Source organism: Lycorma delicatula, chromosome 8 (assembly GCF_047948215.1).
Source record: "Lycorma delicatula isolate Av1 chromosome 8, ASM4794821v1, whole genome shotgun sequence".
Lineage (NCBI taxonomy): Eukaryota > Metazoa > Arthropoda > Insecta > Hemiptera > Fulgoridae > Lycorma > Lycorma delicatula.
Window position 1 is genome coordinate 86,106,566 of NC_134462.1, and position 142,669 is coordinate 86,249,234.

General features: G+C 27.6%; 2 protein-coding genes across 6 annotated transcripts; both read left to right on the plus strand.

Moving 5' to 3' along the window:
- Window positions 1-1,342: 1,342 nt before the first annotated feature.
- LOC142328833 (uncharacterized) lies at window positions 1,343-46,536 on the plus strand. Of its 4 annotated transcripts, none has more exons than XM_075372915.1 (8): window positions 1,343-1,401; window positions 23,973-24,239; window positions 33,100-33,251; window positions 34,124-34,408; window positions 37,040-37,177; window positions 39,132-39,308; window positions 42,322-42,534; window positions 46,117-46,536. In XM_075372915.1, exons 1-8 carry the CDS (start codon window positions 1,347-1,349, stop codon window positions 46,279-46,281), a joined length of 1,452 nt encoding a protein of 483 aa, XP_075229030.1. In that variant the 5' UTR covers window positions 1,343-1,346; the 3' UTR covers window positions 46,282-46,536. The 4 variants fall into 4 exon arrangements, with proteins under 4 accessions (XP_075229030.1, XP_075229031.1, XP_075229032.1 ...); XM_075372916.1 differs by having other exon boundaries at window positions 23,976-24,239; XM_075372917.1 differs by having other exon boundaries at window positions 37,055-37,177; window positions 46,117-46,535.
- Window positions 46,537-79,221: 32,685 nt separating this feature from the next.
- On the plus strand, window positions 79,222-127,459 carry Syx6 (Syntaxin 6). Of its 2 annotated transcripts, XM_075373023.1 has the most exons (8): window positions 79,222-79,466; window positions 111,474-111,646; window positions 114,248-114,342; window positions 115,777-115,836; window positions 119,544-119,782; window positions 123,095-123,189; window positions 126,659-126,744; window positions 127,197-127,459. In XM_075373023.1, exons 1-7 carry the CDS (start codon window positions 79,432-79,434, stop codon window positions 126,733-126,735), a joined length of 774 nt encoding a protein of 257 aa, XP_075229138.1. In that variant the 5' UTR covers window positions 79,222-79,431; the 3' UTR covers window positions 126,736-126,744; window positions 127,197-127,459. The 2 variants fall into 2 exon arrangements, with proteins under 2 accessions (XP_075229138.1, XP_075229137.1); XM_075373022.1 differs by having other exon boundaries at window positions 126,659-127,459.
- The last annotated feature ends 15,210 nt before the right edge of the window (window positions 127,460-142,669 follow it).

Consider the following 142,669-nt stretch of genomic DNA (forward strand, 5'->3'; position numbering starts at 1 on the left):
TACATAAGAGTTTTAACTAATAAAACAAGCTGTAGTATATTTTCTTTTAAATTTTATTATTTCAAGTGTACTTGATCGAGATTTTGTACGCTACCTAGTACTATCAAGCACTGCTATCTAGCGGCGCGATTCATAAACGGGTTAGGAGAAAAAAATCATGGTTAGACAGCAAAAACTTCACATTTTAAAATTAAAAAACGTGAAATTACGAAGATTATCACATATTTATCGAAAAAACCTATATTCATTTAAAAAATCTATTTCTGCGATGATATGTAGCTTTATTTCATCAAAATTAATTTTTCTTTTTTTTAATATTTTAAACAATTTAAAAAATTTTGAAACGTCGATTTTCGAGTTGGTCAGAGTAAATAAGCCTTCGGTATTTATGCCGTTGGTTAAACTCTCGCCGGCGTCATTCTACCGAACGACTTGATAATAAATAATTAAAATACGAAGATTATTTAAATAAAATAATTTAGAATGATTTTCTTAATATCAACAACATAAAGGTTATGCTTTGAAATGTAATCTGGTGGGGAACGTGACTTAACTTTTCTGTGACAATGTTAGTTAATTGTACGCTCTTGAGTCCAAAAACGAGTGTAATGTATTTAGGATGTATGTATGTATGTTCCACCATAGGAGCTCAACGGTTAAACCGATTTAGATATATGACTCTGAACCCACCGGGTTGGTCTTGTGGTGAACACGTCTTCCCAAATCAGCTGATTTTGAAGTCAAGAGTTCCAATGTTCAAGTCCTAGTAAAGGCAGTTACTTTTTATACAGATTTGAATACTAGATCACGTGGATACCGGTGTTCTTTGGTGGTTGGGTTTCAATTAACCACACATCTCAGGAATGGTCAAACTGAGACTGAACAAGACTATACTTCATTTACACTCATACATATCATCCTCTGAAGTAATACCTGAACGGTAATTCCCAGAGGCTAAACAGGAAAAATATATATGACCCTGCATTGGAATACTTATGTTAGTGTCAAAGGCTCTATTTATATGTGTTTAAGTAATTTAAAAGATTTAAAAACAAAATCATACTATATACAAAACTATCACCTGCACACTCTTTAATTATCCTATATTAAAGAGCATTGTTTGTCGGCAATTTTTTTTTTGGCAATCATGTATTTAATTTCTTATATTTGTCTCTTGTTAATAACTACATTTAACACATTTGAAATACTGTTAGATTGTTACTAAAAGATGTCTGATTTTTAGAAGTTTTCCGTTAATTATACTTAAAATAAGAATTTTATCATTATTATAACAACACATATTAATATATTTATGATTTATTTATTTTTTTATCTTACAGGCCAAGATGTTAGAATCATCGCATGCTTCTTGGCTCGGTGCCTCCACATCCTCTTTGGCCGGTAAGTTCAATAAATTGGCTAATAATAAATTAATTATTAACGTCTTTTTTTTTACATATATATTTATATCGCATGTTATATGTTGTACTATTCATTTCATTTTCTTTTTACATACAAATTTTTGTATATTTTTATGATTATTTATATATATATTTTTTTTGAATTAATTTCTCCCATATTAAAACATTCAAAAAATAAATAAAATAAGGTTTTTAAAAAACGAAATAAAAGTGTGCACGTAGTTTAAATAAAAGCATTCAATGTTAGTGTTCAATATTCTTCCCCATTTATTATTTAGATTAATTGTGTTTGAATTTTTTACCCTTTGGTATTACTAATAATATATGAGTTTTGATGTTAGGTATACTTTTAAGATATATATATATATTTTTTTTCTAAAAGTTAATTTTTAATGACGTGAGGGAGATTTGAATTTATTAAACTTTATGTTACTTTTCCTATTCTCTATTCTCCTTGAAATTTTTATTCAATTTTCACAAAAAAATTTCATTCCCTTTTTGTAATGCAATAAAAAAAATATCCTTTATTTATTTAATACATAAAAATATAAATTTGATATTGTAAAATAAGCTTTCTTAATTCAATTCAGAATATTTTGTAATGCTAGTAACTTACTACTACAAAAGTGACTTTGAATTTTAGGGTGGGGTAACTGACCTACTTTCCCTAACATACATCTAATTACAGTATTACAAATTCAAGGTTAAACTTACGGCTTATTTATTTTGCATACTTTTCACTGAAAAGGGGGTTGTAAATTTAAATATCGTTAGAATTTTATTTACAATTTTGGGATGAATTCAGATTAATATGCTTTCAATTAATTGATGTATGAAAATGAAAATGACGGATTTAATACAAATTTCAATTTCATGTATTTTTTTTTTTCAACAATAATAATAATTGTCAGAATGATGCAGAAAATTATTTCTTGCTTTTACACACGGGAGATTGACAATTTAAGATCACTCTGAATAAATCTATATAGTGTTTATACTTTGACGTTATTGGTACTTCAATCATCCATCTTTACGTTTTTAAGTTCTAATTATCAACATATCCTAACCTGGGATATAGAGATATAACAATTTAAAAGTGTATTTTATTATTACTATTACTACAAGTAGTATTATTATTGCAGCTAGTTGTCTTTAGATCTCACTTAAAGAAAATTCCATAGTGATGTGAAGACTTCCATATTATAACCAAATAAACATTGGAAAATCGTAACATATTTTTAAAAAAATTCTTTAAAAAAGTTTTTGCTTATGAGAAATGGAATTTCTAAAGTAGCTATTTTGAGTATTTTATAAGATAAGGATGATGTGTTTGTCGTATGTGAAAAAAATGTGAAGTTATTTTATTCCTTGCAAATTTCACTTCTATTACACATAATTTTAATATTCTTTCGTATCTTTCTTTAAATTTGTTCTAATTTTTCAATTTGGTTACAGTTACGTTTGTAGACTTTAATTATTATTGTAATATTCTTTCAGATTTATTTTATCTTTTAATTTTTCCAAATGGGCAAACATTAGCTCTTTTTTTTTTATTTAAAGTATTATATCATATTGAATTCTTTCTATTCAATCATTTTATCAATCTATTTGTTTATGTTTTACATGAAAGAATGTTGAACTCTTATTGATAAACGTAACTAGTAATGTTGAATTAAATAATTTTTTTAATTTGTATTTTACAAAATAATCATTAATTTTATTGTTTCTCTCTCTCTCTCTCTCTCTCTCTCTCTCTCTCTCTCTCTCTCTCTCTCTCTCTCTCTCTCTCTCTCTCTCTCTCTCTCTCTCTCTCTCTCTCTCTCTCTCTCTCTCTTTCTTTCTTTCTTTCTTTCTTTCTTTCTTTCTTTCTTTCTCTCTCTCTCTGTGTGTGTGTGTGTGTGTGTGTGTATGTCCAGATTTATAGTTATTTTACTATTCAATTTTTTTTCTCTGTAGTTAATTTTTTTATGAAATGAATTATTTCTAATGGATTTGAATAATAATAATAATTTCCATATATTGTAATACGTATCAGTTAATTAAAAAAAAAAACTATTAATTAGTTAAAGGGTTTTTTTAACAAATATTACTATTTTAAAAGATCAATAACTTTTTTTTATTTTACACTGAAATTTTATTTATTTATTTATTTTATTATTATTTTTTACATTATTCTTGTGGGGTGGCCTTTGGTCTGAATAAATTGTTTTGTATTTTATAAGCACTCGGTTCCGAGAGAAGTTTAAGGAGAACCTAATAATAAAACTAATAATAAATTATATGAGGTGAGCCACGGTTGGTACAGGAGTGGTAAGTGGGAGGGGATGTTAGTGGAGGAGGAGTTAGAAGAGCAGGTAGTGGTAGGCCAGAGGGAGTGAGGAGGCACATTCCTCGGGGCGCCACCCTACCCAGCCTCCTAAATTAATTAAATTTTCAACTTATATAAAATAAATTGTAAACTGCTATATAATATCTTTTCTGGAGCTTATTAATTCGAGAGATTTAATTACCTCTGCGAAATTTTTAATGTTTTAATTAATTTCTTGTGGCGTTTTAATTAAACAAAAATGTTTATTTTTAGTTATGTAGCCAAGTCCTACGTCCCTCTCAAAATTTCTATCCTTTTCTATGAACTCTAACTCTACCCTGTTATTCTATCTCACTCTTTCTCTTCCTTTCAGCTGTCCGCTTCTTCTTACTTTTTATTATTTCTTTTACTATCATTCACTTTCTCCTCTTGTGTGGGCCTCCTAAAAACATATTGCGTTAGCTTATTATTATATCAGTAATATTAATCATATGACTGTTTGGACATCGTTTGGTGTACATCATTATTTACATCTGATATAGGCTTTCATATTAGTTCATCTGTTGACTGTAGATTACAGTTTACTTATAAAAACACCTTTTGTACTAATTTGATAATACCAAACCCACCCAGAACCCACCAATCCTTTGCACCAAATTCGAGCATCTCGTGGCTTGGCTGTCGATTTGTGAGTGAAACTTGTCCAGTGTGTTTGGTACTACCGATTGCTGTTAATCCCAGTGTGGTGAAGATAGATTAAAAGTTCTCAGTGAAGTTAATCAATTGAGATTTAGACTCATAAGATCAGTGAGATTCTCATTACTCAGTGCAGGGATGAAGGTTGCATTATCCAAATGATTTGAGGCTTGCATTATCAAATGTCTAGCTTATGGGCTGTATAAGCCAAACCCTTGGCTAAATAAGGTCCCTGTAGTCATTTTTTTGTTGGTGAAACAATTAGTTGGCTGGAGGCAAATGATGTAGGCACAGTCTTGTTCAAAATATATTATTTGTATCGGACCAAGTCTGCCTCCAACAGAATCTACTGGCCTTAGCAAAATGACGGTTGATACGTGTTAGCTTCACGCAGATGTGCTGGACTTAAATTGGCAGTTGGGTTATGGGTGTGAATAAGTATCATTCATCCCTGTTCTGTGGCGTACGGCAAGATTTGAATAGCAGGAAAATAGCCTGTTACTCACCTAAATATAACTGATACTGCATTTGTCAGTTTTGGTAATTCTGGAAGTTGCAGATGACACTCAATCATGGTAGGCAGGTGATTGAGGTGATATAATACAGAGCTAAGCAAGGGCTTATGACTTGATAAACCCCCTTAAAGGTTCATATATAGGCTCACTTGTTATTAATTTGCCATATTGTTGATTCTACGGCAAAAACTTCAAATATTATCTTTTTTTTTTGGTTAGCAATTGCATTGTTAATTGTTAGCAAAAATAAAATTGCTTATGAAAATCTAATATGTTATTTACATTTATACAGGACCTTTTTCTTTTGTTAATATTTGGCAATTTATTGAAGCTTGTAGTCAACGTGCTGGTTCCATCAGACAATCTGATCTTTATGGAATTATGAGCAGTGTAGTTATTGCTAGCTTGAGTGAGCCGTACAGGACTCTTTTGAGTTTGATATTTTGAGTTGATATTTTTGTCGTTTTCATGTCCTGTAGATTCACTTTTTTCTTGTTATCATTTCTTTTCCTTATTCTCAATCACTTGATCCTTTGTGACATTGTTCTGTGGATTTTTATATTGTTCTCTAAAATTGTAATGCAGAGGTATTTTTTAATATAGATTATTATCTTTAATTAGATGATCAGTTGAACCTTCAATGAATTATTGTATAAATGCCCATACATTTTAACCAATTGCTCATTTTTTGAGTGCATTACACTTAAGTAAATTAAGTTAGTAATACTGTATTTAAAGCCATTCCCTAAGTAATTTTGATTTATAATTCAGTTAAAAGTTAGTTTTTTTAATTATTAATTTTTAAGTGTGTTAGTAATTTTTTTATACATTTTTCAAATATCGTGATTTCATTTATTTTATAAGCAATATAAACCAATACATGATAGCACTGTTATGTCCCGTCTACAATAAACTGAATTTTAAATTTAATTTAGTGGGATACGGAGACCTCTAAGTATTCCTCGAGGGTATTCAATGCAGTAAACCTATACACTGTTTTTTTTTCCATGAAATTACTGCCTAGTCAGTTCATGTTATTAACTGAATAGTAACAAAACTGGGCTGTACAGATTCGATTCCCAAATGGGATTATTTATTTTATTTATATATATATTTTTTCGTTTAAATTAAATTAAAACATGGCTCATTCGTTGCTGAAGAGACTTTTTTTAGATTATTATTTCTAGATCAGCTTTGTTTATTTAATATACTTATCATGATTACATTTATATTTTTATTTAATTTTTGTAGCGAAGTACTTTTTCTCTTTCATTTATTATACTGTCATTTTTATAGAGTATTATAATATTTATTATTAATTATTTTCAAATTTACAATTATATCGTTGAATAAATTGTACATGTTATTCAAAGGAATAGGGTTTTTTGCTGTTAATAAAAATTTTTTTTCTAAATTAGTTTTTGTTGAAGTACAAGTATTTAACACATACAGTTATAAAACAATCTATTTTAGCATAATGAAAAGTCTGTCATTAATTACCTAAATAAATATAGTATTTACTTTTAAAACAAATAGCAATTGACAGTTGTAGTACAATAATTTGTCTCAATTTTTTTCTGATTAATCGTGACAGTAACCATTGGTTATATGATTATTTAGAAAAAATAAGTGTTAGAACTGAGACTGTGGAAACCAATTATTTATTCCCCAAATGAAAAATGAGATATATTTAAAATGATAAAATATAAAAACTAATACTATTAATAAAAATAATCATAAAATTATTAGTAAATTTTTGAGTTTTCTTTTTTTATTAAGTATGCCAAAAAAATTATTACAAATTTGTTTTTGCTGTGCTTTGATGATAGGTTTTAATTTTTTGTATAAATCAATTTCTAATTTAAAAAAATGGCTAGTACCCTATTACTTGCAAAATAAATTGGTTTTATAAATGAGTATGAGAATTTCCCTTAAATTCCCTACCCCTTCACCAGAATTGAGAATTTGTCATTGTAACAAATTTTTAAAGATGTAGTAAAACTGTGAACAGAGAAATTGTGCATCGTATTTGCCTTTTATTTTATTAGTGTAATGAACTGAAGATAACTATATAGCAGTAGAAATAATGAGTAACAAGAATATTACTTGACTGTAATAATATTTCAGTTGTTTTTTTTTTAACCAAGCAAAAACTAAAATCTGACAAATCTATAATTTCTTTCTTTATCTCAAGTTAATAGTATATGTAATTAACAGTTTGATTTGTTTCTTTTTTATAATTTTCCTACTAAGTTAAGCATGAAACATTTGTGTTTTTATGTGTTTTGTGCACGTTTATGTTTATTTATTTTATTCTGTATTATCTGGGAGCTTTTTAATTTTTATTTTTTCAGTTTTGTGTTGTTTGTTTTTATTTGTGTGCATTTTAAATGTGTAGATTTGTTGTTTTTATATCATGCAGATGGTTGTACTTCTCTTCTGAAAATGAAAGCTCCTACTTGGACGCAAGCTCAATTGAAAGAAGCGATTCAAGCAGTTGTAACACAGAAAATGCGTTTTACACAAGCTTCTGCACGTTTTGGTATACCTAAAGGTACCTTGTATGATAATATTTTAGGTAAAACAAGAAGGATGATGGTGTTAGAAGAAGCTGGTTTAACATTTGAAGAGGAATCGGCTGTACTTGAATTCTGCTGTGAAATTTCTTTATCACCTTATAATCGTCGTACAAGAAAATCACTTCAGGATATAATTGAATTCGTTGAAAAACTTAAAAAAAGACGGGATCCTGAATTTTCTTTTAATGGACTTTCAGGATTCCGTTGGTGGTGGGCTTTTTGTAAAAAACATAGCATCGTATCACTTTATTTTGATGCTAATAATTGTAATAACAATAATAATAGTAATAATAAAAATAATAACCCCTCTCCACCGTCACCTCCTTGTAATAACAACAACAACAATAATAATAATAATAATAATAATAGCAGATACCAATCTCAAGTTAAGGAGGATGCTATTGTCTATTATAATAGCAATATTAATGCTCTACAAGTCGATAATGAGTAGTTAAAATAAAAATAAAAGGAATAAACCAGATGCACTAACAGTTTAATAATAATTTTTTAAATATTTAATTGTTATACTATTTTTATTAACATTAAATGCAAGTCATATATTTTATTATTCCTATTAATAATTAATTAATACTTGATTTATTGTTTTATTGTTAGAATAAATGAATAATTCAATGACAGTTGATTTATTTGTATTATATGATGACTAATATCTTTCAGTTATTCTTACTTATTTATTTTTTTATATTTATATAGGGGATATTCATAAAGTAAAATTTGTGATGCTTTTTGATCTATCACTCTTCCCATTTAACAAAGCATAACCAACTGAGCTGTGTTCCCCTTTCTAACTTATAAAACTTAATAACGTTTAACTATTTCTATGTTTCCTAAAGAGAAGAATTTCAATGTTTTAAATTTTTCTTTTTTTTAAATATATATATTTTTTCCAAACATTTTATCAGCCACTGTATTGAATAATATAATTTAATTAATTATAGTAATGATATTACCAGATAGTCAATTATAGTAAGAACACTTACCTATTGTAGTGTTTTCAAAGATATCACTTCATTATCAGCAATTTAAAATCACAAATTATTCATTTACTATTCCAGCTTAACATGCTTTTAATTTTAAATTAAAACCTTTGTGTATCATGGTATGGCATTGAGTGACAATTCTTATTAAAATATTTGATTATGATAGCAGTTGTACCAATTTATTTAATTAGTTATGGTATTCTGTTTGTTTAATCATTAATGTTCACTTTTTAATTTACTGATAATATTTTTCAAGTATATCAATTAATTAATGGTTTTTACTTTTAAGATTGTATATTTAAAATTTTGCAGTACTGTTTCTATATTGTGAAATTATGTATTTCAAAATAATTCCAGAAAAAACTTATTTTTCAAATTTTATTTTTACTTTTTTTAAAAAACTGACCATAATTACTTGTTGCTGTTAATTCACTGCATTATTATGTAACATTAATTCAATAATAGATCAGTTTTATTGTATTGCGGTTTTATTAGCAAAATAATCAAACAAATACAGGTACAGTTTTGTTATTTACTAATGTTACATAATTTTTAAAAAAAATTGTTTTTCGTATGTCTTTAAAAAAATTGTTTTTCGCATCAGGTCTCTCAAGTTTGATTCCCTGTTAGAGTTCAGAAAATTAATAACAAATCACCGCCAATGTAATTGCTAATGATCTGTAGTCAGTACAACTTAAAAATATAAAAACAATAAGTACATATATTCATTTGTAACAACAAATAAATATTATTTTATAATTTAATCTATATGTCACAAATTTTATCACATCAAAAAAAAATTTAGTGAAAAAGGAAAGATCTTTTTACTACTGTACATCTCAATTTCAGTGTTGATAATTTTATTTGTTTGACTGAAAATATTTTTTTAAATATATGTTACTTCTTATTTCATTAAATTAAATAATAGTCTTAACTATTTGCATGTTGGAATAAATTTAATAAAAAAATTTGAAATGACTTTGAGGTATAGGTGTTATGATATCAATTAAAATCTGGTTTTCACTTTTAAAAATGTATATAATCATTGCTCAATATGTTCTTGTTTTACACTTCAAATTAAGTAAGTTCTGTGCATTTGGTTTATGTTATTTTTTTGGCAGCTTTTTGAGGTATATGTATATTTTGTAATATCTTTTACAAGATACTAATGATTTGTAATATATCTTTTACAGTAATACATCTTAAAGACAATAACTGTTTTTTTTTTGGTTTTTTTTTTACTGTTTTTGATATGAGACTGAGTACTGTAATCTTTATTGATAAATTAAACGTTAATGTTATGATAATTTTTATAAATATTTTTATTTTTAAAATTTCATTTGACGTTGAAGTTTTTATCAGTATTTTTTATTTTTTGCTTGAATAATTTAGATTTAAGATTATTAATTAATAATTAAATAATTGTTTTAAATATATTAGAAAAATCTCTTTGTATGAAGTAGTTTAAATATTTTTAAATATTAATTTTTATGATTCAGAATAAAGCCTACAGTCTTGGCTCTATTTATGATAATTATATTTGACTACTAAAGTTGTTTCTTTTGGTGTAGTTGGTGGTTATTATGCGTTAAGAAAATAATAATAATAATAATAATAATAATAATGTACTATTAATATCCTATTGATGCTTATAAGTTGATATTAAAAAGTGCAATAAGATATAAAATGCAATTTTCCTGCCTTAACAAAAAAAAAAAATGGGGTAAATAAGTATAAAACAGTTTAAAATTTTATTGTTCCAAATAAAATAATATATACTTCTAATAATATTATTTTTCTTTTTATATTCACATTATGTGTGAATATTCAATTTTTTTTATATATACAAATGAATGAATTAATGATATACAAATTATATATATATATCTTAGATGAATTGAAAAATCAGACTTACTGCAATGTACCTGAGCAATTGGAAAATTAATTATAATATTTGTGTTATTGCTTATAATTATAAATATAATCTAACCAAATTTAACTTATTCTCACTTTGCTAACTAGCAAGCAAAGCAATTGTAGGTTAAGTTTGGTTAGATTATATTTCTAATTTCCAATTATCCGGGCATATTGCAATAAGCCTGATTTTTCAATTCACCTGCGACATATATATACACATATCCACCATTACGATGTGTATTCTTTTTATGCTTAATTACATTTATTATAAAATTACGATATTTTAATCATTTTTATACTTGAATATTTCAGTTTAATATTAATAAAAATAACAATTGCAAAGAGATTTTAATTTAATATTGTTTATTAATGTTAGTCTCTATTTATTATTTAATTTCTGCTGTAAAGCATATTAAATTATTCGTTATTGTTAATATTATTACTTTTATTAAATAATCCCAAAATGTATTAATTATAACCAGGTGATGTTAAATGATAAATATTATATTAATGTAAAATGAATAATAATATTAAATTATTATTTAGTTAATTCTCTTAATTTTTTCTTATTAAGTTAGGTTAGATTGCAGTTTAATTAAATTAAATTTTGGATATGGAAATTGATTTTTGTGATGACCAATGTTTTTAGAAAAATTAAAAACATTTTTCTCTTCTGTTTTGTTTAATATTTAAAATTTAAAATAAATATGTTTTTTATTATGACATTCCATTTTAAGGTGTAATGTATATACTTGGTTAATTTCAGTTGTGTTATTTATATTTATTATTACTAGAAAATATTGTCAGTCGATTATTTCATTAGGAATTAAATAATAACCTTTTTTTTTATACTGTGCCTTTATATTTTAGTTAATAATATAATTAGTTAATAGTTTTAAAAAATAATTGTAATAACTTTTTTGTGATTTTGTTTTTCTTTTAATTCATTATTTTTGACTATGTTAAGCATTTATAATTTCTTATTAAATGATATATAACTTTTATTTACATTACCATACTTTTAAAATGTAATGTAATTATTACTATAATTTTTTGTTCTGTTTGCTATTATTTAACAATAATTGTAATAGCTCTGGAGTTGATATTCTTTAATCAGCTTATATGTGTATAATATATATAACTTATGTAGCTGAGCTAGATATCTTACTCCGATATTACATTTTTACTTTTATTCCTATATTATAATAATTCATTCTAGTTAATTGCCAATAATTAATTATGGAAAATTTATTTTATTTAATTTCTTCTCTTTTTCTTTTACAATTAGGATTACTGGTATTTTATTATATTTAGATTTGAAAATTGAAAGTGCAGTGAAAAACTCTTTAAAAAACCACTTGGATTTCCATTGAAAATGTTCTTTTAGTGATTTTTATTAAGTATATTGTTAAATGAAATATTTACTTATTTTATTTGGTTTATTAAATGACATTGGAACAAAGACATGGTAGTAGTAGTGAGTGACAAGCTAACTAAAGTAATAAATAAAATCAACAGTTAAAAATAAAATAATTTACATTATTTTAATTACCTTCTTGTAATTAGACTGATGTATCTAATAAACTACATGCATTTATTTAAAAAATAAATAATGAGGTACTTTTAAATTACAGTTGTGGCAATGTATTTAAATTCTTGTTTTGATGAAGTTATTAGAATTTTCATAAATATACCAGCTTGTGCTTTGAGTACTCTATTATTGGAAGCCTTTCACTTACATTGGACTGATGAAGATCAACATTGGACATCTTATACTGGACGGATGATCTAGGACAAAACCATGTAATTGCATAAATTATTTGAATAACACATCATATATATCTCACACTAGCCTCAATTTCTTTTTTTACTGATAGTAATAAAATGTTTCATAATCTTTATTAAGAAAATCCTTTTTACATACCGGTATATTAATTGTAATTTAAATCAGTTCTCGGACATTTTATTTCCAAGCCCTTCTTCTCAGTGTAACATCGTTGTTAAGTCCCTTTTTTCAATATTATAAGCACCAGTTGTCTTTCTTTTGTTGAGAGTATTTTTTTAATGTAATTTTATTGAAGAAAAAATAATTTTTGTGTTCAGCTGTTGTAATCGTTCCAATTTTTTTTTATATCAACATGATTTTTTTCTAACAATCAATTGGTTTTAAATCAGTTGTTACTTTACAGCCAAACACAACTTTGAAACTAGTTGGGATTCTTTTTTTGAGTTGGGAGAAACTTCCCAAAAAAAAAAAAATTATAACTATTTTTCTTATAATTGTTTAAAAATTTTATTCTTCCCGATATGTAATGCATATAATTTTTTCAATTCATGGTATATTATTAATTTTAATGACATATAATTTTATTGTAGAAATAAATTTTTAAAAAATCATTTTTGTTTCTTATAATTTCTAAGTAATCAATATTTCTTTTTTTTATTTGAAATCTGAGTCCATCAATAAAAAATTTCTTAATTTATAATTAAATGTTAGTAATATTATTCAGTGTTATGGAGCAAATACAGTACTTTCAATATATACCATTATAGACCACGGTTTTTCTCTACCAAGAGCTTGTTGAAGAGTTTTCTTAACAGGAAAGTCATTAGTGTTTCTTGAAGAAGACATATCTGTAAAAAGCCTTAGAGGTACTGAAATTTAGATTAATTTATTTACTTTGACTATGAAATAACATAGTCTTTTAGTGACCAGGTGGTTTTGCAAAGAGGTTTCACTGTGTTTATTTATTTTGTATTAATTAATTTGATTAACTACTAAAAATATAATCTATAATACATCTCTCTTACTTCGATTTTATGATATTAATATTGTTATTATTTTTAGAATAGTAAAACATTTAGTAGCTTTAAGTTTATTTTTAAGACTTATTGATTTAGTATGTGGTTTTTTATTGACTGAATAAATTGTAAATGTTATTTTTTAATAAATAATATACTTGCCATTAAAAACAAAAATATTTTAAAATGCGACACAGTTAATTTGATTTTTATTTAACTTATATTACAATAAATTTGTGTAGGCGGTTTATTTTATTTAATCATTATTATTCATGAGAATTTTATAATATATCAGTATGGAGGGAATCCAGTTCAGTGTTACCAACCTTGGTAATGATTATGTTGGTTATTTTTTCTCATTATTAATAATAAATATTAATACTGTATTCATGAATAGATAAAAAGTCTCTTCATAGAGAATACTTATTTTATGTATTTTTAATATAATGTATTATCATTTTGAATTTTTAAACAAAAATCATCTGTTTTGTTTGCCATTTTTGTGCCATAGTTTGTTTTTAGAATTTTATGTTTAGATGACAATGACTTTTATATCAGCTACTTTTTACATTTTTTATTAAAAATTTCTTAAAGTTCTTATTTTTTATTCCTCAGTTTGTAAAGAAATTTGCTTGTTATTAAAATAAATATTGTCTCCCTCAAATTATGAAATTAAAATCATATAGCACTTATTTTGTTTATTTATAAAGGAAATTTAAGGAAATACTGCATTTGTTTTATATATAATATTTTCTTCTGTACCATTAGCTTATAAATAAGGCAGCTACATCATTTTTCTTATTCAAAAGATTACTTATATTCATAATGTGTTGTACAAGTAACATTTTTAATTATATGAAATGAGAATTATAAATTATATTTATAGCATGTAGATATTATTTTTATTTATTTCTATGATATTATAATTATAAAATCATATTGGTAAACATATTTTCATATGTACCTATTTGCTTTTATGAATTTTTTTTGTTTTCATTTTGATTTGATGATATCTTTTTTATTTTCTATTTATTAGATAATTTAATGATATAGATTTTAAATTTTTCTAGTATAAAGCGTTAGACCCAAAGGTCCAGGTTTTTATTTCTAATGAAAAGTTGGCATTTTTCAAAAAAACCTGTTTCAGTTTGATGACTTTTTTCATATTCTAATAAGTATTAGTTTCAATTTATGTGTTGTTAATGTGTTATTATTATTTTTTTTTCTAAGAGTTTATCCAAAATTTGTCTGTGAACCGTGTTACTAGCCGAAGAAGCTGTAGTTAAATATAATATGAGATACATAATAGTAGTATTAAAATTATATTGAGATCAGATTATGAATAATTGTGTAATTGTACCATACTAGAAAATAATAAACTTAAAATCTCTAATAAGAATTCATAGTAATCCTTGCTGTTGGCAAGATTATAATAACAAAAACATGAGTGTGTATCAGTCAATTCACTAAAAATTAAATGCAATAATATGTAAATATTTATGTATTTTTTTTCAGTACATTGATTATAATTGAGATTTTGTTCATTATTGATTAGTTAATTTTTTATTTCATTTAGTTAAACATTCATTTTTTTCTATTTTTCTCTGAGAAAAAAGTGGTACGGTGAGAATACAAGTATATACATGTGTAGGTTTTATATATGATTTTTTATTAAGTTAGTGATATAATCAAATTACCATAATTTTCTTTATTTGATTTTAAAACTAAACCGATGAAGTTTTAAAATGCATCCTACAGGCTTACTGTATGGCAACAGTGCTCCTGTTTTATTCTAATTCTAATAATTCTATTATTTCATTCTAGACTCATAAATACTTTTATACTTGAATCAACATTATTTGATTATGTATTCTTCTTCTGTGGAAAGAAACTAGCCATTTGCCCCATTATTGTTCGTTTAGTACACCTCATTAAGATCGGATAAGCTTTATGTAACAGCAAATTATAACTATACATATGAAAATTATGAATGTATCAGGTGATTCTGTATGTATAAATAGTCTTTTATTAGCTAATATTAAACATATATGACAAGTAATATTATAATATTCACAATGTGTAATATTGTTAATTGTATAGCACATTCTTTATGAAATCATTCAATAGCTGATTTCAATTTCAGTAATCTTTCTATTTTATTTATAAGAAGAAACATTATTTTTATTGCATCATAACCTTGATGTAATTTATTTATTTTTCTAATTATCTTTAATAACTTATAATAATACTCATTGTATCTTATTAATATATTTTAATATACATATAAATTTTAATTTGATAGCATTTTGTAATTTTTACTTTATTATTTTATTTTAATTATTTGTTTTATTAGAATTTTTATATTTTATTCTAATAAAACAATTTAATATTATTATTTTTATATTAATTAGCTGTATTTTTTTATGAAAATGGATGTAAAAATACAATGAATAATTGTTAAAATATTTTTTTTAAATATTGATCATATCTTACTTATTATTAAGAACACTGGATATACATAACCTTCCTTTGATTATAATTTCTTTATCAGTTATTCATATTAAAAAAAAAAAAACAGCTTACATAAGCATCAAAGATTTTATTTAACCGTGGTATGATTTAGTATTTATAAATTTTTGTTTCTTTTGTGTTATTAGTAATAAAATCATTTTAAATTCTGAAATTAAGTGACATAATATGAGGTTATTTTATCAACTTACTACTCTTTTCTTATCCAGATTGTTATTAATTTAAAATGCTTTTTAAATCTTTTGACGTGCTAACAATTATTTTTGCTGTCATGTTTTGGCTACGCATGGTTTTCCTTTAGTTCTCTAAATGAACTTATTTTTCAGTGATGTGTATAATTCATGTACAGTTTATGTTAAGATTCAAAATTCAGCCCTTGGCAAAGGATTACAGATTTACATTCTGAAAAATTGTTTATTTTTTAATAATTTTAATGAAAAATATTTTTAAATATCCAATACTAATCTTCCTTTCATAAATTTATTTTCTAATTTTAAGCGACATTGATAGCTCTGTCATTAATCGGTCTTTTAAATATGTTTATATTTCACAATCACCAGGTACTACACAGATATTTTTTTATGACCGTAACAGGGAATAAATAAATTAATTATATCAAAATTCTTAATTAAAAAATTAATTATTATTTTTAATTAAAATTATGTATTCGTATATATTTATAATTATATTAATTAATTTATATAATATATATATTTTTTAAATTGTCTAAGGATTAGTAAAATATATAAACCTTGTCTTTTGTTTATTAAAATGTCAGTATGTTATTAATTTAAATACGAGTTGACAGAATAATTTTAATTATTGGGTTATTGTGTCAATAATTAACATTGTCTTTTTACATTATTAACATTTAAAAAAAAATTATAAGTGGGTTTTTGTACTGTTTAAATTTGTAGTCTGTGGAGATTATTTTGCATTTACAGGTGTGTATACTGAAATGATTGTATAATTTACATCCATTTTTTTCTTTTTTATTATATGTGATCTAAGTAGTGTATAATAAATTATAAACCTTAAAAAATTAATTTTGTAGATACAATAGAAATTCATATAACCTAATCAATATTGTCCATTTATTTTTATTGTTAAAAATTCATTTGAATTTTGTTAATATCAATTAGATCTTTTGTTTTTTCTCTTTGATTATACAAACATTTTCTTTTACTTGAAATAGTTTTTATATTATCTTTAAAGTTCATTTAAGCAAAAATAAATTTAAAAAAATAGCAATTGGTCAATTAGTTTAACGTAATTGTTAATGCGCTACTTGTAGATAAACAATTTTTAGGCGTAATTCCTAATACAAATATCAGCATTATTTTTTAAAAGTAATTTCATTAGTGCAGCTTTGAACAACTTCGTCCATTACAGAAAATTATTTTTTTGGTTTTCCTTAGATTTCTTCTCTGCTTTTTTTTTAGTCAGTCTTAAGTATTTATGATTAAAGGCAGGGTTGGAATATATGTATCTAAATATTATCTTATTTGTATGTGTGTGTGTATGTATTCATACAGACAGATATTTTTGTCCATATACTTGTATATATTTTGATCTGTGTTATTAAGTCAGGTTGAAAGATAATATCAATGTAAAGTCTGTCTTTAAGCTACTATAAATATTTCAATAGAAGCTATAATTATTTGCAGGAATGATGTTATTACTGTTACTATTAATTTTTTGTTGACATTATATAATACTTAGGTCACATATCTTAAGAATATTAATTTGTTTAATATTTTAACTAGTTTTAGTATTTGTTAATCCGTTATTATTTTTTATTGTTAAGTTGTCATGTTGGTTTTTTTAATGTTGAAAATGATCAATCCACATTACATATACTGTTGATTTTATGTTATTAGATTATTTTTTTTCTTTCAAAATTGTTGCGGTTGATGTAAAACAGACACATAGGCCTAAGAGCCCTTCTTACGCAGAACAGCTGTTCCTGGTCACCATATTTTTCCCTTCAATTTGGTGGCTGTTAAAGAGCATAATTTGATGTTGGAATGTTGTGTTAAGTGTTGTGAAAAACTGTCAGTTGATAACCAAATTTAATTATTTGATTTATTTTATAATGGTTAGTCTGAAAGTCTTCAAGATAGTGTGTTATCTAATTGTACGGAACTAGCCACAAAACAACAAGGAAACAGAAAAACTGTTAATCCAAAAAAGCCTAGAAAACACATTTGGATTTACAATGTATCTTTAATTAGTAAAAAAAAACTGTGTGCCTAAAGTTGATAAACTTATTTCAAATTTCTATAAAACACCTTTGTGTGATCCAGCAAAAAGTTTTGCTTAATGAATCTTTTGAAGAAAAAAGAGGTAAACATGTTTAGATCCAGAGATGTTTCAGATGATGTTATTGAGTTAATGAAAGCTCACCTTGAAAGTGTTCCTCTTGACAAAACTCATTACTGCAAGGTAAAAAGCAATCTTTTGTACTTTGACAGTACACTCCTAATATAAAAGTACTACACAATTTGTTAAAATTATTTTACAAAGTAAAAACTAAAAAATTGCTAAAAATGGAATAGAAAACATATTATGAGTATTTCAAAACAAAGTTTTCCTTTACTGTACATAAACGTATTTGTGTAACTTTTGTGAAAAGTGCAAGAATAGACTTAAAAGCCAACCTAATGACCCATGTAAGGCTCTGTTTGAGGTTCATAAAAGGAAAGTAAAGAAAAGGAAAGAAGTGCATGACTACAACATAAAAAATTCCAGGAAGACTGATCATACCTAGTTAAAGTTTGACTATTCACAAAATGTCCTTCTTCCTAAGTTAAATGTTAATTCTCAATTTTACAAAAGAATGTTTGGGCGGCTTTATTGTTTTTAACATTCACTTATTTAATGATGAGTTTGGTTACTCCTACACTTTTACAGAATGTGAAGAAAAATCTAAATTCTGTTGTCTCTTTTCTATATGACTTTAAAAAACAAGTAAGTTTCTTGAACTTCAAACAACAGTTTTCTTATCCGATGCAACAGGAGAGTAGAACAGAAACTCCACAGTCACAAGATTCTCATTGTGGTTTGCTGAAGTGTTCAGCTTAAATATTTTACAAATATTTCCTGTTTGAGGCCACAGCTTTTCTCAATGTGATAAAAACTTTGGTTTGATTAATAAATTCATCAAAAAAGCTGAAGTAATAGGAAATCCAAAACCGTATTTAACTGCTGTGGTAACATGTAGAAAAAAACCTGGACTCTTTGATGTAGTAATGGACAGTGATCTTCAACAATCATTTTATAGGATATTTCATATCTTTCATTCATTTTTAGATACATATTTTTTTAGAAAATCCTTATCAAGAGCAAAGTTCCTTTCAAGGTAGTGAAGTATGTAATAAATAAGTGCCTATCTAATAGTGCTTTTATGAGTTCACATACTTATACTAAAAACTATGATCTATACAGAATATGGAAACAGGGAGTCTAGGGATCTGAAAATGTTAATACTGTTAAATCTCCTTATCCCAAAATAGACCAAAAGAAGATAAATGATGTTAATAGTCTTTACTGCTTCTTATCTGATGAGAATATTGATTTCCTAAATGAAATGATAACTACATAAGTGATGCTTATTTCTCTTTTAATATTTATTATTCATAAATAAAAGTTTATTTTCAGTGTATTATGAACACGTAGATAATAGATAAACCTAAGAAAAACTAACATACATTATTTTATTCATACAAAAGAAAGCAAGTTGAAAGAGAGTAATATTAAAAATATTTATATTTATTAAGAAATATAATATTAAAAATTATGAGGTAGTTTATTCAAGTTAATTTAATTACATTTACAAAACATAAATTATTATTATTCTTTATAAAAAGGGCTCATAACATTTGGTGTATTTTTCATTGAATTTGACTTAATATTCTTTCTTGCGACTTTATAACTGAAATAAAGCTTCTGATTGAATCGTTTTTGATACTAATTCAGTGTTCAGCCATATTTTTTGATATCTTACATGATTTCTACTGTAGTAAAAACTTCAAACCTATTTTTCTCAAAACACACTTTTGGCATATGAGCCCTTTTTACGTAGACCACCTCAATTGTTAGTACTTACATCCATTATTATTTTGCCTTTAGCAAGACCGTTGCAGTTTAATTCTTAGGATCCTTCTATATTTACTGCCAGATATCATATTTATTCCTTGTTTATAATCTTATCTTTATGTCTATTACTTATTTGTTATTTGATGAAGTAAGTTAAATGTATTTAAATGTGTTATCATCACAGTTTCAAATAAAAACAATAAAAAAATAATAATGTTATAAAACTAATTATGTTCAGTAAAGCTGTATAAATTTTAATTTATTGTAAAAATTGTTTTATATCTCTTAACGATTAATGTTTTAAACAACCTTTTTTTTTACTTAAATAATATTATTCATTAGTTGCATATTTTTGTTAAGTTTTTTTTTTAATGTGGATTGATTTTTAGTTGTAATATTATTATTATATTTTGTAAATTTTTAACCATGACATTTTTGTAAACTCTGTTCTGCTTAAAACTCATTCCAAAGTATGTTTTAAGTGTGTTATGTTATTTTTTTATATTAAGTTGTAATTCATTTACTAATAAAATAGTTTTTCAATTTTTTTTTAAAGTTATATTTGTATTTTTCTTTCCTGAATACTTATTTTTGCAATCTTTAATTTTGAATTCTGTTTTTTTTTTTTAAGTTGTAACAAAAGTAAAGCAGTATTTTTTTCTCTTATCATTTTTTGAGCAGTAACTATTTTCAGATAGTATAATTTGATATTATTGGTGCAGAAATATTTTTTATACAAAACTTTCTTACGGGTTTTTTTTTTATTATGATTCTCTTTGTGAAGAAGTATGACTCTTGAGAAATAAACTTGATGATTTATTGTAATTAAGTGATTTTAATAATGCACATTAAATTTGTGATACATCATCATCAAAATATAAATAATAAAAAAAGAATAATAACTTTTAATTCTTAAGCTCTATAAATCATTATAAATTAGAAATATTTTGTTTTGAATAAATGTAAATTTAAAATTCCGCAATGTTTTCTTTTTTTATTATATAAGGTATTTTTATTATTCAGCAGTAAAACAGTTAAAAGATTCTGTCTAAAATATGTTACAATAAAATTAAATAGCCAAAGTATATATTTCAGATTTCTTTTGAATTTATCTGTAATAAATTTAAAATGGCAGTGAGTGGTAAGTTTATAAGTAACAGTATGTACTCTACTGTTTTTTTAAATTTATTTATAAAATGTTTCTATTGTGTATCTAGCTTTCTTTTTAATAGCTTTTATTTTTGTTTGTGTGCACATTAATTCTTTTTTGTTTTCTTTTAGTAGATACTGAACTTTTGTTTTACAAAGATTGCCCCGTATTTGCCTTATGTGCATGGTATGATAAAATTTAAATAATAAATAGATTTATCTACTGTATACATATATTTATTTGTAATTTCTGTAGTTTATTTTTTAAATTTTCATATTGTTAATTATATTTTTCTAGTTGTAAGATAATAGAAAGAAATATATTTCTCTTATGTAAATAATTTACAGTAGAAATTATATTTAATAGTAAATGAAGAAATTTATTTTAAATTAACTTGATTATCCTATTTTCAACCACAATTGGTTACTTTTTCTACGTAATAGAACATTCTTAGCTCCATAAAATAATTGAGTTACACAATTTTATCAAAGAATAACTACTATACAAGTATTGAAGTCTCTGTAATACATTATATGTATTGGTATTTTATATTTAAAATGAATGCATGATAGACATCTAGCAAAACTTTTTTTTCTTATAGGTCAGCTGCAGTATTTTTTTTATTTCAAGTCATAGAAAGTATTTTCCAAGCCATGATTTCAACATCTGGTTGTTTTTTAGTTGGTGTATCATGAGTTTTCTATGTTTTGTACTCTTACATAATACGATATCTCAAATTATAAAGTTTAAACAGCAAGTAGTAAAAAATTAGCCCTCTCCTTTGATTTCCAGAGAATTGTTTATAGATCTATTATTTCTTATCATAAGAGGAATGAATTGTAAAAGAGTGTTATGTTTAATATGTTACAATACTGTTTCCCAGACAAAATGTTTTCATTCCAGGATAAAAAATTCTATATTTTCAAAACAGAAAGTAATGGTTTCGATTGGAATTAGATTTTTTAAGTTGCATTTGTATATAAGTTCTAAAAACGTTTTAGAAATGAACACTGTTATAAAACTGTAAACACAGTCTAGAAAATCTGGGAAAATCAGTGGTGAATTTATAGATTTTTGAAAGTATTTCAAAATGAATGTTGAACATGTAGTGGGATTGTTGGCATATTAGTGTTTGAAAAAACTTTATGAATATCTTGCTTGTTATTCTCATAAAATTGCAATTAAAAAAAACTCATTGATGAGGAGATATGAATGATTCTCTCTGCTCAATACATATTAAATAGTAGAGCTCTTTTAATAGCTACTGAAAAATGATTTTTTTTGTTTTTGGAATTGTTACCACAAATATTACATAGGTAATGAAATTTCTTTTCTGCTAAAATTATTTACAATTTAACTGGCAATTGTTGTGGATATTCCGGTTGTATGACTTTTTTTATACTCAGTGTGTAGATTACACACAGAGTGATAAAAGACATTGGATATAATAACATAGCTATTCTTATATAATAATTATATTATATAGAAAGTTATCTATATACATATGTAGTTAGCTTATTGCATTACAAAGTTGTACTATTAAAATAGTTTATATCTGCAGCTGTACTAATTGAGTTATACTATTCAATTTATTCCAAACCTTTACAAATTTTATGATGTTATTTTATGCAAATACTGTTTTTATTCTGTGCTTCATTGTATGCATATAAATGGTTTACACTTGCATAAAATAGTTGGAACTGGGTGTGATTAATAATATATATTTCTTTTGATTACTTGAGAAACAAGTTAGTTAAGTGACTTGTTTAACTAATATTATACTGAATCAAAAACACTTAAGTTGCTGGATTTTACTTTTTAAATGAGATCATTATTCCCATTTGTAAGTAGGCCCATTATAACTTTAGTATATGTTTAGGGCAGTTCATGTGAATTGCCCTAAACATATACTATTAGTTTACATCATTATTAGAAACAATTAAACAAATATTTAATTCTTTGAATGCCATATCTAATGAATACAAATGTGACAGCTAAACTACCTGTGACTTAAACAGTGTGTGCTAAACTGCAGATCCAGTTGCATTGAATCTCTGTAACCATCTCCACAGATCTAATATATTCAAATCTAAATCTCCATAAATGTATTATATTTTCTATTAAATAAGATAATTACATATTTTGTTCGCTAATTTGGCCATTCTTTTTTATTCTGCTAAAGTAACCAGGCTGATAGTTTCATATCTGGCCTGTCTATGTTTTATATGTGATCAATATGGAATAAAAAAAAAACAAAAAAAGAGTTTATGAGTGAGCAGTATTATAGACAATAAACGTAACTGCAATTAAATTTCATGCCCAAATTGCTCCAGAAAAGTTTTTTTAGACTTATTTCCCTCAGTAAAAATTTTACCAATTTAATTGGTAAGTTAAATGTAGAAAATAGCTTGAATCTCCAAATTTGTTATTAGAATATATAATTTTTCTTTTTTTATAAAAAAAAGTCACATAGATATTTTGGTGAAAAGACTTTATTTTCTGAATTAAACACTAAAATAATTAGACAACAATCTGTTAAGTTTATAAAAAAGTAAATTTTTAGCTTATTAGTACCAACTATTTTGACTTAACACTGTTAACATAACCCTCATTTTGGGTCAGATGATCAAAGGATTAATTAAGGAAAACATCACAAAAGATATTGTTGAAGATTGAAAAATAAAATTTGTCTTTAATGGATAAATAATAAAAATGCACCATTATGTATAGCAAAACTCTTAATTTATGTAGATATTTTTTCAGTACAATGCATCAAAATATATTTTTTTAAATATTGTGTTTTATGTTTCTATGTGTTTTGTATCTATTTATTTATTATATATATATACCTGTAATAATAGATTAAGACAAGTTTATTTTTAATTTTTTATAATTTTGTTAAAAAAAAATTTTTAACACTGATACTAATAGAAACTTCGGTTTTTTATTCTTCTAGCAGACAGTTATCAGTACCAGTTACAGTCAATGTGGCAAAAATGTTGGAACACCAATCAGAGTCTTGTACATAACTTGCGATTTCGTGAACGAGGTCCACTTAAATCATGGAGACCAGAAACAATGGCTGAGGCGATATTGTCAGTCTTAAAAGAAGGCCTATCATTATCACAAGCAGCTCGCAAGTATGACATACCTTACCCAACATTTGTACTTTACGCTAATAGAGTACATAATATGTTGGGGCCTTCTGCTGATGGTGGAACTGGTATGTATTATATTTTTCTGTCTTATGATTTAAAATTTGTTATTTATATTAGTTAATATTTTCACTGTCATTTAATTTTGTTTAAATTGTGCATTTTTACCTGCTGGTAATTAATTAATCATTTTATCTTTAAATTTCTTTTAAAATTTTCATGTATGGTGAAATTGATGAGAAGAAACAATTGTTTTTATGCCTTTGTTACAAGTATCTCAATAGCTGGGGTGAAATATTAATCAGTGCTAGCAATCTAAGATGTACCATGTTTTATATACATTTTTTTATTACGATAATTATATCGAATATATTTTAAATTGCTATGTATTTATTTTTAAAGCAAAAGTTGAAGTTTACAGTTAGTATTTTTAATTCTTTGAACAGCCACAACTTTTGTCTTTTTTTTAGTTCAAATATCTGTATATTTTTATGTAGTTTAATTGAATCAGGATCCTTAGGCAGCAGCTGCATTCCTTGTTCATGTAGCGAATGTACCTGTATCCTGTTTCATTTATGGATCATACAACCAGAATATGCTGTTAAGAAGAACCAGCTAGAGCAGAAGTCAGCAACCTTTTTGTCAGTAAGGGCACAAAATAAATTCAAAGTTATTGGGGGTGCCACACGATAGTGTTGTTATACAATAAGCAGCTACATTTGCCTTTAAAGTCAATAAATGAAAATTGTTCTTCCCAATCAACATTAAAACAATAAATTCGTATTCTTTTACAATTATTCATGATGGGTTATTTATAAAATTCATTTAAACAGTACCATATGTATTTGATAGTAAAAAGAGCAACTATCTTGCCTGATACGGTTACTAATAATACATAAATAATAAAATATAGTTAATAATAATAGCAATCAAAATACGTAGGACTCAGAATACGGTAACATACTACCAAATTTATCAGAAGCGAGAATATTCCTACATGCTAAGTAGCAAATGTGTCAGTGTAAGACCTTGATTGCTATTTGCTGACACTGAGCTTGCATAATTATATTGTCTTATATACTCATGGTGCTGATAACAGTTATTGGGCTTAGTAGGTGTGTAGTATGTGAGGGCATTAAAAATCATTGAGGGTGCCGTGGCACCTGTGGGTGCTACGTTGCCGACCCCTGAGCCAGAGAATAGTTTCTGGGTATCTGTCTTAGGATGCCTTTGGAATTAAACTAATTTTCCTCATTTAACAGCTTAGACTGTCAGTCTTTCATACAGGAAGGCAAATTCTAATTTTCATACCATACCCTGCATAGGATTTTAATATTAACAATAATATCCATAGAATTGATCTGCAAAATAAGAAAGTAGCCAAAAACCACTTACAAAAAAGAATTATTTAAACCTAAAACAAGCTTGTCATTTTGTCTATTAAACCCTAATCAGTATATTTATATATTAGTAATATTTGTGTAGAAATTTTATTTACAAACTACTATATTTATTCCTGTAATTCATGAACCTTTTTGACTAAAATTTTTTATCTAAAAAGTAGATGCATGATTTGTGCAAGGAAACAATTTTACATAGGAATATAATGAAACCAAAATGTGATAATCGGTGAGAAAATACTATTTATTTGACTGAATATTTTGTTTTTGAAAAATATTGTTTAAAAATTCACATGCGTGAATTATATCAGTTAATACAGTATTCTAAGTTGGTCTATTATTGTCCCTTTTATGACATTAAAATTCTCAAAATATTTTCATGTGAGTGTTGGAAAAACTATTAGAGAATCTAATCTAAAATAAAAAAATAACAATAATTATTCTCACATCTGGAGAGAGCATCTTAGTCAGTCAGTCTATAAGAATCAGTACATTGATTCTTAGCTTTTCTTTTATTAATCTTATCAAAATACAGGTTTTTCACATTAAGTTTTTTATAATATTTTTTTCATATAGATTGTGTTTTATGTAGGTTTATGAATGCACATATAACAAGTGACATTACCTAAAAGTTATAGGCAACGTGTCTTGAGTCCCATGTTAGTCCCAAAATGTCATAAACATTCTTAAAAATAACAGGGATTCTATGTTTGTTATATATTCTGAATAAAAATAAACTTATAACTTTTTATAGAAAATAAAATGAAATGATTTTTTAAATATTCAATTACTTTATTAATTTTTTTTTTTTAATTTTGACTTTTTAAATTAAAATACTAAACTTGGGTTTCAAATTATTTGATACATGTAAATTATGCAGACTCTTTACAGTTTGAATGCTAAACTTTTAATCAGCTAGATAAAAACTGTTTGTGTGAAAATCCACTGGAGAAAGTTAATTTTTAACAACTATAAATACTTCATTACTGTTCATTTTTAGGGTATCATTAGTAGTTCATTTTGAGATTATGTTGTAAAGTAAAATGATATTTACTGTTTAACTGCAGTAGAGGTTCAGTTGAATTCTTTCTTCTAAGAAAAGCCACTCCTGTAACTATGATAAATAGATTCATAGGTACACGTACATGCAGGTACACATAATTTTAATTCAAAGCAATTATAATTGAATCTATTATTTACATATAGTATATGATTAGTTACATTATGAATAATTTTAGTGGTAATCTATTCTTTTATGAATTATTTTTAGACTTCATATGTTTTTTATCTCAACATTTTCCATTCTTTATTTATTTATTTACCTGTTTTAAAAACAGATACTGTGTTGGTGAGTAAAATATTTTTGTGATTGCAGTAATTTTGTATACATCTTATACAGTATTGTTGAATTCCCCATTACAACAGTCATCTATTTTTTGTGACATGAAATGCTGTAAGATATTTTAAAACAAAAGCTGTAAGATTAAATTTTTAGAATAGTTAGTTACTTTCTCATCAATATTCACTATTAAATAAATAATTGTTTTACTACAAATAAAAGAATTTTCAGTATCAAATGACAGATTGGTAATATAAAATTTGTAGGTTAATTTTCTTTTTATCTTGTAATGATAAGAATTTTCAGATAATTTAAAAATATATATATATATATATATATATATATATATATATATATAGTATCTGAAATTTGAAATATAATTATTTTTAAGTATAATTTTTTAATATTAATTTAAATATTATATTTTTTTTTTTAAATAAGATGACAGTGAATTTATTAAACATTATGTTTTAAGCTGTACATTTATATTGGTCATGGTCAATGTGTGGTTTTTATATATTTATTTTTGTGGTGGTAATCACTTACCACAAAAGTTGCAAATCTGCTGAATGTTAAATGGTATTAATAATATTATTATTCTTTAACTGAACATAAAAATCCAAGCAATTATAATTTCAAAAATAAATGTGTATTTTGGATTATAAAGAAAATCACTTCAATATTATTTTCTTTGTTCACTAAGGCAGAGATGTTATTTTTCATTTTTCTTAATATTATCAAAATATCTTTAATATTGAAGATATTTTTTACAGCTATCATTGTAATTAAAATCAGATACTTTACATTTTTTATTAGAGTAGTTATAAGAACATGATTTTAAAATGTTCATTTAAACATGTTATAAAGGAATTTTTACAACCAAATTATGCATACAAAATTTATCCATTGGTTTTAATGAAACAGTTACAATCAACTCCCAATTATCTGCGATAATAACCAGGAAGAGGATCGCAGATGATCCAAAAATAATGTTTAATAAAGTAATATATGTTAAAATGATGTAATACTATATTGCAGTACAGTATATCAAAGTATAATGGTAAATAATAAATAAAATACAGTGCACTACACTACACTACACTATACGTGTCTGGTAAAAATAATATCCAAAAGTTTATTCAGAATATGTATTACAACATATTACAAATTTTCATTATCATTAATACTATACATAAATAGATTGCATGTGCAGTTGTGTATTACTATGTAATGCATTAACAAATACTTATTAAAACTACACTAGCTAACGAGAAAAAGTATACATAGATATTAAAAAAAAAATTAATAAATTGTGCATTCTATTCTTTTAGATATTTTTATTTAATAGGATGCAATTGATTGTTGTTAGTAACTGAAAACAATTTCTTTTAATTAAACTATATAGTTTATGTAGCGTAGTAATATCGCACAATGAACTTTAATACAGTATTATTGTATTCAAAACAAGTACACAGTCAATTAGCAAATGAATGAAGGAGTAAAACCTACCACAGAACGATAAAAATCATTAAACTTTTTGATTCTTTATAAGTTTCTAAAACTTTATTTTTCTGAGAGGCATCGTGGTTAAGCTGCAATGCTGTTAAACTGCTCATAGATAATCAGGAGTTGACTATATACCAATTTTTATATTTAAAAAAAAAAATTTGCTTAGTGTAATTTAAAATTGAACTTATATGTTAATGGTTATATTTTTATTATAATTATTTATTCATGAACTGTTTTTTAATGGGTTTTTTAAAAACCAATATACAATCATATTTCTATAAATTGAACCTGACTAGTTTTAATTAGCAATAACGAAAGTAGAATTTAAATAAAAATATTATTTTAAAAATATATTGAATTAGCAGTTTTTTTACTTTTAATAATGTTCGATTCTGAGAATTTTCCTTGTAACAGCTATGTTGGTTTATATCAAACTACTTCATAAATTAATTAAACATTGTAAATAAAGCCATTTTTCTATGTGGCAACTTTTTTTTATATTACAGATTTTTAATTGAATATACTCTATATCAGTTCTATCTGAAACATTTGTACTCCTGGCTGTATATTTTAGTTCTATATATCAGTTTTAGAGTAAATTTCAACACTCATCAAATATTGTTATGGAGTAAAGTATATTCAAATAGTTATCCATCCTTCAGTGAACTGATAAATTTTAAACTAACATATTTGGTTCCTTTTGTTTGAGACAGAATTGAACTCCTTTACACTTGTTTTCAGACTATTGAACACTTCTTTTAAAGCTTTCTGAATAAGTAAACAAATTTTTGAACAGCATAAGCCGAAATTACTCTTTCCAATTAGTTTGATGATCTTTGGTTTGTCTTATGGACAGTTCTTGCTGTTTCTCTCGAAGAAAAATTCAGCAGATGTTAAGTAACGTAATTGTAAGTTACTGTTTAGTTATATTTAAAAGAAAGTTCCTACATAAATAAGGGATTTATCTCTTAGAAAAAAAAATTGGTTGAACAAATACTTCATTTAGGATTGGATAAAATATATTTTAAGGAAATAAAGAACGAAGACATTACCATTATGTAACATGGTCCATATAACTTTAAATTTATTTTTTTTAAATTATGTGGTGTAGAAGTTTAAGCAAGTGCATATTATTGCCATCTTGTTGAGTTCAGCCATCAATCTTTAACTTTTCAAATTTTCTGATAAATTCTTAAAGAATTTCTGAGCCAACAACTTTGTGCAGTTATGGTATTTTCAAATAATATGCGACCTACAAATTACCATTTTGAATTTACTTTCTAAATACCAACTTTCTCAGAGTTTGATAGTGGCTTATGAATGGGGCATAAATTTTCCAGTTATTCAAAAGGAAGCTTTGTGTTTGTATATGCACAGCTAGGTAAAATTAAAACTTATCTGTGAAAAGCTTTTTATATAGTTTTCAAAATCCATTGCATTGAATGAGCATTTTTAAATGGTTCACAACAACCTTCTTAGCATGATCTGTGTGCTATATTTCATAAATATAATTTATAAATAAAATAATTTAAAATCAGTGTAGGAACATTGACTTTTGCCACTTGTTCCAATTTACTCATTTATTGATTTAGAAGGACTTAACAAAATATTTTTGAAAATTTTGAGAAGTTATCTTTCCACAAAACACTAGGTTGACTGCTTCTCTCTACATTTATGTTATAACTGATAATCCAAAATTTATAAATTAATTTAAATAAATACAGTTTCATAATGTGATGTAGGATTCTCTGAAAAACGCTCTAGGAATTCTTATTGTACAAAATCTTTGTATTTATCAACAAATTATTTAATATTTAGTTGTAGAGAGTTCTCAGTCACTGTAGAAAGAATTTTTTCATTCAGAATGTACAACTTCTATTTTTTTGTTATAATTAAAATGCCACTAAAATTGAATGTAAGGGTGTTATGGAGATAATTATCCCTATGTAACACTGAGCCTGGACTTGTCTCTTTATTAGAATTGCTTAGCAACCTTGCTCCCCAGCTTGGTGCAACCATTTTAGTCCATTCTTCAAAAACCCCAAGGTAATTGCACCTGATCAGCTGCTAACTGAAATATAATTTATTCCATACTCCTAGTATCTCTTTTAAATCTCTTTTTTTAATACAGTTTCAGCATAATATGGATGTATAGGTTTAAATTCAGTTACTAGATAGGAACAAGCACTTGTGTACATATGCAAGACCTAACCCTGTCTTTTTTGCACCGAAACAAAAAAAATATAATTTCATTTCAACTTATGAAAATTTTGTGTAAATTATTTGGCGATAATTATAACATCAATAATTATTTAACTTGCAATAATGTTGGTTGTGGTATAGAGAAATTCCGACAAGAGCAGGTTCAACTTATAGAGGTTTGATTGTGTTTGATCTAATTTATACAGCTAAGAAGGAAAACACAAAATATATCTTGTGATAAATATTACAGAGGCATTCTTATCAAATTATTATATTAGTTCAATGATTGGGTACTTAAAGGTATTATTATAATTATTGTATTTTTAAAATAATTGCATTAACAATGTGTCTAATAATTTTATGTTATATTACATTTTAGAAATCTACAGATTTGTTGTGTGGTTAGGAAAATTTTTGTATTATATATTTCTTCTCATATGTTAATAATAAATGAAAGTCTGAAAACACAGAAAAACAAAATGATGTGTGAAAAAAATGTTACCCATTATAGGGTTGTTTAAATTTTATTTATATGTAATATTCATCTATTTTAATTAATATGATAAACTTGCCCAATCATTGAACAATCTTTGAAATTTTATTAATGGTTAAAATTTTAGATTTATAATATTTATTATATATAATATCAGTTGTTAAATGGTAGTTATGAAATCAACTGGTTATAATTCAATCATATTTGTAGATATAAATTTATAAACTTACCCAACGTATCATTTTTTTCACACATCAGTATGTTTTTCTGTGTTCTATATTTTTTCAGTTATATTTTATTTTTTAAATTTTAAATTTTTTTAAAAGTTAAAATTCTTACCCTGAAGTACAGAGTTTTTTATTTATTTATTTGTATGCATTCTCTTTATTAACGACTATCCGTATGTTCAACACTTTAAAGTAATGTTAGTTTAATTTTTGCCGTATTGTTTTTTTCAAGGACATAAAATTAAACGTTGAAAAGTTTACATTAATTATTCAAAAATAATTTTTCTTGCAAGTTTTATTATTTGATTAATTTTGATTGAGAAAGAATTAAAAACGTTTTTATATATTTTAATGAATTTGTAACAATAATTTTTTATGTAAATTATGATGTATCAGTTTGAATTTTCATATTCTTAATGAAAGAATATTACTGCTTTATAATGTTAAAATATTTTTGTTTTATTAATTTTTTTTATATTTCTATTGGAGAGAAAAGTAATATATTTTCATTGATTTCTAAAGCTTTCCCTGGGAAAAATATGGATAGTTGAGGTAATTAAATAAAATTTAATAAAAATTCAAGTAGGGTATCAGATGAATAAGTTTTCCACCTTTTAAAGTGCTCTTTTTTGAAAAAAAAATTTATTACTTTTGTTCATGATGTGTACTTTTATGAGGTTTTTAAAAAAATATTTATATATTTATGCAAATACACGTATACTAAAAATTACATTATAAATCCTTTTTACAAATAATATATTCTTCTATTTAAAGTAACTTCATTTTTAAAGAAGACCTTTAGTTCTTATCAATCCATTATAATGCATAAAAAAAGTTTTATTGTGGCAAGCTAATTTTATGATATCCTATTTGAATTTTAACAGATTTCACTGCCTCTGAGTTATTTTCAGATTTTTATTATTATTTTTATTATTTGATTACTTTAAAAAAAAATCAGATTATAATTTTTATATCTTTTTTGATAAGATATTGGTTGATTTATTAGTAAGATTTTTCTTTGCTTTTTTTTTCTTAAAACACCAACATTTATTTATTGTAACATTAAATTTTGTATTTCAAAAAAAGGAAATTATTTCCCTGGGAAAATATTATGAGTTGAAATATTTAATTTTAATTTAATGTTTTATAATTGTTGTTGTAGATTTATATATATATTTTTTTTAAATTATTAGTATTTTAAAGAATGTAGTAACTAATATTTGGACGTTTAGTTTCTTACAATAACAGAAGTTGTATATAAAAAAAAAAACTGCTTGTCATAGATTTATGATTACTATCTTTTGGTGTTAGATGTTTCTGTTACACTCTGTAGATCTCTTGAGTCCATGTTTTTAACTTAAATTTCTTATACACTGATTATATATATTACAATATGTCATTAGTTAATTTTATTTTGTTTATCAATTTATTATTGTAGAATTTATCTCAGTTATTATTAATAGTAGTTATTTTAAGTGTTTTATTTTTTCCACTTTTTCATTAATATCTTTATCTGTATGCATGTGTATATATGATGTTGTTACAAGTGGTATGTGTGTGTGTGTGTGTGTGTGTGTGTGTGTGTGTGTGTGTGTTATGTGTGAACATTATTTAAATTTTTCCACATTTTGTATGTGCGCATGCAAAGGTATGTGTAGAAGTGTGTTTATGTATGTATATAATGTGAGTATATATTTATTAAGTTATGATTTTATATGTACTAAATGTGATGATATATGTAATTTATTCGCCATACAGATTTGCGTCCAAAGGGGCGGGGCCGTCCTCAGAGGATTTTACTTGGTATTTGGCCTGAAGATCATATACATGGTGTCATCAGAGCAGTTGTCTTCCGAGATCCACAACATATGAAAGAAGAAGCTCTCAATTTAGGATACCATCGAATTCCTGTAATTAGTAATTTTTTTATTATAAATTATTATTACTTTATAGAATTAATTTAAAAAAATTAGTTTTTATTTAGAAAATTCATTTACTCTTAAAAAATTATCATATTTTATTGTAACACACCACACAACAGAACTATTTTCACACTAAACAGCATTGTACTTTGGCTTATGAGAAAGGACCGTATTACGTTTCACTTTGATTTTAATAAGCTACCTAATGATCTTTAAAATATCTTCAAATAATTTAATTGAAATTAAATGAAAAGCTTTCCTTTTACAGAAACAATATTACTCTTTTGATGAGTTTATAAGTAATACTAATTAAATAAACTTGAATTTTTTCTATACTCTTTTAACATGTATATAAATACATCCTCAAATATTTAGCAATTAATGCCTTCAAAATTGTTATTTTATTCTTTAGAAATTCCATTTATTTATTACCTTCATGTTGCTAAACTATTATTTCATACAATTATTATTTTTATATTTTAATATCAATTTTCTTTTTTACTTGTTTCATTATACCATTAGTTTTATACTCTGTAATACTGCTCTGGTCAAGCTTTTTCAACAGTTTTCCTTGATCCTTCCAGGCAAATGTTGTAAACAATTCCTTTTTATTATCTGTAAAACTGCATATGCATAGTTCCAGACATGATGTTTATAATTTATAATTATCTTATGATCTGAATGAAGCATTTATTTTTTGCAATTCATTTAAAATTTGATTGTTAATAATTATCATTTTTGATATTTTTTTTTTTTAACGTTAAAATATCATGGTCTTTTTTATTTGTTTTCTTATTTAATAGCAGCAGTACAATTTGGTAAAACTGTGCATTTGTATTTATTTATTCTTTTTTTTATAGGAACCGATGTATGGGTCACCGGGTGGTTGTACAGAGAGTAGTGGTGGTGTATCACCAGGTTCAGCAGCAGCGGCTGCAGTAGTAGCAGTAGCTCAGGGACTTCGGCAACAAATGCTTGCTGCAGCTCACCATAATGCTGCTGATCATCACTTCAACTTCCTGGCTGCCCACTGTGGGAATGGAACCGGTCTCGGAATTCATAGTCCTCTACCAAGTCCTGTTGACTCATCTCCAAGATCCTCGCCCCTTTCAGCTGCTACAAGTTCTGCCAATAATAATTTAGAGGTTAGTATGTAAATAACTTTATTCTTATGAAGTTTTATTTTCTCTACCCTAAAACATTTTAAATGTATAAATAGATTCACTATAGCACAACAACAGAATAAGTTTTAACTTTTGCATACATGTTTCTAACCATACATTATAATTCTGTTTATTTTATTTACTTAAAGAAAGTAAAATGAGATAGAAAACTTTACTTCATGCTCTTACTTTACATATTAAATCTTGGTTATCTTAATTCTAGTCAATAGCAACCTTAGTTATAAAAAATGATTGGAAACAAACAAGTTACAGAATTTATGAATATTTTTATATTGTTAGCAAAATAAAATGTAGACCAATTTGTTATATATTTATAATTGAATTTAACAGAATATGGAATTATGAAATTACTGACTTTTCTTCTGCAAAAATGACTGAATTTTCATTAAAAAAGAATTTATTATTTATAAAGAAATGTGGGATTTGGAAAAATGTTCACTAGGTATGTACTACTGGATGTAGCTGCTACCCACAAGATTGCATTTAAAAATGGGTTTCTAGTTTCATGTTTTTTTAATACATCATTGTTCTTGGATCAATGAGTAGGTTTCAGAAAGAATACCAATTACATTGCCAATTGAATTACAATGTCCATTACATCTTTTAATATAATAAAATACTGAAATAATTGGCAAAAATATTTCTTAGAAATGACATGGTGCTTGTCCACACCTTTGTAATAAAATAACAAGAAAATATAATAAAAAATGTTATACCATTAGGAAGCCTAATGATTTATTTAGAAGAATGTTTTTATTGAAACAAAATCTGTAAAAAACTAAACCTAAATCTTTAAAAAAAACATTAAAAATATGTTGTTAACATTGAAATGTTAGTAATTCTGATAGTGATTACACACTACCACTGAAATTTAAAACCCATTACCCAAATCAATAGAAACACACGTAGAAAAGACACACATGTAGAAATACTTAAACTATATATGATCATAATTTTTTTAGTTGAAGAAACAATAAAAAATAATATTTAAAACTATTATAACTAAATGTTTAATGTTGAGAAAATTAATTTTTCAAGTTTTCATTATAATTATTTCCTGTTATATCATTAGAATATTCATATCGGTTAAATGATCTCAATCTGAAATAAAACAAAATTTAAATAAATTTTTCCTATAGATGATATTTCATGTTCATTCAACATTCAGGTAAAAAATTAAAAAAATTATAAAGTATTAATATGAATTAGAATTTCTACAATGAAGCTGAAACTTTATCTCATCATTTTGGCCAATCAGTCTTAATTTACCTTTTTCCCAGTATAATTAAGATTTTTGAACTTGAATTCTAATTTATTACTGTTAATGATTACATTAGCAATAGTTTAAAAAAAAATTGTATGTTACTTATACACTGCATTTTTTCCAATATTTAAATACATAGTTTTTTGTCTTAAGACCATGTCATTAATCTTTTAATGCTAAACTAGACCATGTTTATTTAATATAGTGTTTTAAATAATCACATCATAACCCTTTAAATCTTAAATGACTGATGCTACTGTTTTTACTCTAACATTGCTAATTATTGTTGGGAGATTACTTGAGTTAAGAAGACATTTATTCAGAATATGTATAGAAAGTATGTATGATTTCATTTTATATTAATTTTTGTGTGTTTATGTATTTTTTATATATATATATATATATTATATACTTTTTCTTTTTCCTGTTTAACCTCTGGTAACTACCGTTTAGATAATTCTTCAGAGGATGAATGAGGATGATATGTATGAGTGTAAATGAAGTGTAGTCTTGTACATTCTCAGTTCGACCATTCCTGAGATGTGTGGTTAATTGAAACCCAACCACCAAAGAACACCCGTATCCACGATCTAGTATGTAAATCTGTGTAAAAATAACTGGCTTTACTAGGACTTGAACGCTGGAACTCTCACCTTTCAAATCAGCTGATTTGGGAAGATGCGTTCACCACTAGACCAACGCGGTGGGCTATCTATATATATATATACTAAATGGTTCCAACTTCACAATGTTATACATCAGAAAGAAATGATGTGAAGCTTCAAATAAAGATAAAATGAATGTATAGAATTCTTAATAATACAGAATCAGCCAACGATTTCATAAATTCAAATCATAAATCCATCAATTTTGATACTCTACATACACAATAAGAATCTTAATAAATCTGAATTAATAAAAATATAAAAGCATACAATGAATCAAGTGAATAGGCAAAATTCAAAAAGTAATCACTTCATCCTAAATACATATTTACAATTCAAAAAACTGTAAAAAATAATACCTGTTGGCATAATGAAATAGCATCAGTCAATGATGGCTGCAAATGCAGTCAAAAGCAATGCAGTGGCATGAGTTTCTAAATTGTTACATTAAATAAATTTGGTTAAGTAGTTTTATTAAAAAAACAAAAGTTTAAATATTGGTTGCAAGTTTAATAAAGACATAGACAAATATAATTGCCTTTTATATTGAAATGTATAATTTTCATATGAGACCTTTATTTCCTAATTGATTCTGTTCATTAATTATAGTTAGGATCAACATTATTTTTTATGTCAACAGAACATACTATTTGTTTAATGTAGTTTTGCAATTTTCAGAGTCTTGGTTATAAACCATTGAATGACAACCTTGGTTTAGGGAGGCCAGAACATTTATTCCAAGATGAAATAGAAGATCTGGTTACCAGACCTAAACCTTCAGAGACACCTAAAATTAATAAGGTATATTTTGCATAAACTATTTTAATACACCATATTACTCAAAGTTGAAAGTTTTATTTATTATTCATCAGTCACTGAAATGGTGTGGATTAGTCTTCTTATGGTATCCCGGTAGTTAATTTTCAGTTTTTAATAAATTTAATTTACAGGTTTTACTAATTCCTAAGGCAAGAGATTAACAGAATAATTTAACTAAAAGAATGAAATGAAAGGCTGAGAGCTTGCAGAGGATGGCTGGGAAAATAAAAGCATTGACGCAAGAAGAGCAATATGTTCTAAAAAAATAAATTAAAGAATGAAATAGAAAACAGAATAAAACTATGATTAAGTACTTTATACACAAATGAAAAAGTATAGTATACACTACTTCAGTTCTTTTATTGAAGTTGACAAAAATGTATCTGCAGAGTCTGGTATTTGAATTAACACAATATTCAATGAAATATCAGGTGAATCTAATCAATTTCTTATTATCATTCACTCAAAGAAATAAAAGTAAATTTCTGATTATGCAATGATAGTTACTTGAGCAAGTTCTCATTGTTCAACTGGAGTAATTTAGATCGGTTGTGGACAATGTAATATTAAAAAAATTAACTCATTTTTGTAAACCTTTACTTTTATTGAAAACATTGACTAGTGAATGATATAGTAAAAAGTAACATTGAATTAAGGGGTTAGATAGTAGTTTGTCAATTTACTTGGTCTGGTGTTTATTATTTTCCTTTATAATAGCTCTAGAGTTGTGAGAAGTTTGTAATTGTCATGGACAACTGTCCGCCTTATATTACTTCAGTTATAATTAGCTTTCATTTTTTTATGATTTTAAAACATAACAATATTTTAAACTGAAAACCAAAAAATCTGTTTTACTGTACATGCTGCTCATTACATCACAGAATGTTGGGTAAATTTCACGTCCCTGGATTAAGCATGCTGAGTTTGCTGGATTTCAATTTTTTCAGCTGGAATGACAGTAAGTGAACAGCGTGTAATTGCTTAATTCTGTTGCACAATCTACAGCAACATATTGATATCAGGAGAATAGTCAGCTGTAATCTGTCAGTGACAGCTGATGCTACATACATCAGATTTGATACTACTAAGGGTACAGGTGATTGCACAAAATGGTAGACAGATGTTGTAATCAGGGCTGATTGAATGGCATGTGTAATGTTAAATCTGTTAAGGGATAGGTATGAGTTGCATGTTGAAAGTATGCCATACTTCAGCTAAGTATGGAAATTTCCAAGATTAAATTTCAATGCATAACAAAAAATTTCTATTTATTGTAAATTCTATTTGCACTTTTTTTCAATAAATCTGTATTTCCTAAAATTAATTATGGTGATTAATGGCTACTGAATGTAACAGTCAATTTTACTTGGAATTTTATATCTAGAAGATGCAGAAAATGGAGTGGTATTAAATTGAAAGAATTAAAGTTAAGTCTTGTGAAAAGAAACTTCTTAAATTTTAGCCTGACTTTTTATATCCTTTAGTCTGAATAATATAATTGCTAAACTTATGAATTTTCATATAATGTAAAGTTTTTAATTTAAAATCTAAAATAAATGGTGAGTTTCTTTCTATTCTGTAAAAATGAATTAGCTTATGTTACACTTTAATAAAGTTGATTCCAAACTCAGAACCATTGAATAAATTGTAGATTTAAAAAAAACTTTTCGTATAAATTATTTTTAATAAATTAATAAAATGACTTATTTCTAAATATATGAAATGTGTATCCAGAAGATTATTTAACATTGTCAGTGAAAAAGTTAGATTTAAGCTTAGGAAAGGTCTTTGGTAGGAAAATTACATAGATTCAGAAAGCAAGTCATTTTATTTAATCTAAATTAACCAATTTTTGTCATGCATATAACTGAATAAATTGTTATTTATTATTATAAAATATTCTTAAAATTCACTTTGATTTTTGTTTTATGAACAGTCACATCCACTATTATCACAGCAGGGACCTGGTCACCTCCATAGTAGTGGTATTCCTCCTTTGTCGGCTTATAAACCACCGACTTCATTGTCGCATCCTATGATTCGACCTGAGCAGCTCTTCCAAGATGAAATTGAAGATCTCGTGAAGAGGCCTCAGTCATCAGAAACGCCTAAAGTAATTATTGTTTATAATTTAATCTATGATCTGTTTGGTTTGTTCTTTACATTCATTTTGAAAACCCCTTCAAAATATACTTTTAAATTGTTTTTATTCTATTTATAATGACATTTGGTATGTCCAATTGACCCTGTAACCCTAGACAGATATATGTTGTGGACTTAATTTACATTTTAAACATTTATGAACCTTTGTACTTATTATTTATCCAGTAAAACTATGCCATCATACTGAATGCACAGATTTATTCTTCTCCATGCTCTTCTTTACTTGTTGCAAAGTTTCTCCAATTAAGATTTGAAAGGCTTCCTTCATGCTACTATACAATTTCTCATTTGTTACATGTCAATGATGGGAACTTAGGCTTTGATTATTTCGTACAATGACGGTTATACCTTCATTGTGGCCATTGCAGAAGGACTGGTTTGCTTGTGAACCATGGTCAATACAGCAGCATGGGAATTGTTCATTTAGGAAGTCTGCACTTGAGCAACATGAGCTGAAGCCCTGAATTGCTGTAACCAGATATTCCATGATAGAAGTCCTGTTGAAGTCAAAAGTATTAGGCATCTTACAATCATTTGCAAATAAAAATCATCATTAACATGCACTAAAAAAAAAAAAAAATGTTCCGAATAAGTGTCATGATGTGATCATCCCAGCCCGTTTTATAATGTATGGTGGATTCCTTTCTAGTTCACACAAAAAATGAAGATTCTTCTTAACCCAGAAAACCTCATTTGTGGCTTGTAAACTGTGATAAACTACATATTCATTAGAAAACAACATTCTTGTCTGGGACACTGGGAAGAAAGCAGTGCTTTGGTTGACAAAGCACTGCAACTTGCTTTCATGCCTCTACCTTATAATTCACTCATAAGTTTCATATTCAAGCCCTTTTTAATATGATGATGCTTTGTTGACTGCAGTATATTAAGTTCAGCTGCTCATTTATGAATAAATTTAATTGGGGACTGCTTAATTGGATCAGTTTACACTGACTAAAACTGATCTGATTGAACAGTATACATGTTACATATTTGATTGCACATGTGAGTGTAAACATACTTGTTTTTAACACTTCCTGAAATAAATTCACTTTAAGGTGGGTTCTTTTTAAAGCATTCATGAAATGCATTCATTATTTGTTTGTACCCCCTCGTGTTGTTTGTGCACCCAAACAGATGTCACCAACTGTTTTTCAATACTGTAACTGCATCTGCCCACATCAGCCATGGATTTTCAATTGAAATGAGAGCGAGAGAGAGAGTGTATGTATGTGAGTGAATGCGTGCACGCGTGCGTGCGTGTGTGTGTGTGATCTTGATAGCAGAGATACCAACTGCAATAAAGAAGTTATTTCTTGGAACCGAATACTGTGCAACTTTCAAAATATTAGCAACATATTAATTGTAGGGAGGGATTCAGGGTCTTCTGGGATGCACTTTACATAGATTGAAAATATATTTTTATTTGTAATTTTTATTCAGATTGTTTTATCTTGATATATTCTTCGAACAAATTTGGTAATTACGATAATTATGTATTTTTATGTCCTAATCTGAAGTATATACCTGTATTCGTAATGAAGAAGATTCATAACAAAAAAGTATCATAACTGAAAAAAAACAAAATTAATTATATATCATGATTTTTTTTTATGTAAAAAAATCTCACATCCTTTTTTATTATTATTTTTTTTTAATTACTTTACTTATTTCCTTATAATTTTACTCGTTAAAATAGTTTCAAAAGTTTATATATATTTTTTTATTGAATAAAATTAAAATTGGGTTTTTAAAAAACAATGAAAACATTACTTAAAAATTTTATTAATTTTTTACTAAAAAGATTATTTTAAAAATTATAAAAAAATTAAAGTAGTTATAAATCGCTTTTCTTTATAATACATTTTCAACTTTAAACTGGCTTTTAGTAGTCAGATGATTTTCAATACCTTTTTTTGATATGAAATAATTTTGATGGAAATTTTTAGCACAAAAATAAAACAATCACATATGAGTATTAATGTTAAAAACAATCTCTCAAAACTCTAGTAAACCAACAGTAAAATACATGAATTAAACCAAGTGACTTACTAACATGCACTGTTATGAAAGCTCACAATAATTAACTCAATACAAAATATTTTTTTAAATTAAATTATTAGAAATTTAATTAAATGTTATATTGTGTAATCTGTTGGTTCTCTTTGATGAGTTCAGCTCATTAAGGGATTTCTGGACTTGAAGTTACTTTGATGAGCACAACTTGATACTTAATATATCAATGAAATTTGATATTTATTCCTTGCTATACTTTTTTTTTAATAACATTTTGTTGTAATAGTTCCTGTAGGACTCATAAGGCCATAGCATGCACCAAAAGCTTTGCTGCAGTTGAAAATAGAAAATTATAGATTAAAAATTTATCTACTTCCATCTTTCTAGAATGTTTACTTATAATATTTTATTTTATTTTTATTTTGTCTATAATTCCTTCTTTTTCTTATAAATCTGTATATTTCTTCTGTTTTTATTATAAACCAAAGTCATTTTGTATACATGATCTCATTATCTTAGATTTTGTGTATGTACGCAGTATAACAAGCATTTGTTTATTTTAATTTACGATTTTGTTAGTAGTACAAAAAATATAGTATTGCTAAATACAATGTATAAAAATGTAACGTAATAAAACTATTTAAGATGCTTAGTAGATAAACATAATATTTACCTGTTAATAACTTAATAAGTGCCTGAACAATTAGTAAAGGATGATTATTCTGAAATTTAATCTGTGTCTAATGTTGACAGTTATTATTATGGAGTACTATAAAGAAATTGAATAATTTCTAAGTGTGTTAGGAATTTAAAAACACATATATGGTTGCAACATAATGATAGGAGTTTAAAGACATAAAAATGTTATAAAATTAATATTATTGTATTACAAATTTTATTCATTTTTGTACAATATTAATTTGATTATACTCTTATTTGTTTTACAGGCGCCACAGCCACCTCCCACTCCACCTCAATCTCAGGGTCCTGGTTTAATACACACCGGTGGAGTACCTCCTATATATAAACATCCAAATAGTAATTCTCAAAGTCATGGACCATTATCTGTGGTTCGTGCCGATCACCTTTTCCAAGATGAAATAGAAGATCTGGTCAAAAGACCATCATCACAACCTATGGATACTACACAAAAAGTCAAAGTAATTTAATAATTATCTATATATTATTTAATTAACATTGTAATTTAATATTTATAGATTAAATTATCAGTTTAATGTATTAATTTTCGATTTTCTCTTCTTTTTCATCATATTCTAAATTGCTTCACCATTATGTTCAGTTGCTGCAAGAAGTATATGCTCTTACTTTCTGACTTGCATTCATTGCTTTAGTTTTAATTTTTTTTAAGATTAGTTAATAAATTCCCTTCTTAAATATCAGTATTGGATGGATTTTGTGATGTACCTCTTATCTGTATAAATTGGATAATAATTCATTTTTTATATATTAGTTTTCTAGTGACTTTTCAAAGAAAAGTTTAGTATTATTCTGAGTACTTGGTGCGATTGGGGAAGAGGGGTAAAATTGAATTTTCCGTACATTTTGAGGTATGAGGAATATGAAAATACCATTCATTTAAAATGCAATCTCCTTATGTAGGCCTATGTGTAAAATCTGTGGCTTAAAAATTCCCAAAATATTAAATCAATTTCATTGAAATTTAAATATGTTTTAATAGTATATCTGAAGTTGTGCATGTAAGAACTTGATAAAAATTGGTTGAATCATTCTTGAGTTATGTATGCTCAGTTGTTCCAAAAAATTTAGATCTTGTGTAATTTGATAAACTTTATATCTCTTGCTTCTGTTACTGATTGCTACACAAAATCTGAGGCGGCCCAGGGTAATAGTAGCCTAAAAATTGTAGGGTATGAAATAAGAATAAAATGCTAATGGTCAAAAAGTCATATTTAATAAATAAGTTTCTATTGATAACTGAAGTTAAAGAGCATTAAATGCAGTTTAATGCATGCAGTTGGCTTTTTTTAGTGTTTTATAATCTTAGCAGTTGATACTGCTGAAAAAAAATAATAGTGTAGCTCCAACACTGTATTGAATGTGACAGATCAATCTGAATTCTTGTTTTAGTAAATTCTTTACATTTAAATAATAATGCAGTTTATTTTTACTGCAAAAAATAAATATAAAAGGAATGCAGAAAAGCTGCTTCAGAGTGTGAGGTAAGAGTTTCTGTAACACAAAAATATCAATTTCTTTTGTATCTTTAGTTTAACATTTAAGTTTGTAGGATTTTTACTTGAAAACATTTTGAATGGTATCTGACTACATATCTAAACTATAGCAATTCAAAACTAAACAAGTTATTGAAAAAAGATTTCAAATTATCTTTTTAGACAATGTAATTTTTATTTTAAAATACATTCCACTTAAGTTATTTAGAAAACACATAAATGGAGAGAAATTTCCTCTTCAAAATAAGAAAGTAATCAAAATCAGACCATTTAATGAAAAGTAAGACCTGAATTTGGAGATGAAAATGAAAATCTCCACCATTTTTTAAGTTAGTTTAAAATTTGGAAGTATTTACAGTTAAGGATAAAGATTATTATCAAGAGATTTAACTGTGATATAAACAAGAATTTCGACTCCTCAAATACCACTAAAAAAAATAATTATTTAAATTTAAAACTAGATGTCCATTTTGATTGTTTAACATTCATCATCATTAGTTAATGAGGAAACGGTAAAAAATGAATTTGTATGTATATCTCTTTTTTCTGTTTAGCCTCCAGAACCACCATAAGGTATTATTTCAGAGGATGATATGTATGAATGTAAATGAAGTGTAGTCTTCTACAGTCTCAGGTCGACCATTCCTGAGATGTGTGGTTAATTGAAACCCAACCACCAAAGAGCACTGGTATTCATGATCTAGACATATATATATATATATAATAATGAATTTATATTTATGAAATGCTACAAAATGAATATTGTACCAATGTATAGAAAAAAGAAACAAAAGCTGAACGAACCATGAACTTTTTTTATAAGAAATTTTTTCTGATTATTTAATGGTTTTGCTATCTCTGCATTTGTTTGGATAAGATTATGTTAATAAATTTGTTATATTACTGACAAATTTTAAACATTATTAAACATATGTTTATAATTACAACCCATCAAGTGATTAACTCGTCGCAAGTAAGTTGTTTAACAGCTGATTTTCCAAGTCACATGTTGTGAGGTTCAAATCCTAGTAAAAGCTAGTTGCTTTTATGATTTGAATACTACAGAGTGGATACTGGCGTACTTCAGTGGTTAGAGTTCAATTAACCATATGTCTCAGGAATGGTCAGCCTGAATCTCTACAAGACTGCATCTCATTTTTACGTCATACATGTCATCATCTCATTGGGTCACAGGGGGGGGGGGGGGGGTATTTTCACTAGTTGTGCAATATATACATAGGAAAAAATCTAATGTAGACATCGCATGACTTCCTTGTATGCCTTTTTTTCTTTTTTCTTTGTTTTTTATTTAACCTCTGGGACCACTGTTAGGTATTGGTTCAGAGGATGAGATGAATGATTTGTAGCATGTGTGAAAATTCCATGCCTGACTGGGATTTGAACCCGGGACCTCCAGATGAAGTCTGAGATGCTACCACTCACACCATGGAGGTCGGTTTCGTTGTACACCTATTAAATAAATTACATATACACATTTTTTTTTTAAATGAAAAATACATAAAATTTTATTTCACTAATAACTTTTGATGTTCTTTCATATTTTTTTATTTTTTATTATTGTTATTGAATTATTATTTATTGTAACACTTTTTTACAATTGGAGGTTAATAATTGTTAATAAATCAGTGTATTTAAATTTAAAAAAAAGGAGATGAAATCTGATATGAGCCGATGTGCCTTTTCCTTTTAAGATCCAAATATTTCATTAATTAAAATTTTATTTGGCTGTAACTCTGGAACCAATGAAAATAAGTACCACTTATGATACATCATTGAAAATCTCTTAGTGAGGGCTTATTACTACTGCATTTTAGAAAAAGCACAAATTCCAATTTTTTGGGGATTTTGGGCTTTTTTGGACACTTTTTAGTCCAGTCAATTGCAATCAAAAGGGGAGTTGCACAACTAGATGTTACAACAGTCCTAAATCCAAAATTTCAACATCCTACGGTTAATTGTTTTTGAGATATGTGAGATAAGTACATACATACATATGTACAGACATTATGCCAAAACTAATCAAAATGGCTATTTCCATTGAAATCTGGAAACCGAAATTTTCTGTGAAAAATAAAGTGCTAATAATCTGTTTTTATAAATAATTCTCTAGACCTATAATTTGTGTCTGGTCAAAGTTTGTGCAGTTAGGTTTGGTTTTATTTATTTAATTCTGTTCTGGTCTCCTAAAAAGGCTAATTGATAGCTATGTCCTAGGATGTCATTGACTAATACTGTCCAATCCTTTCTCATGTATTGTAAAAATGAGATTTTACTGTTATGTCATTTTTAAATTTTTTTGAGGACCTATAACAATTTTATTTATGTATATTATTTTCAGACAGTAATATGTTCATTATGAACCTTTAGCGACATATTATTATATTCTAGAGATCATGGGCTTGCTTTACTATATGCAGTATTTTAATTGGCATTTTGTTTTAATTTTTTATATCAAAAAAATTATTTATATTAATTATTTACGCATAAATTTTGTGTGTGTTTTTAAAGGTTGGTATCGGTATGACTTATAAACCAACCAACGAAAATTATTCAACGCCCCGGCCAGACTCATTATTCCAAGATGACATCGATGAACTAGTCAAATCACCGCAGGCTACATCTAATCAGAAAGAGCAAGCCCTTCCTCTTCAAGTTGATCAACGGATCGATTAAGCATTCCTTTTTATTTGTTTTTCCTATTACAAATAAATAAATATTTATAAAAAAAAACATTTTTAGAAAAAAGTGTATTTGATATCTGGTTATGTTAAGAAAAATCAACGGAACATTTGTTTAATCAGATAAATATAACATGTATTGATTTATTTTTACTATTTATTTATTTGTTATTAGTGTATTATATATTAATTAATTTTAGTAATTATTTATTAATATTTATATTACAGCTTTTTTTTTTGTAAAAAGAATATGTATGTATTGTAAGTCACAATTGATTTCATCTGTATAAAATGTATGTGTAACTTATAAAAATATATAATTTACCTGTGATCTATATATATTTTTTTTTCATTTGTATTTTGTAGTAATTATGTTTTGTATTTATGTAGTATTATATTATTATTGTAATTATAACTATTAATTAGTGCAGGAATTCTTTTTTAAAATGAAGTTTAAATTAAACTTTTTAATTTTTTTTAAGGGACACGATTAAACCAAAGATATTAATATCCCCTTTTTATTAGTTCCTCATTAATAATTAATTAATTGATCAATTCCATTTTTTTTTTTATGGAGTATCAGTTATTTTTAGTATTTATGGGCCATATGTAAATCAGTCTTTTCTCTTGATATTCAACTGATATTAGTTTTTTAAACTAATGATATTACTTTTATTATTTTCTTATAAAAGAAAAATTGTCAATAGCAGGACACTGTTGTTTATTTTATGTATAGGTACATGTTTATGTTGATGAATTAACAACCGCAGGTGAAGAGTTTAAGTCTTACATTCCTGCAGACTTAACATTTTATCCATGAACACTAATACATCTGTATGCATGTAACCTGTGCAGAGATTATAATAATAGCTATTAGCAAATATTTAGCAGTTTTTTATCCATTTATATAAATATTGTATAGTTATTTCTGTGCAAGCTGCTGTGTTTGTAGTAAGTTTTTTAATTTATCGTAATTTTTTTACTACAGGTTCACTTTAGTTTTTTATTATCAAAACGTTATTATTGAAAAAATGTGTGATTGTTAATATTTATTATTTTAATCTAAAGATGTGCTCACCAACACATATTTAGGAACTTCTAATCACAACCTTTTTGCATTGTTTAATTTACATTTCCAATTTTTTTATTAAGGTTTTTTTTTCATTTTTCTTTACTCTAGTGTAAATATCAGTTACATTTAATTTCACAATTAAAGAGTTTTATTTTCCAAATTGAAATTATATTTTATTGTATGATCTTGTACCTAACTACTGTACCCATTTTTAATTTTAAAAAAATTATTTTTCATTTATCATTCTGTCTTTGTGATATCTTAAAAAACTGGAATTATTTTATTAATATATTATGGATAATAGTTTTGTGCTGAATGTGTAAGATGCTTAGGCAGTAGCACAGAATTATATATCAATCTTCTAATTAGAAGTTAAGGAGTTCTCTAAGCTATTTTATTTGTATAATTTTTATTTACAAAAATAACATTAATGAATGAAAAATACAACTTAAATGACAGATTTTCTTCTGAGTGGCGAGATTAATACAGATTGTTATTTTTAAAAAAAAATTGTCAGTAGTATCAGTTTAATTAATTTGGTTTAGTTACTCTTTACCTATTGTGTTACCTTTTGTCACAGAAACCAATTAACTTTAATCTTATAAATCAAATTCATTTCAGTTGCTGGGATTGTATTTTACATCAGTAACCAATACTATACACAAAATTATTGTGACTTTTGCTATTGACAGGTTTCTTTTTATAAAAGTAAATAAAGTTTATTTAATTTGTTTTATTTATCTGGTTCACTTTTATTCTTAAATTTGTCCATGTCTGTAAAGCGTTAATACTGTTCCTACATTTCAGGAGTACTGACTATATCTTTATTAAAGTATAATTCTAACATTTAAAGCTCAAATAAAATTAATGAAATGTTGTGTAATGAGGAGCAGCTTTTTGATCTAGTATTTTAAAAATAAAGTAAAACTTAAATTGCATGTTGAGTAGACCAAATTTTATATCAATGATGAACTGAAAACAGTAGGGGTATTATAATTGTGTATTATTATTATATATAGTTTTTTAATAAAAATTAATAAAAAGTGTTTACATTTTTGTTAATAAAAATGACTGAATTTTACAGTTATTAGGTTTTTTATTTGTTTGAGTTTTGAGGTATTCAGTTGATTATAAACCTTCCTTTGGTAATTTATGAATTCTTACAAATTTATGCTATCATTTATTGTTACTAATATATCATACCACAGTCGATTCTTTTTATAAATTGTAGTAAATAGCTGAAAGTATTCACCTATTAAATTCTTATAACTAATACGAATATTTTAAAATTTCTAATATACAAAATTGTTTTTAATGTAATTCATGTTTACTTTCATTTGTTTCTGTATTATTTATTATAGGCCTACTCTACATTTTAAATAAGATTTTTAATTCATATATGTATTTATTTGTTGATGTCATTTAGTAAAATTATTTTTTTCTTAACTTATGAGATAATTTTTAATAAAAATGTATAAATTGTTTAATTTGATTAATGAGATAAAGTTCTTGCAATTTTTACCTTAGCAAAAATATTAACTTGAATTTAATATTTTAAAATTCAGCCAATGTTTATTGTTAGTTCTAAACATAACCTGTGATTCTTTTCATTTTTTTGTCATATTTGTTTTTTATACAGTAAATATTTATTTTACTTTACATAGTACACCCATAATAGTCCAAAAATGTAGATATTCTATATGAGGGTTGTGAAAAGTAATATAGCATAAAATATAATGGAAAGTGAAACACATTTTGTATTAATTTATTTTAATTTTAATATAATGATATTAATCTTAACCATTATTTTGCTCCAATCTAGATTGATATATTGATGTATACATAGTTTAGACTGTTGAAAATCATATTTTAAATGATTCACATAAAAAATAATTATTGTACTGCATTTAAACAGTTTGCATTAATTCATATTAATTATTTTCACAGTTTTCTTATCAGTCATTTTATGGATTTAATATTTTTCTTTATTTCTCTCTACTTTGTGCTAATCTTTTATAAAAGTACAGAAATGAGGAAAAACATTTCCTAAGACAGTTATAATTTAATGTAGCTTTCTGCTCTCCAAATCTTCAGTAAGTTAGCTTTAGGTTTCTATTTTTCAGACCTTATCAGCCATCAGTTAGTTGATGCTCTCAACAAATTCTGTAAAAAAAAACAACAGTTTTTCTATTCACGAATCATTCCTTAATTTAGCCTCTCCACAAATCTCCACTCATTATAGCTGTGGTATGAGTATCTCTTTCTCTAAGGCATACAAGCTTCCTCGTCAACAACAAGGCCTCATGATTCCTAGAAGTAAGTTGTTGAGTGTGGATTTGTTTGTGTGTGGAGAAAAAATCTTTTATGGTCTTGTCATGGGGGGGGGGGGGGTCAAAGAAAAATATCTAATTTCAGAGGAATTATAACGAAGCAGTAAATAAACACATTGAGGTCAGCTTTTGCTTAACCTAAATTATTATTTATATAATTCATATAAGCTTTGATGCAATTTTTATTTTCAGATTTACACACTATTCCTTATAAACTTTTTTGTTGCAGCTTCATCGTATCAGGATTCATAAACAACTATGTTATTTTTATGTTATTCTGTAGTTTTATTTCCTTTGATCAGTAATCGTATAATATTTACTATATAGCATCTATTAATTAGTGGTTACTAAATGAAATAGAGAGTTTTTCATAATATTAAAGTATATCAGGGTTAGGTACATCTTGATTTGATGACCTTCAATTTGGAAAGAGTGGTGTTCATACTTAAAATGTTAATAATCTATTTGATCAAAAGTATCTACTTAATTGTGACCAATGAGAGATGATGTACTTTGTTTAAAATCTTAAATATTGTATTTGTGTATAAAACTAAAGTTTTTTGTTAGTATTATTTTATAAATGAATGGAGAAGAGCCACCTCACTATATAAACCGTCATGTTAAAATTTTTAGAATAATATTATTTATTCATTAGATAACTTTTTTTTTAATAGTCAATTATTGTACTGGAGCACTTACCTTTCTCTGCAAAAATTTTGTTTGTACTAATAATAACTAAAAAGCTTTTTGAAATTTAAAAAAATTCAAAATTGTCAGTATTTTATTTATAAAAGATAAATCAACTAATATTATGTTAATTAAGCAAAAACTCATTTAACTCTTTGACTAGTACACATGTAAATAAAAACATTGTGCACATAGGTAAAATTTTGTATTAATGTAAATTTATAAACGTACATATAAATGATCTTCTGTGTCATAAAATATTTATATAATAATTTTATTATTAAAAACTATAGATCAATACATTTTCTTACATTGTATGCGACCTTCCTCAGTGTAGCAGCAGTGATATTTAATATACAGTCCTCAATATTTTGTTTAAGTTCATAAAGTGTATGTGGATTGTGTGAGTACACATTATCTTTCAAAAAACCCCACAAATAAAAATTGGAAGGGCTCAGGTCCAGTAAATGAAGAGATCATAGGCCACGAGAAATTAACCAGTCATCAAAGAAATTGCACACTACTGTTCACCGTGTGTGCTTCATCTTGTGGCCAGCAATCACGTTCATCAACATGTAGCAAACATATAAACTACATGATTATTGCTGTACTGTTCAGCTATGATGGTCTCGGAAAAAAAGATAGGCCTGATAATTCTCTGAGGAGATACATCATACCATACCCCAATTTATTGCAAAATGGCTGTTCATGGAACACATGTGAATCCTCTGAAGACCATTTTCTATAATTTTGACTATTAACATAGCCACTAAGATGAAACCAAGCTTTATTGCTGTAAAAAAGCTTGTCTAGAACACATGTCATTTCTTTTGAATGAAACTTCCAAACCACCAACAGTACTGCATTCGTTTCTTTTTATCTGGTTCTTGGAACTGATGACTTATGTTAATCTGATACAGATGTAATTTTAGAACTTTAGTAGCCTTATGAACACTTTCATAAGATAGTTCAATCTGGGTAGAAAGTTTTTGAAGAGACTTTTTTTGTAGAATGAAGAAGTGTTTTATTTATCATCTGCAGACTTTTGTCAGCTAAAACACTTGGACGGCCGGTACACTTGCGGTCATGCACATTACCTGTATCCCAAATACAATTACATAAACCACATATAGTGGATTTATTTGGCACATTAGCATCTGGAAAAGCTTTTAAAAAATCTTCTTGACACTTCGCATACAATTTAGATTCGTAGTAACTAACAACAATAACGACTTGTTCTTGCGTAAAAGACGTTCGGACTAAATAAACTGCTTGGTGACATGCCCACTGTTGTCTGGAGGCATGATCTAGCAGTGCTACCATACACTATTCTGTCACAAAAAATTACCCTAATTAAAATATCTTTTACAAATTTAACTGTCAGCCCTACAATGCAGAAAAATTTGGTTGCGTGACTATATGATAACTCTGTATAATATATATATATATATATATATATATATATTTAATTTCTTGAACATCTAAGGTTCAGAAAACATAATCTCCAATACTCAGAATATTATTTTAATAAATTTACATCGATGGTTTCTAAAGATATAAATTTAGTTCAAATTGGTTAAAATTAACAGAATTGTTATTCCTTTTCTACTCAGTTGATATACTTTTCCTTATTGATGAACAGTATAGTTGCAGTTAGATATGGTGGTAACCACATAATTATGTTCGTGTTGCATTGGTTGGAAAATCACTGTCACATAGTGACTCCCTACATCTTTTCATCTCTTGCAAAGCATACTTTCGTAATAAATTTTTCAGTTTCAAAAAAAAAGATGAAAATCACTACAAGGTACAGGATAGTTAGTCTAAAACTTCCTGTTTCAAAATGCGCAAAGGAATTATGTTGTTTAATTAATGGCGTGGGACCAAGCACCTTTACAGAGAATGATCCAACAGATAATAGGTTTTCTTTTGTGATACTGAATTGTTTGCTGTATTTGTGTTAGTATGTAACAAATATATTACCACTTTTTATGTCTCTCTGTCAAAACATTAACAAGGAGTGAACCTTTTTACTTCCAGAGGACCATTATATGACTTTCCAAGCAACAGCATCTGCTTAAACTTTTTATATTTGGATGGCAAACAAGGATAATCCATTGATTTTGTGAAGTGAGTTCCACTTCACACAACCTTTTGTGTATCCAAAATGAATGGTGACTAAATAGAAGAAATAAGTGTTGTGTAGATTTACTGTATTTTTCTTTTGTATATTTTTTTTAAAATTTACTCCAGGGCAATCCTGTTAATCTGAAATAAGACGGATGTAACCAATATTTAAAATAAAGAAATTACAAACACTTTATGGTTCCTCACTTTTGAGTAACAAATATGAGAATTATGGAAAAAATGTTGTGTTAACATCTTTATTACAGATTATAAATCCTTCAGATAGTTGGCACTTGATCTTAGCCAGCTTTAGGATACCAATTCTCAAGACAATACTACTAATTGAACCCCAGTGACCAAACTGCAGTAATATTGATACTGAAACTCAGTTAGAAATAATTTTATTAAATTCAAACTTGGGTTTAGCATTACTATAAAACAACTGTTATAATGGCAGATCACAATTTTTATAACCCATCTACCCAACCTATGGGTTAATTGATGTCATGATGGTTCTTATAAAAAAATGATTGAACAGTACTTAAGAATTAAAGGTCAAATGAAGTTAATTAAATAGAAAATAAAACTGATACAGTCAACAATAGGGGAAAAAATGTGTGTAGTGTATTTTTTATTTAGTGATCTCTTTATTATTGTACCGTTAATTAATTTTTATAATAATTAGCATAAAGTATGAATTATAAATAATCTAATAAATGTTAAAAGTATTTATTATAATTAATACACCCATCATGATAATTATTAAAATTTGATTTTTATAACAACCATCAATAGAGAATTTTTTCTTGGTTTATGGAGAAAATTTTTTTCAGTTTTTACTTTCTTACTATACTTCAGAGTTTACACACTTGTTTTTGATTTTGAATTTTAAAAAGTGTGCTTTACCAATGTTCTGAGTGACTTTTTTCTATTAAGTTATAGTATATTCAGACAAGTTATAATCAGATGCCGGCCTCCATGGCATGAGTGGTAGCATCTCAGCTTTTCATCTGGAGGTCCCAGGTTCGAATTCCGGTCAGGCATGGCATTTTCATACACTACAAAAATTGTCATTCATCTCATACTCTGAAGTAATATCTAATGGTGGTCCCAAAGGTAAAAAAAAGAAGTTATAATCAGATAAGAGCTCAGATTAACTAATTTATACTGTGTTTAAAATTAGATAAATAAAAAAGTTATTGACCCAGTCTTGTTGAATTTTAACTATTACTTTGATTTTCTAATATTTAAAATAGCAATATCCATACTGAGAAATTGGCATTTATTGCTTTTAACTAAAAAAAAATAATTTTTATAATATTTTTGTTAATGAAATGATTATATTTTTAAATAAAGATGCATATAAATTTCAAAAATTGTTATAGTTCTCAGTAATATCAATGAGTTACTTCAGTGTAAATTAAGTATTGATGATAATACTTGACCCTCTCAGTCCTGCCTCCATAAGAATCCAGCGCTCTTCTTGTACTCTTGCATGTCTGAGATATTACATCTCAAATATGCACATCCATTTTATTTGTTATTTACTTTTTTAATGGATGAGCTGTACAATGTTTAAATTTCATTTTTCTTAAAAAGTCAAAAAACAGTTTTTTTTCTAACATATTCAATTTTCAGTGTATTAGGTTCAATTATTTATTAGACTGAAATTTTTCCTTTTGTAATGCTTGTTACTTGGAGTAGATACATTTAAATGTGAATATAAAATACAGTTTTATCATAAATTTATGTAAAAAAAAAAACTTGTATGTTTTTACAATTTGAAAGCAATAGAATTATTTTTTTTTTGTAACCATGATTTTCTAATAACAAAGAGAATAAGAAAATTGAAATAATTAATTTTTTTACATGACTTGAAAACACTTTATTAATCAATAATATAAAATTGATTTGCATTCCTTTATAAAGCTTTCATTTTTTATCTTCTAATAAAAATTCAAGAAGCCAGAAAGCTACTATAACTACATATGCTCTGTTACTAAATATATAAATTAACTAATTAAAAATTCAATCAAATACCCTTTATTAAGTTAAATTTAATACAATTTGGTTTGTACTCATCAAAATTGGATCTTAGCCTCATCAAATTATTCACTAAATCATTATAATAATTATATTTAAGTTTTAAAACTTTTTAATAATATTTGGTAACCTTTTTTATATAGCACCTAAGTTTAGTAAAAGTTTTAAGTATTTGATTCAACCTAAAAAAATTAGCTATTCACTCTGAATTTGTGCATACACTGTTATTAGACTTTTGTAAATGCAAATTTTTGGTTGATAACTGTACAAAAGATATTAATTAGATTCATCTAAATTTATTAAATTGTTTCTGGTAATTTTATTTACGTTATTGTACTGCATAATTTTCTGTCTATTATAAACAAACCACTGTGGAAGGGAGGGTTAAGTGTAAACTTAATTGTAATGTAATATTTATTACTTAAAAATACATTATTTATATTTAAATTTTTATTTCTTTAATCCAGATATTTTATTATAATTATTGTACTTTCAAGAATGAATATAATTGCATTATATATATATATATATATATATATATAATAAATTGGTATATTTATATATATAATTAATAAAGATCATCTTAATTAAATTCTAATTACTTATTGAGTCACATACATATTTTTTCTGTTAAAAAAAGTATGTTAATTTTTTAAATATGTGAAAAAAAGTGACAATCATTTCTATATTTACAAAAAAATATACTGATTAAGTGGGACCTATGTATAGTGTTTCATTCATAAATAATGAATAAAGTATTATCTAATAAATATATTAATTTCTTACAAAAAATAAAAAAGTTACTTAGAATGATCTCATCTTATTGTTTTGTTATTTATGAAAGTAACAAAGATTAAAAGCTTGTACTGTTAATAACTTTTTAAAAAATTCATATTCTAATTGTACGAGTATTTCATTTTTTCTCTTTTATATTCTAGTAAAATGATAATAATATAAAAACATAAGTAAAATAGCTTTTATATACATTTATAGTTAATATGATGTATATTACATAGTTTTACACCTCCAAAAAAGGTCATTGTATACGAAGTGTTACTAGTCAAATGGTTAAAAAAAAATTTATTGATTATATTTTTTCATCACAATGTTTTCATTCATTTATACATTAGTTCTTTTTTTATGAATACTAGTTCCATTACATTGCCGTGCAGTAAAATATACATCATTCTTTAAATGTTTATTTTAGACTGAATTAATATATTCAGCTAATTAAGATATCTAAATAATATGGACAATTTTAATAACCTTTTTCTCACCTAATTTGAAAAAAAAAATTGTTAAAATTATTTTTTTATAATATTTTAGTAATACTTAATATAATTTACACAGTTATTAGTTACTTTAATAACTACAATCACAGTGTTGTCGTTATTAATTTTTACTTGATAGTATATTTATTTCTTTATTCTTGATCAGGTCAAAATTGATACAAATAAAAATTTTACTTTGAAGTATAGTTTTTTTTTGTTTTACACAGAACTTGTTAAAAATACTTTTAATTTTTCTTCATCGTATATATTTAATTTGAATACCAGGTTTAACTTTAACTAATTTTTGATTTATTCTAAACTACTGAACAAGAAATGTAGCCCTTGAGCAACCCTGTAAGGAGGAGGTCACAAAATTTTAGGGAGTTGTTGATTATCTAGGCAGGAAGAACGGAAGAGTAAGGAAAGGAGATTGGAAGAAAAAAAAAATAATCAACCTCAGAAGGAATTTGATATTAACAAAAGAGAATTTATATTTATAGTGTTTTTATTATGCAGCAGGTACCCATCATTTTCTTATCTATCAGTAAAGGTATATTTGGAACTCAAAGAATAGGTGACTATATTACAGGATAATGAATATTGCAGTATAATGCTAATAAATATATGCTGCAACAAAATGTTTTTCCTCTAAAATAAAAAGGATTTAAAATAGAAGAAGAGTTCAGACTCTTCTGTGAGAAACACTTTCTTGCATTATTCATACAATTGCATTCTAAATTATGTGAATGAATTATGCAATACGTCAGGCATTTTATTTTGTTATAGACAATCACAGTTGATTTTTACCATCTTAACCTGTGATGGCACATGATTTGCAGCTGTCAGAATTTTTTCATGAACTGAATCCAGCTTTTTTAATTACCATATTTTTTATAAGGATTTTAAATAAATAAAGTTTTTATACCTAATAATATTAACTGGGTAATATTTTGACAAAATCATATCTGGTGCACCCACTGAATGGAAAGTAACATTGGCAACTTACAAGGTCTGTTCAGAAAATAACCGAACATTTTTAATTATGCGCCAACAGAGATATTTAGTGACATGTGGTTGGCAGTATTGTGTTCCACATAACCTCCTCTGTACCATGTTCTTGGATGTTGATATCTCGTTTCATTTTTGTGTTATTGTTGTTTGAGTACATGTTTAAGTGTTAGTAGCCATTTTTGTAAGTGTGATTTTTTGATGATTGAACTTTTATCTCAATGTCATAGCAGTAAACCCAGCTTTCATTTCCCATTACGATCCTTTGCATCAATGTTTTATCATCATCGGCTTGTTCAAGAAGTTGCCGATACTTGTCCACATGTTCTATCTGCTGTTCGGTCATCAAACGAGGAACAAACTTTTCTCCAATTCAATGCATGTTCAATTTTTCAGTCAAAATTTCATGGCATAATCCAATCGAGATGCTAACTCTTTCTGCAAGTTCTTTAACATCAGTCAACGATTTGCCACCAGATCGTTGATTTTTTCAGTTGAAGTCGAAGGACTTCTTGGTCAAGAGTTATCTTCAGTTGACTGATGACCACTTTTAAATCATGAAAACCATTCACAGCATTGTGTACGTACGACCCAGAGGATCATCTCTGTAAGCATCTTTCAAAACTTGAAAAGTTTCTGTGAAGGTTTTCCCCAATTTCACGCAAAATTTTACATTGTATCATCGCTCCTGAAAAATGCACATTACAAAAATCGCTACTAACACTTAAATGTGTTAGTAACTAACACATTTGACTGTACTAACACTCAAATAACAATAACATGAAAACTAAATGAGATATCAACAATCCAAGAACATGTGGTTACAGAGGAGGTTATGTGGAATACAATGCTGCTAACTGCATGTGACTAAATATCTCCATTGGCGCGTAATTAAAAACGTTTGGTTGTTTTCTGAACAGACCTAGTACATCAGAAATTTATATGTTTATTTATTTAATTTTTAGTTTAAGGAAAAAAGAGGTTTTACCTTTATACTGTTTTATAGAGTCGGCACATTTCTTAAAGGTGAAAATATTTTATAAATTGTTCATCATTAAATAAAACTGCTGAAGACAAAAAACATGTCGTGAAACAACATATCATGCATAAAACTAAAGTTGTAAAATTATTATTTAATTGATTAGGAAAATGTAGGATTGAGGGAGAATGCATTACTTTGGAAATTTCAGGTATTTGATACCTCTGGATCAAATTACTTTTTTTTAAGTCATTTAGATCATTTAAAATTCTAAAATCATTTTTTATATGTATTATTTACCTAGTGTTTTCTTCTGTGTATTATGTAGAATTTATTTTTATAGAAAATATTTTTAGACGTGTACTGAAATCATTTATGATATCTCCTTTAAAACATTTTATATGTTTATGTTGTGTAAAAACCAAAAAGGCAGATTGTACATGGCAAATTAAATGTTACTAATTAAAATCAATTGATGAATAAATACATATTTTTTTGTTATTGTTCACATAATTTAGTCTAATTATTTTTATTGACACATTTTAGGAAATTTTCCATCTTTGAACTTTTTGTTTTTCCTTGGCAGCTTAAGTTTATCTTACTTAGATTTATAAAAATTCATGATATTTTTTTGGGGAAAGGAGGAAATTTGGTTGGGAGATGATTTACTATAAAATTACAAATCATCATCATAACAATAATTAAATATATGTATATGTTTATGTTAAAATTAGGATTATTCTCCTATAATTAAAAAAAATGTATTTATGTAATAAATTAAAAAAATAAATTTAGTAAGATTGCATTTACTAATTATCATATATTACTGAAAAAATGTATATAAACATTATTGTACAATTGTATTAAGAAAAGGTAAAAGAAATGTGAATAATTGTATTAATTTATGCCAGTTTTATAAATTCATATGTAAATATATATATTAACTGCAGAGAAAAATAATATAATTATTTTCAAAAAGTAAAAATTTATGTAACAAATATTCAATAACTTCGTTGAATATAATTAATTTAAAAAAAATATGATAATATTACAAAACTTACTTTATAATCTATCTACATGCCTTTTCTTAAATTTTCATTCCTTTTCTTGACTTTTTGCTGATTTTTTAGAATTATAGAAGTATTTGTATGATTAGACTGATTTACAATATCATTTATTTTTGTGTGTATATATATATATATAATTTTTTTTTTTTGTATTTTTATTAAAAATAAAAGAATTTTTCACTTATTTTTAATTATAAAATGTTTACTTATACACTATGTTAGCCCAAAAGAAATTATGTTTATCAATTTTAATTGTCATTGACTTCTGTAGTCATCACCCAATAAATAAATATAAATAACATGCTGTGAAACTGAATCCAACATTTTTTAAATTAAGTGATTTATGGAAATTTTAGTTTTATCATGGCCTTTTGGTTGTTGACATTTTACTTCATCTTTCATTTACTGAATACTGCTGGTTCCTGAGACATTCCAGGCATTGCAGAACCGTCAGATTGTATGGAATCCAGTTTATTGCCTTATCCAGGACCTAAACATTATCATTATTATTAGTTATAAAATTTTTGTTTCTTAAAGAAAAAAAATATATATTTTTTTATAATTTTAGTCAAAAAATTCTACGCTTTATAATTATTCAAAACCTTCACATGAATTTTGAAATTTTACTTTAAAATAGAAGCTAAACAACAATTTATTTGAATTGAAACTTAAATTTGAGTATTGCATTATATGACAGATGGAACAAGGGGTCCAGTTTTATGTTAGGTATCATCATATTCAATAGCTGGGCTTTTTTGGGCCTTGTGGACAAATCCTGGATTGATCAGAAGGTTGTTAGAGAAGCCCACTGGAAGAGTTTCCACTTCACTGAGGAAGCGCTTTCACTGGCTGCTTAAAATAGAAATGGTTTGACCATCAATACAATTCCCACAATATCTATTGAGAATAGGTTAGAAAGAAAGATTAAGAATTAGGAAACAAAAGAGTGGAGGCCGAGAACTAATTTCCAAAATGAATTTGAGTTCATGGATGTTAAGAGTAGTGTACCATCTTACTTGTGGCAAGGAAGAGTGTTGAGTGTTGTTATATAAGCATCTTTTGAATCTCTCAGTTCATATGAAATGAAGCAAATCATTTTGAGTTTTGTTATGTATCATATATCTGTGTGTGTGTGCAAACAAACTGAACCAGAATCAAATTTGGATGAACCAAATTTTACTTACGGATTTTTTGAAAAATTTTAAAAGTAAGATAAAAATTCAAAGTAACTTATTAAAGAACATATTTATTGATAAACATGTTATTATCATTTTAATATTCTGCTTTCGAGTTTTACAGCTCTGGTAATGCATCTGACTCCTCGGCCAGCCAGTTGACATAGTGATTATTATTTTGGCTTCTCATTCAACTGGTTTTGGGTTGGGTTCACTTCACTAAAGCAAGCATGAACAATCATCGATTTATGTTGTACATACATTCCAGAAAATGTAGCAAAATATCATTAACTTTGTTAAAACTATTTTTGACAAATCTTTATTATTGTACAGAATATTTATAAAAAGTATAATTTTTGTTTATTTTTTCTCATATTGATTTTTATTGATACTGCAAATGAATTGAAACTATTTTTGTTAGCTAATGATTACAAATTATTTCTTTAAAAATGAGTAAATTTTTACTTGATAATATTTTATTGAGGCTACCATGAAGTATAAGTAGAGTGTGTATTTTTACTTCTTTTTGTTTTATTTATTATTATTTTTTAAATTATGAAATACTGTATGTACATACTCATGTTCATCTATAAAGTTCAAATACATGGTATTACTAAATGCCTGCCTTCCATCGTAATTTATTATGATATTAAATTCAAGTTAGATCTGATTATAATAAATAAACTTGTATATAATATTTAAATTGTGCATTATTTTAAAAAGCACACAAGAAATTTTAATTGTATGTACATCTCTGCTGTTTCACTATTACATTTATGAAAGTAAATTGAAATGTATTATATCTAAAATTCATTTTTTATTTGCTAATGAACATATATTTTTTCACTAATCATTTATGTAAAAAAAAAAAAAAAAAAATCATAAACATGTTAGTAAAAATAATATAAATAAATAAAAAACAGTTAATCATCATGCTTCCTCAAAATATTTGATTTTGGAAAAAGTTTGCTTTGTATTTGTGTTTATTAATGTCTGTTTTTATAAAAATTAAAAATATATATTCATATATGATTTTTAAAAATTAATTTGAGATATTTTTTTATAATTTCTTTAAATAACGACTAAATATTATTGTTATGCAAATTTAATGTGAATTTTGGTATTTTAATACATGGAATCGTAAAATATCAGCTCAAAAAAATCAAGAATAATGGCCTTTTTTGTGGATTATTAATTCACAATTTTTTTAAATTAATTTATTATATTAGCCAAAAAAAAAATAGTTTAGTTTTTTTTTTATGTTGAATGAAATTTTCTGTTAGTTATTGATATGAAAATAAGGTCAAAACATTCCTAATAATAATAATAGCACTATTATTATGAAACATTATAGATTTATGCATATCCTTATGATTAATGAGTCGTATAAAAATGGTAATAATGTAAGAAAAGTGATGGATTGATGAATCCGGGAAAAATGTTTTATGAATCTTGCAACAATTACAGTACATGACATCTGCCTCAGAGATAAGACAATAAATAAGTCCTTAAATTTAAAATTCGGTTCATGGTATTATTTCCAATTAAAAGGAAAGTTTTTCTGTAATGTTTTGTTCAGTATTATTTTATTAAAATTTAAAATGATGATATGGCATATAATAATATTTTTATATTTCTACCTACCCTGCGTATGTAGATACATAAAGCATGTACCCACACACACATACACACACACACATATATATATATATATATATAAAGGCCACATACCACTCACTCATTCATTATGATATCTCTGGAAATACCAATCCTAGAAGCCTCAAACTTGTGAAGTTAGTTTTATTTAAGTCCTAAATGCTTACTAAGAAAACTTTTCAAAAAGTTTAACTAATAGGGTTAAAAAGGGTTTAACCCTCCCAAAGAAAATTTACTTAAAAAGCAGTAGGTTTTTTTGGATCAGTAGTAAAATATGAAAACCAAATTTGATGAAAATCCCTTCAGTTATTTCTAAATAAACCACTGGTGTAATATCATACAAATGAACCAGATGACTTTTTCTATTTGTTGAAGTTTTAGAAACAAATCTTTATGAAAATGTGGTATATTTTTACCTATTCCTTTTTAGTATGAATAAGGAAATAATATTAAAGTCAAAATTAAATATAATATAAAATATTCTATCAAAGCACAGGTTCTTGTTTAATGTTTATAAATTGAACATATTGTATATTGCACTGTTGATTTTTTCAAAAATGTCTTTCTTTTTTAAAGAGATTTTGTCAATAACTGTCATAAGAATATTTTCAACTAAGTTTGCATTCATATACAAACCTTTATTTGCTTCTGATGAAATTCAACCTGATGGAAAACGTGGGCATTTTCTACAGTCTCCATTCTTTTCTAAATGTTTACTTCTGTACCGGTTGTGTTTCTTCCTAGTCATCACCTTCTGAGTTTACTTCTACTTGTTTGCTGTATTGTTTGAATGGTCCTTCTTTACAAATTAAAACAACATAATAATTTCTCCTTTCAGAATATTTTTTTTTCAGAATAATCAAGAGCACAGACCATAGTAGATTATTTTCATTGAGGATACTGCACTGCCTGTAATATCATATTCAGCCACGTTACTGATAAATTATGAACATAGCTCATATTTACTCCTTTAAATATTACTGTTTACTTTTTTTAACATCTGAGTGATACAAAGATCAAGAAAGTTTATATATGTTTGTTTACAGGTTAGGTTTTTGTCAAATAATGTGGTGTAATGTAACAGTCTGTACTTAGTGTAGAAAAAATTTTTAATGTTCTATGACCAATATGATTAAATGATTAATCAATTTTATATTTTTACTTATGAGTTTTTCTTACTTTACGTTAACTTTATTTGTAGTACTTAGTGTTATTTAGTCATTTCTGAAAATAGCAATTTTTTTTATAAAAAATCATCCGCTTTATGAAGTACGAGTATATAAAATTTGTTAACTATTTACAGTCAAGAATGTTATATTTTGTTAAAGAGAAAACTACTAATTTAAATACTTCATTTTTTTATTGATAACAATTAAAAAACTAGAAAAATCCCATCACTTTAATAGGAGACATGGTTTTCCAGCCCTGAAAGTTTTAATTAAGTATGCTGTGCTTATTGCATAGAATTAATATTGACTTTTAGTATATACTTTCCAATGCAGTTTGTTAAGGAAGGATTATTAATTTCAAATATAATAAAGTATCTCATTTAAACAGGTGTTTTCAGAATGATTAATTTTTTTTTATTTTTTTAGTTATTTATAATTTTTTTCCTCGTATGGATCAAACAAAAACATTAATCAAAATGTAACCAAGAAAATTTTGTATAATACAAGGCCACAAAATAAGCTTCAGTTTTGATTAACAGTTCATTTCACATACGTAACATTTATTCTGCTTTTCTTACAATTATTTATATTATTTTGACAATGTAAATTTTTAAACATATATTGTTATTAAATGTATTTTAAAAAACTAAAGGATTGGTGCAAAAATCAAAGTTTGCTTTAGATGAAAAAATAATTTTTTCAAACCCTATATGTTTTGTATAAGTATTTCTTTTTCATTAGTTTTTTAAAGTATAAAAAAATCTGGAATTTAGTCAAGAGATGGCAGGTATCTCAATATATATGGGAAAGAGATATATTTAAAATATTAGTAGTATCTCAATATATATGGGAAAGAGATATATTTAAAATATTAGTAGTAACCATTATCAGAGGTTCAATGTACAGGTTTTTTCCTTTATTTCAAATTTTTCTTTTTTAATTATCATGAATTTATTTTGTATTTACCAAGGTGTATATTATAAATAATATATCAATTATATATATTTACTTATATATATAAATACATCCATACATAAAATACATAATACTTATATAGATACAATATATATTATATACTTACAAGTGATGCAATATGAAATAATATATATAATACATTCATAAATATTAATATAATTATTATTGTTGCATGATGTAATTATTATTTTATTATTGTTATTATCATCATTATTATCAGTATAATTATTAATTAATTATAGATCCATAGATAAGTTAATTAATTACTACAATAGTATCATCTTTTTTTGTTGTTATAGAAACATTTTTTTATTGTAAAAATTAATATAATATTTTGATGGTGTAAAAAAAAATTATGAAAAAGTACAAATTTTTCTCTATTACATTAATACAACATGGTTATTTTTTCATGTATATTATTTCCTTTGTATTGTAAATTTTATTATTAAATTAAAAAATAAATAAAGAAGTAATTGTAAACATAGATATATAATAAACATTAATATATGTATTAAAAACCCCATTATTATACATCTGTACTGAAAAATAAATTTATTAAATAATTCATTTATTTCAAAATTTAGAACCAATGTTTTGAAAGAGATGATTTTAAAATTTATTTATATTTGGGAGATAAAGTAAGTTTCATTCATGAAAAATAATACGATGAGGGTTGTTTTTTTATTTTTTTGTTGTCATTGTTTGGTATTCTTACATAGTTTAAATAATACAGTTTTTCATTATTTTTAAAAAGTTATATATTTTATTTACAGTTATAGATTTACTTTATTAGTGTTGTGGACAAAAAAATGTCATAAATTTACTTACAGTTTAAACTAGAGCACCAGTTATTTAAACTAATTGGAACCGATAATTAGTACCAGAATATTGGAAATACCAATTAGTACAACCTAATCCGGTTAGAATCAGTTGATAATGTGGACTCTGAAAATTATTGTACAGTTATGATAGCACTGGATTATGAACAGCTAGCTATATCTTACCATTAAAATGATATTTAATTTTTTTTATCGATTAATTTACAGTAGAATTTGACTATATTCAGCACGCTATACTATTATGTATTAATCATTAAATGTGAAAAATAATTCCCCACAAAGGAAAATTGTGTAAATGATACTTTTGTTTCCCACACACAGTTCCAATTATTTGTTATTGTATTTTATTATTTGTTTTGAATTGATTCTATCAATTCCAGTCTTTCTTATATCCATGATGTATGTAAAGTACTGGAGGAACAAGTGAAACTAGTTAACATTACTTTCTATGAGAGTAATGTATTGATTATGTATCCAATTCTTGTGATTTACGGAGTGAAAATGGAGCTGTTCTTGTGATTTGCTTGTGGAGCTGAGTAGTAAGTATTTTACAGGGCTTGGCATGTTGATAGCAACAGTATATTCAGCTCAAAGAAGTTTCCCTTGTGAACTTGACAAGGGATGTTTGTTATTCTTGGTCACAGTATTCATTTTCATGAATGACCTGTATCTTGTGTAAAATTGCCTCAAACTGTTAAATTGTGGCACCCAAAATACTTACATGTAAAATAAGAATTCAATAAACTTAAGAAGTGTTAAGGCATTAACGAAAATAATATTGTAATGATTCATTAATGCCTCCAATGTTATCAAAATTTAGCCAATGATAATATGAATCAATGTCAGTAAAATGAGATAGTTCATTCTGTTTGTTTTAAAAAATATTATTACAGTAAGAATGCAAAACTAAATTATCTATTTTTTCTTTCATCTTTATTTAAATAAACTGATTAAAGTATATAGATACATTTTGATGTTATTTTTATCTTTTGATTTTTTTTGCTGAAATATTTTTTGAATTAACTTTTTCCTAGTTCATCAGTAATTGGTATCAAAATAATTGATCGGCAGTGATGATAACCACACAGAAAGCAAGTAAAAACTACACTTTCTGTTTGTATCATTTATATCCAAAAAACAGTATAAATATTGTGCACCTTTCATAAATATTTTACTACATTTATGCATTCAGCAGATTAATAACAACAATTATATCATAATGAGGTAGTTGCTCAGTATACTAAGTACAAGTATATCAAAACAAAAATTTTGAATTGATTATTTGAAAATAAGATTATTTATTATGGTGTAATTTAAACAAAAATATGTGTTGTACAGTAATACACAACTATTTACTATGATTACTTGTGAAGATACATATATAGCAACTAAAATTTTTCTTATTATGTGGAATGACTTTATTTATTTATGATGATTATATTAAGTTCATTTTAATTCATAAAAATATCCTCTGTGATTTTTAAAAAAATTCTAATGTAATAGGGATTTTTAAATTACACATGAAAAAATGAAGGTAATTATTGCAGTGTTGATAATATTGATAAAATTCTTACATAATGATATCTTTCACTAAGATTTCAATTTTGTTTATCTTTTGCAATAAATTATTACATTTCACTTCTTAATATTTGTTTCACACAAAACTACCCCAAATATAAAGCAAACTCCATTTTTCATGTTATATTGTTTGGCAGAGTGGCAACATTTGACTTAATAAAAAAAGATTTTGGATTCAAATCACAGTCAGGCCTGACATTTTTCACAATTTACAAATTTTTATCTCTCATCACTCATAGTGACTCTTGTTGAATTTAATAGATGTGGGTTTGTGAATGAACTAATAATAAAATAAAAACAAAAGGAAAAATTATACAAAATTAAACCAAAATGAATATTCATTAAGTGGGTGATCTACCACTGTAGTTTTAGATGGCGCCACTGAAACACTATATTGAAATAATAAAATAAATCAATAAAATTATAAATGTAATCTAACCAAATTTAACCTACGGTTGCTTCACTCGCTAGCCTTGACTAGCGAGCGTAGTTTATGATTGGTTAGATTATATTTTTAATTTTATTGATTTATTTATTTTCTTATTTAAATATAGCGTTTCAGTGGTACCATCTAAGAACTAACTAACTACAGAGATAGATCGCCTACTCTACATTAATACCAAAATATTTTAAAATAGTTGCTTTATATTTGGTACAGCTCGGTAAATCAAACTATTTTGTTAAGTTCAAAGATATTTTGTAAAACTGTGTTTGTATTAACTTATTAATGGGAAAAAATTAAATAACTTCAAAATTATTGTCTTTTTTTGCTAAATGCTATTTATTTCATTTTTCCCATTTAGTTAATTCAGTCTATCAAAAAAGTGTTTTTGACAGATTATTTATCAAAATTTAAGTTTTCTTTAATTTTAGTTTATTATTATTTTTACAAAATGTTAACAAAAAATCATTCATTCCAAACTCTACAGTTTGAATTTAAATACAATTATAATTTTTATGTTGTGTTGAAAGATTGAATATTATTATTATTAATTATTGTAATTATTAGGCCAAATAAATTTAACAGATTTAGGTAATAACTTAGTGCTACTTTAGGGTAGTTAGATGTCACCCCCCCCCCCCCACCTACGGTTCCCCAATTGTAAATGCCAGTTAGTCTAGTCAGAATGAGTAAATAATTAAATAAATAAAATAAGGTCTTAATATAGTGAAAAAATACCTTATTTTGTTACATGTTCTGTGAAAATATAATTAAATAATTAATTTTATTATTAATTATAAATAAAATTGTCTGTATACAATTAATTTTAAATGATGTATATTATAATTAATTATTACATATTGTAATTATTATTATATAGTTTTGTCTTCTATGACAAATTTTAGGATATATTCGCCATTGTTGGAATCGATTTGTTATCTGAAGTAAAATAAAAAAAAAAATGTAAGAAAATATTAAGATCAATTTAAGATGTAACTTTTAAAAAAAGTTTTTATGATTATTATTCTTATTATTATTATTATTATTTTTAATTATTATTAAATAAACAAGCAGTGGCCTTGACTTATTATTTTAGTTTCAGTTTTTTCTTAACAAATCTAATATTCTGGTTATATTTGGCAAGTTTAATCTTAACTTATTTTATTTTACCTAATTTATTTTTTTCTTTATAAAATATGCTAAAGCAATTTAACAAAAAAAGCATTCATCAATTAGTGCCTATGATTGGGTATGTTTATGTAAATTATTAAAGAAAAAATCTTCAGTGTTTACTAATCCTAGGTCTACTGTCTTGTATTAATACGAGTTATAATATTGTGTTCAAAGAAAACTTGTTATAAAAAATGATGTAAAAGTGCCTTCCAGTTTCTGACCACTTTTCTGCCACTGTCATTGTTTTATTTATTTTTTAATTTTATTTACATATGTATTTATGATTTAGTGATACTTTAAATCAAAACTTTTTCTTTTTTTATTAAATTAAATTCAAATAAATAAGTATAATTATGTATCCAGAAAAAAAAAAAAATAAATCCTGTGGTATGGCATTTTTTCTTTGAAAATAATGAATTTGCAAAAAAAATAATTTATAGTTAGAACAAATGGTTATAAAATAATTATCACAAACTTATTGAAAAAAAAAATAAAAAAAATACTTTAGACTGTAAACAACTGTATAACTGTGTTAGCTGCGCATATAAGATGCAATAAAGAAATTGTGTACAACTGTATTACTATAAAAATTACTGTTTCTCTTATTAATTTTACCTTGACTTTAATATTTAAGTATATACTGTACAACATATAAATTTTTCGTAGTAAACTATAATGAAAAAATAAAAGATTCCTAGAGAGAATATGCAAAACTAGGAAGAAAAATTTAAAGCTTATCATGTTTAAGATTTTTATATCCTGAATTTATGTTAAATAGGTTTTAAAGGATCTCTATTTTGGGATACTCCTTAGTCAGTCCTTACAAATGAATCATGCTGTGGAGCTTCACTTCAACTGTGAAAGCACATTCTAACTAATTGAGAAAGGTGTAAATTCAGTGGTTCAGTGAAAGTAATCAGCAAGCTATTATCTGTAATTTTTTGCTCCAACTTTCAGCTGTTTATATTAAAACATTTGAAAAATGTTCAAGTAAATATATTATACGAATGATTTATATAAATCAATTATTTTTAACATACGAGGGTTATTTTTTTTCAAGGTCCGATCGGTCACAAAATTAAAACCACAGTGAAAATAAAAAATTTTTTATTGTAAGTACTTACATAATTATGCTATTTCTCTACATAGTCGCCACCCCGATTTAGACATTTGTCGTAGCGTGGTACCAACTTTCCAATACCCTTGTCATAGAATGGAGCCACCTGTGTTTTCAGCCATGTTTCTACGCTGGTCTGTAGCTCGATATCTATGCCAAAATGTTGTCCTCCTAGCTAGCGTTTCATGTGAGCAAAGAGGTGAAAATCAGATGGAGCCAAGTCCAGGCTGTATAGTGGGTGATCAAACATTTCCCAACAAAATCGCTGCAAGAGCTTCTTTGTTACAGCTGCAGTGTGCGGCCGAGCATTGTCATGGGAGAAAGACAATGCCTGATGACAACATTCCTCTCCGCTTATTCTGAATTACTCTTCGTAGACGTTGAAGATGCAGTATGAGGCTGCAGTGATGGTCGTGCCATGTTCCATGAATTCCACCAAGAGAACTCCATTCTGGTCCCAGAACACAGTAGCCATACACTTTCTGTTGGAGAAGGTTCGCTTGAACTTCTTTGGTTTACTGAGAGAATGAGAATGCATCCACTGTTTGGATTGTTCTTTTGTTTCTTCAGTTTCGAAATGGACCCATGTCTCGTCCCCTGTAACAATTTTGTTAAAAAAATCTTCTCCTTCATTGTGGTAGTGCTGGAGAAATATTAGGGAAGTGTCTATTCTCATTGTTTTGTGATGGTCGGACAGCATCTTGGGAACCCATCTCACACACAGTTTAAGGTACTGTCTTTCACTCGCAATGGTGTAGAGAGCTGACCTTGAAATTTCAGGAAACAAATCACTCAATACAGAAATTGTGAACCGACGATTTTCTCGAATTGCCTCATCCATTCGCTCAACGTGATCATCGGTTGACACTCGCTTCCTTACCTGACCACGTGCATCATGAACATCTGCTCGCCCTGCTTTAAAGTTCCTGCCCCATTGTCGCACTTTGCTGTCACTCATTGAAGTTTCACCGTACACATTACTTTTCGTCTATAAATTTCAGCTGCATTACACCCTTCAGCCTGAAGAAATCGAATTACATGTACTTCACACTTGGCGGGAGATGCTATTATTGTAGACATGTTTACATGCTAACTGCGTGTTCAGAACTAAACGAAGTGACGTGGTGCGATTGAAGGCCATACTAGAGACGCTGTGCAACACATATGCGCAAAGGTTCATCCGATTTTTGCACCGGTTTTTATTTCGCAATTGATCGGACCTTGAAAAAAATAACCCTCGTAGTTATTATTAACTTTAATGATATTATGAAATTAATAGGTATTAATTTAAATAACAGGTACACGTTATTAAGTTATAATACTATACGGCAAGAATAAACACTAATTTTTTATTTTAAATTTTGTAGTTTATGAAAAATGCCAGGCCTAATCAGGATTTAAAACTTCTTCATCATGAAAGCAGTGATGCTACCTTTTTTCATGAAAGAATGCTAAAATTAATCAATTTGCAATGACATTATCAGATTTAATCAAACATAATAGAAACAAAATAAATTCAAATACTTGTTTAAACATTTAAAAAAAATATTTATCAGCCACCCTTGACATTTTATATTACTGATCTTCTGATGAAGTGTGCTGTAAAAATCCAGAAAAAATATGTAACAGCAAAAGAGAAAAAACCTAAAACTAATGGAGGAGTGAAGTTAAATAAGTTAGATATACTTTTGCTACTAGAAAGCGGTTTAATAAAATATTTAGCAATAATTATTTTTGCATTGTTTATATCTTTCATATCAATTAATATGCAAAGAAGTAAAATGAACTACCAGTATCTAACTGTTAGTTTTATTTCTAGTTTTTAATTAAATTTTTCCTATTTGTAATTTTTATAAAAAGAAATGAAAGTGTTTTATATCTATCAATCTGAACCAATATTCAGAAGGTTTCTGAATTATCACTGTTCATTGCAATGAAAATTAGAGATGAAATGGACCTGTAATTGATTTGAAAGTATAAGTGAACTTGCAATTTTTCTATATGAATGTAAATTTTCTGAATGGCTGAATGTAAATTCTTCAATCTGTAGCATATGTATATATAGAATGATTCACAAAGAATGTAACAAACTTTCAGTACTTTTCTACTGGTGAAAAAGAAGAAATTTCATGTAAACATAGGTTCAGAAATGCTTTGTTAGCGAGTGTATATGGGTGAAAGATTTTGTCCTGATTTCTGTGCCTTTGGTAAAATTAAGCCAGACTCTAATTCTTGTGATCAAATTTAAAGGGCTTTCTATAAAATCTGAAAAGGGAATGAACAAGGAACGTTCCATACACATGCAGAGTAAAAAAGAAAAGTACCTTCCACCAGCAGGGAGTGACAGTGGTCGTTCCCTAACAGCCTCGCATGCAGCTTCTTATATGCACATGCACACAACAGCCAAACACCATGCTGCTGGAACTGCAAAGCACATAGAAAAAAATTTTTTTTTATTATTAAAAATTACATTTTTAATAATAAAGAAACACTAAGTTTACAACCACTAAGTGATAGTTAAGTCAACTCATTAATATTCTACAAATGAAAATAAGTATAAAAATATTTTTTATTTAAGTATTGTTTTTACCCACAAGTACAAACAATAACACAATTACATATTTTATTTTTAATAATAATAATAAAAAGAAAATTCAATAAAACAATTTCTGCAACATAACATAAAATGTGTAACATGTATGAAAATTCAGTGAACTTGTCCCTAGACAAATCCATGTCCAGGGTTAACATTTTATAAAGTGAAACAGAAATTCTGAGATACTCTGCCAGAAACTTAAAATAACAATAACAATAACAATGTATAAATATTGTAATTCTAAAATATTATCTTTTTTTAAAATTTCTTCAGTAATTAGATTAGTATAATAACTTATCGATTTCTAGTAACCATATTCAAATAACAGCATTGTATTCTCAAAAGTTTCTCAATTCCTTTATATTATTAGGTAACAAATTGTACACCTTCGGAACCACAAATGAATAAAAATGTCTGTCTATACTGCTCCAATTTTGGCAAAGGTAGGGGGGGGTTCTAAGTTTCAAATCCTAGTAAAGGCAGTTACTTTTATTTGAATACTAGATCATTCATTCGGTGTTCTTTGGTGGTTGGGTTTTTCAATTAACCTCACATCTCAGGAATAGTCAACCCTGAAACTGTAAAAGACTACACTTCATCTACATTTATTCATATCATCCTCTGAAGTAATACCTTACAGTGGTTTTGGAGGCTAAACAGAAAAAAAAATGTTGGCAAAGGTAACAAAAATTTATCATTCCTACATAAATTACTCATGACATATGTGTGCCTTACTCTATAGATATTACACCTTTTATAAAAAATTTTTGGACTCTAAAAATATTCAAATATCTTATGGACAATATGTTAAGTTTTAAAAAATAGAAAAAATTTGCTAAATCTACTTTTATTTGAAATCATTCTAATTACATGGTTTTTTTTTTTTGCTACCAGTAATGACTTTATATTAGAATAATACATACAGTTTCACCATATTAATGGTTACACCATTAATCTTGATTCTATTAAGGAGTGATACAACACCTTCAGTAACTTAGTTGTACAAAAATTCTTTAAGAAATAAAATTTATATATACTTATCCGATTTTTAAAAAATTTATTTATATCTTCCTTACAAGACAGATTCACATCTAAAATTACTTCTAGATAGTTAACCGTATTTACTTTTAGTATAGTTTGGCATCTTCAATTTATGTTTGTATTATAGTTTAAATTGTGATATTTTATGCCTTATAACATTTCTGGCAAACATTTTAATTAAATAATTTGTCTTCATTACATTTAAACTTAAGCCGTTTTAGATTAACCACAACCTAATTCAAGTAAGTCTTCTTCAATATTTTTCTTTATTTCATACACACTTTTAGCTTCATAATCTAATGCTGTATCATCTGCAAATGTTGTCACTCTACCATTAAATTTTCCATTACATAATTCATTTATGTATATAATAAATAAAATAGTTCCAGCTACAGAACCCTTTAGATACTGTACTTAACATTACCTTCAGATTTACTTTTCTTCAGACCTAATTTGACCTGTAGAAATTTTCCCCTAATATATGTCTTGAACTGTTTATTGCATTGACCTCTTACTCCTGCTTTCCATAGTTTTGTCAAGCAAAATATTGTGATCAACAATGTCGATTGCTTTTTTCAAATCCAAGAACAAATCCGCTACTTGCTGACCTTTATTTTTACCTTCTATTATACTGGACATAAAATTCAAAAGGATGTCTTTAGCATTTTTCCTTTGCGAAAACCATATTGATTTTCACTGAAACATTTTTTTTTCAAGGAAATCTATTAACCTAATTTTTAGAATTTTTGCATCCATGGTAATAATGATATAGGTTGGTAATTATTAATATTTCGTCTATTGCCGCTCTTAAATATAGCTATAACAGATTTTTTAAATATAGAGAGAAATACTTTATACTCACATTAAACAAATGAGTTAAAACAATATTAACAACTTATTATATTAGTCCCTATTGTTGTTGACTTTTTATTTTTCTTGTGGTTAATATACTAATTATTTCCTCATTACTCCTCAGTTCATATAAATTGACTTGTTTGGATCATCAGAAAAAAAAACTTTTTAAATTTATTATCAGAATGTATGTCACTTGTTTCTATTTCTTTCTTAATTTCCTCTGCTATAGTTAAAAAGTAATTATTAAATTTTTCCGCAATTAAACATTTTCTCTTATAACCTAACATCAATAAGTTTTAAAAATTCTATTTCACTATTTTTAGATCCGGCTATTCCTAACAAATTATTTGAGATATCCATTGTTCTGCATTATTTTTGGATCTCAAAGTAAGATCACTGAAATATTTATCTTTAGCAATTTCTAAATCAATGTTTAATTTATTTTTATATTTTACATAATACTTTTTGATATTTATATTATTTGGATGCTGTTTTGTCTTTTTATAAAACATATTCCTTTTTTCAATTCTGTGTACTAGATTAACATTAAGGGATTATATTTAGTTTTACATGTAAAACTAAACATTTAAACACTCAGAAAGGACATTAAAAAATAAGTTAAATGCATTGTCCACATTTTACGATTTGAAGTCGTTACTCCAATTTGTAGAATAAAGTTTTTCTTTTAGCTTATCAATATAAGTAATCGTTATCCTTAATTTTATTTTTCATAAAACAAAAATTATGAAATATTACTCTAATCAATGAATGATCTGTAATGTGTATATCAAGAATTTCCAAATAATAATTTTCACAATTTAATGGTTTCCTTATTCTGATAGCAGTATGGTTTATACACGTACCAGATATAAGCCTTGGACTGTTCATTATAAAAATAAAACCATGACCTTGCAAAAGAAGTAAATATTAATCAGTTATTGCATCACCAATCATACTGTTTATATCACCGGCATATATTACATTCTCATTTTCATTCACTTGCAAATAATTCTCTAACCTATAAATAGATATCGTTTGATTCTGAATTAAATCTGTAAAAAGCAATTATATTCAACTTAAAATTATTTTGTTCAATTTCAAATTATACACCATCTGCAGATTTAAAATTTATTTTAGAATAATCAATACAATGTAGGCCTATTCCTTTTTTAATATACACATAACCCTTTGTGCTCTATAATTAGAATTACAGTTAGAGAAACAGTTGTAATTATCTATTTATCCCTATAATAAAATTATTTTGTAAAACTAAACATAAATCTTCTTTTACCATTTTATCTGATTACATTCTATCATAAACATAAAAACAAATAAAATTTTAGGCCAACTGCATTAAATTATCTAAATCAGAAAGATATTTAAGCACAATGACTGACTGACCTATTTTCCTTATTAATATGTTTCCATCACATATCCATACATATTTAAACTCTTTTTCCTTTTTTATCTTCTTACATGCTGAATTTTTCGTCTTTCCAAGGATAGGCTTTCATTGATGTAGATGGATATATCCATGTCATGTTGAGAGATCTCATTTTATTCTTTTCTTTCTAAGTAGCTCATCTTTGTCTATTTTTCTTGTCAGTTTAGCTAATATTATGAGGTATACTTTCCCTTCATCCTAGGAGTCAATTTGCTGATCGGAAATCGGATGATCCACTGCCTATCTAATTTTTTTAACAACGACAATGTCTTAGTTTCTATAGGATAATTATGTCTTTTGATGTAATTTTCCTTAGAAATTTGTTGCAAATCATTCAAAATTTGTTCCAAAAAAAATCCTACATAAAATAAATCAATTAATAGAAAATAATGCAATTTCAACACAAAAAGTAAATTCAAAGCCAAGCACATTATTTTGTTTAAATAAATAACCAAATCACATCTACATAACTGAAAGTCCAGCTCCTACCTGAAATAAGAAAACAATTATAAAAATAAACTAACTAAAATCCACTTGTTAATTTAACTTTTAAAGTTTTAAACAGCTTGTGTGTTTGGCCACATCATAACAGAACATTAACTGTCGTACTACCTAAATTTGTGCTTCATAACACAATCAACAAAGTTGTAATGAACCATTATGTAGCACTTGTCTAGTGGACATCATCATACAACATGAGAAATTCATACATTTACCAGGAATACATCAGTCACCAATGAGATCTCATCTTCATATAAACTGCCTCATAAATAATTCTAAGGGGAATATTTGAAGTTTTCAGTACCTAAAAAGAAGTAAAGCTTTTCTGTAACAATAGCCAACCATTCACATTTCTATGTGATTTCAGGAGTTGTTTCACAGTGCTCATGTAAATTAGAAGTGACCAGATGACTAGAGAAATCTGGATGAACTTCTTTAGAAATTGCAACACCTTTTTCATTTTCAGTAATTCCTATATGACTATAATAGATTTGAAATCATCTTGCAGGTGAAAGTCACACGACTTCCTCATCTTGCCCCCCTAAAGTAGTATTTTGCAGTAGAGCGGGTGCATACAGCCAGTAAATCACCATATCTGTCATTAACTACGCATTAGAAATCTAATAAGCCCACACATAAATTTTTTTTTGTCTTCAGTCATTTGACTGGTTTGATGCAGCTCTACAAGATTCGCTAACTAGTGCTAGTCGTTTCATCTCGGTATACTCCTTACATCCCACATCCCTAATAACAATTTGTTTTACATATTCCAAACGTTGCTTGCCTGCACAATTTTTTCCTTCTACCTGATCCTCTAATATTAAAGCGACTATTCCAGGATGCCTTAATATGTGGCCTATAAGTCTGTCTCTTCTTTTAACTATATTTTTCCAAATGCTTCTTTGTTCATTGATTTGCTGCAACACCCCTTCATTTGTCACTTTATCCACCCATCTGAATTTTAACATTCTCCTATAGCACCACATTTTAAAAGCTTCTAATCTTTTCTTCTCAGGTACTCCGATCGCCCAAGTTTCACTTCCATATAAAGCGACGCTTGAAACATACTTTCAAAAATCTTTCCTGAAATTTAAATTAATTTTTGATGTAAACAAGATATATTTCTTACTGAAGGCTCGTTTAGCTTGTGCTATTCGGCATTTTATATCGCTCCTGCTTCGTCCATCTTTAGTAATTCTACTTCCCAAATAACAATATTCTTCTACCTCTATAATCTTAGTAATCGCAAGCTGAGAGATCAGGCGATCTGGGAGGCCATCTAATGTCACCATTTCGTGAAATGACACGTTGTCCAAACAATCGGCGTACAGCTGCCATCGATATTCGTGCAGTATGTGACGTTGCTCCGTCTTGTTGAAACCAGGCTGTGTTAAGAATCGGTGGAAATTTCTTTTGTTGTTCCACAACAAAGGTTTTAAGCACGGCTACGTAACGAGCCGACGTCACTGTAATCGCAAGACCGTTGTCATCCTCAAAAAAATAAGAGCCTATAACACTGTAATATGACATAGCACACCACACGGTCACTTTCTGGCTGTACAACGGACGCTGGTGTAGCTGCGTAGGATTTTCTTGTGCCCAGTATCTGAAAATTTGCTTGTTAACAAATCCACTGAGGTGGAAATGCGCTTCGTCTGACATCCACAGTTCCCACAGTTCGTGAACAAACTCTTCGTTATCATTTATCTTCTGTAGCATTAAATTACAGGATTGTGCTCGCACAACTGCATCATTCGGTTTCAGTTCCTGGACGATCTGGAACTTGTATGGATGGAATTGCAAGTCCTTCACTAACATTCTTCGAACACTTGAACCGTGCAATTGTAAAGATGCTGAGATACGACGGATTGACCGATGTGGACTTCGTGGGACAGCATCTTGTAAAGCTTGAACATTCTGTGGTGTACGGACGGTTCGCTCACGGCCTGGAGGTTTCTTTTTCATTGCCGAAGCAGTTTCCTCAAAATTATATATCCATGTTTTAATTACATGTGCTGATGGAACACGGTCGTGCCGTCCCAGATTAAAATGGCGGCGAAATTCTCTACACACCGTCATTGTTTTTGTAAAACGCTTTGATAGCAAATGCACGTTGCGCACCACTCCAAGGATTCATGACAACTAAATGGTCGGTTAGGTTAGAGAGGCTGCCCACGGCTACCAACACAACTTTCAAAATTAGAAACGTTTCTTTGAATCACTCTGTATATTAGTAATGATTGTAGTGTTATTTATAAATATGGCCGCGTTGTGAATTGGCACTGATACACGGGACGTGAGTCAGCAGTCATGATAAACTCATTCACACTAAGGCATTGTTTGTTTATTCTTCATTCTATAAGCTAAATGAATACAGTATATGTATATTTTTAATAACTACGTCCTCGAGATAGGCGGTTGAAAAAGATCAGGTAATTCTTCAGTTCCTCGGATTCCTGTTTCATTCTCAGTGTCCTGTAAGTATTTTAAAAAAAGAAGAAAAATACGAGAACTACAAGATATAGAACATCCATAATTTTTGTAAATATTTTATGTCGTTTTTTTCAGTAGAAACACATAATATATTTTAATCAACCGGGAATAATGGGCGACTGCTGAGTAAGTGCAGTTGTGTTGCTCTTCCTTATCTGACTAAATACAGAAATGAAATATATTTCTGTAATTTCTAAAATATATATATATATATATACTTATTTGATTAAGATTTATGGAATAAAAAAAAAATTCTTAATCAGTATTTATAATTTCACTAAACTGGATTGAATCCATGTAGGAAGCAGAAGGAAATCAGCTGTAGGCTTGCGTTAAAACTCTAAATTATAGAACGGTTTTTAAATCGATCAAGCAAATTTCAGTTAAGTTATAAAATCTTTATCTGGTACTGAACTAGCTTTATCTCTCAATTAAACTTCAAACGAGGCATGCTTGATTCAACTCTACATATTTAATAGGTGATGATGTTCTTTTGATATAATCCATTTTGTAATTACAAAATGACAAATATTGATAAATTGATTAATTTCAGTCAATCAATAATTGAAGTTGACATACAAACTACAACTACACTGTTCGTTGTTAGACCTACTGAAAAGCATAAATATGGAAAAAATGAAAGAATATCGAGTGTGCCTTCAGTTGAATTTACATCTGACTAATATTTTTGTGTTACAATTAAGCAGTTATTTACAGTAAAACTAGAAAAATTTTTATCATTCGTTTACCAGTAACGTAAAATATTCGATTCCAACCAAACGAGTGTTGAGGTAACTTTTATCTCAGAATTTGGATTACCTGTTCTTACCCGAAAAAATACCATTAAATTAACCGAGATCATTAATTAGTATTCAGAAAATTATGTAATGCTACAATATATAGAGAATTTAATTAAATTCTCAAATATTGCGACTGCATGTATGAGCCAATTACTTTAGTCCAATGTGAAATAGTATTAGAGAATGGACATTGTAAGAAAAAGTTTTCTCTAGTTCTGGGCATTGTTTCAATGTTACAAATTATAAAATCTGTTATATAAGTCGAGAACGACGATGTTCAGTCGGTTTTAATTAAATTTTTTCCAATTTTTTTATGTTCAAGTTAATTGTTCGAATAATTAAGATAGGAGAGAAGCCTAGTAATATAGAAATTATCTATAGAATCTATCTATCTTAGTAATATAGAAATTATCAGACTAGGTTTAATATGTTCTCTAAGGTTGGCATCAGTAAATTCTCGGGTAGATAGCGTTAAGAGCGAGGTCAGGATCGAAGTAAACAGCTGTTTCGTGTTGTTTCGTCTGTGTTGCTGTGGCAGAGATTAATCGGTATCTTTATCAGCTTGTTAAGCGGTAGGTAATATCTTACAGTAGTTCGTTTATTTCAATTGGCAATATTGTGCTATATTCATTATCCATGAGACTTAAGTCGTTATTAGAGTGTTTAAGATCGTTAGTCCGTTTACAAATCGCTCGGTAGAAGCTGACATGACATTCGAAGACCCATTTTTTGTTGTGAAAGAGTAAGTACTGATGCTTTATTTCGATTTGTAATGTTCATTTTTATTTTTAAGTTCAATGTGTAACACTTTTTCGTTAGTTTTTAGTAACATGGTGATAACTTAAAGGGGTTCTATGGTGGACGTTTCTTATATAGGAATCGTTACTTGTCGTTTGTTTTAAAACTGTTGTGTTTTGGCTATTTCGTTATTAAACGAGGTGCTCATTTAATATGTTATTGTTATTGTATTATAAACCGTGATTTTTTACAGTGGCAATCAGAATTTGTAATTTTGAGGGTTTATAACAGTGATGGTAATGTCTTTAAATTGTCTTATTTCTTGAAACGGGTTTGAACAAGTAGTTTTTTCCATAACTTTTGTATGAAAAATTAGTGTTTAGTAACAACTATCTTTTGTTTATTTTTCACTATTTTCATGTGAAGTCTTAATTGAATCTGAATTCATTTTTTTTTTAATCCATCATGTAGTTTTGTAGCCCTTATTTGTCTCATTTTGTATGCAAATAAAAAAGTATTCAAACTGTTTTCGTTGAATTTTAACGATAGTACAACTTTATTCTGTACAAATACCAGAAAAGAAAGATTTATATTCATTTCTCAACATAGGTAAAGATAAAATGAAATACATTATAAATTAGACTGATGGAAGTTATTATTAGACTAATGTATTTTAGATAAATTTAATAGAAAAAAATTTATACGAGTTTATATGTTATTGTGTAAATATAGTTTTTTATCAGTTTTTAAATTTTTTAAATTTATTTCTATTACATATTTTTTCAGCATTTTAATCTACTTAAGTACTACTGTTTAATAGTAAATATTCTGTAATGAATTTCATTGTTTAAGAGCTTTCAAGTGATTTTAGTTTGTGATATATAAAATCAGATTTCTTAATAGGTTTTATTTTAGATAAAATTTTATTATAAAATGTGCAGTGAGTAATTAAAACAGTTGATTGGGAAGATTAATGCTTTGGAGGACTATGTTGAGGCAGCGACTTCATTTTATTTCCAAAACTGAATGACTGAACTGAATGACTGCTTATACATTTTGTTCTTCCTCTCTGTCTCAACTAAGAAATTGTTCTGAGTGAATAATTATTATAACAATTGATGTGTAATCTATGAATCTTAAAATTTCAATCTAATAAAGGTTTTCAGTTTGACATAAAATCATCAATTTTTGAAGTGATCTGAAACACAAGTGTACTTCAAACACTTACGGTTTGAATGTATTCAATTTTTTTACTCATTGATAGATTGCAAATTCTATTTCGGTTAAAATTAATTTCCTACTTCAAAGACTTTATTGAAAAACTATAATCTTCTCAAGTTTATTTTTAGAGCTTTTGCAAGCTATTTCAACAATGCATTACATAGATCTGTTAGAACTATTTCTTGACAGGATATGGCATTTGAAGAAAGTGACATGTAAAAATATTTTGGTAATACTGAGCATTTAACTTGATCATTGACAGAAAAAGATCATTTGACAGAAGAAGCTAACATAAATTAAGTCTCAAAAATCCAAAATAAACCATTAACAACCTTGATAATCATCAGAGTTAGAGTTGACTTGGGATCAACCATTGAAGATGACTGATGATGCTCTTTGTGATTCTCCATCGTACACTTGACTAAATAGCACGGAACACATAGTGTAGTCTCTCTTTGTATTGACTATATTTCTGTTTGAATATAAATTCAGCCAAATGCCCTACTAGATGGTGTTTAGTATTGCTATACCTCGGTACTTTACACGTAACCTCTTTCCATAAAACTCAACCATAACCTCTCTCTACAGAACTTTAATATTAATTTTAACCTTAATCTCTCTTTACAGAACTGATTAGCATATGAATAGGTTGCCGTGTGACTAATGCAGTGTGAACTTCGACTTAGCATGGATCACCCAATGTCCAAACCTGTTTTCTGACATTTAGATCTTGCGTTTCCCTGATTCTAAGCATATCTACTATGCTATATACAAACCTGCTTTCCGACATTAGATCTTTTCTTTTCCTGAGCATGTCTACTGTGGTATATTAAAGTATGAAAAAGATGGAATATGAAGAAACAGTTGCTTAGAATTACCAATATTTTAAACCAATTTTTATATTAAGTGATAAAAAAATTTAAGGTATACTGCATGACAAAAATGAGTGATGTTGCTATACATCAAATTAAATTCTACTTAAGATGCTGAACTATCCCATCTCCCAGGAGGCTTGAAATTCCCTTGTGGGTTTACCCCAACCTCTATTTTCCCCTGTGAGGAAAGTGGCGGTTCATGATCAGAATCAAGTCCTTCAGACAGAAAGAGATATATTGGTTATCTGCTCTTCATTTGTGATTTGGTACCATGGGATTTAGATCAGGAATATATCGTCTGCATTACCATGTTTGTGGTACGTGAATCTAGTGAATTTGGAAAGAAATCACTTACCTTGGGTAAAACTCTGTCTATGAGTGCTGTGCTTCCTTGTCTCTGTTAAAGAGTTGTGCAGAAGACTTGATCAGTAGCCAAGATTGATTTTCAAAAAAAAGCTGGGCTACATATTCTCCTACAATTTAATCCACGATATGATGTTTGTTACATTTGATGGTGAAAATGATAAAAAAAAAATTGTTTTTTGTGACTACCCAAGCAAAATTTATTAAGCTTTTTACTCATGTCAAAGTGTTATCAATCGTTATTGCAGCCTTCCTCAGTGACATTTGTAGTGCTGTTTTTCTCTCTGGTTTCTGCTGAAGTTGTTTTTAATGGTGTTTTTAACTTAAGAAGATATTTTGGACACTGTCAAAGTTTATTAGATTTCAATTTTGTCAGTTGATTTAGTATACTGGTGTTACATATTTACATGTTTTGTAAAATGTAAGTTTATTATGCTAACATATGGTTATATCATAGAACATCTAAGTTAATGTTTTTGTTGATGTATTTTTTATTTGCTGTAGTTGGAAAATAAGATTTTTTTTATTATGAGGTGTGTTTTTACATTTTTTTATCTTCTGAACTGATTAAAAGGTGTTTTTTTTTCTGAAAACTTTAATTGTTAATTTAATTTCATTAAAAGTAGAAGAAACATTAATTTTTTACTTTCTCAAAATAGACAGCAAAGTCTCTTAAATAGACTGGCGTTTCTCTTCCCCAATTATTTATATGGAAATGGTTTTATTCAGGTAATTAATAAATATTCCTTAATTGACGCACCCAAAATATTACATATTGCTTTCTCTTTATTACATATTATATTATATAACAGTCAGTTCATTTTCATGTCAGAGACATCAATTTTTATTGCTGCATTATCAGATTCAGTTTTTATAAATATGTAAATTAATTCTACTGTTCAGAAAAAATGAAATTTAAGTAAAAAGATGTAAATGGATATTAAAGTTTCTATTTTGTCTATTCATTTTGACGGTGCTGCTAGTATACAGAAAAATCACATTTTCTCATATTTGAGTGATCCAATCATTCATTTTATTACTTTCTTTGTAGGTAACTTTTTTGTTTTCAAATTTAATATTTAAAAAATCGAATAAATGTATATATTTATATATTTTTTTCCATACAGTTTCTTACTGTAAAGTCGATAGATGGGTGGAATATATTGAAGAGTTATACGGAGGAAATGAATTAGAAAATGGTGTTATAGAGGAAGTTGAGGAGGTTGAAATGGGAGAAACAATACTGAGATCTGAATTTAAGAGAGCATTAAAAGATTTAAATGGCAGAAAGGCTCCTGGAATAGACGGAATACCTGTAGAATTACTGCGCAGTGCAGGTGAGGAAGCGATTGATAGATTATACAAACTGGTGTGTAATATTTATGAAAATGGGGAATTTCCATCAGACTTCAAAAAAAGTGTTATAGTTATGATACCAAAGAAAGCAGGGGCAGATAAATGTGAAGAATACAGAACAATTAGTTTAACTAGTCATGCATCAAAAATCTTAACTAGAATTTTATACAGAAGAATTGAGAGGAGAGTGGAAGAAGTGTTAGGAGAAGACCAATTTGGTGTCAGGAAAAGTATAGGGACAAGGGAAGCAATTTTAGGCCTCAGATTAATAGTAGAAGGAAGATTAAAGAAAAACAAACCAACATACTTGGCGTTTATAGACCTAGAAAAGGCTTTCGATAATGTAGACTGGAATAAAATGTTCAGCATTTTAAAAAAATTAGGGTTCAAATACAGAGATAGAAGAACAATTGCTAACATGTACAGGAACCAAACAGCAACAATAACAATTGAAGAACATAAGAAAGAAGTCCTAATAAGAAAGGGTGTCCGACAAGGATGTTCCCTATCGCCGTTACTTTTTAATCTTTACATGGAACTAGCAGTTAATGATGTTAAAGAACAATTTAGATTCGGAGTAACCGTACAAGGTGAAAAGATAAAGATGCTACGATTTGCTGATGATATAGTAATTCTAGCCGAGAGTAAAAAGGATTTAGAAGAAACAATGAACGGCATAGATGAAGTCCTACGCAAAAACTATCGCATGAAAATAAACAAGAACAAAACAAAAGTAATGAAATGTAGTAGAAATAACAAAGATGGACCACTGAATGTGAAAATAGGAGGATAAAAGATTATGGAGGTAGAAGAATTTTGTTATTTGGGAAGTAAAATTACTAAAGATGGACGAAGCAGGAGCGATATAAAATGCCGAATAGCACAAGCTAAACGAGCCTTCAGTAAGAAATATAATTTGTTTACATCAAAAATGAATTTAAATGTCAGGAAAAGATTTTTGAAAGTGTATGTTTGGAGTGTCGCTTTATATGGAAGTGAAACTTGGACAATCGGAGTATCTGAGAAGAAAAGATTAGAAGCTTTTGAAATGTGGTGCTATAGGAGAATGTTAAAAATCAGATGGGTGGATAAAGTGACAAATGAAGAGGTATTGGGGCAAATAGATGAAGAAAGAAGCATTTGGAAAAATATAGTTAAAAGAAGAGACAGACTTATAGGCCACATACTAAGGCATCCTGGAATAGTCGCTTTAATATTGGAAGGACAGGTAGAAGGAAAAAATTGTGTAGGCAGGCCACGTTTGGAATATGTAAAACAAATTGTTAGGATGTAGGATGTAGAGGATATACTGAAATGAAACGACTAGCACTAGATAGGGAATCTTGGCGAGCTCCATCAAACCAGTCAAATGACTGAAGACAAAAAAAAAATACAGTTTCTTACAAGTGTTAAAATAAAATAAATTTGCAACCTATTGCGTTCATAATTGCACTGTGTATTGTACATCTGTTTTGCATAATTATGCATAATGTTCTTCAAAAGATGTTTTGTAATGATAATATTTTAATATTATGTTATAATATCCACATATTTTTTTTTTGTATTTTATGAATTAAGTGTGTAATAGTGTCTGAAATTAAACCAACAAAACATTTTGTAAGCACTGAGTTGAGGAAAATAAACATTTTTATTTTTTTAAGAGATTTAAAATAATTAAATTAAAATTATTAAAACGTTTAAATTTCTCAGTGAAAAAATGTGATAAAATTTTTTTTTTTTCTTAGTTTTATTTTTTTGTTATTTTTCACTTAAGAATTGCATATTAAACAGAATTGAGGTATAAACAGTAATCTGTATTGTTAGCTTTACTTTAGTTAACTTATGAATTGTGTAGTCAGCGTTAATGATCTTGAGAAATCAGTTTTATTAAATGTGGCTTTGGCATACTAATTAGTATTTTTTTCTATTATAAAAAAATGATCAACTCCTTGGCTTTATGATCATTTTCAAAAATTGTTTAGCATTTTAATTTTGTTCAGATGTTACATTCAGATTTTTTAATTGTCAAGATTTTTTTTCAAATAAATCCTTCAGATTTTGATAAATCATCGTATAAGATTACAAGAATTGACGCAGAACAAAAAGTAAACTTGATTAGCATAATAAATTGAGGTTAAATCTTATTTATAATGAAGTATTTTTTAAAAGTTAGTTGCTTTTTAAATACATGGTACTTCTAAAATATCTTTCTGGAACTATTTTACAACTATCCTTCATACTATCAGTAGTTAGATCGAAGTTGAAGGAGCTGTGCAACAACTTTAAAATTTAGACTTCAATTCTTTGTATTTAAAAAGCGAGTAATTTTGTAATTCTAATAGACATGTTAATGTGATTACTTGATTTACTTTTTACTTGAAATTTTTTTTTAATAAGAAAATTTATTATTAAAAAATTATTATTAATTGACTAATTATTATTATTAATTAATTTATCTCTTTCAAATCCAAATCAACATTTATAATTTCAAAACATGATTTATTTAGTTACATCATTTAAGGATTCTGGATGTAATTTTAGTTTCATTTCTTTTTTTACGTTAATATTTCTTTGGGTTCAGGAAATATTCAAATTCATTGAAATATCAGTCGTGAGTGTAGTTCATAGTTTTTACATATATATATATATATATGCTGGTAATGTAACACTCTTTATTCTTAGGGATAAAATAAGTATATGTAGTTAATATAATTATATGCAAATAAATACAATTATTTAAAAAAATTAAGAAATTTTTTATTTGATTATTTTAATAAGTTTGAAAATAATAATTTATTTTTTGAGAATAAAATGTATGAATTGTTTTTATTTATATTAGATAAAAACGTTGTATGTTTTTGTGTTTGTTTCATACATTTTTAATCTAGAATGGTTTAGAGCTAGTTATTTAGTATTCTTTAATGTTAAGGAAAAATATTAATGCTTGAAGGTCATATAATTACATGGTATTTATTATTATCTAATATAGCAGTATTTATCTGCGTCATGTTAAAATATACTAATTTCTGTTTGTGCAGCGTTGTTGTTATTGTTCTTAATAGTTATTTTTTAGTATCTTTTTAATCAATCCTGTTATATTTCAAATACATTCTGTAAATGGTACAACAATGTATGTATATATATATATAGATTTTATGTATATACATGTATTGATAACTATTGGTTTCTTAGTTATTATCATTTGTTGTCAACACATTATTAAAATATAATATTATTTTATAAATGTATTACTTATATTTATTTTATTTTAAGAATAAAATTCTTCCTAGAATAATTTTTTATTGAGTTCCTGTTCACAATTTCATAACTACTTAATAATTACATGAGATAAAAATTTGGTACTAGAAATTTCTGTAAAAATTTAAGAAAGAAATTTTCAAAGTTATAATCAAACTTTAAGACATTTGAAAATAGCAGAAGTTTAAATGTTACTTTTAAATTTGTAAGTCCATTTTGGTCATACAATGCTGCAAGAATACCGATTGCAGTGTAGTCCTGTTAAATAGGTTTATTTTAGTAGTGGGGTAGCCCACTATTTCTATACAATTGCTAGTACTATAAGTAACCTAGCCACTTGTATTAGTGCCATTTAACATTAGCTAAGCTATTGTTTACAGTAAATTTTACTCATTTAGCATTGCTAAATAAGTAAAACAAGGAAGTAAGTTAGTTAATTCAGCCTTTTTATTTTTTATAAAGTTTATGAGTTTTATATTTTTAGTGAAATTATTTCCAAATTTTTTTTTACATTTTTATGAAATTTTGTGTCAGATTCAATTTTATGTAATGATTTTTTTTTAGTAAATATTAATTTTGAAATTTTTATCAGAATGGGCTATTGGAAAAAGCACTTTGATTATGCTTCTTTGTAAATATTAATTTTATTGTATATTATTATATATACTGTAATTGAAAACCTCTAAAATGCAACAAAAATAAAAAAAATTAAAAGTTAATAATAAATAAACACAGGATTATAATAGAAATACCTCTTGACAGTGATATCCACCCTTAGAAACAGTTTGAAAAATATTGCTAAAACAGTAAGATTATTTTTGTCATTACCTGAATCTTCTATAATCAGTTTCATTTAAATCCATTTTTTACTGTTTATTTATTTTCAGTTTATTAATTAAATTTTGTTGTTGCAGTCATTTTGAAATCTCACTATGAATTATCAATGTGTATTGATCACAGTGTAGTAGACCAACTGTTGGATGGCAATCAGTTATTGCCTGTGCAGGCCATCTATAATTAGTTGTATGCAATTTTGGCATAATTATACATTGAAGTATGCCTTCTTTAGAAGTAAGGTAGTTATATAGGGAAGACTATCACGTGAAGGAGTTTGAGAGATGTGTGAAGTAATATAGTTGTTTGATGTGGTGTCTCAAAAAAATAATTCCTTTGTAACAGTTTAGGAAACAGAAATTTTCAGTTGTTGGCCATATTTTCAAACATGATTTCAGTGAAGAAAACTGTAAAGACCTAATCTAGAAGAAATTAAAGTATTACTAACAGAACCATTGCTAGTGATATTGCATATAATATAAATAATGCACCTGATGGAAGCTGTTTATTCAGGTGTTCAGTAATAGCTAGTAGAAAGGTGAACAAGTTATATGTTAATAATGCTACAGATTCTCTTGTGAACATTTTTTTTCTTTTAGTAGAAGTTTAAAGGAGCAAGACTTTTTTTTCTTATTAGACTTCTATTACATTACTTCTAGAATAGCATTATGTAACCCACATTTATCTTTGATATTCGTAGAACTTGATTGTGAGTTTCTTTATGCAAATTCTTTCCAAGAAGGAATTTGTAGAAAATTATCGTTATTTAAAAGGATCTATTTAAAGGAATTTTCCAACAATTACTATTTTTAAAATTTGCGATTGATTTCAGAATTGATTTAAATTAAACTTGAAATTATTTTTGGAGGACTTGAAATTTAAAGAAAAATGAAAAAGATTTTTTTGTAACTTTTTTTTGAGGATCAGAGAATCTTACAATTGTAGATTAGTAATTGGTTTGGTAAGATTCAAGTCATATTGCCTTAATAAAGTGCCAATAATTGACATCTTAATGATGGATTCAATTCTTCATAGGGAGGGGTTTTGAAAAATTAGATAAATAATTTATAGATATAGGGCGGCCTAATGTTTATATTATTATTTTATTTTTTACTTACTTTTATATATGCTTCGAAGGTTAAGCAATCAATATAGTGCTTTTTGTTAATTTATCACTGTTTAAGGTGGTGTTTAATGTACCATAGTCTAGATGTGGAATCACACATTTAAGTATAATTTAGGTAGTCCCAAGAAAAGGGTCGTTCTATTTTTGAAAACTTCATTTCAATTTGAATTTTTCAAACAATTTTAACAACAAAGTTTAAGTCAAAACAGTGTTTCTTCTCCCCAAATAAATTTTTCAATATATAGAAAGATATATGGTGCATGGAAGGGAAAATGACAAGGAGAGTTTCCCTCCTGTACTGTAGTCAGCTTTTACAAAGTTAGTTGGCATGATAATAGAATCATCTATGTTTTATTGCTGTAAGTTCATGTTCACATTTTTTCTCAGCTGTAATTATTTTTTTTAAAAATGAACTGGAAAGAAATTCTGTAATTGTGAGTTTAATGCGATGAGTTTAATGAGAGTGGTGGGTCACTCTTCATAGGAGAGTGGTGGGTCTCAGCCTTTCATCCAGAGGTCTTCTTCCTTTTTGTTGACAGTACAACCCAGCAATGGTGCAGCCAATTTCAGCTTTCTCACCTCTATTTAACCCTACTCAAAGCAAACATTCACCAGTTCCTTATTACCATCCCAGCATATTCTCCACCACCACATTGATCATTCTTGTTTTGTCCTATTTTTCTTTTTGCCTTCTATGGATATATTCCATCACTAAATCATATTGCACATCCTTTCTTGATCTGTGTAAATAATTGAAAGTGCCATTTAAGTACAAAATTCTGCTTGCATTCCATTAGAAATGTTAATTATCGATTTTACTTATCAGTTTCCCATTTCTTTTCTGCTTGTTAAATTAACTGCTGTCTCATCTGTGGTATGGCTTTAATTTTCGTTGAAAGTTTTTGTATAATGTGTAGCTTCATCAATCCCGCATCCAACCTCTATCTGGAGGACATATATCAGGGTTTTCATCATATTGCGAAGAAAACCCAGATTTAAAGTGTCAGTTGATTGTCTGGAAGAAACTGTGAGGAAGTTTCTAGGGATTGCCTAGAAGAGGGGGTAGAATTTTGTGACTTTGAGTGTTTTCTGGAATTCTTTTTGGGAGCAGAAGGAATTGGGAAAACAGGCTAGGCCTCAGATGTCCTAAATGTTTCTAGAAACAGTTAGTACATCAGAGGTTTTTTGTCTTTAATTACTTTTAATAATGATTTACGTATTTTAAAGCTTGAATTTCATGAAATAAAAAAAAAATGCCTTAAGGAAAATAGTATGATAACAGCAACAATTGATTTACTATAAGAGCATACTAGACCAATTATTACTTTTCAAATCACATTTTTGATTAAGTAACCTGTATTTAAGAAAAGAAAAAATCAGTGATAGTGTGTACAGAAATATAAAGTTTTATTAAAATGTTTTTATTGTTAAAAAAATGCCTAGTGAAATTTAATAAAAAAATAAAAAAACAATTCATAAATCTTATATTGTTAACGCAGTATCTTAGTAACATATATTTTATTTAAAAATTCAGTCTGCGATGGAGCGGGTTTGTGTGAGGTAGGGAGGATGGGAGGGCCCTACCTCAAAAAATAATATTCTTTTATTATTATTTTTTTAAATAAATCATTTATTTAAAAAAAAATAATAGTAAAAGAATGTTCATAGTAGAGAATTTTTAAACTTCATTGAATCTAAATATTAATAAAGACAAAAAATTACTTTTGGAAAAAGATGGTTATGATCAATTCTAAAAAACAATTTGCATAAATTTATTAAACTATTTTGGGTTTTTTGCATTTCTTTACAAAAGGAAAAAAATAGTTATATACATTGATTACAATAGTTAAGCTCTTATATAATTTTTAAAGTTAAAAATAAAATTAATTATCTGTATATAATCTATAAGCGTCATCTTTTAAATCATAAATATTAAAATTTTTTGTATGCTTCTAAAGGAGAAAGGAACTGGTCAATTCTCCACACCTCTGGACCACAGACATTTTATCTAATCCTGCTTGTTCTTTATGTAACAAATGTTGTAATAATAGTTACAGGTGGAATTTGGAATTTTACAGATGGGAATTTTTATCATTTGGATACAGTATTTATACAAGATGTCAATTTAAAAAAAAAAAGTTAAAAAAATTAATAATTTAATTTTTATCAAAATGCCAGAAGCCTACTATGGGAAAAGAAAGTACTAACAAAGTGCAAAAGAAGTACTTTTAAAACTTAATTGAATTTGTATAGAAATAATGTATGGAATTTTTTCAAGGGTACTGTATTATGCATCTAACATTTTAGAAATTAACAGTGAAGACTTGCTTTATTATTGTTTCCATCGAATTTATACTACATTCATTAATTGAAATCAAAGGCTACGAAAACCTTGCATTTCTGTATATTTATAGTATAGACTTGTATGTCTCTATGAAACATTATGATGTGATTGTAAGGCTGGTGGCAGATGATATTATTCAGTTGAAATTTGAGAATTCCTACCTGGTCTCTGAAACAAAATTTTATTCATTTTGTCAAAAATATCTAAGTTTGTCAGAACTCATTCAGGGGGCAGATATTCTCCTCTCCCTTTACCACTTTTCAATGCCTCTGCTGATTCCCATTAAATTTTGTTACATTTATATTTCTGTTAGACTGGCTTTATAGGTTCAAAGGTTTGTGAGCCTTGTTTTTTTTTTTATTAATCTTCATATAGCTTCTTATCAGTTTGTAAATTGATAAAAGTGTTAAGAGGTTCTGAATGACGGAGTATTCATTTATTCATGAGTGTATTGTATTGTTTAATATTTTTATTTTAAATTTTAACCCATATTTTGACAATTTTTTTTCATCTGATAAGTAAAAATTAATGTAGCTCCCTTGCCGTTGCTCTAAATTGGTGATTTGTTAATCATAATTCAATATTTTTAATCCTAAGCCCCAAAAAATGCCCATCATATATATAGGACAATGGTAAGTAATAGTCATTTTGAAAAAATTGCCTTGTCCTAAAAATAAGACTGATAAATACTATAAAATATTTTTTAATATTTATTTTATTAGGTATAATACCTGAATCTTTTAAATAAATATTTTTAAGAATGAAGCACAAAAACTTCTGTAATTATTTTTTTTAAACTGTAATTATAAAATACAAATATGGAAACATGTACACGAAGTAAATATAATGAAAAAACTTTAAAAATACATAATTTTGTTCAAATAATATCTTATTTAAACTCATTTTTCATATGCAATTTAAAACAGTTATTTAATTTTTTTAGATTGGAATGGTCCAAAACATTTTGCACAAAACATTTTTTTGTCGGTGGTTTGATTTTCTGTTTTTCATTTGGCATCAACTTTATCTCTTTCAAACAGCAAGTGTTCTTTTTTTTCGAATTTTGAATCATCAAAAGGACTTGCTATCTGAGCATGTGCATTAATTACTGGATGATTTACTGATTGCCTGGAGTTGATTGATTTCAAATAAGCTACAGTAATGCATCTTCGAAAATTCAACAAAAACATTGCTTTTTAATTATGAACTTTTTTATGAATAATACAAGCATTTATAACGGTCATATCTAAAATTCTTATTACTGTAGGCCAGTACAATTTTTTACCTTTAATACTTATAGAATATTTTGATGCTAGCCTATTGTGTAGGTCAACACCTCCCATTCATCTGATTGTAGCTCTTTATCAATTTTGGCATGGGCACTGATACCTTCTTTTTTTGTTCTTTACAGTATATCTGTTTACTGATTCTAATGGGTCAACAGAATCGTAGTTGGTTGCCACAGTAACAATGCTACTGTCATACCATTGTACCACAAGTATATTATTTTTTCAGAATGAAAATTGAAGTAGCTGTAGCAGTAGCTACTCACACTTCATAACGCCCAAAATTTATAGGCGAACCGCACAAATTCGCCACGAATAAACTGCTACAAACAGTTGTGCCAAAAATATTTAATAATCATCTCATCAACAGATAATTTCTCATCAAAAAAAACCAGTAAGGGAGAAAGAGTTGTTAACCAATTGTATTAATGGTCTGACCTTAAACCCTTTATCCCACTGTACATACTCATTTACAGCAAAAACACAGCTACTTGCCAGCAGCAAATTGTTATTATAGCTGTATCAGTATTGCCAACCTAAGATATGAATATTTATCACTGTCATATTTATATGACTGGCAAATTTTGTCAAGTTTTCCTACCTCGGGGGAAAATATATTTAAACCTTATCTGCACAACCTATTCTCATGGGTTTTATAAGAGAATAACCAAAAAAATATTAAAAAAAAAATGTAATAAAATAACAAAATAAATGTCTTGTACCACAGCCAAAATTTTACTTTTTAATTTGCATAAAAGAATTGTTTTATTACGATATATAAAAAAGTTTATATAGTATTTGTACAGCATAGTTTTAATTAATGATTGTGAAAGAAATAATGGTGGTGACTATTTGTTATTTATCATTAATGTACAAAATTGATGTGTCCTATTTATATGAGAGCGGTAAAAAACAGGTTAAAAAGTATAGCCTATATTTTATATAAATTTGTTTTTTGTTAGTAACCTTGAAATATTCAAGAAGAAAATCCGTATGATGTTTATGAACCTTGAATTTTTATGTAGCTCAGTTAAATTCTTTTTTCTTTTTTTTAAAGCAAATTTAAAAACAAAACAGGTTTTTGACCATATGAAATGATTTCCATTTTTATATTTTGTAGATTGTTTCCCTGCAGTAAATATTTTTCAAGTAATGTAAGTGGAAATTACACTTTCACACAGACAATTTTAGTATACTTTACTAATCATCATTTACTTTATTGACAAATATCAAAGTATATTGATTTAAAGTCTAACGCTGATCTAATATTTTTACTCAAAACTATTAGAAAATTAATTGGAAAACTTGACATAAGTTTTCAGACAGCTTTGGCTCAGTTGATAGAAGAGCTAGTTTAAATATCTCTCTCATTTCTTCCACTTATTTCTCTTATTTTTTGAAGTTTAGGTTTATTGGTTTGTATTTCTTGTGAATGAAAATTTTTATGTGAGCAGCAATTTTTGTAGGTGATTTTAAACAAAACAAACTACTTTAAATTAAATAAACTTTAAAAACTTTATATCTCCAACCTCAAAAAACATACTGTAACGGTTAGAGAAGTTTTCAGAAGAAAGAGAAAGGAAATGAAGAAACGACAAAGGAATTATTTCTAGAAAGAATTTATAGAAAACCGTAGAATATGGGGACAATAGAGAGAAATCATTACGCTTGAGCAAATAAAAGGGGAAGTAAGGTACTGCAAGTCAGGCCCTACGACAGGAGATATAAATACTGCCGAGGACCAGCGGTGTTGTAGTTTTTCAGTACAGTGTGCGATAAATACGATCACAGTGTGTGCATTCGGAGTAAGTGTGCGATAACAAACGAGCGAAGAGTACGTCATAAGTATTCTATTTTTGGACTGTGGTCCAAAAGTAAGAAAGGCTGTCGGTTATTTCTTTGTGAGCAAGGGTGTAAGTGATATTAATTTATAAAGTGTAAGATAGTTCTTTCTGTAAATATTAAAAGTGAATAATTCTTGCATAAAGCGAATTGTTCATTTGCGATTGTTATTTTACAGTTAATTCTATATTCGTTTCTTTGTAAGCTTTGTAAGGTGTATAGTGAATCGGAAATGTATTAAAATCTGTTAAAATTTTAATAGCAGTGGTAGTTAGCGCTTACGTTACTAAGGTTTTTCTACTTTGTTTTTGTAATTATAATTGTAAATTTATTACTAGTAAAATAGTCGCTACCAGTAAGGACATTATCGCGTTTTTAACACAAATGAATGAAATTATTTATGAAAAGATAAATAAAATGAAAAAAATAAAAAATAAAATGAAGTAAAATATGATTGAAAAAAATGGATATAATGTGTTTCTTCAATATATCTCATATTGAAAAAAAATTAGGTAGCCTTAGCGCAGAACTTGAGATGAAGTCGAGTGTTAAGTCTGATTTTGATCGGTTTAAAATATACTGTAGTAAGTTAGATGATAGATTAGTTAAGGTCAGACAATTAGTTAAAAATAACCTAGAAATTAAAATATATAAAGTTTTAGAGGTTGGCCAAAAGGACATCGTACGGGCAACAAAAGCAGTTCGTAGCGCCGGGGAATTGTGTATTAACAGTTCACAGGACCAGGAATTAGGCGCTTCGATGGGACGTTATACGGCGGTGAAGCCACCCATGTCTGGCGGAAAGCTGTCTTCAAGCGACAGTTCGGAAGGCGTTCAGTCATAACGGTTAAAGAATACTGGAGACGGCCACGTACCGGGTCACCGCACTTCTGGGGCAAGCAGCGTAGCCAGCCATAGGTGGGTCGTAAGGGACAGCACAACCTGGCGGCTGTCTACAGGTGTGAGTTTCGGGGACGAGTTTCAGAATACTAACGAGATGCTGCAGGAGTTCGCCACCGGTATCTAGCGTCCTGGCTCCCATAGGGGAAGACTCCCTCCATGTGACGGTTTCGGTCGCCACGCCATTCCCTCCTTGCCTAGTCCTTATGGGCTTTACGGGAGGTCATCTTCAGTACCTCGGCAATGACATCTTTCACTCTAGCCTCAGCCAGGATGCCATCGACGCGAATGCCACAAGCGACATTCGCATCGGTGTACTACTAACATAAACTCGAAATAAAACACATTTAGCCAAGTCTCAAATAAAACTAAATGACTCTAAGAACGAAGAACTGAACTCTACCTACCCGAAAGGGTACATACTCTGTCTCATCTCATCTTCCTGCCACGGGGCGACACTATGATGCTGTTCTATCTTCTTTATTTTCTCCGAAGTCGATTCACCTAACCTCTTAGCAACATAACGCTGTTACCTCTCAGATGCGATCAAGTCAATCAGTTTCACGCCTGCGATCACCGAAATGGATACTGGCAAGTCGCTGTGTGTCCAGACGACAAAGAGAAGACTGCATTTTCTACTGGATGAGGTCTGTGGCGATTTACCGTAATGCCTTTTGGATTCCGCAATGCACCAGAAAAATTCGAACGATTAATGGAGCTGAATAGTTTTAACTCTTGAAGAAGAAATTATGTCCAGCTCCATTCCTTGGTTACCCTCGGTCGGATGATACATTCGTAGTTGGTGCAGATACAACCAGCGTTGAAATCGGCGGGGTAATCTTGCGAATGTAAGATGAAGAAGAACGAGTAATCGTCTATTTCAGCAAAAACTCTATCGAAACCGGACGGAGGCTACTGCGTGACTCATCGAAAATTGCTTGCTGTATTAAAGATACTAGAACACTTCCACAGGTGTATTTATATGGAAAGCACTTCATACTACGAACTGATCATTCGGCAATCGTGTGGCTGGTTCAGTTTTAGAAATCTCGAGGGACAGACAGCACGTTGGCTAGAAAGTTTTGTGGACTGCATTTGTTATGCGGCCTAGCTCATAAATATAAATTCCCCAGGAACTTTCTTCAAATCATGGGCAATGATAAAGAAGTTTTGGTTTTGGGCCGAGTTTTTTAATTTTGTTAATTTTATTTTATTTATATAAATATGTTTTTATTAATTTTTAAGTTTTTTATCTGTGAGAGTAGTTAGGTAAATTTAATTTTTAGTTTTTGATATTAGTTTTAGGTTTTTTAGTGATATTTTATCTGTGTTATTCTTTTTATTTTTAGTTAAATTTTACGTTTTAATTTTACGCTTATTTTTAATTTTAGTTTAACGGCTGTGATATTAGTTTTTTACTTTTTTAATTTTTAAGATAGTTCTAGTTAAAGTTATTTTTAGCTATTTATTATTTTTTTTATAAAATTTTATTCCGGGCGATGGTAACGCCAAAGCGTTTTTCGCCCCCGCCCAAAAAAAGTGTTGTCTTCAAAAATATGATTTCAATGGAGGGAGCATTCAAATACGGATGCTTTTTCCAGACCACCTGTCCTGCCGCATGGTAGAATGAATCGCAGTTTCAGATGTACGTTGAATCAAAATTATAGCAGCAACAGACTTGCAAAAAGAGGAAATGAGAGAATCACAATTATCAGATACGGCCGCTATTAATTGAGAAAGAGATAAGAGAACGACGAAAATGGGAGATCAACAATCGAAGCCCGGTGTACAAAGTTTATTGGAAGGATGGCATTCTCTACCGGGCAATCCGCGGATGGAAGACTGTGGATACTGCAACGTTTTCTCCCAAACGGTAAAGTTCTGGAATAAATTCATGGCGGAACGTCGGGAGGTCACTTAGCCGCCCGACTAATAAAACCTTTTCCGTTAGTAAAACGGAAAAGGTGCTCAACTGTTGTACTGATGGATGTCCTCGACTAGCTACACATCAATTACGCAGCTTGCACCAATTCTCAACGTCGTCTGATAAATGGAGCCAGTAGTAGAATTGTTGCAAGCTGTGTAATTGATTTGTAACTAGTCGAGGACAAGCATCAGTACAACGTGGGAGCACCATTTGAGCGGTTGCCATCGATATTGCTGGACCTTTCCCGATCACCGACAGAGGATATAAGTATTTACTATTAACCGTGGATTACTTCCCTAAATGGCCGGAAGTATACGCTTTACCAAACCAAGAACCATTATCGGTAGCTGTCACTCTGGTGAATGAATTCTTCTGCCGTTTTGGGGTACGAGAGAAACAGTGACCAAGGGCGGAACTTTGAATCTCATCTTTTGCAAGAGGTTTCCGAGCTTTTCGGTGTATGAAAAACAAGAACTACGTCGCTTCGTCCACTGTCAGATGACATGGTAGAACACTACATCAATTGGTTAATCAGCCTGACTTGGACCAAGAAACTACCTCTTTTTATAATGGTTTACAGAGCAGCTGTGCGTGAAACTACCTACAAAAACATGATTAAGAAAGCTGAGGTTACTATATGATTTGCTCTTCGTTCACTGCCTGGGAAACTTAAATGCAGTAACAGCGGAATCGGTTAGTGGCCTACAGAAATCCATCATTATGACCGACAACATTTGAAGATGGCCCGCGACCGCATGAAAGCAAGACTCGACCTATAGGCAAATTCGTCTGGGTTTCAAGGAGGTCGAGTGGGCTCTACCGTCCAAGGAAGATAGAAGATATCAGAAACTTGAGACCAATCGGGAAGTATCTTACATTGTACTGAGCACAGAAGCAGTGACGTAATCTGTAGAATTCAGCGCAATCCAAGAACGATGAAGATTGTAGTTCATCTGGACCGCGTGGTGTGTTATCAGAGTTTTGTTCGGGACTATCAGTTTTAAGGAGGGGGCAGTGTAACAGGTGGAGAAACTTCCAGAAGAAGAGAGAAAATGTAGGAAAAAAAATCTAGTCGAAACTGCCAAGTAATACTTTCTAGTGAGAATTTATAGAAAAGCGTAGAAGGTGCGGACAATAGAAATCATTGGCCTTAAACAAACAAAAGAGTTGGTCGGGTATTGGTACTGCAGGTCAGGCCGTTGGCCCAGAGATACAAATACTGCCGAGAACAGTGGAGTTTCAGTTTTTCGGTACAGTGTGCGATTTACACGAGCACGGTTTGCGATAAATGCGATCACAGTATGCGATAACAAGCGAACAAAGAATACGTGGAGTATTCCGTTTTTGTATACTGGTTAAGACAAGAGACTATGCGGTGATTTCTTCATCATCAGGGGTCTAAATGACATTATTAATTAATAAAGTGTAAAATAGTTATTTTTGTAAACATTAAAAGTGAATAATTCTTGCTTAGGTGAATTATTGATTTTGCGATTATGTTACTGCTAATTCTGTATCAAATCTCTATTAAACTACTGTACGGTGTGTAGTAATTGGGAATTGTATTTTGCTATTTGTTGTTGATCTCTTTTATACATTATAAGTTATTTAAGCGTAATAAATTATATTTGTAGAGGTTTTTACGTCTATCTCCCGATATCCATTTCAGACCGCGAACAGCGACTAATACCAAAAATGAAAAATAATACCCTTTAATTCTTCTTTAAATTTCAACTTTTTGAAGTCGGCATTAAATTTAAGGTTAACAAGTTGGTAGTTTTTTGTTTATGTAGTATATATATATATATATAAAACCCACCGGGTTGGTCTAATGGTGACCTCATGTTCCCAAATCATCTGATTTGGAAGTCGAGAGTTCCAGCGTTCAAGTCTTAGTAAAGGCAGTTATTTTTATACGGATTTTTTTACGTATACGTTATTTTTATACGGATTCGATACCGGTGTTCTTTGGTGGTTGGGTTTTAATTATCCACACATCTTAGGAATGGTCGAACTGAGACTGTACAAGACTACACTTCATTTATACTCATACATACATATCATCCTCAGAAGTAATACCTGAACAGTAATTCCCGGAGGCTAAACAGGAAAAAGAAAGAAGTATATATATATTACACAATTTTTTTTTTGACTGATGAATTAATTCGCCACAGAAGCACTCAAAGAAGCTTGTGTGTGGGAATATGTATATGGAAATTTTTAGTGTATGAAAAATGCCATGTTTGATCAGGATTCGAATCCGAGATCTCCGGATGAAAGGTCTAGACACTACCTCTCCATCACGGAGATTGGCATTTAATTTAGATTTTTTGTAAAATTTAAAGAAGATTGAATAGTATTATTTTTTACGTATGTTTTTTTTTTTAAATCAGTTGTGTTATTTTTAATAGTGCCAGTTATTAAGTGTAATTGTCATTAAAAGTGAAATACATTCGGCTTTTAGTTACATCTTCTTTTAACGGGTACTTCTCATTGAAACATAACATTACTGTGTAGAATTATCATGTTAAAAGATTTAGCTTAGTCTTGCTATTTAGGTTTAAGAAATGTTTAGATTTTGCAGGTTCTTTTTAATGCCTTGCTTAACACTACGTAAACATATATTTTTGTTTAATTTTCATACTTCGATAGAGATATAAAACGAAAAAAAATTAAAACTAATAAAAATAGTTATTTGTGGACTACCTAAAATTAGAATTAGTTTATTGAAAAGTAAATATTTTTTTAAAATGTACTGTTAATGTATTAAGCTTTATTTATCTTGTTGAAAATCAGTTGAATGTTTCTTGAACGCCTTCTGTTCAACATTAATTTAGTAAATGTAATCTTAGAAACCAGGTTAAAACGGTCCAGTTATTAATAAAATGTGCATCCTTGTTTTTAGTTTACATGTACGTTTAAAATCATTTACTGATAGACTTATATACTATATTGCATCTTTTAATATCATCTGTCAATATTTTTCTGTAATGCTGCAGGTTTATTGTGATGTTACAAGTTCGTTGAAGGAAATAATTTTTTTAATTATGTTTGAATGATTATATTCTAATCGATGAACATTTTACAGTTTATACACAATATACTAAATATATTTACGGCATATACCGGGTGTTCATTTGAAAAGTTACCGCATTTATTATTCAACAGCTATCAGTCCCATCGTACTTCTGTTTGCAGGCATGTATACCATTCTCGGAGGAACCTTTTTAAAATTATTTTCAAAGGGGTGGAACCCACCCTCTCAGCTACACCTACCCCAACTCAAAATCTTAAATGGCAATGGTAACATTTAATTACATTGACAACCCGAAAAAAATAATGAACTTTGGTGAAAAGAAAAATAAATCCGCCCACATAGAGAAATAAATCTTTGCTGGCAACATGTTGAAAAATTTATTACCTTGTTATAACAGGTTATAATTTTCTGCCAATCATTGAGAACGTAGTTTTTATGGGAATTTTTGAAAATTGGTTTTTTTCATATTCTGTGTATTAGTGGAAAAATTTTTTATTGTATATATTTCATCGTGATGTTTTATTTAAATTGTTGTGTTCTTTAGTTAAAATTGGCATTTGGTTTTTGTTATTGTTCTAACATTTGGCTTTTCATTTCTTGTCGTTAAAATGACTTACAATCCGGAGAAAAATACTGCAATAATTTCTACATATGGAGAACAAAGAAATGTGGTAGAACTGCCCAAGCGTTTAATGAACGGCATCCAAATAAAAATTATTTCGCATTCTTACATTGTAAAACTTGTAAAAAAATTCTAACAAACGGTATCTGTCGTGAATAAGAAACATGCAGGGCAAAAGGTTTTAGACGAATTAACTTAATCTTGGGAAATGTAGTAGCAAATCCTCGGAACTCAATTCGTAAAATATCACGTGAAACTGGGGATTTCTTATGGTTCTGTTTTCACTACATTAAAATTGAATAAATTTTTTCCGTGTAAAATTCAACTGCATCAACAAGTAAATGAGGATGATGCCGACAGAAGGATTGAATTCTGTAAAGAAATGATTCAATTAATAAATGTCAATCCAATGTTTACGAAAAATATTTGTTTTTCTGATGAATTCACCAAATGGCTTTGTTAACAAACATAACTGCCGATACTGGGTCGATGTAAATGCTCGTTTTTTCTATGTTGGAAACACGCAGTATCCTTAAAAAAATAAATATGTAGGCCGGGATTTTCGGTCTAGTATTTATCGATGGGAATTTGACAAATGAAAAGTATTTGCAGTTGCTGGATGAAGTTACTCGCCCGCTAATAGTCCACGCCTTAGAAAATAAGTTGGCGATGGAAACATGTTACTTAACGAAAACGTGCTTCATTTTTAGCAAAATTGAGCACCTGCTCGCTGTTCACTTCCAGTTCGACAATGGTTGGACTGATTATTTCCTTGCCATTGGGTATGTAGAAGAGGAACAGTTGAGTGGCCGGCAAGATCTGTTGATCTTACAACACTGGATGTTTTTTTGTTGGGTCATTTAAAATCAATAATTTATAAAGAAATTCGTGCTAACGTAACAAGAGTTGAAAAATAAAATTGTAAGAGCATGTAGTGACGTAACTAAAGAAACTTTAATAAAAGTAAAATGTGAATTTCAACAAATGCTTTATTATTGTTTATAGGAAAATGGGAATCATTTTGAACAAATGGTTTAAAAATTGATACTTTTATTTTATTGAGTTAAAAAAAAATGAGTTAAAATCTTGCACTGACGAAACTGTTCCTCTGAAGAAATTACAATACACTGATAGTTTTAATACTTTATATTAATTAGATCTTCGTAGATATTCACTTTTTTCAGACTGATGATGAAAATTTTATATGAAACAATTATAAAGTTTAAAAAGGAAAATATTACAGCAAAACACTATTGACATATAACAATTGTTTGTTAGCACTTGAATACTCAAAAGTTGATAAAGTTAAATAAAAAAATTAATATTTATTTATATATTTAATTTTTAAATATTTTAATTAATTGATATTAAAACGAATTAATATTTACATATTAGTGTTTAAATTAATTGATATTAACATAATTTTTTTTGGGGTTCAACTCGCAGCCAGGCATAGTATTTTTTCATATGCTACCAGATTTCCACCGGGCAAATTATCATAGATGGATGTTAACGCCTACTCTTTCATAAAAAAAGAAACATTTAACCACTACAATTAAATAATTTTTTAGTAATTATTTTATGTATCGAAATTTTCAGCAAAAATAAAACTGAAAGACACTTTACTAAGAAATGAAGAAATATCTTTTTTTAGATTTGTACGCCAACAATATTTTTGTATATCCACATTTTGTTTAATAAAGTGTGTTGAGGGTTCATAGATAATAAATTAATAATTTTCTTAACCTATTTTCCAAGAACTTTTTTCAAATGTTAAATAAATTAAATTTATATGAATGGTATTTTACCATCGAAACTTAATTGGAATGTTTTTTTTTTTAATATATGTTTGACAATAAATTAAGAAATTTATGATGTTACTGAAATATGAACCGATGTGATTTTTCACACCGATAATGAAATTATTATTTACACGTAAGAGATAATTCTCATAACGAAGTCTGAAATGGAAACAATAAATAATATGGTGGAAAAATGATGCTGCAATACGTTTGTTTAACTTATCTAAATCTTTCCTTTTGTAACATTATCACGAAAAGTAGTAAATCAGTATCATTAATTTTTCCAAAATCACATTTTTTAGGTTTTCCGGTACTAATGATACTGTAAAAGTGGTGACTAGCATAAATTCGTGGCGAATGACGTGACTAAATTTATTTATAAAGTTGGTATTCTTTATAAACAAATATGTCTTAGCTGAAGCAAATCATAAAGTGTCAATATTTCTTTTTTTTTCAAAGTAGTTATGATCACTCACTACCAATGGATATTATTATTCTACATTAACATACGGCTTCTTAGAGCTATTATTTTTTTTAGGTTTTCTCCATGATTTAAAAATTGATACTTTTATTTTATTGAGTTAAAAAAAAAATGTTTCATTTATTATTTCTTACGGGCTGCTATTGTTAAAAACCTTCATAACAAACTTAACTAATGAATGATTTAAGCTTTATTTTTTGATTAACAATTATTCATTTATGGATTGGTTTTTATTTAATCGTTAAGTTTATTTGGTAATAAATTTTTCATCATGTTACCAGCAAAGAATTAGGTACCTAAGTAGGTTTTTGTATGTTTAACTGATGTTATAATGCCGTGTTTACTGGTACGTTTTTCCAGTGTTTGAGAAGAAACGAAAACCCAGATTTGTAACAAGAACGGACGATTTCAGTCCTGATGCTTGGACCAATAACACTTTATCCTAATATAACAAAAAAAAACAACACATTTTTAATCTTAACTTCAATACCAGTGAACCAATTTTTATTTTATTTGTACCAAATTATTTGTCATTCAAAGGGCCTTCCAATGAGGTGTCATAAGCTACGTCGTCTCATTTTAAAAAAATAAGTTCTCAACCGTTGAAAATTTAGAAAACATTTAAGGACGAAATTTTGTGTTGGTAATTTAAAAAATAATTTTCACAGTTTTAATCCGCAGATTATGATTATTTCAAATTGTTTAAGAAGTAATATCGCGTAATTTTATAATTATTTTATTGGACTGAAATTTAAAACATATACTACCCCAAATGGTTTTTCACACCTACCGAAGGAGTGCGGGTTTTAATTTTCTTTTCACCAAAATTCATTATTTTTTTCAGGTTGTCAGTTAAGTGTTACCATTGCCATTTAAGATTTTTGAGTTGGAGTAGATGTAGTGGAGAGGGTGGTTTCCACCCCTTTGAAACTAATTTTAAAAAGGTTCCCCCCGAGAATGGTATACGTGCCTGCAAACAGAAATACGATGGGACTGATAGCTACTGAATAATAAATGTGGTATCTTTTCAAATGATCACCCGGTAAACTAGAAATAATGTAGGATGTTTCATAAACTGAAGTTTACTTTGAAAACATAAAAAGTTAAAAACGGGCTCCTAGTCTAGTTATAACTAGAAGCTAAATTAATATTTTTATATTCAAAGTAAAATTTAATTAATGTGTAAAGCTTTAAATATATTATATAGATCTTGTCAATGTAAGATAAATTATAATTATAAAAACAAATTGTAAGATGTAGAATAGATTTTTTTTAAAGTCCATAATAATTGTTTAAATACAAACACATAAAAGATGTTAAGGTAAAGTTATTTAATATAAAACAATACTACAAAATAGTTCATAAATCAGAAACCGCTATTGAAAATTATTTTTAGCACTAATTTATGTACACATTGAACAGGATACTAGTAAATCGTATTTTTTTTTCTCCCTTGTATGAAGTAAAGGAAGTATTGTGATCGCAAAAAATTTCGGTTCCCAGATTTCAATGGAAATACCCACTTTGATCATCCATTTTGACTAGTTTCTGCGTGATGTCTATACGTAAGTATCTCGCATAACTCAAAAACGATTAGCCGTAGGATGTTAAAATTTTGGATGTCGGACTGTTGCAACATCTAGTCGTGCACCTCCCCCTCAGTTGATTGTAATCAACTGAACTAAAAGTGTCCAAAAAAGCCAAAAATCCCCCAAAATTTGCATTTTGACCTTTTTAAGTGCAGTAATAAGCCCTAATTGAGAACTTTTCATCAATATATCATAAGTGGCACTTACTTTCATTGGTTCCAGAATTATAGCCAAATAAAATGTTAATTAATGAAATATTTGGATCTTACAAGGGAAGGGACATCGGTTCAAATCAGACTTCATCTCATTTTTCTTCTTTTTTTTAATTTCTTTTTTAAAATGAAAATGATTGATTTATTAATCATTGTTACATTAACCTTCATTGTAATTTTGTTTTTATAATAATCAATAATTCAATAATAACGATAAAAAAATGAAAAAAAATCAGAAGTTATGAGTGAAATAATTAAATAACATAAAAAATGTTTAAAAAATTCAGAAGTTATTAATGAAATAAAACTTTTAAAAATGTGTATATGTAATTTAATAGGCACTATTACATAAGTGTATATGTAATAATAGATTTGGTGAAACATCTGGTTATTTAATATTAATTGAAAATTATAATTTAGAATCGTATTTTTTTTGGATTTTCTAGTTTAATTTTATCTACATTGAAGCTAACTACACTGACTGAAAAATAGACCCTCACAAGAGCAACATACGAGGTGTGGCTATTAAATAACGAGACTAATGCTGCTACAGAAGAACTGCGCATGCGCCAAATTCGTACGACCGACAGCTGTGTAGCGTGAAGTCTTCTCTTTCGATTGTTGCCAGTCCAGTTTCTGTAGACATATTAGTCTGGCCGTGGCCTTCGTTTGGATAATATTTGTTTTTTTGTTTGGCCGAAAAAATGAAAAGTGTTTTATTAGAGTAAAGAATTGTCGTGAAATTTCATATGAAACTTGGAAAAACCGCTAATCATGTGTGCGTTATCTGATCCGATGACCGTCGGTTAACTATTCTTGTCTTTATTCAAGGCCCTTACCCAACTCCTTGAAAAAAATAAGAAAAAAACGACCCGAATTGTGGAAGAAAGAACAAGTCATGGGTTCTTCATCAGGACAACCACCGGCTCACTCTGTGTTTTTTGTCGAGACTTTCTAGCCAAGTATAACATCCCTGTTTTAGACCATCCGCCTTATTCTCCTGACCAGGCACCATGTGACTTTTAAATATTTCCCAAGGTCAAATCTGTATTAGAAGGAACAAGATTTCAGACCGTTGAAGCTATGAAAGAAAAAGCGACACGCGTCATGAAAGAGCTCACAGAAGAAGACTTCCAGCACTATCTCGAACAATGGAAAATTCTCACGTGGTGCGTTGTAGGAATAGAGAAGGGGATGTATATTGAAGGAGATAACTAAATATGTATAAATTTAAAATAAAATATTTTACAGCATTAGTCTCCTTATTTAATGGCCACACTTCATTTATATTGCGGCATATGTGCCCGATCTTTAATAAATTGCAAAAATTATTCATTTAGTTCATTACTCCTCTGCTATTCTCGGACAATATTCTCCCAAGTCGGAGCTGATCATAGTTTCGTTTATTTATTTTTTGTTACCAATCAATCATTTAATCGCTCTTTGGATTGGTGTAATTCTTCTGATCTTAATGTGTGTACACGTTTTCTAATTTTCTCTCTTTATATTCATCACCCTCTCTTAATCTTCTTATTTTTCCTTAACATTTTCTTTCTCTGTATATTTATCATTTTCTCTCAATATTTTTATTCTTTCTTTGTTTGCAACATTTTCTACCTGATTATTTTTTTTTTGGTTTGCAGCATTTTCTTCCTTTTTATTCTTTCTTTGGTTTTAACATTTTCTTCCTGTTTGTGTTTATCATCGTCTCTTAATCTTTTTATTCTTCCCTTGTTCTTAAAATTTCCTTCCTCTTCATGTTATATTTTTTTCGTATGAGATTGTTTCTTTTTCGTTTTTCATTATTCACCAAATAATCCAATAATAAAAAACCAAATTTTACACCGTAAGGTCGAAATTAAGATTTATAACCAGTGTACAGGATTCACTAAACGGAATAGTTTAATTATTATTAACTCTTATTTATATGACATACCAGAAAACACACACAATTCACATCAGCAATTCAGGAAGATACGAATAATACTGACCTAGTATTACGTGTAATAAAGGGACTTTCTATCTTAATATTTCATGTAAGATTGTTTGATTAGTAATTGTATAAATATTTGATGTTAACTAATTTTTCAGCAATTGTGTAAATGTCCACTTTATTAAATAATTGGAGTATCGTATCTCACTTTCAAATGAAATAAGTTTAAATGAATTGCAGCAAAAAGTGTATGTATAATTTAATAGGCGTATAAGGAAGTCATGTGGGGTCCGTATCATTTTTTTTTTCTTTTAATTAGTATTTTTAATCCAAAATAATTGCAATGAAATTATAAACCGTACTGTAAGAGTCTCGCAGATATCATTTCTTCCGCTCAAAAACCAAAAATGTTTATAATATAAATAAAAGTGTTTTTAAACAAATTATACTGGACACTATATTTCTACTATCAAAATCTGTTATTAATTTAGAATTTTTTTTAAAATAAAATACATGTTTAATAAAGCTGTTACCTACCCGATTTAATTTGTTTAAACAGCAAATAATCATAAGACACTTCGCACCATATTTTTCCTTTTTTAATAAAACTAGCATAAGACCTTCACGAATCGAAGATCCGTGATGTAATATTGCACTTATTACTTTGTAAGTGAAACCCTAGGTCTTTATCGTATCATGCACACACTTTTTATTATTATTATTATTATTAAATGACTTTTTTTTATTTCTCATCAAATAGTTCTAATTGTAGAATAAAAATTTCTGTTTACTTTCCTACTGTTCGTGTTTTTTGTGTTATTAGCAGCTATAACCTCTTGTAAACTAATATTTTTATTATTTTTTAATGAAGTGATTGGCATGAGAGCATTTACTATTGAAACAAGCTGTAGTAAATTTTCTTTCAAATTTTATTATTTCATGTACATTATCAAGTTTTTGTACGCTACCTAGTACTATCAAGTACTACTACCTAGGCGCGATTCGTAAACCCATCTTTTTGAGGAAAAAGAGAGTCATATTCGAGACTTGTGGTTCATCAAATGGAAAAAAAAAACGTTGTCTAACAAATTTCAAGGTATTTTTTGAAAGTGTACTTTATTAAAAATCTAATTGAACTGAAATATAATGTTCTAATTTTTCCCCTCATTTTCATTTCACTTTTAGATTAGGTCATGTTTTCAACTGTATAAACAAGTTCGTTGATGACTTCGCCGTGCCGTCCAGTTCTGCAGACTCTTATCGGCGAAGGTCGAACGAACTCTTGAAAATTCAATAGATAATAATATTGCTTCTGTAAAAGAAAACTTTCAATTGTTTTTTAAAAAAGCTAGTAAGAAGATTTTTCAAATGGTTAAGCAGTTTATTAAAAATGGCAATGGAAGCAAAATAATGCCTTTTTTGTAAGCCAAAATATTGAGTTATATGAAAATGGTTTCTTTTTCTGATTGGTGAAAATGTATATTGTTATTTTTTTCAGAATAACAGTGACCCTTTTTTGTATCATAAAAACCCCAAGAAATGACATTATACTTTATATGATTATATATACCGGCATAAAAATTTGTATTTTTAAACTTTAATAAACAGCAAGTATATATATGCTGTTTATATACATATATATCTTGTAGGCGAATTGAAAAATCAGGCTTATTGCTATGTGCCCAGGTAATTGGAAAATGAAATATGATGTATTTATTGCTTGTAATTATAAATATAATCTAAACAAACTTAACCTACGCTCGCTTTGCTCACTAACCTTGATTAGCGAGCATAGGTTTGGTTAGATTATATATATAATTAACAATTAATTGAGCGCATTGCAATAAGCCTGATTTTTCAATTTACTTACAACATAACATGTATATTGAGATTAAAAGAAAAGAATGAGATTTTCAATACTGGTACGTGAAATTTTTAAAGATAATAATTTTGCCTAATATCTTAAGAAATTAAACTAAAAAGAATTATAAAATTTCAGAAATGTACGTTTTAATTTTTCTAATTAGTAGCACCCCATTGTGGGTTTATTGATAGTATTATTAATGGTGTAATTCTTGTTAAAAAGGGTGGAAAACTCCTTAAGTACCTAATCAAATAATACTTTCAGTTTATGTTGTGTTTATCTAATAAAAGGGATTCTAACAAACATATTCACATATGAAACACAATTAAATATCCACTTGATAATCAACTTAGAACTTCAAAAAGAGTTACAACTGGTAATAAACTTGAAGTAGAAAGCAGTTATATATCCCCAAAATGCTGATTCACCATCAAACTATATACTGATTGCACTAAATTCTTCTTAGAACAAACTAGACATCAGGTATATTGTAATGAGTATATACATACACTACACAGAACCACTCTCATGAGATAATTTTTCAAATCATCTCTCAGAAATGAGAAACATTCAGCAATTAACCATAACATGCAAATTTTACTCAAAGCACATAACAAAAAGACAATTCATTTTGTAAAGTTTTGTTGAATTAAAAGGATGTAAGATCATTTAGAATGCCAATAGCATGTAAGATTACCTGAATTTATTACATAATTTAGATTCTTACTGCTCCCTTCCTAGTTAACTTTGTAGAGAATCTAATTTTGACAAAATTTATGTAAATAAAGTGTAATAAAATTAAACAGATTTGAGAAGTTCAACTTGCAAAACGTTAGTATTGAATGATTTACAATCTGGTACTATTTGATCTGGATAATTTTCCTCAGCATAATAAATTATGCTGAATGATGGTTTATTTGTAAATAATTATTTTCTCTGCATTTCAACCCAATTTTTAAAACATTCCCTGACCCATTACCAAATGTTTTTTTAAATTAAATATTGAGATAAATTTTAAATTAATCTTTGAAAAAATTAACATTCAAATCTAGGATTTGATGTGCATCACTACTTTAACTTCCCAGGCATTAACCGTTCAACTTGAGGAAATTAACACATAATCCATATTCACACTCATCTTAAGTAGCACAATTGGCAATTTGTAGCTGATATAAAGTGGTTAGTTAAATTTCAAACCATTGCTTGCATTTGCTAAACTTTTTTTGATTACTAAATTTCTCATGTCAGGATTCATAGGGTAGGGTTTCTGTTTGACTGGATCATAATCTTTACAGAGAATTTAATATATATATATTATAGAATTTTACATATACCATTGGAAACATATCATGCTTCACTGGATTTCCTTTGAGGCATTCTATTTTAATTTATTAAATTCACTATGCTACTCTTCGTCTAGAAATATTTCAGTCTTTATAGTTTGTAATAGCTATATACTTACCAAGATTTATATTTGATATTTCATTTATGACTCCTGATGGGCACTAATCTTAAATTTGAACATCTCACAGATTTCTCATTTCAGTGTATACAGTAGCATGCAAATTAATCTTTTCACCTTAAAGGAAAGGCAAAAGTGGTTGTAAAAGAAAGACTATTCCAATACGGGATCGGTTATTAGTAAGAAAAAGTAACTTGATCCTAAATTATCCGCTACAGTCATAAATCGAGAATTAGCAACCTGTGGAACATCTGTAAACACCAACTTTTTATAGCTGGAAAGAAAGTTCACCAGTCAGCTAAAAAGTAGCTTTTAACACCAGCATTATGAAAAAAAGGCCAGTTTTTAACACCAGTAATATTCAAAAAAGGCTCTTGTGGGTCAAAGCACATGCTAACTGGACAAAGAAGACTGGAAAAATGTTGTGTTTTCTGATAAGTCACATTTTTATGTTAATGTTCCATGCATTAGAAAAGCATCAGATGAAAATACATCAACAGCTCATATCCAACAATTAGGTAAACATCCTCAGAGAAAAATATTTTGGGGTTGTTTCATATTTAAAGGTACTTGTTCATTATGTGCAGTAGATGGTATGTTGAAAGTGATAGATATATCAAGATTCTGAAGGAAAGGATTGTGACACGACTTAAAACAGATTCCCATTAGGTAACGGAGTGTTTCAACAAGATTTGCCTATATTGCCAAAAAAGTAGAAACATTTTTTTTAATAACAGCGTGCTTTTCTGTAGCCTGGAAACTTGCCAGACTTAAACCCAATTTAAAATTTATGGGCAGTAGTAAAAAAATGAATTGTACCTCAAAAGTGGAACTCATTAAAGTACTGTATATATCACATTTTGTAGTATTTCACTCATCTTATCTAATTTATTTATTTTAATTACCTGCAAGTAATGTACTACCCTCCTTACTAACAAATGAATTGCTAGCTTTTGGGTCAAGCATGGCTATAGATAATAGATTTTATATCTTCAGCTGGTGGTTAACCAGAAACAAAATCCAGGCACTTCTATTTCTGAAACCTATTCTGCGGAGGTCAATGAAACATTTCTCTGCAACATAATTGCTGTGGCAAAAGCAAATGAATTTTGTTGTTAAAAAATTATTTCCTAAAATAGATTTTGACTATCAAAAATAGTGGAAAAGGATTCATAGCAATTAAATGATACAACACTGAGGCTATTTTAGGATCTAGGGTGATCCCTCTGTGATGCTAGAAGGCGCAGTTAAGAAGTAATATTGTCCTTTATCTTGGCACTTATTAACTCTCTACAATCTCCATAAGATCATTCTAGATTCATAGTAGATGTTTGTTTTGTTCCCCCTTCAAAAAAGGTTTGTTAAAAACATTCCTTCTCTCTTTCCTGTGTAATTATTTAATGATTCATATTATACTTTATTTCCTTTAAAGACTTTATTTAAATAAATAAATTATACCAAAAAATAAAGCCACTACTAATACTATATTTTTTATTATTAAAAAAGATTAAATTTATGATTTCGGAAATTCTTTTATGCCAGTGATTTATTGATACAAAATATCCATTTTATAATACTCTAAATTCATGTGTTCTTGAATAACATCCAAAATAAATTAGCTTTGTTGGGTTTTTTAAAGTATTAATTGTTTTTTAATAGTCTGTTTAATTTTTTTAGAGAAGTATCAAAGGCACTAAATAAAACAAGAGGACTTTATCGGCGGTGGGTTGAATTACAGGAGGAGATAAGTACTAATTTATCTAAAGATGAACTAGAGTGGACAAAGACTGAATTGCGAAATGCATTACGAAGTATTGAATGGGACCTTGAAGATTTAGAAGATACAATTGATATCCTTTTTTAATTATCCTATTAATTTATTTTTATAGTTTTCTTATATTTATATATTAATTTATGTATATAATTTTTATCGTAAATTCAACTATAATAAGTGGCTATTCCACGAAGGCTATCAAATAGGCAGATATTTTCACTTAAAGTGTCTTTATGGTATGGTAAAAAGTTGTGAAACACTCAAATAAATTAAGTAAACTGTATGTTTTGATAGATTTGTTACTTGTACTATTAGATAGATTTGTCTATTATCTGCACTCAGGTTTTGTTGATTTAGACTTAATGCTATCTTATGAAAATTAATAGATTTATATTGATTTTATTATGTTTTAGTGTCATTAATAGTAATATAATATCACACCGTATTGTAAAATTTTGATGGCATTAGTATTAATCATAATCATTTATTTTAATTTTTTTTAAATTATCATCAGAGTAATAAAATTCATTAGAATTACAGAACGTATGAAAACAGATTTTTTATTTGTTTTATAATTTAAACAGACAATAATCACCTATTAATACTAGTACTTTTGCTGATAAGAACTAAAGATATTTATTTAATTTTTTGGCTAAAAAAATGCTTATAATTGTTTATTTATAGATAAATGTTAAAATAATAATCACGTATTGATTGTTATATTTATATTTCTTGGAATTTAATAAAATATTAAGTCTTGTGATTGAACCAATTAAATATGTCTAATACATTTTTTTCACATTTGCTATAAAGTTTTATACATCTGATATTTATACATCAAAGAAAAAATTAATTGTACCACTTTATGAATCAGTTAATTTAGCAAGTTTTCAGGGTTTTCAGAAAATGAAAATACAAAGATTCACAAAGACCAGAAAATATTTTAAAAATGTTTTTTTTTTAATTTGCAATCCTTTAGAATATATCTACAATACAATTATATAAACTTTAATATTGACATTAACACAAAATGTTGACACTTGTGAATTTTTCTACAGACTATTAGAGTGTATGTCATTGCATTAATTATATTATTACATGTTCTTAGGATTGTCACCATAATTTGTTAATACCATATCCGATAATCAAATTTTTCCGTAATGTTTTCATATTGAACAGTTTTCAATACTTCTAGACTGTTTTCATGTACTTAAAATCCGTCATTAAATGCTTACGAACATAACAATTTAGTTTTATTTCTTTATCTAAATATTTAATCGGTGAAAATGGACGTTTTCAATTTTTTTCTTCATCAAAACATGTTTTCCTAAATTTTGTACATTTTGCCTGTTTATAAAATGTGATTTAACCAAGAAACACGTTAGCAATATCTATTTATAATAATAGATAGATATCCCTCTCTCAGAGAGGTAGATGCCCACTGTAGGACATAGCCCAGCCATACCTCAATAGCTTCCGTCATATCTAGCCTGCTGGATGAAGCAGTAGTAGTTGTTTTGGAAGTGTTACGTTTTACTCGAACAAGAGTATTTATTCATAGAAACAGAAGTGTTTCCATTTGTGAAAAAGAATGATTTTTTTACATTTTTATCTAATTTCTGAATTTCTTAATTATTTAATAAACATTTTCAGTGTATGTATAAACTTATGAATGTATAAATTATGATTGTATTAGGTTGAAGCAGTGATTCAGTGAGAATTAACTGGCATATTACTGTTACACTAATGAAGTGTTTGTTTCTGTTGTTTATAGTAATTATATATGGCTATGAAGACTGTATGTAGGACTGTATGATGAAAAGAAAAACATGAAACATAAACAGATGGAGACAATAGTGGTGCCAGGGACCTGCCAACAGGCAAAATATCACATCATGATGATACATACAATAAGCTATAATACAAGTTTCATGCTGCTTGTGACTGTTTGAATATGGCATTGCACTACCCATTAGCCACAACTTTAGTATTTTAAAAAAAAATTAATTTAATGGTAGACATTTTTATAATTCTCTTATGATGGATGTTGTACGATTATGTTGTTTTATACATCATATAAAGTACGATTATTAAATTAGAGGTTGAAATTATTTTTCTTACTTCTGGTAAATGTCTATATTACCACATATGCCTTCTATGTTAAAATTTTAGCGTCCCTTAAGTTGTAGGAGTGTATCCTTGAATACTGCTGAAAGGTGTATGTTTAAATATGTACTGATAATCTCTTATAATTATTATTCTGTTACTTATTTCTTGAGTTTAATAAATAAAATGACTAGAGAAGTCTAAGATTATTTTTAAAGGTTTAAAATATTTTATTACTACATTATTAGCTTTCCTTCTTCAATATTATCATAATAATATCACTATCACTTGATGAATTAATATTTCGCAAATATCTAAATTTCTTCCTCTGTTACTTGCTATCATTCTTTTCCTCTTTAACCAAACCTCCCCTCGTGTGATACATATACCTCTTCTTGATATAGAACTCTTGTTCAGTAAGTTATTTATTTTGCCTTTATACAACTTCATTATATAACTTGTATAACTTTATACAACTAGTCAATAATGTTGAGTTCCTCTTATTAAATTGTTTGTATTTTTATCTTTAGATTAAATTTTTATTTACATCTCCTTAACTAAGTTTTCTTACGAATTGTTGAAAAGAATCCAACAAAATTTAAAATAGACAACAAGGAATTGACAAGTAGAAAGAACTTTATTGAAGAAACTAGGGACGAAGTAAAGGTAATTTTATTACTTTATTTTTTTATTACAGCTAAGTATTTACTTTATAAATATAATATATAATTTTATGTGTTGGTATTGTATATTTTCTGCCAAGCCCTTTTGTCATCTGAATAAAGAATTTATCTCTCAAGCTAGATGTTACGGTTCTTTAGATTTTCACAACTCGGCAGTTTTATCTTGATTATGTGACAGTTATTTCTTATTCTTTGCCTTGACTCATACTCTGGCAAGTGCTTTCCATTCTTTTCAGTAATTTACATTTATTTGTCTTTCCTAGTTTTTTTAAAATACATAAAAAACTCAGAATGACTGAACTATTGGGATAATCTGGATATTTGTTAAATTGAAGTTTGGAAATTTTGCTACTGTATTGATCTCCATTTAAAGTAGTACAGAACAATATCTGGCAGTAAAAAAATGGTGAAGTTGAGTTCAGTTATATGCATGAGATCAGATAACATTTGCATAATGCCAATGAGGCAAGGTTTAATCAGCATTACCCAATTTTCTACATACAATGAGCATGTTATATGTAAGTTTTACTACCAGATCAGAAAAACTTTCTGTAGGAAAGAAAAATGTGTAATTGTAATGCGTTAGTTTCTCTATATGTTATCTTTATTTAAAACAAAACAGTTGTAGATTTATTATCAGTACCACTTACCATTTACAATTTGTTACCATTCATAACCTTATTTTTACAGAATTTGACTATAATAAATTAATACTTGTCTTAGGTTAGTAGAGTATAGCTCATTACAATTAGCCAGTTGTGATTAACTGACCTTGGAACCTATCATAAAAACAAAGTAGGCTGATATCACTTAATGATAATTCACTATAAATAATTTTGAGTGCTTTTACATATAAGCACTCTTTCAATCTCTAGTATCTGCACAATTGAAAAACAAAAAATAATTGTTCATAAATAAGATGATTGCTATAAAGTATAAAATGGAAGAATTCTTTTTCCACACAAATTTGGGATTTTGGTTGGTCTACTAAAAGTGGTCTAAAACTAAAAGTTGGTCTTAAATGTATCTAATAAATTCATTATAAAATTATATAAGATTTTATTTATTATAAGATAAATTTAGATTTTTAAATTTTTAATTTTTAGTGTCTGTATTTTATACACATTTTAATGTAGTAATTGTTTATTCTTCTTTTAATCGATAAAATATTTGCCTATGGTTATTTAGGGCAAGTACCTAGCTGCTTTTAACAAATATTTTCACCTCGTAAACAATCTATATAATTGGATATGCTCTATTGCTTCAATAATTATTTAGAAATGAACTGTGATGATTGTAGTGGTTTCATACTTGTTGGTGGCATTTATTCTTAGTATTCTTGCATAAAATGTTATACGAACATAATTTATTTTAGTTTTATTTACTTGTTGATTTTTTGTTATTTTTTTTTTTGCAGTGTATGAAAGAAAAAATGAACTTCAGTAGAGGAAAAGATAGGGACCGGACTTCAAGACAGGTTGGCATTGTAACAGGATTGATTGATATATTCTTTTCAATATTGTTATCTTGTTTTTGTAAACTTATATAAATTTTTTGTAATTGTTATTTTTTGGCAATTAAATTTTATTAAAATAAATAACTATTTCAAATAAATTCTAATTATCTTTTTCATCAGAAAAAAGTATTAATTTTTATAAAATTATATTGAACAAAATTACTTTTTAAATCATATTTTTAACTCGTGTTTTAAACCAGTTCATTTTTTAATCCTATACTTTATTTGTTACTTAATTTGAATAGTGCTGTTGATTTTATTCAAATTATATACACTCATTGAAGATATCATCCCTCTAGATTTTAACAAAAAATATTCAGTCTTTATAATAGTATTTTCTGAAAAGAAAACTGATTTTTTGAAAATCTTTAAATAATTTTGATTAAACTTTGGTTAATTATAGCTGTTGATAGTATACCTTGGAAAATTCAGTACACTATTACTTATAGAATTATTTTTCTAAGTTTGCTTCCTAAAAATTCAATTTAGTCACAAATAATTGATAAAAATGATATATAATTATGTACAGTTATGCCTGTAAAACAGTAGTGGGGGTTTTAAATGTTTATAGCGTAGGAACAAAGCATTGCAGAGAGATGGACTATACATAACCATAACAAGTACCCACTTTACATTAGCCCACTTTTACATTAGCAGCACTTCCATGTTAGTCATCATGTTTGCGATGCAGAGGAAGGTTCAATTTGTGTTGTGGCTCACTATGTTTGAGTCAGTTACATATTTTGGGTATAAATGCCATCATGTGTACAATGAAGATGATCCCCCCATATGAAAATAATGTTCAGCCTTGGGGCAAACAACTCAAAGAAACATGCAGCTTACTGAAGCAAATATATTCAGGATGACCATCAGTATCTGATGAAACAGTGTGAACAAGTTTCAAGTTTCTTGTCTAGCCAGAAGAAATCTGTGCAGAATTGTTCTAGACAGTTGGGCATTCCTAAAACAACTGTTCACAATGTGTTATAAAGAGGAGCTTTAACACAAACTGAATTTTGTTCACTGCATACAAAATTCAAGTGTTATAACTTTATCCATAGGACAAGTGAAATGATTTGATTTTGCTGTAGAAATTGTAGGTAGGTTAGAGCAGGATGATGATTTTTTTTATAAACAAGTTAATTTTCAGTGATGAAGCAACATTTCATGATTCTGAACGAGTACATTGGCATAATGCTCGTGCATGGAATACTGAACCTCCACATGCCATTATTGAACATCAGTGTGACAATGAAAAAGTGAGTGTGGTGCGCTAATGGATGACTGAGTTATTGGCCCCTTCTTTTTGGCTGAAAAAACAATAATGGGGAACATCTTCCTGGATATATTAGAAGGATATGCAGTGCCCCAAATACCAGAGAATTCTATTTTCAGTTGGATGGAGCTCATCCAAATTTTGCCATAATCATGAAGAATTTTATTAACAAAATATTTCCTCAGTAATGAGTTGGATTAGAAGGGTGGATTGCCTGGCTCCCATGGCTTCCAGACCTTACCCCCATGGATTTCTATTTTTGGGGTTTTGTAAAAACACAAGTGTACTCCATTTAAGTTGGAAATTTGGATCATTTTAAAGAAAGGATTACTGAATCTGTTTCTTCAATCAAACCAGATGTTTTCTGCCATGTATGGCAAGAGACTGAATATCATCTTGATATCTACAGGACAACTAAGAGAGAACATATCAAAATTTACTGAACAGGTAAGAAACTTAGAGTCTTTCTCTTTCATTTGACGTATAGTTCATCTCTCTACAATACTTTGTTCCCAAGCTACAACCATTTAAAACCCCAATACTATTTTATGGACACATGGTGTATATAAAAATGTATATAGTAATACTATATATATATTTTTTAATTAAACTTCCCAAAATTAAGGTTTCTGTGCAATATCTTATGCAAGTTTACTGGAGTAAACTTGCATAAGATATTGCAAGTCCTTGTTTATCTTCTTTTTCACTGAAGCAGGTGTAACAGGAGTTGCTTATTTAGAAATGCAGTGTACATGGCTTTATCAACTGCAAGATGGTTCAGATAATTTTATGCGCCAACAAGGTATTGTGCCTCCCCACTGGCATAATGCTTTAGGGGATTGATTAATGATGTTTTTCCAACTGCTGGATCAGTTGGTATGAACCAGATGATAAGAGTTGTTTGTGGTGGTTTCCAAGGTTACCCATTACTTCAGACATGCCAATTAAAAGTATGGGATGAACTCTCCTAACAATTGGCATATGCCATATGAAGAAAGATCCTTCCATTGAACACTTGAAGGGAAAAACTATTTATTTGTGAATTATTACTGTAAGTCAAGATTAAAAAAATATTAATATCTCGTAAGCTATAGCTTTAAGATTACCAATAAGCTTTTTTGTACACTCTGTATATCAAAAAATATTAAAAATGTTTTCATCATTTATTTATTATTTCAGAAAAAAATAATTTGTTATAATTACAGTATATTTTTAAACTGTTAGTTAAATTTGCCTACAATTAGCTTAAAACTAGATAAAACTGAAAGGTGAGCAGAGTACTACAGCTAGTAATGGTGCTCCAGTTAATGTAGCTAGCTTCTTAGGGTTTTTTAGGCTCCAGGACCACCGTTATGTATTGCTTCAGAAAAAGAATTAAAATGGCAATTTTGTAGCATATGAAAATGCCATGTCTGACTGGGCTTCAAACCCAAGACCTCTGATGAAAGGCTGAAACACTATCACTCATGCCACGGAGACCGGCTAGTGCAGTAAGCAAATGCTACTCTAATTGCATCATTAGTGTAATAAAGCCCTAATGCCTATTTAATGATATTAATTGTCCTCATTTCTTAAACTGATCTCCAATTCGTATTATTATATGTTTTTGAAAAATTATCTTTACCATAATGAAAATGAATAGCTATAAATATTTTATTTTGCACATAAATGTAACTTGAAAAACTAGATTTTTATGAAAAAAGATTCAAAGTTTGCTTAGAGTTATATTTTTGCTTCCAAGAATAAAATAATGTCATTTTTTAAAGAAGGCTTCTGTGAACACATTTTCTTCCATTTATTACAATTCTAATACCTCATTTTTTAGGATTGTAAAAAAATTACATAGATTAGCCCTGGACTGCAAAATTTGGTATTTTTATTTACTATTGTTATTTATTTGAAATCTCTGACAAATGTATGTAATACAATAATTAAAATTATATATGTATTTTTAGTAAAAATAAAAAATATGTATTTGCACCATACAATAAAAAATGCAGTTAAAAATTTAATGTCATTTATTATCTAGGATTTATATGTTTATTTGATAAATGTAAAAAAATAGTCTCTAAGTAACCAAACAACATCTGTTATTGGTAAATAACATCACATGTTATTTTAACAAAAATAATTGTCACCACGGTATGCCCTCCAAAAACTTCTCTGTTTGGATTTTTATTTAAATTTAATTTTGGTTGCCATTGAATTAATGAGTGTAAGTCCTTGTTTAACTTATAAGTCTCTTTTTATTTAATACTTTTTAAATTAATTTATTTTGTTTGGGTTTTATCAAGTAAAAAACTGTTTTATCAGGGAATAAACATAATTTTCTGTTAGAATTTCTGCTGTATTTTTATTTACTTGTTTTCTATTGTTAACATTATGTTTGCAGCCATTACTTGAAAGCAGTGTCAGTCCAGTTCGAGTAGCTAGTGCTCATGGGACGACTAAATATTCAAAGTTACAAAATGAAATGGACAGTCCGCAGCGAAGCTTCCTAGATAACACACTTAGTCAACAGAATCAGTTGCTGTCTGGTCATGAGGACCATCTTGAGCATATCTCCCAGACAATTGGTAATCTGAAGACTGTATCACATCAGATAGGCTCTGAACTAGATGAACAGGCTGTGTTAGTATTATTATTTTTGCTGTTATATTCTAAAATATTTTTTTAGCATTACCTTATGAAAAATTATTTTATATGTACATTTTAATGTATTTTTACTTAGAACTAATCCTATAATCATAGGAGAATATTGGAAAAAATAACAAATTGTAACAGTTAGTATGGTAAATGATGAAATATTGATATATAGTAGACTCAATAATCTGATACATATCGAGCGCAACCCTGATATCAGATTACTGGAATTACTCTAATTTCAATGGAACTACTTAACTGGAAATTGCTGATCAGTAGTCTTTTGTTTTTTTGATTTAACAAACAGGGTAAAATTATTTTCTAGCAAATGTTGTTTTAATGTTAAAATATCAGCAGCTGCCACTTCATTTTTCTCAGCCCACTTGATGTACACATTAAATTCACTCCAAGCACTTTTTGTGACCTACGGTACTAATCGATGGCAAAGGTGTCATGTTTTTGCTGTCATCGTCTTTGTTCTGATTCAGCAGATCTTCAGTTACCTCCCAGTTGATAATACTTTTCATCTTGTAATTCCAGTCAGCCATTCATTCACGGCCTCTTAAGTCAGTCCTTCTGAGTTGTCCTGACTGCACAGTTGGGTTAGCGATTCCTTCATGTTGTTTATTTCAGTCAGGATTGAAATCACTACTTTCAGATGTCATCAGTACTTGCTCATTTTCTACTGGTTTTTTGCATTTTTTCATATAAATGTAATAGTGTGAGTTGGTCATAAAAACTTTTCCAAGAGCACACTATTGTTTTGACAGGAATCTTTTTCCATGCTTGTGTAACATCAAACATGACGTCTTTAAGACTTATTTGTTTTAAACATTTTTAAATAGGCGTATTTTCCAATTTACTCATTACACTACAATGGACTCTTTTTATAATTTGTTTTAACAATCTGGATTACATTTTGATCCGTTGGCTGAATGATAGCCGAAACATTTGCATAAGAAATAAATCACAGATAAACCCTTTCTAAGTCTTCCTCATGTGGGTGCCTTGTACAGTCATCTAAAAGTAACATACTTTTTTTGGTAACTGTCTGTGTTTAAGGAATTTTTTTACTGATGACACAAACTGCTCATTAAACCATTCAAAAAATACTTCCTTTGTCATCCATGCATGGCTGTGATTTTTGTATTTTACTGGAAGTCTTATGTTCTTAAAGGCTCTAGTATTTTGGACACCTGTAACAAGCAATTCTAATTTATAGTACCATTTGCGTTTGAACAAGGCATAAATGTAATTCTGTTTTTCAATCCTTTGCGACCTGGAGCGCTCTTTTCAGCACAATGGATGAATGATTTTTTGGTAGCAGCTTCCAAAATAACCCATTCTCATCGGCATTATGAACCTGGTCAGGACCAAGACCCACCTCTTGGACTGTCTTTAGTTTCTCACCTATGGAGGTTAGTAAACAGATTCCTTCTTAAATTTGTCAAACCATTTGTCACTTGCGCCAAAATCTTCTTTCTATACAAAAGCTTAGGTTTTTCTTTGATGATTTCACTAGAAAGAGAAGTATGTTTGGAACGTTCCTGGATAAACCAAGAATAAAGCGCATCTTCCATTAACAGCAACGTCCCAGATTTTAATGTTTCCCTATTACTTTTACCACTGGCATTATCTTTTACAAATTTTTCTATTTCTATCTGATTTTTGTGCAATTCATTAATTGTTGCACTTCCAGTTCCTCACAGTAAAGCTATGTCACCAATTTTTTCGTCTTTGTCAATGCTTTTAAGAATTTCTGCTTAGCATGATGTGCTTATGCCTTTGTGGTTTCGACATCTTCAAACTAAAAAAAATGAAGTTTAGATACTGTTTAAGATATGGAAAACTAGGTATGTTAAAATGGATTTGACAACTCAACATGGCACACAATCATGTGATCTGAAACGTGTAGTAAGATACTGTAAGAAGTTAATGCCATCTGTAGACCCCACTGCAGTACAAGTCGGCAGCCAGCAGTGCAGTGCTCAACTGCAGATACAGCTAATAATAACATTGTCAATGATGATCTGAAGTACTCTACTGTAATTTATTAAAGTATTCCACGTAACAACGGCCTACTCACTTTAAACATTTTGATTACTTGGCTGTTGTGTCTGTCTGTTTTATCAGTTGTGATGGTGTACATAAAAGTGAGAAGTAAAACAAAAAAAAATTAGTTGTATTAAGCAAATTGCCTCAGAAGTTAGATGAAAAGTTTTGGATTACTGGAGGTGTCAGACTAAAGAATGTCAGATTATTGAGAGCAGACAGTCTTATTAATACAATAATACATAAATATAATAAGAACACAATTAGCCATAACTACTATATAATAGTTATGGCCAATCGTATTCTTTTTCTGTCAATGAATCATTGCATTTTTACCGGTTTTCTTAGTCATGCTATCGAGTTAAGGTTTACAGCTAGAACTCTGGTTGCTACATTACTAGATCAGCCCGTTCCTTGCATTTGAAACTAATATGAAAAATGCCAGTCCATTATCATTACTTGTAAAATCAAACCTTAGAATGGTATGAATAATTTATACATATTGTATATTCAGCTAGGTCAGTAATAAATTGTGCATGTTGTTATTCTCTTGGCCAGAAAGTGTAGATGTCTTTCAGCATCTGTTTGAACAAATTTGTTTGAGGGCAACTTCTCCTAAAATATTCAGTTATGAGTTAAGGAGGTCTCAAACATCTACATCTCTCTACTCTACTGTTTATGTATGGGCTCTGCAAACATGGCCCATAAATCACTATGATTGACAAGAATATTGTGAGTATAACTCACTCTGAGCCTTGACGAAACAAGCTGTCAAACAACAAACCGCAATCAATTTGTATTGATTTTAATAATTTTAATTAAAATGTATAAGAATTTATATATGTGTTTATTAATACACTGCCAGAAACTTAAGTAGAGAAACTGTAATTTCAACTTATATTTTAAACTTTTCAAAATGTTTAAAATATCATCCATTAAATATAAAATATCATCTCTTAATCTGTTATTGAATTAATTAATTTATGTGTATAATATCGTCTACTGCAGAAGACCCTTTTATTTAAGTGGTCAATTCATTACTCTTGTATGTAAATCAGTTGTTTGTTGTTTTATTTTTGATAACTGTAAAAAATCATTGACACGATATGAATAGATGTAGCAATAATTTATAAAACAAACATTTTCATACATATTTTATGTTTAAACTAATGTACAATAAGAAAATTCAGCATTTAAAAGTATTATATGATTTATAATATTTTTTTATTTTTTATTTTATGGCAACAGGATGTTGGATGATTTTGGTACAGAACTTGAAAATACAGACTCCAAACTTGATTCAACAATGAAAAAAGTTGCAAAAGTACTTCATATGTCAAATGGTTAGTATATATTTTTTTATCTCCTTTTTTAAATAAATAAATAAAAGTCTAACTATTGATTGAAGTATTCTACTTTTGCTAAAAATAGTAAAATAAATTAAAAAAATAAATGAATTAACACTGAATCCTTAAAAGTATTTAAAATTAATACTTACATGTAATTAGTGATTTTAATTAGATGATGAACCAGAGTTATGAGTTATACATTACAAAGTTCTAAAAAGTTAATAATATACAAAGTAAGTTATTAATTAATTAGCGGTATGTGTTTTTGAAGTAGAACTCATGAATAAACAACTTTATATACTGTACTTTGTTACTTTATTATGGTTACAAGAGTTCATGCTGAGATAGAATTAATTCATTCACTGTTCTGCTTAATTTGATGCTGTTTTACTATGAATTATAGTAATAATGTATGCCCTTGCACACAATGAGATGTCTAGAATTAATAAAGTGGTTTATTGTGTATTATCATTTACTTTATAAGTAAATGACAACATGTGATTGTAGAATCTAACTGGGTGGCTAAGTTGTTTTGTGTGTATTAGTTTATTAATGGGAATCACATTCTACAAATATTGTGTTAACCTGATAAATGCAATGTTGTATTAAAAGTATGTTCACAACACAGTTATGTATGTGAATATTACCTATTTATTAATTAATTAGAAGCTTAGTTGAATCCTTCTTTGTTTGTACTTCACCCATAGCCCAAAAATATTAGATATTGAAATAAATTATTTATCAGTTTTAATTTGTTTTTAATATTCAGTCCACACTCAATTCTTACTAATAAATAATCTAAGTGGATAATTAACAATATTTTAAAAATTATTATAAATGTAGAAATTGATGATTTAATTACCAGCCTATTGATGCTGATGTTGGTCTACAGCTGAGGTAATTAAAGTTACTAATACCTGATACTGCTGTCATGAACTTGCTTTTATTTTTTTCTATTCTTCTGTCGTGCTATATTTGGGTGATGGTAACCGTTTTGGTTATTCATAAATTAAACTAAAGTAGCCTAAAAGATAATAAAGACGTAATTAAAATTGTTATGTTTAAAATTTAGCACCAATACCAACAAGTTAATTGTTAATTTGGCATTAACTTCAAAAAGTCAAAATTTATAAAAGAATTGAAAATGCATTTTTTGTCTAATTAGTGAGATTTAGATGGTTTATGTGAGCAGGTCTCTGGAGTGCAGGATATTCATATTATTATTAAGTTGTTCAACGTTATTATCAAAGTTATAAGAGAAAATTTAACAGTGGAACTTAGCAGTGAAATTTCCTCCACAAATACAAAAAAAAAATCAGCAGCCCATTTTGGTGAAGAACAAAGTTGAACAGCTGACATTGTATAGTCATAGACTTTAGTGATAGGATATGGATATTTGAAACAGTTTTCCATGAATTATTGAACTCACAATAATAAATGCCAACTCACAATAAACTGACAATGACAGAGTGAAACCAGAAAATAATCAATTACAGCAATAACTTATTTACGAAATATTTACGTAAATTTTTGAGATATATGATGAAGAAACAGAGCTACAGAATCCAAACTGCTTTAGATAATTTTTTTTTCCTTTGTAATTATATTCTAATTAATTACACGTATTTCTAATTCTTTATATAGTTAAAATTAAGTTCATATGCAAGATGTTATTGTTAAATGCAGTAATTTACAATATTAATACAAATAAAATACCGAACGTCCAAATTTTTTATGTTTACATATTTAAAAAAATAATTTTTTTAATGTATGCATTTATTTTCTTTTACAAAAATTGTCCACTTCTCTTCAAAATATTCTAATACATTTGTTCAAATTTTTATTCCATTGTTCAAAATTTTTTTGAATTCATTTGTTGTGATGGTATTTTTCTTCATCTTATCCACTTCAGCAAACATAACATTTTTTTATTAAAAATAGGTGCACTGAGAGAGCTGTTTGAGCAGGTACATTGTCATGGTGGAAAAACCAGTCATCCGCCTGCCACAAATCAGAACTTTTTTGCCATCAAGTAAAGTAGAAATCCTGGTTTGATCTGGTGGAACTCTTCCACTCCCTGGATTGTTATTTTGGTTTCAGGGTAACCAAAACACCAGTAATGATGATTTAACAGTACCAAACTAGGGTAAACAGTTTGGTACTGTTCTTTCAAAGTACTGTTCTTTCAAAGCAAGGCAAGCTTCTAAGCGACCTTCTTGCTGAACAGTCAGGAATTTTGAGCATTATTTTATTTATTTATTACCAGCTTATATAGTAAAAAAATGCTAATAAAAGATAAATACATCAAATGATGATTTCAGATATAACATCTGAAAATAGTTTTTTTTAAGTATTCATCTATGTGATCTTTTGTTCTTTCTAATTTGTCAAAATTAAACTTAGTTTCATACATGTATATTTATGATCCTTCTGCCAATTTCAGAAATTGGCAGAAGAACTCAATTTATGAGTTCTGCCAATTGGCAGAACTCAAACTATATTCTCAGTAAATGAATGAATTTATGTGTTGTATTTGAGAAATTATTGATAAAGTTTAGGGCTGTTCCTTTATAATGATGCTAGATGATTTAATACATTTTTTTAAATAAATTAAGAGGTAGTATTTGATTTTTTTAAAGAATTTTACTATTTTCTTATGTATAATTTTTGTTTTATAGTTTTATTAGCTGATCCCCATGCAATTATAGCATATAATTATAGCTATGCAATTATGCATAGCTGACTGTACTGTAATAAATTAATTGTAAATTAAGTATTAATAAATAAATTTTGAACTGGAAGAATTTTGCCTTGTCTTGAGAATTCAAAAAGGTATTTGAAATATCATGATTGAAATTTGATCATCTGAAATGTTGATCAATGATAATACTAAAATAATGTTTGTAACATTTTCTTTGAACAAATTCATTGTCGATTACAACATTAAAATCAATTGGTATAGAGTCTTAATGATTATCAGAAATCAAACAGACCATCTTATTTGCATTTAGAGCTAACTTATTGGAATCTAACCATTCTTTTAATTCAGTAAGCTGCTTTTCCAATTTATTATAAACATCTAACCATGTACCTCCATAACACATTGTAATTGTCATCAACATAAGATAATATTTTGCATCCAGGAAGTTGAAGGATGTTCAGAACACGGTGAGTTTTCCCATAGCTTTCCTTGTATGAGTTTTCCCATAAGTTTTCCTTGTAAGCTCTTTTCAAGATTACAATAGTTTCTGTGGTAAGTTTCCTGAGCAGTAAGCAAAACTTTATAGCTGCATGCAGTTTATTAAAGTCCACGAAGACAATGAATTCTCCTAGCAGGAGAATCAAGTACTATGGGAACGCACAACATGATTACAGTTATTTTGGTTACCCCTATACTTTAAATTAAATTTTTATTTTCTTATTAAAGTTTAATTATTAAGTTTAATTTTTGTTAATTTTTCAGATCGACGACAGTGGATTGTAATCGGTGTTCTGTCGGGAATCTTATTAGTTGTCATCATGTTATTTATGACACTTTGAACTGTAAATGTAAATTATTTTTTTATTATTGCTATTTATATTTACATTATTCTTACTATGATTATTATTATTAGATCATTAAAAAAAAAGTGGTGACACTTAATAATAGTATTATTAATTTTTAATAGAATTTCCTACCAAAAAGTAATGGGGAAAAGAAAGTTCTCAGATTTTTCACCATTTACATGTGTATGAATATGTTTGTGATTTATATAGCTAAGGTTTTAGAAAATTATAGTTGTCTTTATTTTTTAGATGTAAACAGTAATTATGTTATGGATAATAAAAAGTTTTATTTTATTGTATATTTTTTTTGTAAAAAAAAAAAATCCTATTTTATTTTTTTTTTTTTACAATGACTGATGTTTTTTTTAATTTGTAGTACTATATTTAATTTTTATAATGTGGTTCTTTCATTTCAATATTTGTAATTGTTATTTTTTCTATGTTTTGATTTTTAGCATATATTAGAGCAATCATCGGTGATTTTATTATATGGGTGATTTTGTTCATACATTAGTGCAATTATCGGTGTTATATGAGTGATTGTTTTATCAGTGATTTGGGTTATTTTTAAATGTAAAAATAATTATATTTATAATTATTTAGAATATGTGTGCTGCTACCAAATATGTTGTATTATCTTAATGTTATTTCATAATTATATATTATATTTTTATTATGTTAGTACTTCTTTATTGTAAATATATGTAATTATTTTATTTGTTATTGTTTTTATATATATATAATTTTTAATGTCTTTACCCATTGTTGATTTAAGTAATGTATTTCAAAAAGTACATTTAGGATTTTTTTTTTGCTAAATTTATGGTATTTTAATTTTATGGTATTTTGTAGTAAATGTAATAAATTTTATATATACTTAATACATCAAAATCATAGGTTTTCAGTGTTAAAAAGTTTGATAAAAATTTAAGGGAAAGTCTTTAAATTCACTCCTAATTCATTCACCATTACAGTCTGATATCTTTCTACTTCATCTTTCTACTTCAGATCCTTCAGTGGACAATTAAAGTATATTAATAAAATTAAAATAATAAAATTATTACATTCTTACCTGAACGAGCTACTTCATATTTTTATTGTATTATTTAACTTCTCCTTTTGCTTTGTTTTTGTTAATGATGAACCTTTTGGCCTAGTTTGTGGTAGATGTGTTTTGATGAGATGAGTTACCAGTTTTGGAATTAGCTGACTTATTATTAAAGATGCCCAAATTTTTTATTATTATATTGCAGAAATTGTTAAGGAATACTATTTTTTTTAAACTTTTAATAAATCCGGGTAAGTGTAGACATGTCAGAAATTTATTATACGTTTTAGAAATTTATACATCGTTGTTAATTAAAGTATACCTAAGTATTCTTACCTGTATAATCTAAGTATCAAATCTTACCTAAGTATTCTTACCTCTATAATCTAAGTAACATATCAACAAAAGCAGATGATATAAAAAACAAATGTGAAACTTTACTGATACCATACAACTGATTAAAAATTCCACCACAGTACAGGAAGTACTAAAATAAATGGTACCATTGAATTCCAGGAGGCCCTTCCAGCATACAGCTGGAAGTTGATCATTGTGACTTAAATTGTAAACCTCAGGTTATGGTTAGGCAAGGATACATTCTACTTCTGCACAAAGTTGTTATAATTTGAGTTATGTTTGTTGTTGTATTACAAAAGAAACATTCCATGTTTATAGTGTTAATTTTTTATATATCTTTTAATATTAGTGTTTATTTTTGGATCTTTTTTCATTTTTTATTTAATGTATTATTTTATCTTGTGCTCAGATTTGGTGTGTGTTTTCCCATATATAGTTAAAGAATTAAATTTTTTATGATACACTAAGTTGGTGCTGTAATCTTATATTAGCATGTCATTTTTTGTTCATCAGAAGAGTTTATAGATTTGAGGGTTTTTATGTAAATATATGTAAATATTTTACATTCATTCCTCTACTTTTCATAGATGCTAGTTCATTTTCTTGTACATTGGAAGTGTTATTAGAACTTTTAGCATTAGTAACATTTAACAAATTATAACATTTGATGTTACGTCTAAAAGTGACTTTTTTATAGTATTATAGTATTGATTGCTTTATGGGTTAGCTATTTAATGCTTAGAATATTTGTCTCAATTGTACAATAAATATTCAATCTTAAGTGAAATTCCATGATCAGTTTACTACTCAGCAAAAATCAGAAGATATAAAATAATTTAAAAATTCTAAATTAGAGACTTCTTACTCATTTATTAACCAAGATAGTAATAAAAAGGTCTTTGAATAAAAAATAGTAATAATAATAACATTAAAAATACATCAAGCCACCACAACTGTCATGTCATTACATACCATTTATAACAAATAATGCTAAATAGGTTAATTACAAACAAAACTTATATTTAGTATCATATCAGTATTTTACTCTTGTTCAGAAGAAACAACTCGTTAAAAATTAATCATAAACTTAATAATCAAGTATAATAAAACGTATAGTACATATAAGTTATGGATTACAATATATGTACTATAACTGCAATTAATTTTTGTTAGAGAAAAACAAAAAAATGTTTTGATAAAAAAAGAGTATTTTTTAAAAATGTTTAACATGTTTTTTTAATCATTTTCTGCCTTAGAATGAATCTCTTAATTAGATTTCTTTATAAAGAACATTCATTACAGTTCTAAAATACTCAGTAACATTTTTTTATAATCAACAATTAATTGATTTTTTTTTTATTGATGGAGTTCTAAAATATTTGGGTTTTTTTTATTGATGAAGAACAATTGTAAATAGACTGTACTTTACCCAATACGCTTCTTAGCCAGTAGTTTGACTTTTTCTATAATTCTTTAGACAGGAAATGACTTGGAAATGTAAGTTGGTACATTACTTTGTAAAGAAACAGCTGCTAGCATCACAGATGGAACTAGAGAAGCTGACTCAACTCCCATGGCAAGTTACCAAGGAATTATCAATTACTAATTATTTATTTGTTTGAATGATACGTTCTGAGATTCGTAGATTAGTAAGGAAACTTGATCTGTGTATTATTTTGCTCAGAACTAACCTTGAATAATTTCTATATTTGGAATTTATAACAGTTTTTGCACCAATAATCTATAGAAAGAAATTAACCCCTTACTGGTCTTTTGACAGAATATTCCGATGTTCTCAATTAAGACCTTTTTTGGAATATTCATTTGTCAACTTTTTTGTCTGGTTTTAATTCATTTTCTGTCATAATATTTCATTGTTTTATATAGGTTTTTTTAGCAGTATTCTAAAATGATAAGTTAGATAACAGTATAAATTGAGAAATTTTCATATATATTTGATCATAATCAGCTGATCTGCTTTAATGGCAAGTTGTTTATTTATCGTGTTCTGTGAAGTCATACTCAGAGCACTATATTTCTTATTATATTACAAAATTTTATAAATATATAGTATAAAAATGTATGATAATGTAAATATTTTGCGTGTAAGTAAAATTATAAAGCTAATTGCATAAATATTTTGTATGTGTGTGACAGAAATTTTGCAAATATTGCATATGTTTGTATGTGTGTGTAATATAATATGTTTTGCATGCAAAAAAAATGTTTTTAAAATTATATATTAGGTCTTTATTAGCAAAATACATATATTAAACCAAAAGAAAAGAAGAATAGAATAAGATAACAATAATATCTGGAAAAAAAACCAGTAAGGGGTTAAGTGCAATATTTTTATATGACATTTATAATTGTTTTAAATTCTCATGTTTCGTAATGTTCATATGTAAATGAAACCAAGTAATATTACATTTTCAGGGTGCTATATAACCGCTCTATTTTCCGGATTTATATAACCACAAATATAAATAATGTATAGTAGATTTATAGTATTTATACCCTTGATGTACAGCATTTACAATTTTTTTTTTTGAAATGGCCTCCTTTTTTTTATAAAGTTAAGTAGGTAAAATAAAATAAATATGACTTAAATGGGCATCTAGTGCTGAAATTGTTCTCTTTTATGGTATCAAAATTCTTCTGTTAATTTTCATTCCTGATTAATTTACTTTTATAAAGGGATTATAAAAATCCTACAAAACGTTCATTGGAGTATATCTTTCATTAAATCTGTTAACAGTTACTTAAAACGTTATTTTTTATCTTGAGTTGTCCACTATTTTAATTTTTTATGTGGATTAATTTTCTTGTTTGTTATAAACTGTTTTAAAATAGCGTTCACTGTCCCTGATCTAACCACACTCTGAAACTATTTGTCGCTGTCTTACTGGAGTGTTCAAAAAGAGAAGCAGTTTTTAAATGCTTTCTTGGAGTCATGTCTGTTATTAATTTAAGTGTACATTTAAAAAAATGTACAGTAATATGATTTTGTAATAAGAAATGAAATAAACAAAACTCCATTTATATTTAGAAAATTCATATTACAGAGACAACTTAAAGAATGGGCATGGTGTCAAGCAGTGAAGCCACAACATAGAAATAAACAAAAAAATGTCTTGTATTTGGATTAATTTGCACGCTACTATAGTGTGTGAAAATATATATATATATATATATATATATATTAGTTAAATGATGTGTAAGTTTTTATAAATTTATTTTTTTATTTTTACTAAATTTTCTGTTATTATTTATTTATTAATTTATTAAAATATTAAAGTAAACCCAGTCACTGATGATATGTTTATATTTATTATTTGTTGTAATATATTTTTACGTGCTGCTTGAGTACATAAATAGGTCTAGTCATATACATATATTATTTTATGTAATTAAATAAATAAATAAAAGACAAAACATATTAGAGATTGTAAATAATAAATATTTAGTTATAATTTCTTTAAAAAAAAAATATAAAAAAAACATTTATGCTGCTCTGAAAGTTTTGAGAATTTATTATTTAGAAAAAAAATTATGTCTAGAGTAAATAATTTGATAGTAAATGAATAATTATTACTGTAATTATTATATAACTTGTATTTACATAATTTTAAATTGAAATTCAACAGATTCATAAAAAATAAATTTATAGATAAAAATCAATATTTTTTCATATATGTTTTTTTTGTTATAAACTGAAATGTACAATATTTTTATTGATAATATAATTTGTGTTTCTTTATAAACTAAGTGATGGTTGTAATTATATGATTGTGATTTTTTAAGTATTTGTAAAAAAAAAAATAATATTTCAGTAATAGATTATCAATACTATATGGATTAGAAAAATTGTAAATTACATTTATTTTACCTTTGTGTAAAATATTAAATCTTTATTACTTATTTTAACTTTGGAAAATTCTATTTGTAACCCTGTCATTTCTTAATTATTATTTTTGAATCGTTATTTTTCTGTTATGTATATTATGTAATGATTTATTATATTATATAAAAAATACTTTTATGCAGGAATCTCTTCTTGCAAATATAAATATTTGAGCCAGGAGTATTAACGTAATGCTTTCTATAAAGAATAAGATAATTTTTTTTTTTTTTGGTTGGCAATATTGTTAAAACATCCTATAATTTTATTTGTTTTAATAGTTGATCTAGTTAAGGACTGTCTAGAGATAGTCCTGTAAGTTGAACCCTCGTGATATCAGTCTCATGATTAGACACAACTCATTCAAGCATATATTATGTCAGATGAAGACTTTAGATACATCATTTGTAGCAAGCTGTAGCTGTTTGGTAATTTGGTTGGTAATTTGTTTTAGCTAGTGTGTGATGCTAATCTCAAGCCAATAGATTTCTTTGTTAGTTGGTTATTACAAAAAAGCAAAAGTTGAAAGTAAACTGTGGTGTACAGATCTGTGGTTGAAATTTAGAACTTTATGATAAATCTATGTCAAAATCAGCAAATTTATAACTGAAAGATTTGAGCTGTTAAAAGTGGTATTTGGTGTGGGTGTTCTAAAAAATCAGTGTCAACAGATGTGATCACATCTTCTCTACTGCAAAAAAAAAATCATTATTTGAGAAGTGGCAGCCAGAATGAAGACTGATAAACTATAAATGTGAATAGAGTACAAGATTTGGTGTAGTCTAATGATTAAATGGATAATGAAATTCTATTCTGAGAAAAAAACCTGGCAAAAGTGGTCTTCCATTGTGAGAATTGGCTAATTTGACTTATGAAAATTGAGTGGGTTTAGAGCATTTCTGCCCAAAAAATCAATTTCCAAAATTAAGTCGCTCTACTTATTCATTCAACATAGCCTCTTGTGATTGCATTAAAAGTGTAAGATTTTTTAATACCACAATATCAGAATTTAAGATCATTCTGGAAAGAGAGTTTCAGAAATGGGAACATTAAATCAAATCAGTTCACAGTTATATATATCATGAATACTTAAAGCTGTACATAGTAATAAAGTTCTAAATAAGTTTTTTCATAAATGTATTATAGTAATTAAATTGTCACACCTTGTATACATGTTTTGACCATGTTTGGTATGTTTGTAAGTTGAGAACATGCTGTATAAAAGTGGCATATTATTTTTATTTATTTATTCATTTGTTGTGTTTATTATTAGTATTAGGATTGGGACAGTAATTATATAAATCAATTGAAGTAGTGTTGTAGTGTAAAAATTTATATTTATACAGATTCTTTTAATGGTAGAATTTTTTCTTCGCTCTTGTTTCTGTAGCCGTATTTCATGAAGGATGTTATATATATATATATATATATATATATATATATATATATATATATATATATATTTATTTATTTATTTATTACTATTATTGTTATACATATTTTTATGAGAAAGCATTAACTGTCTCCTTAAATCTTCTAATCAATTTCTTATATACGAAAAAACTGCTTCAAGTTTTAAACAGTGCTTTCATGAGATGTTTTCAGTAAATAAATATAGGTAACAGTTAGTAATATACATCAATATTAATGAAAAATATAGTGTAAAATTGTTATTCTATCTGTATTTTCTAAAAGATGGAAAATTAATAAATATATCTTTATAAATTCTTGCCAAATTACAATTAACTCAGTTTACTTTGGCCAATGTCAAATTCACACTACTCCTGAGATAGTACTGTTAATTAAACAGTATGCGAGTTGTTAATGATTTTGTGATAACATAATTTGTTTTTATATATGTAGTCTGTGTTGCTTGTGTTCTACTGTGACGGTTTTATTATGTAAATTTCTTTCAAGTAAAATTAAAAGTAGTAATTGAGGAGAGCATTTATTGTTAACATTCAAAATTATGTAGGCATTTTTTAATCACATGAAAACTTTCTTTTGTAACGTGAACAGTCACTTGTTCAATTTAAATAAATAGGTGTTAGAAGAATCACCCATTTTTAATGAAAGACATTAATCTCAGAGGGTACAATAACTTGTAAAACTTATAGAAAGAAATTTTTGTAATCTATTTTCATGAAGGATATTTCTAAATGAATCATTTATTTTTAAATATAAAATGTTATTTTTTTAATGTAATTGTGTTTTTGTATGTAAATTTTTATGTTGTACAATGTCATATGTCATTTTAAATTTTCAGCTTTTATTTATTTTACAATGTTTTCAAAATGGGTGCAAGAGATCAACATTTAAAAAATGTGTAATCTAAAACTTTTTTTTTAAAAACAGTTCTAGGTAAATGTTTTGCTACAAATAAGTTTCAGGCCAGTGATATCACAGAAATTCTTTGTGTTACATATGATATGTGTAACACATAGGCTTACTTATTATCTAAGTATATATAATATAGTAATGATATTCCCACAACTAATTAAATATGTATAAAGTGTTTTTATTACGTGTGTTTTTATTCCTATCTTAAATAAAAAATTTTTTGAACCTAGCTGATCACACTTCATTTTAAACCAGTTAAACAAAATTTTCATCTAAATGCTATTGTAAGTCTATTGTAATAAATAAATGTATAATTTTTTTAATGGAGTGTGGTTTTTTACTAGTTGTCACCGTTATATTTGGTAAATATTGCTATGTTATGTAACAAAAATGTAATGGCATTGATCTGCTAGAGTTTTAAATTGGTTTTATTTAAATGTAGAAATACCAGAATAAAAGATTATATCCTAGTTTTGAAAAGTAATAATTTTTTTGATTATATATAATCTAAGAAGTGCGCACCAATGAAGTTATTATTTTTTTTTAATTATCTGTGTTTTAATTGTAGATTTTTAATTATAAAATGTCAAGTAACTTTCATAAATTTAATTTAATTAAAAATATTACTTCTACTTGAATGTATCTTTTATATTAAAGTAATTTATAAATTATCTATTAATAAATTTAATAATGTAAATAAAAGTAATATCTTTTAATTAAATTGTACAGTAATTTAGGTTATATTTAAAAAAGAAATGTAAAATTGTCAAATATTTATTTTAAAAAGAATTTAAGAATATGTAAAAACAGAATGTTATCAATAATAATTATATTGAGTAAAATCTGATCATGTATTAGACATTTTATTAACATTTTATTGTGCAGCATGTCAATTATATTATATATAAAAATAATATATTGCAAAACAATTTTATTTATTTCTAAATTGTAATTAAATTACTTAATTAAAAGAAACACTCTTTACTTGCCCTAAATATTTTAAATAATTTATTCTGGGATAAGGAATACCATCATAAAGAGATTAACATTTTCATTATTTTTTTTATTTCTAATCAAAAACTTTACTTTATAATTACCCCTTGTTTATTTTTTATCCTATATTATATTTTAAATTCACTGAATTTCATTGTTGAATGAGATAATTACCTAATGTTATGAATGAAAATAAAAATTTTCAGTGTTGACAAACGACTAACACCTACAGTATCATAATATCCACAGATAATCCTACAATTTTGGTTTTAAGCTGTAGAAAGTAGTAGTAGTAGTAGTAGTTACTATTACTACTACTACTACTATTACACTAGGACTGTTTAGTAGTATCAATCTTTCATCCAGAAGATCTCAGCTAAATTTGGGATTTTTCATTTGCTCCAAAATTAATTTTTATAAAAAAAGGCTGATTACCTAGTTGTAGGACTTTCCCATCATGTGACTTTTTTCTGATGCATGGCGCTTACATACACAACTTAATTTAAAATGCTTCAGTGCTACACTAGCACTCCTTATGGTGACAGAAGGTACCTTTTGACACAGCATTCCCACTTAAAATTACCTACTTAAAGCATTTACTTAGAGCATTTTTTGGGGTGGGGGTGCAAATTTGCAAAGTTTTTTTGCAAATTAACTTTTAATTGTTAACAAATGTAATAAGACCTTAATTAGGCGAAATCTCAAGATACTGAGGGTGACCTACCAGGGGTCCATTAGTTCTGAAGGTAAAAGGTAATTAAGAGTGTGACACCGAACACACACACACATGTACATATGAACCTCTGGAAAATTTCCATCTGGTTTTTTGGGTTCTTTAGTTGTCAAAATATCAAGATTCAGTGAATACCTCATTTGTCCAAATTGGACTGATTACAATACTTTCCCTTCTACAGCTATAGCGCTAGACAGGAAAGTAAAAGTAAGGCAACTGTAATTAGAATCTTGAGTAAATATAATAAAGGCATTGTAGAAGTCATATTAAAGTTATATTAAAAAAAGAGAGAGTCTTCTATCAAATGGTCATTTCTTTGAAAGACTTTGCCTCTCCTCAAAATAACTAAACTGCACAAGCAGTTTTTATTCCATACACCTTTTGATCTAGATACTGTGATTTTAACACACAGTAAAATTTATTTATTTCACTTGCACATTTGCTCTCTTCCCTGGTTGTATAAGCTAATGTTTAATTAATTTAATTACATAAGTTTAGTACATTCAAAAAATATTTTTGATTAATTTTTTAAACTAATTATGTGTATTACAACATGATTATATGTATAATTAGAAATGAATAAGAAAAAGTTTTAATTTATTTGTATGCACACTAAATACAGTGTAGGCACAAGAACTTATTTTAAAGTTTGAAACGGTATTCTTACAGGAATTATGTCAACCAGTGGAAATGTTTTTGATTTCTTAAATGGAATGGTGTATTGGAGACAGTTTTTTTTTTCATTTGAATGTTAAGTGATAAATTCAGGTTGCTGAATAGAATTTTAACTGACTGAGACAAAGGACCAAATCCAGTTCAGAAAACTCTTCTGAATAAGGGAATAACATGTAAAAGTTCAGTTCATGGTATAATAAGGATTGATCCGCTGAAACTTTTGCACACTCAAGAATATTTAACTTATTAAAGCTGCCTTAGATTAGATTTTATAAAGAATAGTTTCCTATTCATATGCTTAGGAAAAGCCCTAAGCCCTGGTGTTAGCCTATAAGCGCTTCATGTGCTGTTTTGAACTTTTGTGCAACCTATACATAGGAAATAAGAGATATCTGCATAGATACAGAGGGTTATAACCTCAAAAAGCTCCAGTAAAGAAGTGGCTGCCTGCCAACTATCAGAAGAATGTGCCAGTATGACAAGTGTTTACAGATAGAACCAGGAAAAAATCTAGCCTAGTTTCCATGGTACTCATTCAAGGAAGAAAAAATAACACCAGTTTAGAGGAGGAGATCAACTCGTAAAGGGACCACCTCTTATCAGGTAATTTTTCTGTTGACTAAAGCTGTCAACAAAATTATATTATTCAATTCTGTAGTAAATTACTAATGTCAGATGAATGAACATTTATGTAAAATTCTGAAAATTGGCAGTATTTTCATTTAGTGAAACACGCCCAAAAAAAGAATGATCTTGCAGAAAGTTATTGTTTTGTATGCTATCAGAAAAAGTTACATATTAATATCCTCTACTTTTTTTAATTTTTTTTTTGGAAAGCAATCATTCGGTTGCTGTTACCAATAAATTTTTTGTTAAAATCCAGTTTCATTTTCATCCACGCTCTATTCTACATGACATAAGGTAGTTCTGTATGAAATGTTTAAGGTATGCTTGATCTCATGTTTGTATTAAGCAATAGCCCCAAGATTATTAAAAAGAATTGCACCTTAGCTAATCATAGTGACTTGAAAATTAGAGCATAGAAGTAGTACAGCAAATACTTTAAGAATGAAGCTTTCTATGGTCCAGGTACTTAAATATATCATTATTATTTCTAATATTAGAATAATATATAATATTATTATTTTATTCTAACTGGTGTTTTTGAATGTGGAAATGAGAAAAATATTTAGTATTTTCAATTTAAAATTTTATTTTAGGAACAGGAAAGGGTTGCATGCTAAAGCTCGAGTTTATTTTTATTCACTGTTGCGCACAAATTTATGTATAAGTAGGGATGATTACTCCTATTATCTATGGTAAAATTTAATCTATTTAACTTTGTCCTGTTATCAGCCACAAAGTTACATCTCTGCTGTTAATATCCTCTATATTAAATTTCTATTATAGATTTTGATAACCTGAACTTGGGCTCTTGAATTCTTTAAAGGAAGATGACGGACATGTCAGAACTGTTCCCCTGATTTTCATGAAAAAACTGGATAAAATGTTATAAAGTTGCCAGTTCAAGTAAATATGTTTTTCTGAAAAATTTATTAGGTCACATTAATTATACAAACTAAAAATTAAATCCATAGATTGTCTTGATTCCTTGTGTATGCTATAATTTAATTAAATTTTAATCATATTTACTTTTGATGAAACTTAATAATTATCTTTTAGTTGGTTACTGTCCTTATACTGTAGCAAATCCTGAACAGTAGTAAATTACTGCAACCTCTTTTTTATCTATGAGAATCCATATGTATCCACTTATGCTGCAATTCTTCTGGATCAGATCTAATAGTAATTAACATGAAATCCACTACCTTAATATTATTAAAATTACTGCCAATTTATTTATTTATCGTATGTTACATGCATATGATTTCACAATGTATATTAGATAGACAAAAAAAAATGAGAGAATTATAAAAAACTATACAAATTATAAAAAGAGCAATAAAGAATTATTATTCTTCAGGTTAGACAAACAATAAATACTAAAATTACAAACATGCATTCATTTTTAAAACATATTCAACTGCAGTGTCTGTTGCCACCAGGAAGTCATTGAAGTTTCCTCCATAGGCCCTATTTGGACATTCTGTGACTATGTGTCAGGCAGTTTTGTCTATCGGCTCTACAATTGCAACCTGGAGACTTGCCTTACCCCATTTGTGAAGTGAGTCCTCACATCTGCCATGGTTAGTACAGATCCAACTGACTGATGTTTATGCTCTGCAAGGCTGTTTGAAGGCAGGAAAAATTTCTTCCTTATATAGGGAAGTTTCCAGCATCAGGGAGGACAGATCCAGTTGCATTCCGAGGAACCTGTCAACCCCGATGCAGGCAGTTCTGGTAGGTGGTCTCCTAGATCAAAGTCTATCTCTATTCAGACTAGCTCTAGCTGTTTCTCGGTGTACAGGGAGTCAAGGATTGCCCTATTTACCTGTGTACTCTCGAAGGAGAGCTACCTTATGATGGAGATCAGGAGGGAGTATGCGACTCAATATAGGCAGGCATACAGTGGGGGTCGACCTTAATGTTCACTGATAATTCATATGGTGTTTTAGTTGTACATTAACCTTTTATGTATGTGCACTGTTGAGCCAGATTGGAGCACTGTATTCTGCCATGGAGTAAACCAGTCGAAGTGCACAAGGTTTTGGCGGAACCCCAAGTTGTTCCACATATTTTATCGTTATTTCTAGTTCACAGCAGTGTTTTCCAGATGTCTCTTGTAGATCAATGTTTGGTCTAGAGTAACGCCGAGGTATTTCGAGTATGTGCTATGATGGCCACCCCCAAAGTGAACCCGGAGTTGTGTGTTTGCCGGCTTGGTACAAAGATGGAAACAAGCCGTCTCCGTTTTTGTGGCATTTAGTTTCAGCCTTCACCTACAAGAGTATGCTCCAAAGCTCAACAAGACGTCATGATGGCTTCTGTTTCTTCAAAAGTTTTGTGTCCTGTGGCTAATAACCCAGTCATCTGCATATCCAAACTTCTAGGATCTAGTTTCAGAGATATAGAGACTGAAATACAATGGGGCCAGAACGGACCCCTGAGGCAGCCTGTCGTTCAGCACTTTTGAGGCGCTCTTGTGGCTACCCAATATAACTCCTACCAGCAAAAATGGTACGACTACCAGAGCAAGCATGTTGTCAATGAGTCGTAAGGTCTTCTACATGGAATTACTTGTATAAGTTTAAGTTTATATAGAAGACCATGTCTCAAGATGTTGCTGTAAGCTGCAAAGAAGTCTATAAATGCAGCTGACCAGTTTCCAGATTTTGAAAACCTGCTTTTATATAAGCCATTAGTGACATTATCTGGTCTGTTCAAATTTCCTCTGGTCAGAAGTCAGCCAGCTCAATAGGAATCTTCAAAAATTTGGTCCCAATTCCGTTATATAAGAGTCTTTTAAGGAGCATGTATATTGCTTTCAACAGAGTTTTGGGTCGTCATTTGGCCCATTTATTCTGGTTTCAGAATACTGATGACATTTGACTTTTTGATCTCACTTGAAATTCTTCCTCTCGTCATGATATCTGTGAACTATTATTATGGTAATAATAGTTCCAAAACTGGGCCAGCCAGTTTTTTGTGTGTTTACTGCAATTTAAGAGAAACTCAGAGTATCCCATCAGGCCTGGTGCCTTGCTTGATTTCACTCTTTAAGAGCTTTTATTATTTCACCAGTACTAAATGAATGGGATACTTCAGTTTGCTCTTGACTTGAGGCTTTCAGTGCTTTAAATTTAAATCACGTGTGTTGAATGTACTCTATCCCATGGGGCTCTAGATGAGAACATGATGGGAGATGCAATCTTGTACGGGTGAAGTGGTGTATTGCTAGTTTTTGTTTTAGGGCTATCGCCTAATTTCCGTAATAGTGACCAAGCTTTTCTGCTAGATTTTTCCAGTCCAGATTACCAACTCCACCCACTTCTCTCATCGCACTGCATCAAGTTTGTGCAATAGGTCACAGTCATTTCTCTGTCGCCTTTCTCGAGGAATTTTTTGTATTCTTCTTCACATTCCACCCTGGTATGTATTCTTTACAAAATCCTCTGAGGATGGTCTTTTTTGCTGTTTCAGTTATTGCTCCTGTGAATCTTTTATAGTTTTCAGTTACAGGTGGGATCCATTCAATGCATTTATCTAGTCTGGTGGAAAAACTTTCCCATTCTTCCCTTTTAAAGTTTCATCTTGGCCGCGGAAGGGGGATGCTTATACCTACCCTTGTAATTGCTGGTCAATATTGGATGTAAGGGAAATCTGTTAGGATCCTACGGGTGGTTTGTAAAGGTGTATTATCATCATTTGTGCTCACAAGGCGTAGGTCAGAGTTATATTCTTGGTTCTAAACTGCTGATTTAAAAGATCCGTGTTCTTTAGCATCATATTCCAGGTACATGTTTTGTCATCTGCCCAGTTATGATATTTATCATAACTGATAATATAATTCTTCATATTAATGTGTCGCCACCAACATACAGCTGGATAGGGCAAAGGAGGCACTGTTCTGGGTAGCCAGGCATTAGCAGGAGGTTTATATTAATTACTAATTGTTATTTCTCCTACTTTAATGGGAGCTTCATGAATGTTGTTTGAGCTGGACATCTTAGGCAGGTGAATATGCTCAACAGATGAGCTAACATAAGTGGCAACTCCATAGACATGGAGGCTACCAGCAAATCATATCCTGGTATCCTACCTTTCAGCAAGATGTGGGTTTCCTGTATGATTATGACGTCAATATCGTTATTTACCAAACTTTTATGCAGGACCTGGCATTTGGCCCAGCTTATTCTTTTTATATTGTTGCCAGATATTTAAGCATGTTCCATGATTCCTTGTCCATAAGCCTTGAGAAGGACTATTTGAATCAACTATCGTGCTTTAGTCAGGAGAACAAAAGATTGTCTGACTGCCAAGGTTGTTAGTTCTTTAGTGTTACCCAGGATGCGGATGCACCATGTGGAGGCAAGCTAACATTGCATTCCAGTACTGCCAATAATAGATAGAAACAACAATTTTTTCTTTAATAATTTTGTAAATTATTTTATCACCAGATGCATATTTTAATGTTCCATTTTGCAATAAAATCTTTATAAAATCATATGAATATTTTTTAAGATTAACATTTTTAATAAATTAAAAAATATACAACCTAATTTAACAAATAGTTGTTAAAAATTCTTATAGATGCAAAAATAAAAACTATGTAAAAAGTAGCTGTTCCTTATTTCTGGTTTTAAGGCACAATCGTATGTAAAGTCTGACAGTAATAAGTAAAGTTTGATTAATTATCAAACTTTTCTTATGATTAGTTTATGAAACACAGTAAATGTTAAAAAAAAAAAAAAAAAATTATAATAGTGGAAGAATTAAGACTTTGGCATTCTTGAGTCTCCATTTACATGTTGGCATTTATCTGCTCTTAAACAGATTCCTTTTGAATGTTATACTCGTATTAAAAGTTTAATATTGTTATTAGTATTAAGCTCTTTTATCCAGTATTTAGAATATATAAAGAGAAAAAATACATTTTCTCAATAATATTAAAAAATTAAATAAAAAAATTATTCGTAAAAATTAACATTAAACTTTCATAAGAAATCAGAATTTAAACATTGTTTAATTATTTGACCCTGCAGTGCAAAAATAGTACTGCAACAGCTTTCATTAAGCTTGGACTAATTATTAATTATACTAATTCTAAAGATATCCATTTTAATCTCTAGAAGACATATATATGATGCTGGTCTAAGGATATATATTCATGCCTACTATTTTACTTTTAAATTTTCTTGACTAATCAAGAGTTTGAGGAGATATATTAATGCTATCTGAAGTACAAAATTTTATCATGATG

Excerpts from the sequence above, each read along its gene's own strand:
- LOC142328833 (XM_075372915.1), top strand. The coding sequence starts at position 1,347 with ATGTTAGAATCATCGCATGCTTCTTGGCTCGGTGCCTCCACATCCTCT. Across the intron at positions 24,240-33,099 it reads TTCTGCTGATGGTGGAACTG|ATTTGCGTCCAAAGGGGCGG; the intron begins GTATGTATTATA and ends TTCGCCATACAG. Across the intron at positions 42,535-46,116 it reads ATACTACACAAAAAGTCAAA|GTTGGTATCGGTATGACTTA; the intron begins GTAATTTAATAA and ends GTGTTTTTAAAG.
- Syx6 (XM_075373022.1), top strand. The coding sequence starts at position 79,432 with ATGACATTCGAAGACCCATTTTTTGTTGTGAAAGA. Across the intron at positions 111,647-114,247 it reads AGATTTAGAAGATACAATTG|GAATTGTTGAAAAGAATCCA; the intron begins ATATCCTTTTTT and ends AAGTTTTCTTAC. Across the intron at positions 114,343-115,776 it reads AAACTAGGGACGAAGTAAAG|TGTATGAAAGAAAAAATGAA; the intron begins GTAATTTTATTA and ends TTTTTTTTGCAG.